The sequence below is a fragment of the Coffea eugenioides genome, chromosome 6 (genome assembly GCF_003713205.1).
Source record: "Coffea eugenioides isolate CCC68of chromosome 6, Ceug_1.0, whole genome shotgun sequence".
Taxonomy (NCBI): domain Eukaryota; kingdom Viridiplantae; phylum Streptophyta; class Magnoliopsida; order Gentianales; family Rubiaceae; genus Coffea; species Coffea eugenioides.
The window spans coordinates 15887548-16031726 of record NC_040040.1 but is presented as its reverse complement, the minus strand read 5'-3'; the positions used below and the strand labels follow the sequence as shown (position 1 = coordinate 16031726).

Genomic DNA, 144179 nt, shown 5'->3' with positions numbered 1-144179 from the left:
CCCCATGGATCCTCATTAATAAATTTCTATCCTTTTTTTTATCAGCCTCACTTATTATTATGTACCTAATCCTGTTTCTTTCTAAGGGTATTCTAAGGAGGGCCCAACTTGACATTCTATTAAGGGTATTCTAAAAGGGCCCAACTTGACATATAGGGGAATCAACGAAAATTGAACCACCATTGAACTAGACGGGGGCAACTTACTTCTATTCCTACTCTAAGCATATTCTAAGGAGAGAGCCCAACTAGACCTACAAAAATCTACATTGAATCACCATTAAATCAGACGAATACACTACACACCGTATAACTTTAGAATGCCACTTAAAATCAACCACATATAGTGGTAAGTAATGGAATGTAAGATTTAAACCCTTGATTTAACACCCCCACCAAAATTTAAAATTTTTTATAATGGCCAACAGTCCAAATGGCTGTTGTTAACAAATTTCTACCACATGCCCCGATTTTTAAGTTTTCTCACGTGAGACTTCAGTCTTACTTGAGCCAGATTAGTTTAAAAGAGGCAAATGCAACATAAATGATCTTCATTTCTCTCCAGCATTCAATAAGTCTTATTGTTTGGCCTGATTCCATGATTCACAAAACTCTGTAATCTTAAAAAATGCATACAAAATCCCAATCTTTTCATAAAGGAGAGGAGGAAAAAAAAAAAAATTTTTGGTAAACACATTACAAAGAAGCGTGTGCTATGGATATAAATCACAAAATTGCATAATTATGAGAAATTAAAAACAGTAATCCATAAATTCGTCTGCGGGATTGATACCAAGAAAATCAGTTCTTGATAGGTTGCAATTTTACCATTTATTTTATTATTAATTCCTCCTATTACCTGACCTAATGTGGATTAATTGTTAGATTCTACTTACTTTTGATATTTTACATTTATTTCAGGGAGTAGAACGAAAATATGATAACAAGTGCCAATTTAACAAGAAAAGAGTCCAAGTAATAGAGCTTAGCCCAAGGGCAGTGTTGGCAAAGAAAAAAGATCTTTTGCCCTTTATTTTGGAAGGGCTAAACCGAAAGGGAGTTGTTCCTTTCCCTTGGGGGAGCCGCCGCACAAGGCAAGAGCAGCAGAGGACTGAAGACGGCTGGCTTCCTTAGCCTTTCGTCCTGTAGCTTAGCTTTCACCTTTGACTTTTCCTTCCTTTTGCTTCTTAGTAGTAGTTGCCTCTCGGATGTCAGGAGCCATTGAAGCATTGAATCATTTCCCTGTAGCTTTTTCGTTTGATTTTTCCTTGCGGTCTGTAGTGAATTCCTCCTACCACATAATGGCCGCAACTATCACTTCAGTTTTGTATGGGTTTTTCTCATCAACAATGAGCTAAACTCTTTCATCAACAATGAGCTAAACTCTTTTATCTAGTCAAGAGACAACGGAGGCTTTGGCTTGCCTGAAATTGTGAGATCGATTTAATTTTATCTTTTTCTTTTATTTATTGGTATTTGTATATTTCCTGATTGTAGTGTTTATGGTTATTTAATTAATTGATTGTCTTGGATCCGGATAGTTAGTTAATTTGATAATCTATTGTCAATTGGGACATTAAATCCGTAATTGTTTAATTGTCTCAAAATAGTGGCAACTGGCATGATTAGATTTGTGTCAGGGGAATACGCGGGCTAATCTAAAATAACCCTGGTAGTGCGTTATTTGGTTAGAATAGGGCTCCTCTAATACGTAAGGCAATTGGGGAATTAAATTCTATGGGCGTACCTAGGATTATTTCTCAATTAGAGCAGTGATTAACGGGCGTACCTTAATCATCGACACAGTAAGGAGGGGTTGACTGTCATCGCTTGTTTGGCAGTTATAACCTATTTATTAGTAAATAATTGGAATTGCCTTTGCTTATCGATGATCAATTAGGTGAACCATTGCTGAAGTTATTCCTTGGCTAGATCCTTAATTATCATTCATTTGATTTTAGTAATTTGTTATTTAATTTTTAGTAGTTTCTTAGATTTTATTTGGATTGCTTAAATTGTCACCCCTGAGATAAGAACATCCCCCTTTGTCACTGTGAATTTAAAAAGAAACAATTACTCCCAATTCCTGTGGATTCGACCCTACTCACCGCTATCTACAGAAATTACTTTTAGTTTGAGCAGGTTTTATTATTGCACAGGCCTGACAACCTGTCAATTTTTGGCGCCGTTGCCGGGGAGTGGTGCCAGATTAATTTGTTTCTTTTTGAGTTTATTTTGTTTTCATTTTTTTTATGGCTGCTAACATTCCATATTTTGATGATAGACTGGACTTTGTTCCAGAATGGGGTTATGAGACTCATGTTTTTCCTAATGATCAATGGGCTGTTGCAAATTGTGGGACTTATTTTGACTCAGGTTATTCAACTGACACATGCCCCGTATTTCAAGATAATCTAAGTTCTCCACTTGATACTTTTGGAGATTTTCCACCCCAATATCAAACGCAGTATGACCCTTATTCAAACGGGTATGATCAAGAATGGTGGGATAATTCCAATTTTGATTATGCGACGGGGCCAATGGATTTTCAACAGCAAGAGTCTCAGCAATCATCCTCCGTGTCAGGTATGTCTCTTGAAGAAATGATAGGTTTACTAATTGCTAATTCAAATCGATTTCATCAGGAGACACAAGCGAGCCTAAATCGATTTCATCAGAAGACACAAGCGAGCCTTCGCGACCTGGCGGATCAAATGCGTCAATTGACATCCAGGATAGATCGATTGGCTTCTCAAATGGAAGAATTGCCCGCACAAACCAATATCAATCTTGAGGAAGATGAGAGTGCAATTGTCCGGCCAAATGACATGGAACTGCAAGAGTTTCAAGAAAACGGATTTAAAGATGCAGTTGAAAAGGAAGCTGAAGTGCAAGAAATGAGACTCCAAGATCAACTCGTTCAAGTGAATGAATCCAGTGAACAATCTCCAAATGCGGTGACATCTTCTCCACTCCTTAATCAATATTTCCCTGACTCCTATTCTTCAATTCCTGTTAATGAAATTGATTTTATTATACCAGAAAATTTGAAATTTCATGACAGGAATAAGTTAAGAGTGGCAATGGAAAAATATCTTGAACCGAAGAATGCAAGTGAGGGAGGAGTGAATGGAGAATGCAAATTATCATCGACTCGTTTGGCGCCATTCACTAGTCCATGGAAGCCCGTAACTCGTATGCTCAAGGATTATTCTATTTACGAGGGTTATCAGGACTATATAGAGGATGAAGCATTAAGACGAGCCACACGATTTTATCCTCCATGAACAAAACATGATAATGTCTAGCCAAAGACATTAAAGAAAGGCGCTCATTGGGAGGCAACCCAATTGTTTCTTTTAATTATTTGTTTGATTTCGTGTGATAGTTTAAATATGTTTTCCTTGAGTTTGATTGGTTTTGGGTGTTAATTTTCGTTTTTGCTGATTTGTAGGTGACCTTCAGTCATGACGCACCCGCGTGGTGACGTGCATGAAGCTCACGATCAGAAACTTCTGGGAGCTCTCTTGCCCTCATGACGTGCCCGCGTGGTGATGTGCAGGAAGCTCACGATCAGAAAATTCAGAAACTTCTGGGAGCTCTCTCGCCCTCATGATGCGCCCGCGTGGTGATGTGCAGGAAGCTCACGATCAGAAATTCAGAAACTTCTGGGAGCTCTCTTGCCCTCATGACGTGCCCGCGTCACGTTCGCGGGAAAGGTAGGGATTAAAAAAAAAAAAATTTTAAAAAAATAATAAAACAAAAATAATAAAAATAAAAATTTCTTATCACCTTAGCTTTAGTTTCAAAAAAAAAAAAAAAAAATCTTCATCGCAGCGTTGGTTTCCAATGTTAAAAAAAAAAAAAACCAAATTCCTTTCTTTTTCCCTTCTTTCTTCTTTCTTTTTTCTTTCTTTCTTTCTCTCTTTCTTCTTCTTTTTCTTTTCTTTCTTTTTTCTCCCCTGTTTCTTCTTCCTCCCTGTCGACCGAAACTTCTCACCTCGCGTGCCGCTGATCTCCCCTTGTGCGCCGCGGCCCAGCTCCGACCACGCCACACGCAGCTCCTCCACTCGCCAGCGGCCGTCCAAGCTTGTCACTGCCCCAGCTTGCGCTGCCGTTCCTCTTTGGCCGAGACCCAGAGAATCTCGCGCGCAGGCCAGCTTCTCAGCCTCGCAGCTCCCGCGGCAGCCGGCCACCCGCGGCCTCCGCCACCACTTCGCAGGCCGCCGTAGCTGCTGAAGTTTCCACTGCGCACCGCCACCGCGCAACGCACACCTCCACCAGCTTATCGCAGCTTCTACCTCCACTAGCCATCACCTCCCGACGCCAGCTGCCGCTGCTCCACAGCTCCGCCACCCAAGGTCACTGCCCCTCCATCATGCGACCATCATCTGCTTGGTACCTTTGATATGAGGCGCAGGCTTTGTTGAGATTTTGGGTGGACAGAGTTTTGCATTTGCTGGTTGAATTGAGTATGATGTCTCAGAACTTGGGCGCGTACTTCCACCACATTGGTTTTCTCCACCGTCCCCGCCTACCTCTTGGCCACTCAAAGAGGGAAGTTTCGTTGTCCTCTTCACTTTAATTGCTTTAATTCCTCCATTGAGGACAATGTAGGATTTAGGTGTGGGGGGAGCAGTTATGGTGCTAGTATCTTTCGTTCATTTTCATTTTCTTCTTTTTAGTGATTGGCTCGTAAGTGCATGCAAAAATTTGATGTTGGATTGTTGCCTCTATTTCTGCTATTGCCAAATTTTAATAATAAAAGGGTATCAAGTTAATATGGTTGAGTCCAAAAATATCTCTTTGGTGAATATCGATGATTGTTTTACTCTTATAATTTTTGGTTAACTTTCTTAGGCATAGGGAATGATTATTGGCATTTTCATGTGAATTGGTCCGGTTATTAACTTTAGTTCTCCATGCTTGAAAATGAGGCTAACTGATGCAAGTTTTCTTTTGGTTCTTGTGTTATATTGAGTTTTTGTGATTTTTAGTTATGAATAAACTTGACTGTACTCCGCTATTAGTTACTACTGAGTAACCGGGGATCTGCACCTAAAAGTGTTGATTCTCGCGTCAAAAGGTAGTAATTCCTATGAGTACGTGGTCACGTGGCGATAAAAGCTGAGTAACCGGGCTCCTTCATCTGGCCAATGTTGGAGTTCGCGTCAAAAGGCTCTAATGGCTAGCGACTAAGTCTTTTGTTACTATTGAGAAAAGAAAAAAAAAAGAAAAGTAGACAAACGTGAAAAAAAAGTGAAGGTTGTGTTAGTGTGTAATAAAAGTCAGCTTGCCGAATTATGGATTTAATGTTGAGATCTTGGTTAATAGTTGGACCATTTGCTGATAAATGTTATGCGTCATTTCTTTTTCTTAGATTAGTTAACCTGAAATTGGAAGAGTTTATGGTTTAGAAGCTAACTGGAGTGATGTTTCTTGGACTTGACCATTGATGCTTGAATATTATTTTTCTTGGTATCTTGGCAATTTGTTGGATAGAGCAATAGCCACTATCAAATATTGGTGTTTGTTTCTTGTTCTCATGCTTGAGTACAAGCATGGTTTAGGTGTGGGGGGAATTGATAGGTTGTAATTTTATCATTTATTTTATAATTAATTTCCCCTATTACTTAACCCAATGTGAATTAATTATTAGATTCTACTCACTTTTCGTAATTTGCATTTATTTCAGGGAGTAAACCGAAAATAATGATAACAAGTGCCAATTTAACAGAAAAGAGTCAAGTAATAAGAGCTTAGCCCAAGGCAAGTGTTGGCAAAGCAAAAAGATCATTTTGCCATTATTTTGGAAGGGCTAAACCGAAAGGAGTTTGTTCGGCTTTCCTTGGGGGAAGCCAGCCCGGCACAAGGCAAAGCAGCAGAGGACTGAAGACGGTGGCTCCTTAGCCTTTTCGTCTGTAGCTTAGCTTTCACCTTTGACTTTTTCCTTCCTTTTGCTTCTTAGTAGTAGTTGCCTCTCGATGTCAGGATGGCCATTGAAGCATTGAATCATTTCCTGTAGCTTTTTTCGTTTGATTTTCCTTGCGGTTGTAAGTGAATTCCTCCTACCAACATAATGGCCGCAACTATCACTTTCAGTTTTGTATGGGTTTTTCCTCATCAACAATGAGCTAAACTCTTTCAATCAAACAATGAGCTAAACCCTTTAGTCTAGTCAAGAAACAATGGATGCTTTGGATCGCCTAAACTTGTGAGATCAATTTAATTTTATTTTTTTCTTTTATTTATTGGTATTCGCATATTCCTTATTTGCAATGCTTGTGATTATTTAATTAATTGATTGTCTTGGATCCAGATAATTAGTTGATTGGGTAATCTATTGTCAATTAGGACATTGAATCCGTAATTGTTTAATTGTCCTAAAATAGTGACAACTGGCATGATTAGCTTTGTGTCAGGGGAATACGCGGGCTAATCTAAAATAACCCTGGTAGTGCGTTATTTGGTTAGAATAGGGCTCCTCTAATACGTAAGGCAATTGGGGAATTAAATTCTATGGGCGTACCTAGGATTATTTCTCAATTAGAGCAGTGATTAACGGGCGTACCTTAATCATCGACACAGTAAGGAGGGGTTGACTGTCATCGCTTGTTTGGCAGTTATAACCTATTTATTAGTAAATAATTGGAATTGGCTTTGCATCGATGATCAATTAGGTGAACCAGTGCTGAAGTTATTCCTTGGCTAGATCTTTAATTATCACTCATTTGATTTTAGTAATTTGTTATTTAATTTTTAGTAGTTTCTTAGATTTTATTTGAATTTATTTGATTGTCACTTCCTGCATAAAAACACCCCCATTGTCACTGTGAATTTGAAAAGAAACAATTACTCCCAGTCCCTGTGGATTCGACCCTGCTTACCACTATCTACAGAAATTAATTTTAGTTTGAGCAGGTTTTATTATTGCACAGGCATCGACAACCTGTCAATTTTTGGCGCCGTTGCCGGGGACTGGTGTCAGATTAATTTGTTTCTTTTTTTTAGTTCACCTTGTTTTCATTTTCAATTTATTTTTCTTTTTTTTTTTATGGCTGCTAACATTCCATATTTTGATGATAGACTGGACTTTGTTCCTGAATGGGGTTATGAGACTCATGTGTTTCCTAATGATCAATGGGATAGTGCAAATTGTGGAACTTATTTTGACTCAGGTTATTCAACTGACACATGCCCCGCATTTCAAGATAATCTAAGTGCTCCAATTAATACTTTTGGAGATTTTTCACCCCAATATCAAACGCAGTGTGACCCTTATTCAAACGGGTATGATCAAGGATGGTGGGATAATTCCAATTTTGATTATGCAACCGGGCCAATGGATTTTCAACAGCAAGAGTCTCGGCAATCATCCTCCGTGTCAGGTATGTCTCTTGAAGAAATGATAGGTTTACTAATTGCTAATTCAAATCGATTTCATCAGGAGACACAAGCGAGCCTAAATCGATATCATCAGAAGACACAAGCGAGCCTTCGCGACCTGGCGGATCAAATGCGTCAATTGACATCCAGGATAGATCGATTGGCTTCTCAAATGGAAGAATTGCCCGCACAAACCAATATCAATCTTGAGGAAGATGAGAGTGCAATTGTCCGGCCAAATGACATGGAACTGCAAGAGTTTCAAGAAAACGGATTTAAAGATGCAGTTGAAAAGGAAGCTGAAGTGCAAGAAATGAGACTCCAAGATCAACTCGTTCAAGTGAATGAATCCAGTGAACAATCTCCAAATGCGGTGACATCTTCTCCACTCCTTAATCAATATTTCCCTGACTCCTATTCTTCAATTCCTGTTAATGAAATTGATTTTATTATACCAGAAAATTTGAAATTTCATGACAGGAATAAGTTAAGAGTGGCAATGGAAAAATATCTTGAACCGAAGAATGCAAGTGAGGGAGGAGTGAATGGAGAATGCAAATTATCATCGACTCGTTTGGCGCCATTCACTAGTCCATGGAAGCCCGTAACTCGTATGCTCAAGGATTATTCTATTTACGAGGGTTATCAGGACTATATAGAGGATGAAGCATTAAGACGAGCCACACGATTTTATCCTCCATGAACAAAACATGATAATGTCTAGCCAAAGACATTAAAGAAAGGCGCTCATTGGGAGGCAACCCAATTGTTTCTTTTAATTATTTGTTTGATTTCGTGTGATAGTTTAAATATGTTTTCCTTGAGTTTGATTGGTTTTGGGTGTTAATTTTCGTTTTTGCTGATTTGTAGGTGACCTTCAGTCATGACGCACCCGCGTGGTGACGTGCATGAAGCTCACGATCAGAAACTTCTGGGAGCTCTCTTGCCCTCATGACGTGCCCGCGTGGTGATGTGCAGGAAGCTCACGATCAGAAAATTCAGAAACTTCTGGGAGCTCTCTCGCCCTCATGATGCGCCCGCGTGGTGATGTGCAGGAAGCTCACGATCAGAAATTCAGAAACTTCTGGGAGCTCTCTTGCCCTCATGACGTGCCCGCGTCACGTTCGCGGGAAAGGTAGGGATTAAAAAAAAAAAAATTTTAAAAAAATAATAAAACAAAAATAATAAAAATAAAAATTTCTTATCACCGTAGCTTTAGTTTCAAAAAAAAAAAAAAAATCTTCATCGCAGCGTTGGTTTCCAATGTTAAAAAAAAAAAAAACCAAATTCCTTTCTTTTTCCCTTCTTTCTTCTTTCTTTTTTCTTTCTTTCTTTCTCTCTTTCTTCTTCTTTTTCTTTTCTTTCTTTTTTCTCCCCTGTTTCTTCTTCCTCCCTGTCGACCGAAACTTCTCACCTCGCGTGCCGCTGATCTCCCCTTGTGCGCCGCGGCCCAGCTCCGACCACGCCACACGCAGCTCCTCCACTCGCCAGCGGCCGTCCAAGCTTGTCACTGCCCCAGCTTGCGCTGCCGTTCCTCTTTGGCCGAGACCCAGAGAATCTCGCGCGCAGGCCAGCTTCTCAGCCTCGCAGCTCCCGCGGCAGCCGGCCACCCGCGGCCTCCGCCACCACTTCGCAGGCCGCCGTAGCTGCTGAAGTTTCCACTGCGCACCGCCACCGCGCAACGCACACCTCCACCAGCTTATCGCAGCTTCTACCTCCACTAGCCATCACCTCCCGACGCCAGCTGCCGCTGCTCCACAGCTCCGCCACCCAAGGTCACTGCCCCTCCATCATGCGACCATCATCTGCTTGGTACCTTTGATATGAGGCGCAGGCTTTGTTGAGATTTTGGGTGGACAGAGTTTTGCATTTGCTGGTTGAATTGAGTATGATGTCTCAGAACTTGGGCGCGTACTTCCACCACATTGGTTTTCTCCACCGTCCCCGCCTACCTCTTGGCCACTCAAAGAGGGAAGTTTCGTTGTCCTCTTCACTTTAATTGCTTTAATTCCTCCATTGAGGACAATGTAGGATTTAGGTGTGGGGGGAGCAGTTATGGTGCTAGTATCTTTCGTTCATTTTCATTTTCTTCTTTTTAGTGATTGGCTCGCAAGTGCATGCCAAAAATTTGATGTTGGATTGTTGCCTCTATTTCTGCTATTGCCAAATTTTAATAATAAAAGGGTATCAAGTTAATATGGTTGAGTCCAAAAATATCTCTTTGGTGAATATCGATGATTGTTTTACTCTTATAATTTTTGGTTAACTTTCTTAGGCATAGGGAATGATTATTGGCATTTTCATGTGAATTGGTCCGGTTATTAACTTTAGTTCTCCATGCTTGAAAATGAGGCTAACTGATGCAAGTTTTCTTTTGGTTCTTGTGTTATATTGAGTTTTTGTGATTTTTAGTTATGAATAAACTTGACTGTACTCCGCTATTAGTTACTACTGAGTAACCGGGGATCTGCACCTAAAAGTGTTGATTCTCGCGTCAAAAGGTAGTAATTCCTATGAGTACGTGGTCACGTGGCGATAAAAGCTGAGTAACCGGGCTCCTTCATCTGGCCAATGTTGGAGTTCGCGTCAAAAGGCTCTAATGGCTAGCGACTAAGTCTTTTGTTACTATTGAAAAAAAGAGAAAAAAAAAGAAAAAAAAAAGAAAAAAGTTAAAGTTAGAAAAAATGTGAAAAAAAGTGAAGGTTGTGTTAGTGTGTAATAAAAATCAGCTTGCCGAATTATGGATTTAATGTTGAGATTTTGGTTAATAGTTGGACCATTTGCTGATAAATGTTGTACATTATTCCTTTTTCTTAGATTAGTTAACCTGAAATTAGGGGAGTTTGTGGTTTAGAAGCTAACCGGAGTGATGTTTCTTGAACTTGACCATTGATGCTTGATTATTGTTTTTCTTGGTATCTTGGCAATTTGTTGGATAGAGCAATAGCCACTATCAAATATTGGTGCTTGTTTACTGTTCTCATGCTTGAGGACAAGCATGGTTTAGGTGTGGGGGGAATTGATAGGTTGCAATTTTACCATTTATTTTATTATTAATTCCTCCTATTACCTGACCTAATGTGGATTAATTGTTAGATTCTACTTACTTTTGATATTTTACATTTATTTCAGGGAGTAGAACGAAAATATGATAACAAGTGCCAATTTAACAAGAAAAGAGTCCAAGTAATAGAGCTTAGCCCAAGGGCAGTGTTGGCAAAGAAAAAAGATCTTTTGCCCTTTATTTTGGAAGGGCTAAACCGAAAGGGAGTTGTTCCTTTCCCTTGGGGGAGCCGCCGCACAAGGCAAGAGCAGCAGAGGACTGAAGACGGCTGGCTTCCTTAGCCTTTCGTCCTGTAGCTTAGCTTTCACCTTTGACTTTTCCTTCCTTTTGCTTCTTAGTAGTAGTTGCCTCTCGGATGTCAGGAGCCATTGAAGCATTGAATCATTTCCCTGTAGCTTTTTCGTTTGATTTTTCCTTGCGGTCTGTAGTGAATTCCTCCTACCACATAATGGCCGCAACTATCACTTCAGTTTTGTATGGGTTTTTCTCATCAACAATGAGCTAAACTCTTTCATCAACAATGAGCTAAACTCTTTTATCTAGTCAAGAGACAACGGAGGCTTTGGCTTGCCTGAAATTGTGAGATCGATTTAATTTTATCTTTTTCTTTTATTTATTGGTATTTGTATATTTCCTGATTGTAGTGTTTATGGTTATTTAATTAATTGATTGTCTTGGATCCGGATAGTTAGTTAATTTGATAATCTATTGTCAATTGGGACATTAAATCCGTAATTGTTTAATTGTCTCAAAATAGTGGCAACTGGCATGATTAGATTTGTGTCAGGGGAATACGCGGGCTAATCTAAAATAACCCTGGTAGTGCGTTATTTGGTTAGAATAGGGCTCCTCTAATACGTAAGGCAATTGGGGAATTAAATTCTATGGGCGTACCTAGGATTATTTCTCAATTAGAGCAGTGATTAACGGGCGTACCTTAATCATCGACACAGTAAGGAGGGGTTGACTGTCATCGCTTGTTTGGCAGTTATAACCTATTTATTAGTAAATAATTGGAATTGCCTTTGCTTATCGATGATCAATTAGGTGAACCATTGCTGAAGTTATTCCTTGGCTAGATCCTTAATTATCATTCATTTGATTTTAGTAATTTGTTATTTAATTTTTAGTAGTTTCTTAGATTTTATTTGGATTGCTTAAATTGTCACCTTCTGAGATAAAAACACCCCCCTTTGTCACTGTGAATTTGAAAAGAAACAATTACTCCCAATTCCCTGTGGATTCGACCCTGCTCACCGCTATCTACAGAAATTACTTTTAGTTTGAGCAGGTTTTATTATTGCACAGGCTGACAACCTGTCAATTTTTGGCGCCGTTGCCGGGGACTGGTGCCAGATTAATTTGTTTCTTTTTGAGTTTATTTTGTTTTCATTTTTTTTATGGCTGCTAACATTCCATATTTTGATGATAGACTGGACTTTGTTCCTGAATGGGGTTATGAGACTCATGTTTTTCCTAATGATCAATGGGCTGTTGCAAATTGTGGAACTTATTTTGACTCAGGTTATTCAACTGACACATGCCCCGCATTTCAAGATAATCTAAGTGCTCCAATTGATACTTTTGGAGATTTTCCACCCCAATATCAAACGCAGTATGACCCTTATTCAAACGGGTATGATCAAGGATGGTGGGATAATTCCAATTTTGATTATGCGACCGGCCAATGGATTTTCAACAGCAAGAGTCTCAGCAATCATCCTCCGTGTCAGGTATGTCTCTTGAAGAAATGATAGGTTTACTAATTGCTAATTCAAATCGATTTCATCAGGAGACACAAGCGAGCCTAAATCGATTTCATCAGAAGACACAAGCGAGCCTTCGCGACCTGGCGGATCAAATGCGTCAATTGACATCCAGGATAGATCGATTGGCTTCTCAAATGGAAGAATTGCCCGCACAAACCAATATCAATCTTGAGGAAGATGAGAGTGCAATTGTCCGGCCAAATGACATGGAACTGCAAGAGTTTCAAGAAAACGGATTTAAAGATGCAGTTGAAAAGGAAGCTGAAGTGCAAGAAATGAGACTCCAAGATCAACTCGTTCAAGTGAATGAATCCAGTGAACAATCTCCAAATGCGGTGACATCTTCTCCACTCCTTAATCAATATTTCCCTGACTCCTATTCTTCAATTCCTGTTAATGAAATTGATTTTATTATACCAGAAAATTTGAAATTTCATGACAGGAATAAGTTAAGAGTGGCAATGGAAAAATATCTTGAACCGAAGAATGCAAGTGAGGGAGGAGTGAATGGAGAATGCAAATTATCATCGACTCGTTTGGCGCCATTCACTAGTCCATGGAAGCCCGTAACTCGTATGCTCAAGGATTATTCTATTTACGAGGGTTATCAGGACTATATAGAGGATGAAGCATTAAGACGAGCCACACGATTTTATCCTCCATGAACAAAACATGATAATGTCTAGCCAAAGACATTAAAGAAAGGCGCTCATTGGGAGGCAACCCAATTGTTTCTTTTAATTATTTGTTTGATTTCGTGTGATAGTTTAAATATGTTTTCCTTGAGTTTGATTGGTTTTGGGTGTTAATTTTCGTTTTTGCTGATTTGTAGGTGACCTTCAGTCATGACGCACCCGCGTGGTGACGTGCATGAAGCTCACGATCAGAAACTTCTGGGAGCTCTCTTGCCCTCATGACGTGCCCGCGTGGTGATGTGCAGGAAGCTCACGATCAGAAAATTCAGAAACTTCTGGGAGCTCTCTCGCCCTCATGATGCGCCCGCGTGGTGATGTGCAGGAAGCTCACGATCAGAAATTCAGAAACTTCTGGGAGCTCTCTTGCCCTCATGACGTGCCCGCGTCACGTTCGCGGGAAAGGTAGGGATTAAAAAAAAAAAAATTTTAAAAAAATAATAAAACAAAAATAATAAAAATAAAAATTTCTTATCACCGTAGCTTTAGTTTCAAAAAAAAAAAAAAAATCTTCATCGCAGCGTTGGTTTCCAATGTTAAAAAAAAAAAACCAAATTCCTTTCTTTTTCTTTCTTCTTTTTCCCTTCTTTCTTCTTTCTTTTTTCTTTCTTTCTTTCTCTCTTTCTTCTTCTTTTTCTTTTCTTTCTTTTTTCTCCCCTGTTTCTTCTTCCTCCCTGTCGACCGAAACTTCTCACCTCGCGTGCCGCTGATCTCCCCTTGTGCGCCGCGGCCCAGCTCCGACCACGCCACACGCAGCTCCTCCACTCGCCAGCGGCCGTCCAAGCTTGTCACTGCCCCAGCTTGCGCTGCCGTTCCTCTTTGGCCGAGACCCAGAGAATCTCGCGCGCAGGCCAGCTTCTCAGCCTCGCAGCTCCCGCGGCAGCCGGCCACCCGCGGCCTCCGCCACCACTTCGCAGGCCGCCGTAGCTGCTGAAGTTTCCACTGCGCACCGCCACCGCGCAACGCACACCTCCACCAGCTTATCGCAGCTTCTACCTCCACTAGCCATCACCTCCCGACGCCAGCTGCCGCTGCTCCACAGCTCCGCCACCCAAGGTCACTGCCCCTCCATCATGCGACCATCATCTGCTTGGTACCTTTGATATGAGGCGCAGGCTTTGTTGAGATTTTGGGTGGACAGAGTTTTGCATTTGCTGGTTGAATTGAGTATGATGTCTCAGAACTTGGGCGCGTACTTCCACCACATTGGTTTTCTCCACCGTCCCCGCCTACCTCTTGGCCACTCAAAGAGGGAAGTTTCGTTGTCCTCTTCACTTTAATTGCTTTAATTCCTCCATTGAGGACAATGTAGGATTTAGGTGTGGGGGGAGCAGTTATGGTGCTAGTATCTTTCGTTCATTTTCATTTTCTTCTTTTTAGTGATTGGCTCGCAAGTGCATGCCAAAAATTTGATGTTGGATTGTTGCCTCTATTTCTGCTATTGCCAAATTTTAATAATAAAAGGGTATCAAGTTAATATGGTTGAGTCCAAAAATATCTCTTTGGTGAATATCGATGATTGTTTTACTCTTATAATTTTTGGTTAACTTTCTTAGGCATAGGGAATGATTATTGGCATTTTCATGTGAATTGGTCCGGTTATTAACTTTAGTTCTCCATGCTTGAAAATGAGGCTAACTGATGCAAGTTTTCTTTTGGTTCTTGTGTTATATTGAGTTTTTGTGATTTTTAGTTATGAATAAACTTGACTGTACTCCGCTATTAGTTACTACTGAGTAACCGGGGATCTGCACCTAAAAGTGTTGATTCTCGCGTCAAAAGGTAGTAATTCCTATGAGTACGTGGTCACGTGGCGATAAAAGCTGAGTAACCGGGCTCCTTCATCTGGCCAATGTTGGAGTTCGCGTCAAAAGGCTCTAATGGCTAGCGACTAAGTCTTTTGTTACTATTGAAAAAAAGAGAAAAAAAAAGAAAAAAAAAAGAAAAAAGTTAAAGTTAGAAAAAATGTGAAAAAAAGTGAAGGTTGTGTTAGTGTGTAATAAAAATCAGCTTGCCGAATTATGGATTTAATGTTGAGATTTTGGTTAATAGTTGGACCATTTGCTGATAAATGTTGTACATTATTCCTTTTTCTTAGATTAGTTAACCTGAAATTAGGGGAGTTTGTGGTTTAGAAGCTAACCGGAGTGATGTTTCTTGAACTTGACCATTGATGCTTGATTATTGTTTTTCTTGGTATCTTGGCAATTTGTTGGATAGAGCAATAGCCACTATCAAATATTGGTGCTTGTTTACTGTTCTCATGCTTGAGGACAAGCATGGTTTAGGTGTGGGGGGAATTGATAGGTTGCAATTTTACCATTTATTTTATTATTAATTCCTCCTATTACCTGACCTAATGTGGATTAATTGTTAGATTCTACTTACTTTTGATATTTTACATTTATTTCAGGGAGTAGAACGAAAATATGATAACAAGTGCCAATTTAACAAGAAAAGAGTCCAAGTAATAGAGCTTAGCCCAAGGGCAGTGTTGGCAAAGAAAAAAGATCTTTTGCCCTTTATTTTGGAAGGGCTAAACCGAAAGGGAGTTGTTCCTTTCCCTTGGGGGAGCCGCCGCACAAGGCAAGAGCAGCAGAGGACTGAAGACGGCTGGCTTCCTTAGCCTTTCGTCCTGTAGCTTAGCTTTCACCTTTGACTTTTCCTTCCTTTTGCTTCTTAGTAGTAGTTGCCTCTCGGATGTCAGGAGCCATTGAAGCATTGAATCATTTCCCTGTAGCTTTTTCGTTTGATTTTTCCTTGCGGTCTGTAGTGAATTCCTCCTACCACATAATGGCCGCAACTATCACTTCAGTTTTGTATGGGTTTTTCTCATCAACAATGAGCTAAACTCTTTCATCAACAATGAGCTAAACTCTTTTATCTAGTCAAGAGACAACGGAGGCTTTGGCTTGCCTGAAATTGTGAGATCGATTTAATTTTATCTTTTTCTTTTATTTATTGGTATTTGTATATTTCCTGATTGTAGTGTTTATGGTTATTTAATTAATTGATTGTCTTGGATCCGGATAGTTAGTTAATTTGATAATCTATTGTCAATTGGGACATTAAATCCGTAATTGTTTAATTGTCTCAAAATAGTGGCAACTGGCATGATTAGATTTGTGTCAGGGGAATACGCGGGCTAATCTAAAATAACCCTGGTAGTGCGTTATTTGGTTAGAATAGGGCTCCTCTAATACGTAAGGCAATTGGGGAATTAAATTCTATGGGCGTACCTAGGATTATTTCTCAATTAGAGCAGTGATTAACGGGCGTACCTTAATCATCGACACAGTAAGGAGGGGTTGACTGTCATCGCTTGTTTGGCAGTTATAACCTATTTATTAGTAAATAATTGGAATTGGCTTTGCATCGATGATCAATTAGGTGAACCAGTGCTGAAGTTATTCCTTGGCTAGATCTTTAATTATCACTCATTTGATTTTAGTAATTTGTTATTTAATTTTTAGTAGTTTCTTAGATTTTATTTGAATTTATTTGATTGTCACTTCCTGCATAAAAACACCCCCATTGTCACTGTGAATTTGAAAAGAAACAATTACTCCCAGTCCCTGTGGATTCGACCCTGCTTACCACTATCTACAGAAATTAATTTTAGTTTGAGCAGGTTTTATTATTGCACAGGCATCGACAACCTGTCAGTTCTCTCCTTGCCTCTAGATTTCTTGGAGGTTCCAACAGCAATGACCATCTAAAAAGAGTGATACTAGAGCAATTCTCCATGAAGTATTTGTCCTCAATATTGGGATGCCAATATTACTGGATTTCTTTCTTTCTTTCTTTGGCATCAAAACGGACAAAGGCATCCTATGTAATAGAGATTACAATAATCTTGCTTGGCTAGTCAACTCATGGGCTACAATAACCTGATTCCTGGAGACTTTCTGGAATACAACTTGTACAAAAAAAAAAAAAAAAAAGAAAGCTACTACTTGATTTTACTCATTACTATTCAGTATAAATATAGACATTTTAATATGTATGTCCTTTACTATATTAGGGACTGAGAAGACTTAAAGAGATCAAGGAACAACTTGACGGGTACTGAATCACCATGACTCAGACGAATACCTAAGGTGGCGTTTGGTTCGCACATCGGTATCGGATTCGGATTCGAAATCGGATATCTTGGGTTTGGAATGAGGTCATTCATTCCAATACATTTGTTTGGTTCAAGTACCTGGAATGTGTATCATTACTATAGTTGATGTTTGGTTCGTCGACTCTTTCGGAATGGAATATAATAAATATATTATAAACCCCATCGTAAATGATAGTTATTGGCTCTTTGTAAATGGGATATAAGAAATCTTCACTAATTGAATATATTAGTATAAATGTATTAGTAAATTTAGTCTAACTAATTAATAATTTCTATTAGTAAACATGTATAATTATTAGTAAAATTGATAATATTAATTATATTACATAAATTAATATACATTATATAATACATATAAATAATAATAATATTATTATAAGTTTGTAACTAATTAAATTAAAAATTATATATATAATTAAATATAAATATACAATGTTATAATATAAATATATAAATATATAATATATACAAATATTAATTATAATAATATTTTATATAAATATAATATATATTACATATTAAATATAGTTATTATTATATATTATTATATTTAAAATAATAATTATTATAATTATATAACTTATTAATATTACATACATGTATATATTATAATTATATGCACATATAATATACATTTATAAATATACATATGTATTATAAATATAATATTTATAATAATAATAAATTTATAATATATATTATATAAGTATAATTATATTTAACTAAATAATTATAATATATAATTATATAATACAATAACATCATTATTATAAGTTTGTAACTAATTAAATTAAATATTATATATATAATTAATTATAATTATACAAATGCTATAAAATAAACACATAATTATAATTATATAATATATAAATATTAATTGTACTCATATTTTATATAAGTATAATGCATATTAATATTAGATATAGTAATTATTATATATTATTGTATTTAAAATAATAAATATAAATATAAATATAATTATACAATTTATTAATATTATATACATGTGTATATTATAATCATATGCACATATAATATGCATTTATAAATATACATATATATTATAAATATATTATTATATAATATTAATAAATTTATAATATATATTATATGAATATAATTATATTTAACTAAATAATTATAATATATATTTATATAATGTACTAATATTATAATTATAATATATTATATATATGTATATATATATATTATAATAATATAATATATAAATATTAATTATATCATTGTATAATTATAATATGTAATTGGATTTGTTTCTTGGAATCAAACTTGGGAATCGGACAAAACCCACCAAAATACTTGGGAATGGAGAAACACCAAATTTTTAGAAATCATTCCAAGATTTCAATTCCCATTCCAGTGAACCAAACACCATTTATGGGGTTCATTCCATTCCCCGAATCCGATACCCTCTTACCAAACGCCCCCTAAATACCTGTTGATGAAACATTTAAGAAAATTCTGAATAATAAAACGTGGGCCAATAGACCAAGATCGACACCCAAATAAAGTCTCAAGTCTTTAAGCATGGTGCTCCATGTCTGTTTATACCAGGGAAGGTTGCTTCCACGGTGGAAAATGGGATGAACTTCCCACCCACCATGCACGCTACTCTTGCACGCAGAAAATGGTGCTATCAGCTTTGCTTTTTTTTTTTTTTTTTTAAATGTCAGCTTTGCTTAAAATGCGTGCCAATCATCGATATGTACGTGTATTAGGTAGTAGTAACTACTAGTGTATTATTTTTGACAAAAAAAAAAAAAACTACTACTCTACTACTACTGTACTAGTTTTTTTTTGACAAAAAAAAAAACTACTACTGTACTAGTTTGCTTAAAAAATGCGTACCAACTGATATGGATGTGTATTAGGTAGCAGTACTACTAGTGTACTAGCTCGAGCACACTGGCGTCGGCAGGCATTCATTTCTCTACTTCAGCCTTGTCCAGATTGCATTTCTTCCGCACAAAAATTTTTTATATTTTTTATGAACATATTTATCAATCATCTATTTACCTCATATACATTAAATTGATATAATACATTTTTTTTATAAAATTTCTAAAAATAGCAATCTAAACGGAACATTGAGTCTGTGATAAAATTTAGTGTGGTTGGATAGAAAATTAACCAAAAAATTTTTAGAATAGTCACAGTAAAATTTTTTGAGGTATGATATATGTGAAATGAAAAAATAATTTAAAAATGTATTTTTAATGCAATTTTTTTTAAGTAACAACGTGTGCTTTTTCTTGTTAAAGTGATTGGTCCCTAAAATCAAAGGTTTTTTTTTTTTTGGTAATCTCCCGGGAGCAGGTGGAATCATTGACATTAGTTTGTATGAAATTGGATCCAAAACAAAAAGAAAGGATTGATGGACGGAGCTCGCAATAATCTTCGATCCCCTACTGGCTAAGCTACGGGCACGCCTATTCCATTGGAGTTCTAAACTTCTGAGTACGGGGGTAAGATTGTCCTCATTCGGCACGTGCTCGGCTCGATTCCTCTGTATCTGCTTCAGGCAATTTGCCCTCCCAAAACCGTGGTGACGGCCCTAGGCAGGATCTGCAACTTATTTCTCTGGGATTCAAATGTTGATTCAAAGAGGATGCACTGGGCGATGTGGGAGAAGCTATGCTTTCCTGTTCAAGAAGAGGGTCTGGGGTTTCGCTCCTTTTTTGAGTCGGCAAAGGCCTTCGCCTGCAAGTCGTGGTGGCAGTTACACAGAAATGATTCGATATGGGCTGGGTATATGTACAGTAAGTACATTAAGGACTCCCACCCGTCAATCGCTGTGGTGGATCATCCCCCGGCGTCATGGCGACGACTGTTAGCAGTCCGAGATTTTGCGGAGACGCGGATTTGTTGGTGCTTAGGAAAGGGACTAGTCGACTTCTGGTACGATACCTGGTGTGGTGATCTCCCTCTAGCGCTAGTGGTGGGGGTCACCAATTCCCCTTATGCCCTGGTGGCAGAGTTCTACACAGCTCATGGCTGGAATGTTCCTCGGCTCAAGGAGTGGGTGCCAGACTTTGTGGTGCAGCGGATCACTAGCATTCCTTTCTTCCCTGAACAGGACGATGCCATGGTTTGGGTACCATCACACAATGGTGATTTCTCTGTGGCTTCCGCATGGGAGGACATCCGTCAAAGACGTCATACATCGTGGATTGATCGCTATGTATGGGGGCCGATCGTGCCCTTACGAGTTTCCTTTTTTGCATGACGTCTAGTGCGCCGTTGGATCCCTCTTGACAGTGTGCTGCAGAGTAAGGGGGTCACATTATGTTCCAGGTGTAGTTGTTGCCGCCGGGCTCATGAGACTGTCATTCACTTGTTCCTGCACTGCACTGTGGCTAGGGCGGTGTGGGACCACTTTCTCAAAGTGTTCGGTCTCCTCCCGTTTACCGCGCACAGCGTGCCTGCTATGTTGTCCCATTGGTTCTTCTCTCACTCCAAAGTGTCAACAACACATGTGCGGGTCCTGGTCCCTTTGTTGGTTCTCTGGTTTATTTGGAAGAGCAGAAACTCAGCAAGATTTGAAGCAGCTTCGGCCACTCCGGCCCAGGTGATCTTCCGGATCGAGGAGTTTTTGGATCAGATGGGTACGTCTCATGCATTCTCCAGGACCTCCTTTGCAGGTGATCGGGACTGTCCATGGGCAAGGTTTGGAGGCCACTTTAGGCGGGATAAAAATGTTGCCCCCGTTGCTTGGAAAAAGCCACCACCGGGGTGGCTCAAGCTTAACACCGATGCCAGTGTCCTACACGGCAGGGCATCTGGTGGAGAGGTCTTACGTGACCACTGTGGGAAGGTGTGTTTCGCCTATTATAAGGAGTTCGGAGAGTTAGATGTGTTGGAAGCGGAGACGCAAACACTCCTGCATGGTCTCCAGTTATGTGCAGATCGCGAGGTGGGGGCGTTGACGGTAGAGTCAGACTTAAAGGCGCTTGTTCAACTAGTTTGCTCGGATATGGGGTCCAAGTGGCCGGTGTGTATCGTACTGCAGGAAATCAGACATTTGGTCCAGCGGATGGATGCATCCCTTCACCATGTCTTTCGTGAGGCCAATTCGGTGGCGGATGCATTGGCTTCTCTGCATTTGGGAGGGCAGCGCGTCTACGTCTCAGACGCGGCCTTGCCTCTCAGGGTCAGAGGAAAGGCTCTTCTGGATCGTCACGGAGTACCTCGGTTTCGTGAAGTGCTCATTTAGGGTTTGATTGGCTATGCCCTCGCTTACTCCAGTCTTTGTTCTATTTTTTATTTTTGTAACTCTCCCATTCGTGAATAAATTTTAGGGTTGGCTACCCTCCCTCATTGGGGTTTCGCCAAAAAAAAAAAAAAAAAGTAATAACACGACAAGCATGCAACAGGAGAAGCGTAAATTATACTTTGCCCCCAAATATTTCCAAAATTTGGGGGTCAATTGTTTTCTGTCACCACATTTTGCACGTGTTATTTTGGTCAAAGATTCTTTCTAACACTTCGTTTGACAGAGTAGTCAGAAAGACGAAATCATGTTTATCCTAGCCAAAACAAAACTTGAACGTATCTCTTTATAAATTCATAAGGGGACCATGTTGAAATTATTGCAACAAGATTGCTACATTGATCATATGAAATTAGTTTTAGCATTAAAGTATTTTGCATCTTTACAAGTCAATTCAATGGAAGATTTTTCAAAGAAAACTTTTGATTAGTCATTTTTTATATCATTGTTTGAGTTAAGTTGATTAAATTTTGTTGAAAAAAACATATGGAATATTATTTTATTATAACAAATTTTTAGAAAAATTTAAAATAATTTTACTCACTATTGAAATTTCGAATTTCAAATATTTATGAATTAATGGCCGATGAACACCCGTAAGTTTAATTGTACGTTGACATGAACAATTTGGAAAACATCACGCCTGCAAATATAGAAAAACATAACGCCTTCTTCAGAGGACTAAGAGTGGAGTGAGAGGAAAAAACGAATATAGATCAAAAAGAAAGAGGAAGACCACACAAGGTTCTCCTTCTTTCCAATCTATCATGACAATTCTTAATAAGTGGTGTTTAGCATCAAAAAAAATCAAGGAATAATTTTAGAAACCTCCCCTGAGATCTCTCACTATTTCACTAGCTTCCCTCCATGTTTTAAAAATTACATTAACGTCCCTTAAAATTAATTATCTTGTAATATTAGACCAAATCAATAATTAAAAAGTGATATTAAGAGATAAAAGATAATATGATTTCATCATTGCTTCTCTTCTATTATATTATTTAATTAATTCAATATCAACCCACACATTAAAGAAAAATACAAAAATTTGCTATTTATCATTAGGGTTCAAATCACATATAATATCAAAAATATATATATCATTTTATATTTTTCACTTAATATAAGATTTAAATTACTCTTTTCAATTACAAATCCACTGTCAAATACGATCAATAGCAAATAATCAATAAAAATTGAAACCAAAATATTACAAAGAACAAGCTTTCATAAATATTCTTGTCAACATATTAATGTTAGATACTGAGATTTTTATGGTATTAAAGTTCGCTCTTTATAATATTTTGGTTACAATTTTTTAAATTATTTGTTGTTGATCTTGTTTGACAATGGGTTCATAACTGAAAAGAGCAATTTAGATCTTACTTTAAGTGAAATATATAAAATGATATACTATTTTTGATGCCATCTGTGATTTAATTCTTGATGATAAACAGCAAATTCTAATATTTTTTTAATGTTTGGATTGGTGTTAAATTAATTAAACAATTTAGTAGATGAGGGGGTAATGGTGGAATCATATTATCTCTCTCTCTCTCTCTCTCTCTCTTCTACTATCATTTTTAAATTGTTGATTGGACCCAAATATTACATGATAAAAAAGCTCAAGAGAGGTTAGTGTAATTTTCAAAACCTGAAGGGAGGACAGTCAAATAGTTAAAAACCTCAGGGGAGGTTTATGAAAACATTTCAATTCTTTTTTCTAGCATAGGGAGTTTTGGAATTTAAGAAAGGAGGGTGCGGAAGGGAGATTTAAGAAAACTTGTCCTACACTTAATTTAAATTAATTTAGTTACCAACAATGGTGAAATACTTTGTATGTCACTTTTCTTTTTGATAAAAAAAACGATTTTACAAATCTGGAGGGAAGTTATTGGCAAAGCTACTACATTGCAAGTCAGTAGTCGACGTCAAAGCATTTGATGTTTTAGTTATTTTTCTTTGACTTAACAAAAAGTTACTGCCTTGTCAATGTTCTCCAGCATAAATATACAATACTGAAGCGAAAATGGACACATAGTTGTCCTCGATCCTGTGTTGGCAACTTTGTCAAATATTTTAGGTAAACTTGATCTTGTAGATAAGTGCTTTGCATGATTGTACTGTTTGCATTATTAGTTGTATGTTCTAAAACGATCTAAATTTTTAAAACATGTTGGTTTACAAGACTTTCACCAAAAAAAAAAAAAAAAAAAAAAAAAATTTTTTTTCAAGACCAGATCTACCTATTTGTTATCGTTTGGAGAAAAAAAAAAAAAAGACCAGATCTACCTAAATGATGTTTTAATAATTTGTTGTCTCAGTTAGGATTCTCACACATTAAGATTTTGTTTAATTAAGATTAGTGAAGTTTCTTCGTTTAATTACAAATGCATTTTGACCCAATCGTCATAAATTCTTGCTTTATCATGATCAATAGTTGTATATGTACGTTACACAAGAGCAAACTCATCACTATGAAAAATGGCGGGAAAAAATTTGAAATCCTACGAGAAGTGCTAAGGACTACTAAGTGTTTGGACAGGAGATTATTTAAAATATTATTTGAAATAATTACTGTAACACTTTTTGTGATGTGATGTATGTGAGATACAAAAGTTAATTGGAAAGATAAAAAGGTGCGCTGAAAATTGCGTTTGTGATGCAAGTAAATAATTTGGAGCCAAATAATGGCTATCCAAATCCTCTGTCTTTTTTTTTTTTTTTATGAGACATAATGTTATCTTTATCTCTTTTTTTTTTTGTGCAAATAGTAGAGATGGCGGGATGGTCGGGATTTGCTTGGGTTTGAGATGGAACCGAGTCATATGGGTTTGGGTCCAACCTTACCCATATGTGTTTTGGGACTAACTTGGGCGGGATCACTTTGGGATGGGTTTAGATTGAACTCAAGTCTAGTTATTTCCTACCTTACCACCCAATCCAACCCAACCCTCTCCCTATGTTATCTTTTTCTTTAATAAAAAATTGCAAGAAAATGAATGTTAAAGTTTGCTAATTGCAATTGTATGTAATTATCTTGTTCATCTTTTTTCCTGCCAAAACAAAATATAATTTGCGACCTACAACCACACTTTCATTTTCATCAACCTACAATAAACGCAAGCAAATACCTTCTCACGGATATAGAAGCCATCATTCCTCACAACCCAATTGCACTTGTTAAGCTTATATAAAAATTTGCCACAAAATTCACGAGCAAAGTCCCCAGTTAAAAACTGTAAGGTTTCTTTGTTCTTTACCCCATTCGAAATGCTAGACGTACGAAGTTGTCCTGAAAAAATCTGGACTGAACTCCTAATGGAAATCATTGTTCAAATGGAGTGTGTGACATCCAAGCTCCTTATCTTTGGATTGGCAAACACATTTCTACTGGAATGGAATTTCTTTGGGAGGTGATTCACCACTTGAACATAATAACCCTCAAAAGAAGCATTTACAAGGATAGTTTCGAAAAAGTAAAATGATAAGATGGAGACAATTAGAAGGTTTTTCACTGTGGTATGTGCCATTTTGCTCAGTAAAATTTAACTCTTTAAATCAGAAAACCTTCTGTTTATATCGGGAGGTACGTGGAAGATGGTCGTTTTGTTCTTTTCCGGTTTTTCGTTTAGAGAAAAGATGTTGGAGGAGTTCACTGGGGTTGAAAATTTCACAACCTTGCATCGTTAGAACTAGTTTTGCAGTCCGACCTACCCGGTTTCAAATTTTCTGTCCCCAAATTAGTCTCTATTTCCTCTATTCCCAAAAGTTTGTTAAAATAAAAATAAAAAAAAGTTTGAGTTATCTATTTTAATTGATTTTGAATAAACTTTTCACCCGATTATTATCGATTTGTTTGAGTTTAAATTATCAAAAAATTAAAAACACGTGACAGCTGTACAAAGAAGGGACAGAGAAGATAGAAATTAATTTGGAGACAAAAGATTCGAAGCCCACCTACCCTACCTTCCCCACTCCACCAATCTTTTTGCGCCCGGTGGTTCCCCTTGCTGGCCATCATAAAATGAGAAATTCCATAGTTGAACTGTTTTCCCCGTCTGGTTTATTTCGGATCAGCAATTCTGGAAATTCATGCAACAGTCACAACTAGAAACTACAAATCGGTCAAAATCCAATATTTTACTCCCATGTAAAACATACAAGTCCTAGAAAGTAGGCAACTAGACGATCATGAGATTTTTCTTCTTCAGTTATTAAAACCAGGATCGGGACACAACACCGTATTTAAATGGCAGCACAAATTCGGATGCAACTTCGCCTGGTATATAACTGCTTGCTAGCTTCGATGAGTTTCCGACATGAAGCTAGCTTGTTCAAGAGTTACCATCGTTCATTGACTAACCTAGCATGTTACCAGTCCCAAGTTTTGCAGGCTTCTGAACAGATTTTTGTTGCCTCCTAATTATTTTTGCTGATATAGATTTCAAAGGCACCATGATATCCAGGGGACGAAGCACTTCTTCCAACTCATTCCATTCGAGATCTTCAGAGTCACCATCTTCATAGACCACCCTGTACCAGCCCATTTCCTCATCATACTTGGCGACTTTTCCAGCATAATACTGTCCTCCGAATAATTTCAGAACTTCTCTTCCAACCAACCATTCACCAAAACCAGGATTTTCATGTTGCTTAGCATCGCTAACAACATTACTAGTAGAAGGAGCAGAATCTCTTGGACCCATTGGAGGCAGGCCATTTATCACAATGGCAGGTTCTCCTGGTAGCTGAAAGATCCCTGTTACTGGCATCTCTAATTCTTCCACTTTGCACGTGTTGTCCATTTAATACCAGGTAACGTCCTTAATTTTGTGAAAACTAATGTCCTGTCCAAATAAGTTTATGATCGCATTGCCAAAGAAGAAGCCTAAGAAATTGAAATGCAAACAATGTCTGATAGAAAGTTGTGTTCTTTTGCATGAAACCAACAAGCAGAACTCGCACTCATAATGAGTTTCAAGACTAGAAAAATTGGCCAAATAATGGCATATCCGTAAATGAGGTTGTACTCTAACCTTAAAGGAAGTGCCAACAAATATTAACATCCTCAACTATAGGCAGAAAAGTAAAATTTTTACTACTAGTTTCTTCAACTGCAGAATTTTTAAGTCAGCTTAAACCACACAAGTTATCATACTCGGGGGGAAAAAAAGATATCGAGAATTCTACTTCCTCTTAGTTCCATAGAATTGGAAACGCAATCCCCATATTCTCTACCTTTTGCTAAATAGATTTTCAGGAAACACCAATAACTTGATAACATTAATTTTAGGAATATAAAGTACAAAAACAGGATGGCCCCTTCCCAAGTTTTAAGCTTTTAGCACCTCCAGACACTCAACTACCAACAAATTCGAGAAAAACTGATAAAAATAACCACCCCACAAATCAGATTAGGATATAAATTCAAAAGAAGCTTGATTTAGGAAAAAGAAGGGCTAATAAACAAGAGCTTTTCAGAAATCCCAACCACAGATGGATTACTCAGTTGATAGCCCCCTACTTAGCATTCCTGCTGAAAGACCACATTCATATTTTCTAGACAACTTTGATTAGGCAAACAACAGTACATGCTAGCTATTTCTTTTGACACCAACAACTTCCAATTTTGATGTAATTATTAATTTATATTGGCAGTAAACAAACGTATCAACTCAAGGGTAGCAGAATAAGGGCAGACGCTGGGGCATAGTTCTCCTTTTGACAAAAAAAGTGACAATGTTAAAACTCATTTTGGACATTGACTCGCATATTATGCTAGAATTCAACAAGCATAACAAAAAGCTACCACAAGGTATAAAGAGAATGACCAACTTTACTATGGAGCTTACTGCATGAGCAAAGGGTTTATGCAACAGTTCATGCTAGCTAACCAAGTAACAAAAGAAAAAAAAATCAGCGAACAAAAATAATGTCATTAGCATATAAAAAGTTAAAGACTAACTGATGAACAATCACAACCAAAAGATCATTAACCTAGCATTACATACCACCAAGAACCATCATTAATAAAAGAAGCAGAAATCCCACGCAGATCCAAAGGAGAAATTCAGCTTATGAAAATAAATAGTTAGATTAGTTTACACTGCAAAGCCCAAAAATCTCCTAATGCATTCATGGTTATACACCTAAAAACCTATAACTCAAGATGCCTGAGACTAATAAAACTGTTAAGCTTCACACACACAAGTGTTTCCACCACTTAAAGGTACACTTGAATTCATGTTCCAATCATCAAGGGGCAAATGGCAAGAAGTCAGAATTAACAAGCAAAAAAAAAAAAACCACATAAATGTCTGCTAACCAAACAAAACAAAAGGCTAGTGTATGAACAATTATTCTCCCCTGCTTTAAGCAATCAAAATCTTATCTTCGAACCATCCTCAAATATAGCATGTTTAAAACCTGAATGCACATCATGTTACTGGTCTAACAATTATAACATTGGATTAGTGGCCAACCACAACTATTATTCACAAAAAGTTGACAAATGAAATGCAGACGCTCACGGAGAACTAGCCAAATTCCACTACATGAATCGAAAGCTAGTCCAAACAAACAAGGTTCCACATTTTGATATGGATGAAAAGCTTTAGGGAAATGCACTAAAAAAGCGCTCAAAAAAAAAAAAAAAGCTGATACGAAAAACTTGGAATTAATCCATTAGGGTTCTACATGTACAGGAGAGATTCATGAGCAGCCAGGAGAGATTACTTCTATAAATCAGTATATCCGCTCAGGTATTTCAATAACGTAAGGGCGTAGGAAAGTACCTAACACATTAGTACTAGTACACCGTTTCCATTAATTTCAAGAATTTTATAAGCCAAGAATAATCAAATTTAAAGAAAACAAAGACAAAATAGGGACCATTATGGAGAAACGCATCCAAGAAAATCTGATAAAAATCCAATACGCGATTAGACTGTTAACAAGAAATTATCCGATGAATTTTTCAGTTGGCAAGAAACATGTACCTCAGTAGATAAAGAACAGTGAGAGCTGAGCTGCAAAATAGTTTGAGAAGCCAAAGAAGAAGAAGAGGGACTTTGAAAAAAGGACGAATCTTTTCTGAAGTTTCTTTCTCAGAAATAATTCTCAGAAAAAATCCCCCATTTTTCTTCTCTTCGTCTTCTCTGCTTCTCCTTCCTCGTCGGAGAACCCCCAAAGAAAACCCCGATTTTTCTCTAGCCTCAAGTCTTATATTTGTCTATTTTTTCTCTATTTCTTCCTTAACTCTTTTCTTGCTAAAACCCGCTAAAAACCCGACTTCCCAGTCTTTCATTTGCATCTAGAATTCACCTGAGGCCAAATTTGGGAGTGTAGGAGAGAGAAGATGTAGTAATCTTTCCAGTCTTGTTTGGCAGTTTGGTAATTGAGGAGGAATGAGAATAATTTTAAAACTTATTTTTAATTACCAATGGAATTTTCTTTTTTTTTTTATTTATTTCCTTTAATATGTGGTGCTACAAATTTTCTTATTAACAATATTTAGGGGCAATTTGAAACAAGTTTTCTTGTTTAATCCCCATTAATTCATAATTCTAACAAAAACATTTGTTGATAAATAATGAATATTCACATTAGGTATGATACTATAATTCCTTTAGATTTGGTATTGGATTAATTTCCTCCTTAACAAAATTGATAATCAAAATTTCATGCTAATGATGCTTTCTTTGCAGATTGATTTCAACAATACTAGGTGTACTTTTGTTAGCTCTTATCAATAATATATGGATCCACCCTTTTCAAGTCTTTTTAAGTCAATAAATTTGGATAGTCCTTGGTGCTAAATATTATCGTTATTATTATTACTGCTCAGAAATAGAATAGTTGTTTTTTAATGTTCAATATACAGTAATATTTCATATAAATGTGGCATGAAATTAAAAAAAGTGATTGTAAAACTTATTTTTTAAAGTTTCAAAATACAAGCTTTTAATATCTGCTCTACCCCAATAGAGCTTGTGGTAATTTGTTCACCCCCTGACAAAAATCGTATACTAGAAATCGTAAATGAGGTCTGATTTCTATGCCCTTTCAGTACTTGAACATTGTCGTGTTTGGATTGCAATTTTTTGGAATTTTTATAGAAAATGTATTATAACAATTTGATATATATATGTGTGAGATAAAAAGATAATTAAAAAATATGTTTACGAAAAATGTAAAGATTTTTTTGATGGAAAATCCCTTTCCAAACAAGGCCCAGCTTTAAACACCCTGCCCTTATTAGCCTAATGCTGATTCGATGATAACTTTACAGGCTTGACCAGGGTGATAGTTGTACATAATGCGAATAAATGGTGGTACCAGTAATGTTTGTAACTGATATTAAATTGCTCAAATGCACAGGAAGATGTGGGTTGAATTAGAGAAATAATGTAGATACTCTCTCCGTCCCAATTATTTAGTCATGTTTCGGAAATTTACTTTAGTTTGTTTGTTTCTCTAACAAATGAAAACAATACTATCTAGAACACCCTAGAAAAAAAAAATCCTTAGAAAATGTCAAAGAGAGAGATGAAAAATAAAAGATTTTTTTTTCATTGCTTACCATAATAGCAAATGGATTTCATATGTTGTCATTTTGAGCTTTGATAATTTGCTATATTAAGGCCTTGGCTGAGGCGAATTGAAATCTTCATGATCAATGTTAACCATTTAAGTTGGAGAAGCTTAATTTACTACCCATTTTTTCGTTAAGTAAACCTTACTGCCATGGATTAGCTCTCTCTCTATATATTGCTCTTGTTAAAAACTCATTTCGAGTAGATTGAAGCAAAAAATTTCAGCCGATAAAAATGAACAACACTATACTGAAAACCCTTTTCACCCTACTTCTATTCTCCATTTTTCTGTCAAACAATACAAAAATCCATGTTGCTTGCCAGAAATATAGTGTTCATATAGCCAATAATCTCCCCAACAATGCAAGTTCCCTAGATTTACAGTGCCAGTCAAAGGATGATGATGTTGGATTTCATATCCTTCACATGTATGAAGAGTTCCATTGGGAGTTTCACATAGGTTCTTGGGAAACCAGTTCCAGTGTATACTCCTGTCAATTTTGGTGGGCAGAAAGAAATAAAAGTTTCGTAGTTTTTCACCATGATATAGCTTTTCGTTATTGCACTACTGGGTTTTTTGGTCTCGTGAACGACTGCTACTGGTATGTGAAGGAAGATGGTTTCTACCTCAGTAATAGTGGTACAAGCGCCGTTGTAGCCAGTCTTCCGAGTAGACATCACAAACAGAAAAAGATGATAGATTGGTGACAAAAATATTCATGTTGTTTCTAAGTTTCATATACTATGAATGAATTCCTATTATGTCAACCTTCGTTCGAGGGGTATTATGTTCGTGTAGTCAATAACCTTCCAAACAATTCCATTCCATTAGTAATGTAATGTGTTGCCAATCCAAAGATGAGGAGCTTGGATGTCACACTCTTCGTTTCAACGATGATTTCCATAGGAAATTTCGTCTAGATTATTTCGAAACAACTTCACACGTCTGTCATTTTCAATAGGGTAAAAGGCATAGAAATTTTATAATTTTTAACTTGGATTTGGCTCGTGAATTTTGTGGCAAAATTATATACAGGCTCAACAAATGCACTTGGTTTGTGAAGGATGATGGCTTCTATATCCATGAAAAGGTTTTTTCTTATTTTTATAATAGGCTGATAAAAGTGAAAGCGTGGTTGTAACTCGCAAATTGTATTTTTTTGTTTTGTTAGTAGAAAAGATGAACAAGACAATTACATACAATTGCATCAAAGAGGCTTTACCATTCATTTTCTTGCAATTTCTTATTAAAGTATGTCTAATTTTATGTGGTTATTAAAATATGCACAGGTGGATATGACTATGAATGTAGAAAACCACTCTCTAAGGTAGTGGCTTTCTCTCTCTAGTTTGAGATTCTCTCCCCAAGGTGGGAGCTTTCCAACAACCAAAAGTTCAAACTTTCAAAAAACTTTTGCGCTCTAAAACTCAACAAACACCACCACCAACACAATCGTGATCCAAGAACCTTTAATATACTAGAGTCCAAATTGAAGCTCCACCTTTACCAGATATTTAAAGCAGAAGTGCTAGCTGAAACTCCACCAGAAAATCCAAGTGGCAGGGATGATGTATACCCAGAAGCAACATTGCTGACCATCTAAAGAAGCTTAGTTACAAGCATCTGCGGGTGTGAAAGTACGAAAGGAACAAAGACTACTAAATAGGCGGTAAACTTTCTAGTTTACAGTTCTTCCCATGTTCTTGTGCGGTCTTCATGAGCTAAGAATTTCATAAATCCTTAACCTTGCAAGATCTCTGTGTTCTTCTCAGTGTTTATCTCAGTGTTTCTTTGTTTGTTTGTCTAAAATCTTCTTTAAATTCTGCCTTTTCTGTATGTGTTGAGTAGATTGAGTGTTTTGAAGGTTGCACTGCTTTATTTTTTGCTGGCTTAGTCAGTTTCATCTTAGGAGTACGTGGACCTGTTACATTTGGCTGTGATTAGCGAGGGAGTCCCCCAAGTATCTGGTCTGTTAGTCATGGAGGACGATTTGGCAGAGATTGTTCAAAGATTTGCTCTATCATTGTCAGAAATGCAGGGAGCTGAATTAGATGCAAAGGATGCTGACAATGGCATAATGGAACGCCAAAATAGTTTAATTGGAAGAATTAGGGGTGAAAAAATTGCAAATTTCACAGGTGTGAAGAAGTTTGTTACGGCAGCATGGGGATACCCAAAGGAGTTAGGAACAACGGAACTTGGACCAAATCTATTCCAGTTTATCATTCCAAAAGTGGAGGAAAGGGAAAAAATTCTGAATGGAGGACCATGGATTATGGATAACCAGATCCTGGTACTTAAACCATGGAAAGCTGGGATTGAGGAGGATGAGGCAGCTTTTAATCTAGTTCCATTATGGGTACAGGTTTGAAATTTGCCCATACATTGGATTGCAAAGGAAGTTGGCAGGAAAATAGGAAGTATATTTGCAGAAGTGAAGGAGGTAATCATACCACAAGGGGGAGGAAAAGAAGGGAAACACTTGAAAATGTGGGTTACAATGGACTTAAGTAAACCCCTTCCTAGAGGGACAGCTGTGAAATTGGATGGAGGATATAAATGGTTACAGTTTAAATATGAAAGATGTCCGGATTTCTGCTATCACTGTGGAATGATTGGACATAGTGAGAGGGGTTGCAAGACACAAATAATACTAAGCAGAGGACAAAGTGAGAACCAATATGGTCCTTGGATGAGAGCAGGTGGGGGGAAATTATCACCACAACAGGAAAAGAGCTACTCGAACAGCAAAGTTAATGATAGACAACATTGGTTTTACAGGAATGGAGAACTCATCCCTAAGTTCCAGGCTCCTACATTGGCACAGAAGGAAATCTTGAAAAATTGTAAGGCAACAAGGAATATGGGACAAAGAGAGGAAGGAGACAGGAGTTACGAACCTATCACATCAAGGATGCTCCCTGAAAGGAATCATGAGGAAGATGTAGGAAGAGATCAGGAAATGGAGGGAGGACAGCTGAGATGGGAGCAGGAGGGGAATGAAGGGAAGTTAGCAGATTCTGAGAACAATAACTTGGAACAACTGACTGACGAACCAAGAACACAGCAACCAGTGAATCCAGAGATAGAGGAGTGTGCAAAAGGAGAATCCAACAATGACCTGCTGGTAGGGAACAAAAGCAAAGAGTTAGAATGCATGCAAGTAGACTCAGATACACAAGAGACTGGTGAGGTACAGAAAGCAAAAGGAGTAGGAAAGACCAAACGAGGAGTCAAAATGCAATACAGGAAGAGACAACCTTTAATGGACATCACAGGACAACAGAATGAGGTACAAGGTCTGGGAAAAAGGAAATTCCAGTTGAGAGATGAAGAAATGGAAGAGGTTGCAGGACAGGATCAGACAGGCAAAAAGATAAGATGTGAGAATGCAAGCTATCAGAGTGGTTCACAAAGGGAAGGAATGGGGATCAGTATTGAAGGGATGGGGATCAGCCTCAACTGGTCCTCCAGTAATTCATGAAGATAATGGTGTGGAATTGCCAAGGAGCAGGGAGCCCCTTGACAGTTCCCCAACTGAGGGAGTTTAACAAACTCCTCTCCCCTGATATGATTATGATGAGTGAAACCAAAAATAAGGAAAATGTGATGCAGAAAATCCAAAAAAAATTGGGAATGGAGAACTGTTATGTAGTGGATGCAGTTAATAGAGCAGGTGGAATGGCGCTATTTTGGACAAATGCCATTAAAATAAAAGAACTACAACATACTGAATTCACCATTGAAGCATTGATAGAAGATGAAGAAACAAGGGTGAATTGGAGGATAATAGCAATCTATGCCAGCTGTGAAAGACAGGTGAGGAAGCAACAATGGACCACAATAACTGAGAGGAAAAGATTGTGGGGTGAGAAAGTGATGATTATAGGTGATTTCAATGATATAAGGTGTAAGGAAGAAAAATGGGGTGGAAGAGATAGAGAAGAATGGACTTTTAGAGATTTCAGAGAGTTCATTAGGAGGAACAATCTAGTGGACATAGGTTTTGAAGGAGAGCCATGGACGTGGAGGAATAGCTGGGATGAAAAAGTAGAAATAAAAGAAAGACTAGACAGAGGCTTATGCTCCCCTGAGTGGCTAGAGGTGTTTAACAATGCTAAATGTACACATGTTGAAAACTGGGCATCAGATCATAGCATTCTCTTACTAGACACTTGCCCAGCAAACAAAAGGAGGAAAAAAAGATTTTACTTTGATAAAAGATGGGTGCAATATGAGGATGGATTTCAGCTAGTCAAGGAGGCTTGGAAAACGCCATGTGATGGATCCAGAATGTTTAAGGTGACTAAGAAAATCACAAACTGCAGAATAAGTCTCCTGAAATGGCACAAAAGCAAGATAGGAAATACAAAAGCAAAGATAAATGAAATCAAAGGCATACTAGAAGGAAAAAGGGGGCAGGAGAGAAAGATGTCAAAGGAGGAAGTGAGGTCCCTGAAGGTACAATTGAAAGCAGCATATCAGGAAGAAGAAAAATTTTGGAGTCAAAAAGCAAGAGTGCAATGGCTGCGGGAGGGGGACAAGAATTCTAAATACTTTCATGCGGTGGTCAATGGAAGAAGGAGAGCAAACAAGATGAACCAATTGCAGAAAGTGGATGGAAGCTGGACAGATTCAGAAGAAGCAGTGGGGGAGGAAATAGCTAAATACTACAGGCAATTGTTCACTGCCTCAAGGACAGCAACAAGAGAGGACTGCATTCATGAGATACTTGAGGGAATTCCAACAAAAATCATGGATCAAATGAACAGAATCCTGATCAAGCCTGTGGATGAACACGAAATTAAGACAGCAGTGTTTTCAATGAATCCCAATAAAGCTCCAGGAAATGATGGTATGTCACCTCTATTTTTTCAAACTTATTGGGACATCATTAAAACAGATATTGTTGAGGCAGTTCAAGCTTTTTTTCATTCAACTCACATGCTCAATTCCATAAACCATACTATTGTGTCCTTAATTCCCAAAATCCCCATTCCTACTGGATTAATGCACTACAGGCCCATTAGTTTGTGTTCTGTCCTATACAAAATCATCTCAAAAATTCTAGTGAATAGGCTCAAACCTGTGTTAGATTTGTGCATAAGCAAAAATCAGTCTGCTTTTGTGGCAGGCAGACAGATTCTTGATAATGTTATCCTAGCTCATGAGTTCCTACACAATCTGAAAAACAAAAGGAAAGGGCACATGGGATATATGGCTGTTAAATTGGATATGTCTAAAGCCTATGATAGGGTCGAATGGGATTACTTGAGAGCTATGATGGATAGAATGGGATTTTGTGAAACTTGGACTAATTGGATTATGGAATGTATTACTATTGTGTCTTATTCCTTCAGTGTTAATGGAGAAGCAAGAGAGTATGTAAAGCCGGAAAGAGGACTAAGGCAAGGTGACCCTCTGTCACCTTACCTTTTTCTGATCTGCTCAGAGGGCTTCTCAAGTCTACTCAGAAGAGCAGAGGCAAAGCAAACAATGACAGGAATGAAGATCAGCAAAAATGGACCTGCACTAACCCATCTCTTTTTTGCAGATGATTCACTGATTTTAAGCAAAGCAGATCAAGAGGGAGCCAAAGAGTTGAAGGCAATTCTAAAACCATATGAGGCAGCTTCAGGTCAGCTTATCAATTTGGAGAAATCTTCTGTCTTTTTCAGCAAAAGTACTGAACAGAAAACAGTGGAAGCAATAAAGGAAGAGCTGGGGGGAATCCAGGCAGTGAGTCAAGGGAAATACTTGGGATTGCCAATGGTTATTACAAAGACCAAAGAACAAATATTTGGTTTCATAAAGGACAAGATTAGAAAGAAAATGGACCACTGGAAGACAAAATTGCTGAGTCAAGCTGGCAAGGAGACCTTGATGAAAGCAGTGACTATGGCTACCCCAACTTATGCCATGTCTTGTTATAAACTCCCCAAGAAGTTATGCAAGGAAATCGGTTCCATGATGGCAAGGTGCTGGTGGGGACAACACGATCAGAAAAACAAGCAACATTGGATAGCATGGGAAAAATTCACCAAGAGCAAGGAAGAAGGTGGAATGGGATTCAGGGATATCCAAATGTTCAACAAGGCTTTGCTGGCAAAACAAGTTTGGAGAGTAATGACTCAACCAAATCTGTTGGTCAGCAAAGTTTTGAAAGAGAAATATTTTCCACGAGGCTCAGTTTTAGAAAGCAAAATGCCAAAAAACGCATCCTGGATTTGGCAAAGCCTAATGAGTGCAAGAGAGGTTATTGAATATGGCTGTATAAAGAAAGTGGGGAATGGAAGAAGCATTAACATCTGGAGGGACAAATGGATTAACAAGGATAGTGGTGGAAGGATAAAGACACAGAAACCAGAGGACAGTGACCTGCAAAAAGTCGCAGAACTCATGGTTCAACATAGATGGAATAGAACCCTGATCTACAAAGTCTTCAACAAAGAGGATGCAGAACAGATACTGAGCATTCCAATAAGTTGGTCTGATCGAGAGGATAGCATGATATGGAAGCACAACAACAATGGCCAATACACAGTGGCAGCTGGATACAAAATTTTGCAGCAAAAGGAAAGAGATAAGAAGGCAAAAAGAAGCAAAGAGGAGGGATGCAGCTATCAACAAACAGACAGGAAACTATGGAAAGTATTATGGAAGCTGCCTATAAAACACAAATTGAAAATATTTGTGTGGAAGTGCATAAACAATGGGTTACCAGTCAAGGCTCAAATTTTCAACAGAACAAGAAAAGGAGAGCCTATCTGCTGTGGATGTGGTGAGAGGGAGGAGACCATTGAGCACGTATTACTTCAGTGTAAGAAAGCAAAGGAAATATGAAAATTTGCTTTGGTACAATGGGATGGACTACAAGACCAAACTGGATGCTTCAAACAGTGGTGGAATATGTTGATGAATGCAAGAACTAGGAATGAAGGGGAAGATCACATAGCATTAACTGTTAATGTGCTATGGCAGATATGGAAAGCTAGAAATGCAAGAGTTTTCAACTGCTCACAGCAGGAACCTTTTAAAGCAAGTGAAAAGGCAACTGAGGAGTGGAAGGAACACATGGAAGCAATGCAACACAATCCGAGAAAGAGTACAGCAGAAACAAGAAGGCAAACTGGAAATGAACAAGGGGAACTAGAAGATGCTGAGACTGTAATTCTGAAGCTTGCAGTCCAACACCAAATGGAACACAAATCCTTTGGAATTGGCATCACAGCCGTAAATGCTGCAAATCAAGGGATAGCAGCTTGGTCACTAAGAGAAAGACAATCAGGGAACAAAGATCAAGACTTGGCAGAGGCTGTGAGATTATGCATGGTCAAGGCGGCAAGAAAAGGATGGAGGAAAATCAAGATACGAGCGGGAAACAAGAAGATGATGGAACAGTTTCAGAATGGGAAAGCTGGGAATATAGCAATAGCTGCTATCATGGAGGATGTCCAGCAAATGTCATTATGGTTTCGAATGTGCTCTTTTGTGCGATTAAATGATAATCCTGATAGCTTATGCTACAGCTTGAGCAAAATTGCTCTTTTGAATTTTTGTGACATGGAGTGGAACTACGCCACTCCACAGTGCTAACTGCACCTTTGTAAAGATAGGAGCCTTTGCTCCAAAATTGTACAGTTCTGATGTTATAAAATTTCTATCGTTTCGGGAAAAAAAAATTAAAAATATGCACAACTATAGCACTTCTTAGTTAGTCCTTACCACTTCTAGTTCTAATAGGACTTCAATATTGGGTGCAAAGTTATTTAACATAAGATAGATGCAGATGCACCTTTGGTAATACTGGGTGCAACTATTTGTCCATTTTTGCATCACTATTGAACAATTATGCTGGAGAACGTTTTTGTCAAACCAGTGCGTTTCTTTCTTTTTGTCAGAGTGAAAAGAAAATAAACTGCCAGGTTGATACCATCCAATCTATGACATCCACAACTGGCAAGAACCTGGAGTTTTGATAAGATACAGAAAGAGAGAGACAGCTTTCCTGGCTCTTAATGCAAGGCACCATGAATACACAGAAATAACTGTATTTTCACAAGAAATCTCCATTGCAAGTGACATGTATTTCATGTAATTGGGAGACTGCAGCATAGTCTTTGAGCTCCTCAAGGAAAGGATGAAACTGTCTGGGAATCCGGGGAAAATCAACACATGACATCCACACATGACGAAAATCTCAAAACAACTCCTTTCCATGTTTTTCTTTAGTTCAAGTAAGCCAAGCCATTACTGCATCCTAGTTGCTGGCTCTCTACTAAATGGCAATGTTGAATCTCTTGGCAAACATATCTGTAAACCAATTACAAAAATACTACACAATAAATACTATTCTCGCTTTGAATGAGCAATGAAGCCATCTGTAACACTTCTATACCAGACCATGCATCAAGCAAGAATACTAAAATACACAGATCTAGAATGTTATACAGTAGGACCTCTCTACCTATAGAGCTCAATATCTCTTAGTCCAACCCCAAAAAAAAAGGGGTCATTCAGACAACTCAGTGCTAATCCTCATCAGACGCACTCTCCACCTCCGAAGTACCAGCTTCATAGCATTCATCACTTGTTTCAATCTCTTCTTCTTCGCTTTGACCTTCAACTTTGTCCTCTTCGGCTTCATCAATCAAACTGTCCAGCTGAGGTAGAACTTCAATCCCTTTACATCGGTATACCAACCCAGTTCTCATTACATGATGAAACTTATCCCTGTGTCGAGCAACAGGATGTCGCTCCACTAGTCTTCCCCTGCGGTACCCCTCTCTCAGTGCAACAGTAGTTGTCTTACATTTTAGTGATAAGTAAAATATCCCTGGGTACCTGGTAAATAGTCGAGTAAACCTGTGGGGAAGAATTAACTCCTCTCTCAAGGACCTCAAGTAATTCCTCTTTGTCTTCTTGTAAATAGTCAAGCTCAAAAATTCATGGAGCACACCAACAACTCTCTTCTCCATAAGTTCACTATTTGGGTCAATCCTCCTGGAATCCTCATAGGGAGAGATGTAGGGAAGCTTTTGAAATTCCTCCATCCATGCCTTCACCTTCTTTTGAGCCCCATAGCCTCTGGGAAAACTCATTGGGAACTCTAAAGCTGATTTTCCCCTCTTGAATTCCCGATACTTATAAGCACTTCTTCCATCAGCACCATTATCACTTTCTAATCCTCTCTTCTCATTGCTCTTTTGCAGCTCAGATACAGCAAATTCTTCTTGCCACTGAACAAGCTTCAAACAAGCCAATCCACTTGTTCCTTTAACAATCTGCAAATGATCTGGGAACCTTTTGACTAAATTCTTGTCAAAATCATCTGGCAAACCAAAATCCCATTTCAACGGATGTATTGATTGCAGAGGTATCTGCATATATAACAAACAAAACTCATAATCCATGAAGATATAAAGCATCCAAACTTGCACATTAATTTGATGGTGCAACATCACCGCATCATGCTAGCATTCAACAAATACAAGAAAAGTGATCATATTTATTCATGTGTTGTCCTCTATAAGTATTGACACAAGATCAAATCAGCTAAAAAAGGGCAGATCTCTTGTCTATTCTAGCTCACAGAATTCCATGATATATATATATGCATAGGATGCAAAAGCGAAGACAAATATCACCATTGACACCACTTCACATCATTGTTGATTCTTAGGACAAAATCCATAAAGGTAGCACGAGAAATAATTCATCAACTCTTCAAACAGTAAGAGCTGACCGTCAACAAATTTTTATACAGGAAGACACATCTCAACACAAATAGACCTCCAAACTATTCACATCAACTCCTTGGCATTGGCAGACGAACAAAAGCATATCAACCAAATTGCACAAGAACGGTCAAATTTTTTGGTTCATATGTTTCTCCTTCATCAAAGATAGCCCGACGTCTGCAAGTTTAAAAATCAAATATTTATCCGTTTGATGCCGAACTTAATTAAAGCATAAAGCATAAAACATAAAGCATATTTACCCAACTAAAACAAGACATAAACCAAAAAAAAAAAAACCACACAAAATTTCAGTAAGTAAAAGTGAAAGCAAAATGAGCATACCATTTGGGACTTGGACACATCATGAGGAGGCGGCAAAGCCTTTCAACCAAATCAGTCTGGCATTCATCAAAGACCTTCATTTCTTGCTGACGAAGCAATTTGGCAACATGGGGTCAGCTCAAAACAGGCCAAAGAAGGCCATTTGGGGTGAGGGAACTCGTGGAATAAAGTCGGGAATCTGCGAATGAAACGCAGCGTCGGGACAGTGATGCCCAATAGCTTCTGGGTATTTTCCAGTGATTTGGAGGTCAAATAGCCTGTGGAGGAGCGTGCTATAGCGTCCTTGAGAAGGCAGGCGGCTTTAAGGTCTGTTTTGGACGTCGATTATGTGGTCTAAGGACCGGTTCTTCACCCATTTCAGCCGGACTTTTACTATTGTTCTGATTTGTTGGAAATTGCATAGAAGAAATTGGCCCTTGCTTCTTCCGTTCATGAGTGAGTGAAAAAGAGAAAAAAAAAAGGCGGGAAGAAGAACGAAACGCCGCCGTAAGGAGGCGGGAGGGGTACCTGTCCTCTATTTGAGTGTGTGTGAACCGGAGGAGGAAGAAGAAAGGTGGGAACAGCCAACGACGTCGTTTATTTTTTTCTCCGAATGTAAAACTTAATTGGGCCTTTATTTTGTTTCTTTTGATGATGTTAAGTCTAGTTTGGGCCAACTCACGATTCCAAACCTGAGCAAGTTCTCTTTTTTTTTTTTTTTTTAAATGGTTTGTTATGTTATTTAATCTATAAATATGAAATTGACTTTTTTTTTTTTTTGTCAATTAACACCACCCTATTCGTGTGCTAATATATTATATATATAGTAGAAGAAACTCGAACTAAGTCAAGGGAGCTAAAGATAACAAGGAAAAACTTCACACCCTTTAGATTTAATTACAATTGTAAAGAATTTTGGATTTAATTCTTTCTAGATTTAATTACAGCCGTAAGGGATTCTGAATTTAACTTGCTCTAGATTTAATTACAATTATAAGATATTTTGAAAAAAAATGAATTTTTGAAAATAGAATATTGTCAAGTGCTAGTACCACTTGAGTACGGGGTAAGAAGGCACACTTGAGACGAGCCAATCTCTATTTTGGCCAAAGATTAATTGCCTAAAAACTGAAAATTCCCGCAGATGACAGAGGGTTGAATTCATAATTATTAACCCCAATCCGTTGCCAGAGAAAAGGTAACCAAGAAAATTCTTGTAAACAAAAGGGTAAAATACCAAAAAAACTCCATGTGATTTGATAAATATTCAATTTAATTCCCTCTAATTTGGAAGCCTATACTATAACTCTTTGTGGTGTTGACTAAATTGAAAGTTGGACAGAAAGCATCCAATCCAACGATTGTGTGTGAAATGTAAATATTTCCCCTGCTATATGTAAGATGCTTTCCATTCAATTTTTAATTTAGTCGAAATCACAGGAAATTATAGTGTAATTTTTCAAACTAAAGGGAGTTAAATAAACATTAGACAAATAATCATAGAGAGTTCATTTATATAGGGGCAATACTGACATTTCACGTATAATCGTTAGATTGGATACTTTCAGTCCAATTTTCAAATTAGTTAAAACCACAGAGAGTTATAGTGTAAGTTTCCAAATCAGAGGAAGTTAAATTAAATATTTAATAAATCACAAAGAATTTTTTTTGTATTTTATCCTAAACAAAAAAGGCTTTACATTTACTGGATATAAGCATATCCTTGCCTTGGCAAGCCGCGCCAACTTGTTTTTTCTTGATTTTGATTCAAATACGCAGCAATGGTAACTTTTTTGTCCTGAACGTTCAATTCAACTGAGCAAGAGGCTAGGCATACGATCAGGAGCTTTTCAAAGGGATGTCTAGAAAAGGAACAGACTGTTTTAATGATGCTCCTAATAATTGCTGAAGCAAAATTTGCTTAGGACTAATATGGGCTTTGGGCAATTAAGAATTTTATGATTGCCCCTGCTCTGAATTAGGCCCTCTCCATTCCCTCGTTTAAATCCTGCACCAACTCTTTTCTTCTCCCAAGCCATTTTCAATTTTCCGCTGCAACAAGATAAAGTGATAAACCTCCGTCCCAAACCCCCCTTCTCCCCCAGTTCAAAGTCCCCGCGCGCAGCCCCTTATCTAATTGCCGTTCAAGGTATATTTTTGCTCTGATCTCTTCTTCTGTACTTGTATAGTGTCTTTTTTACTTATCTGGATATGCATGTAAGGTGAAGAACACTATTTTGGTGATATGTGCAATTAGACATGTGATAAACGTTCAGCAAAATTTGTATGGTTCTATGGAGTAACTGAAATAAGCCCTCTTGGGTTTCCTCTCTTGGCTGTGCTTGCTTACTAAAAAGATTGAATTTTGATGCTGTGGAAACCAGTAATTGTAGTCCATCTCTTGTTCACTGAGTAGATAAAGTAATTGAAATAGAGTAGGAAAAGAGATAAATTTATATCAACAGTTGCAATCTGCTAAAACTGAATTTGTGAATTTACTGTCAAGGGCTGGAGCAAAGCTGAAAAACTACGGAAGTTGAGTATGATTGATTAGTTTCTTGACAAACTTTGCTGGGTACTAGGTAAGAGCTTGGCTACATTGGTTTACTTGGCAAGCCAAGCCGGAGATTGGGTCAAATCAAATGGCATTAGAATTTTCATTTGTTAGCTCGTTGAGCTGTTCTTAATTTTTAAACTAGTATAAGATGTGTTCAACCTTCTTTTATTTGCTGGAACCATCCTTGGGAGTATTCATGACTTGAGTTTGAATTTCTTGATTCATTGAATTACCTGAAGGGTTCTTTTTTTTTTTTAATTAGTTTGCCGCAAAAACTGAAAGAGAAAGGGCAGGGTCTCAAATGGGAAGTGGGTAGGGGCAGGGGTGGAAAGTATTTTAAAGCAAATATGATTTATGCAAAGAAACAATGCTTTATTTTAACACCCGTCTAAGCATCCAAGCATGTTAGATGTTGCAGTAGAAAAAATATCCTTCGACTTCCTTAGTTGTTTTACAAGTTGATTTGTTTCCTTTCCTCGCCAATTTAGAATGTTGTCTTATACTTGTCTGCATCAGTACTTTGCTTCTTTCTTTTTCTGGATTTGTCAGGGATATCATTTTATACTAGACTGTTCCTAGCACTATTTCACTCCATGTTAGAGTTGAGCTTGAGTTGAGGTGTGTCTTATCAGGCCAAGCTGAAATTTGATGGCAGTCTGTTGTTCATTGCAATTTGACATATTTTGTTCACTTATAAAAGTTTTTCACAACACCAGGGTTATAGGTTTTTTGTTGTCTCTACTTAAAAGAAATAGTGCGTGAGATGCATATGCTTTTCCAATCATTCCATTTCCTATCTACTGCTGTTTTTCGTCAAGTAGAAAGTTACTGTTTTTAGGAACCATAGAAAGTGGAGTGCATCATTTGGAAAGCGATCGCAAATTTATAAAAGATACTTTCAACTATGAGAATTCTCAAGAATAGTTGGTCCACTTCCGCTTCTGATGAATTGGAAACCATTAATTTCGAGAGTCAATGATTAGGAAGTCTTATTAGGATTTCAAATTTGCAAACAGTTCAGCCCTGATATCTTGATTGTCATGCTATAAGCATTTGCAAGTTGCAACCCTTCTTATATGTGTTTACTTAATAAGAAATCAGTAGGGGATGGAGGAAAATGGCAGAAAAGGAGAAAAGAGGGGGAGGAGCAATAGAGAATCTGCCTAGTGTCCAGTAATTCTAAGGAGTATTTGATGAGTACAGTTCCTTTTGGAACATTATCAAGTCATGCATATGATGGAACTGTTCAATGTAAAGCTGGATCTCCTTTCCTGATCATGTGGCTTGTTTTAATCAGATTGGCAGAGAGAGATAAAACTGAACAAATTTTCTGGCATGCGGATGGAAATGCTATGGTAATGTTAGCATTTTGTCTCCACCAGTTACTGTGACAATGCTAAAGAAGTGACGGATTTTTTACCTCTCCCATACGTGAAACTAAAGATCCTCCTTTGCACCTATAAACTGTGATATCATGAGTTCTATCTTCTCACCGACCTCTCACCTCCGACTTGCACCACTATATCATAGATTAGGAAGTAATCTACATCTACAGTCCCTCTGTTGTTGCTTTAAGCTGTGCCATTTCCTTGGTGGTCGACAGTCTTCAGTTTTGTGTAAATTCCCAACCATTTCGCCTAATCCCAAGCTCAAGTTTCAATCGACTCTTGGGGGTACAAGTCCTGCAAATGAAGGAACAGTTTCTGCGATTAATTTTGAAGATTTAATGGAGAAGGATTGGTCATTTCTTGAGCACGATGATAAAAATTCTAAGGAACAGCACAACCAGAAGCAAGATCAGATCATTTCTGCAGGGGAGGTTGGAGAAACTTCAAGGGTTCTAATTTCAATTGGTTCTGAAGAGTTTGTTGATAAAATTTTTAATTCTTCACCTTGTGAGCAATTGCTTGTTGTTCATGACTCGTTGTTTATATTAGCAAGCATCAAAGAAAAGTATGACAAAGTGAAGTGTTGGCAAGGCGAATTAATTTATTTACCAGAGAAGTGGGCACCTTTTGAAGTTGTGTTTTTGTACTTCCTTCCTGCTTTGCCATTTCAACTTGGCCAGATTCTGGGAACACTTGCCAAGCATTGTTTGCCAGGTAATCTTTATCACATGATCACATCTGCCCTCTTTTTAAGACTTCACATGCTGTATTTCATGTTGGCTTTGCATCTCTCGTGCAAAAGCCTTAGTGATCTGTCACTGACTGTATAAATTATAACCTAGCCTTACATTGCTGCACCCGATGCAAAAATGAATTTTACTAAATTGAGGCCCAAGTATATCTTTTGTTCTTCCATGTATTTTACTTTGAAAACTAATGAGATTCTATAATGAACTGTAGTAGTCGTTTCTGGTTTGGTGCTTTTGAAAAATTACTAAAATACTTGGGATTGTGTCGTTGTGGGTTGAGATGAACTTTCTGGATTAAACTTTAGTATGAAAAATTGCTTTGTTCAATGTTTTTATGATATTTCTCCCGTGCATTATCAGGTGCAAGGGTTGTGATAAGTCATGTGCAAGGGAGGCAAATGGTTCAAGAGCAGCAAAAACAATATCCTGATGTAGTAGCCGCCGAGTTGCCAGACAAGACGACTTTGCAAGATGTTGCTGCTGATAATACATTTGAACTGGTGAAGTTTGTGGATGAACCTGGATTTTACCTTGCAGTCCTGAAATTCCAGACAGAGAACCTTGTTAGATAGTTTTTACATGTGCTCAATTCAAGAAGGTTTTGTAGTGTATCAATGGTTGTGCCTGAGTTCCTCAGTACTCTTTATTGTTCAAGTAGTTAAAGAGTATTTTTCTTCGCCTTTTTTTGTGGTACGTTTTGGATTTTGTAGTTTATCGACAATTTTAGACCTTGAATTCGATGACAATTGGAGCTTCATCAATCAATAACTTGGATTGGACCTCAAACCATTTTGTGCACCTCTCCTTGAGCTACTACCATCTCCAATGCTGGCAAATTGACAAATGATAATCTTGAAGTACAGGATCTGCTGAGACATTGGCCTCGCATTTTCTTAGCTTCGCATGCCAACAATTTTTAGTTCCGAATAGAGCTGTTAACGAATCGAGTTGTTCACGAACAAAGCTCGACTTGACTTGTTTAATCTAAGAGCATGACATTTGATTAAACAAATCAAGTTCAAACTCCAAATCAAGATAGATTAATAATGAATGAATGAACATGAACTTTGTTCACGTACTTTGGTTGTGATCGTGAAAACAAAAGTTATATAAATGACGTTTAGAGTTACACTCATCATTTTCATCTTTATCTTAGTAGTAAGCATCCATGTTTGACTTAACTTGCTTCATATTGTTCCCTCCTTTTATTTCTGCTTCATGTTCATCAATATTTAAACGTTTCTTTTTAATCAGAACTAAACTAAATAATTTTTTAAACAAAATTCATATTAGAACTCGAGCACAAGTTCGAACTTATCCTGTTTTCTGTGAAACGGGTCGAGATTGAATTGAATTTGAACTTATCAGTTCAATAAGTACAAAATTAGACGGCCTGTTTATTTAAGCAAACGATAAAGCAAAGAATTTGATATTTCAAATGGCTTAAACAACCAATAAGAAATGTGAAAAGCTTGTTTAGAAGAAAGATGCAGAAGAGTTGGTGAATGGTTTTCAATGGAGGTGCAAAATTGGTTCCAATCACTCCCAACGGTCATGGTTGCTTACAGCAAAAGGAAGGTACATAGAAGTTAAATACACGCAGTGTAAAAGTGTTTCTGCAGTTAAATTTCCCAGAATAATTAATGAGAATAGATATGGAATGCTGGTTCAAATGCTTAGCTCAGATTTCAAACAAAACGCACACTGAATAACTAATCGCAGTTCTTCTATAGAAATTGCAAGAAGGGACACTATCCCGGGAAAAGCTCCATTAACTTCAAAAAGTTGATCTCATACAGAAAACCTTAAACCATTCTGCAACTTTCTCAAACTCTCTTTCTACACAAGGAACTCTAAGAAAAACAAACAAAATAATTCAATCAACTAAACCATAAAAAGATGCTAAAATTTTCAGAGGAGGATTATTGTATAGTAATGACTAGCTTCCATCACTCAAAGCAGGGACTGAATCTCAAACCGCCTCCTCACACTTGTAACTCTATATATCAGAAGAATGAAAACTTTATCCCATTACTTGCTGCAAACAAGTTATATTCTTCAATAGAACTTTTCTTATTGCAAGTTTGATCACCTTCACTGTGGTCAGCAGATAATTTTGAAGATAAATCTGTGCCAATTTCTTCCTTCAAGGATGTAGGTTCGGACTTCAAACCAGGCGGAACATCTACAGGTCCACCAAAATGAAAAAGGGAGAAGCCTGTATTTCTGACATCAGATCCTTCAGTCTTCAAATTCATCCCCTTTTTGGCAGTAGCAGGTGTTTCCCTTGGCTGCAGCCCATTAGAGACCACCCTCTGTACATTAGCTCCAGCATGGGTTTCTATTGTACCACCTACATTTGAGATCTTCATATGATCCTTTCCATTAATGCCATTGCTTTGAGCAACAGACTGGAAAACAGGCACACGACTGTGGTTAAGCATTTGGGGAGTAGGGTGCTGTAAAGTGCCATACTGCATAAGATGGCTATTCCCATTCAAACCATACCCAAACGGACTAGCAAATAAATAATGATTGGGAGGGGGAAACGCCATAAACCCACTAGTAGGAGCAGCTGGCCAAGAAAGTGGACTTTGATGGTAGTACCCCATTGGAGGAGATTGAAAAATTGGAAACTGCATGCTCTGGTTGTGCAATTGTGGGAGCACAACTTGAGGTTGAGCATTAATGCTCATGTTTGCTCTTCCATTTTCACTATTAGCTTTGGAAGACAAAGTACCCCTGGTGTTTGTGGCTGCATCATTGACAACCTGGCCTTTGACATGCTCCACTCCACATGTATTCTCCCCTTTTACTATCCCAGCATCTTGACATACAGTGATGCCACTTTGAAAGCAGACTGATGTTTCTCTTCCTTCTGAGTTTTGACTAGCATCATCTGAATCTGATGAAGATGAAGATTCAGTGGTTTGAGGATTTGAAGATGATATGTTGCTGTCTCCCTCACTAAGGCAGGATGAGCAGTTATCAGAATTCGAAGAGCTGCTCAGTGATGAATCTAATGTTGCCTGTAAAGATCTTGACATAGGACACAGTTCACCATCCTCATCCGTTGCTTCCTTGTATTGCTGGGATTTTTCTTTTGGATGAAACCCATTTTCGCCATTTCTCTCTGCTTCAGGCTCAGATTTTATTACTGCATGTAAATCCTTGTCCTCATGCTTGATTTGAATAGTGATCCCCGTTAAATTGTCAGAACTGCTAGCAATAGAAGATTCAGGAGCTTGATCAGATTCAGTAGTTTCACCTTTAAAAGTAGAACATCTCAAGGTAACATCAGAGTCTGAGTTACTTCGCAGGTACTTCTGTGATTCCATTGGCTCCCAAACTTTCTTGGTAACACTTGAATCTCGGTTGTAAACATTGCTCCCATTGATAGTTTTGTTCTTGGATCTTCCACAGTTTTCACGCATGTATTCATTGTGGTTTATATGGTAGTAGGGCTTAGACATATCTGATACAGATTCTGACTTAAAGACAGACTTATTTTCCCTGACCATTCTTGACATGTGTGGCTCCACCTTTAATCGAAAATCACTGTATTGATTGCAGCTGCATGCATGAGATTCATACCTGTCATGGATCCTGTTGCTGGAACAAGCAGACTTCTCACTATACTTGGGTCCAACATTTCTGATATTGGACTTCGCAACAAAATTTCTTAGTTGCTTAGCTGGCCCATTAATGCTCCTCACACTCTCAAAATTATCACTGTGATGTCTTGCTTCATATTTGTTAACCATACTCCCATTCTCTGAACCAATCGCATATCTCCGCCTGTCATACCATTTTGAGTATGTATCCTGTTGAAAATCTTTGCGAAACTTCAGCTTTCGACGAGAATATTTCAAGTGATCAATCGGGAAGTGACTCATGCCATCATTTGTATTAGCAAAGTCTCCATCAGGACTATCAGACTGATTTTGCAAATCTGAGTGAATGAACTCATCCAAAAGCTGCTCATCTTGAATATCTGGAGATAGAGACCCAGATGGAATAGCTTCCCCTGTTTCACTGACAAAGTCACCATTACAGATATTATTTGATTCCCCATCAGCAATAGTTGTTAATTCATGCTCTGAAATTTCAGGACCCTGAGAATGTTTAGTTGATTCAGAATATTTCTTCTCTCTATCCTTTTCCTTTTCTCTTAATCTCTCCTTTCTCCGCAGCTTTTTCTCTCTTTCTTTTGTTCTCCTCCGTTCCTTTCGCTCTTCTTCTTCTCGCTTTTCTTTCTCTTCTTCTTCAAGAAGTTTCATCTGTCAGACATTTTAAAATAGAGGATCAGGATAATAAATGGTAAAATTCTGGAGAATCAACTTTTCCCAGATTTTTTAAAATTTTTTATACCTGCTTTTCTAGAGTAATAATCTCCTTGCATGCAACATGGACGCGATCCTCTAACAACTTTAGAGCAAGACACACAAAAATGCTATGAGCATTTTGTCGTGCTGTTCCTTCCCTAAATGCCTTTTCAACCTGCAGATATTGAATCTTGAGTAAGCATTTTATATTTCATTAACTTGTACGTGCACTTATGCACGAAAGCCAAGACAAAGGATATCAGAAACAAAGATGGATGATGAGCAGTCAAAGAATCCAGGGTGAATGATCAGAAGATTATAAAGGAAAAACAAATGATTCTAGAATACAACTTTAATGATCCAATCACAAAGCTGAGGGGAAAACTTTAGCCTCAAAACTGATAAATCTTCTTGACCTCAATTTTTGATTCTTAAGACAGCTTACAGGACTCTTTTTACCATTAAAACTCCTAGATACCAAATCAATTAAAGAAGTTACAAAAAGATAATAAATTAGCCATCCAATGTACTCAAACAATAATGCATTAGGATGCAGATTCCTAGATGATCAACATATTAACTATTGGGATCTGGTAATTGAATGTGTATATATAACTGACCCCCCCCCACAAGGAAACAAAATCAACAAAAATTGGTAATTATATTTTGCACTAAGGACTTGACCCACAGAATAATAATGCTGAAAAAGAGAACAAACAAATACATGCCTGTTCCTTGAAGATTACAGTTGCAGCATCTAGGAGAAACTCTCGAGCAAGTTCAGGACTCTTCGCATGTTTCTGGGGACGGGAGCATTCACTATCTAGCTCATTTCCATCCTTGTCCATGGAATCATCATCCTGCAGATGAACATAACTCTAAATCACTAAACAAAATCGACTCAAAAGTTGGCAACTGTCATATTATGTTAGAAGTAAAGACTTAAAAAACAAGCTTTAGAAGAACTGAAGAGCTCTCATGTTATGTCAGAAACAGAGACTCAAGAAACATGCTTCATAACTTGACTACCTCTTCTTCCTCTGCCTCCTCAGCATGCTCAAAGAACCTTCTAATGCTTTCACCCCTGGTGATGGTGACAAAGCCATCACCAACCACAAGCCTGCAGTGTACACACTGTTGCCCCTTTAAAGCATGAGCTTTAACACAAAGCTCAGTGCACCGACCATCCATTTTCCAAGCCCTTAGAGTAATATAACATGAGTTCAAACCACTCAGATCTAGACCTTTCACTTGAACTCTTCCACTCAAACCGACATTTTCAAACTCCAAAATATCACATTTCCCTTCTCCAGTTCCAACTGCCCATTCAAAGTGATGATACGTCCCAAAAGTGTCTACAAATGTTTGTTGCCAATCAGCTTGTACTGTGTCATGAGATACCTGAAATAGAACAGTAAAACATATGAATACCAATTGCAAAAAGAATTTCCTGAACAGAAGATAAACATATACAATATGTATCGGTAACTCAAGGAACTAATGAAACCAACATTTACAGAAGTCCTTTATACAAATGTAATTGAAAAAATATGGAAGTTGTTGTCTTCTCAGTGATAAATGAAAATTACAAACCTCGTATTGGAAGGCCGTGTCTGCAACACAAAACCAACTGGTGCAGCGAGGTTCCCTTCTCATTCTTTTTAGTTCCTTCAGCTCCTTAAACTCACGTATTACATTTCGTCTGCAATCTCTACAAAACCTCTTGCTATCAAACCTGTATGAAGCCAAGATTTTCAGGATTAGCAACAAACACATTAAAATCACAATAATGTTCTTTATGAGCTCACCAGGAGACACATGAAGTACACGAGAAGTCCATAACAACAAAGTTCACATCATATACAAGAAGCACTATTCTTCTGATTCCATATTTATTTACAATCGCCTCAGCTCTTGAACCAAATCTCTCCAATGTCCATAAGTGTCTTAACCAGAGATATTATCTCCAGTTTCTTTCTCACCAATATGCAAACAAATTTATAGCACATTTAGACTTATCAAAATAAGAAGCAGATCCCAAATTGGGAATGTTCAGTTAATAAGCAAACAAAACCTTGAGCCTTCACCTAAAAGAAGATAATCCTAAAAAAAAATCCAGGCAGTAAGTCATTGTTATTGAATCGTGTAACTTATAGGAAGAAAATGCTAAATTGGTAGAATAGAGGATTGCCATTATTGTAAACATTAGCATCAAAGCATAAGTATGCAAAAGATCATAACTATCAGTTTCTTCTCTTTTCAAAGATAATTCAACTCATAGAGAACCACAAGCAGTATATATGTGCATGTGTGTGTAAACACGAGCAATACAGTACCACAAGGTCCACAAATTTATAAGAAGAGCCAAAAAATGAGTTATAACAAAATTTATTTTGTTTTGTTATAGATCCGTCTTGTATCATCTAATCTTAATTCTACCTACAACTTCCAAATAAAGAGGCAATATTAGTCATACAACCATGAGTGGAAAGCAAATTACTGAAATTACTAAAAGGAAGCAAAATTACACATGTTGAAGATGAAAAAAATTTGTACAAGGAGTCAGACTGATAGTAACGGAATTGTTCTCCAAGTTCAAGGTATCGGAATATTTGATCCCTAAGTGTAAGGAGAAAAACGCTAAGGGCACAATGTCATGTATCGTTCCAAACTCCCAAAAATAGAGAAAGTTTGGGACATTGACAAAGATATCTTGGACCTTTGCACCTACCAAAAACCACATTTTCCATTTCTATACAGTCTTGAACAAGGTGGAACTGGATCTAATCAGAAAAATTATGCAAATTTTCCCAAAACTTATATTTGTACAGCATAGAACATAATGAATCACTGTATGAAGATTTACAAAGTATGATTGTACTAGCAACATTCTAGGGTCATATCCTTAAAACAAGTAATATAAATTAATTCTGTTAAGTAGCATTCTCCAGTGGAAAGCATGAAAAATACTAGAACACTTTGTGTGCAGCAAAAAAAGGACCAGGATTGCATTAATTAAGTACAATGAACTGGCATCAAAGAAGGCATAAGGCAGCAAGGGAAGCAGACTCAAATGTAGACAAAAAGGCATAAGGCAGCAAGGGAAGTAGACTCAAATGCAGAAAAAAAGGAGGCAGGAATTAGACATCACTCATAACAGTTGTCAAATTTCTTAGTCCATGCTATCTACTCTACATAATGCTTGTATGCTCACTATTCAATAAATGATAGATCTTTTACTTGTTACAAAATAGTAGTCAATATGTTACACCCATCCCTCCATTCTCATCTTTTTGTAAGTTATCGAAACCTGTAGTTCAAGAAAACATTTATTTGGTTCCACCCAGAAAAATGCTGGATAAATACAATCTTCTGGAACAGTCTGGGGACCTTCAGAATACTTTTCAAATCAATTTACCGGTCTGTAATTTACCAAAAAAAGGTTTACAAGAGAATATGACAGTTTTAAGATAGTTTTTGTTTTGAAATGCAGTCCACAACCACGGCGTAAAATAGACTTGTCCACTTCCAGTGGCAGCGTACTCATCCAATTCCGCAGCAAAATGCTGTTTGTCTACTGCCTCAAGATGAGCTATTGAAAGTCCTGAATGATCGGTCAACCAAGTCATTGACTCAACGTTCTAAATGGCACAAAATAGAACGATGAATAGCATCAAAATATATGAGAGCTACTGAAACTGAAATTTTCCAAAACAGCTAAAATCCTCCAAAAGAGAAAATAATAGGAGATGATTCGCTTTTGGATCACACAATTAATGCTCAATCTTGGCACCTTCTGAATAAGTTTCAGACCATTAAAGCCTTACACCTCTGTTTAATAAATTTCCACAACAGAATACACAACTTTTCAACTTAACATTGATATCCTGGTTGGATTCGTAAGTTCATGTTGAAGCAAAAACCAGAACAGTTTAACCAAAAACCTTAACACAGACCTGTACATAAGTCTTTCAATAAAATCCTCTTCCTTCATTCTTAACAGGGATAGCCGGGTCTCTTCTCCTAGGGCTGACCAAAAATCTACCAACGTGTCGACAGAAAGTCTAGCAGTATGGAGAGCACAGGTTTCTCTCGTTCCATGCCCTCTGCCATATCCACCCATTCCTTGGCTTATCCATCCTCGACCTCCACCACCACATGCATCAGGATAAAGCAACTCCCTTTCTCGTTCCCTAGCCCGTGCACTGTCAAAAACCTGTTTCACATGAGACATTAGCAATAACAAATGGCCAAAACTAACAAGACCAGGGAGACAATTGAGAAATAAATGAAGCATACATTTTGGATGCCCTTCAGGGATTCTGAATACAGGTAACAGTCTAAAACTGTAAGTGTTCCTTCTCGTGTCGTGGTCAGACCTCCCCAAGGATGGACAGATGGGTCTTGAATATCATCATCACATCCATCAGTCCCACAAAAGTCAACATCGTTCTGATTCTTCAAAGCTCCCAACCTGTTGCAAGGATACTGGGTGCCTGCTCCCTCTTGTTGCAAAGACTTTCCATACATGACAATCTGCAAGAAACCTTCAAGCAGTAACCCATTGCACCTAGAGCAATACATATTCTTACGGGCTTGCTCGAAAAGCGTTTGCTTGTCAATCCTCAGAAGCTCCTGCCGAGCTTGCGGTGATAGCTCATTCCAGAACTAAAACACAACAAAGTAAAAATTCCTTATTATTCATTAGTTCCAGTTTCACGAATAAAAATGTATACTTCAAAGCCCATAGCCCTTTTCAGAGCTCACCAATTTAAAGTTCATTGAAGCAATAACACAATCCTTTTACAAGACACAATTTTAGCATATATAATTAATTCAATCTGACAACAACAAAACATCACTCTAGATTGCAACTCTAGAGCTGCCCCTAGAGGAGAAAGAGCAAATTCAAATAAAATCTCTGCGCAACTTTGAGTGACTTCAACTACTACTCTAACATACTAGGGAGCGTTTAATCATAGTCAGAAACTCAGAAAACATAAATAAATAAATGCTGTTTCAAAGCTTCAATGTCAGTTTAAATTCCATTATATGCTGTAAAAACTGGGTGAACAAAAATGTGTGTGCCATTGTGTATACACAAGGAATTTGCAGGCATAGATAGGATTTCGATCTAAAAAATCACACAAGCATTAGATAACCCCAAAAACACTTCCAATCAACTAAAAAAGCTTCAGATACCAACAATGGTTGAATGACTAAATCCATTTAAGATTCCAACATATCAAGCTAACAATCAACAGTAAGGCCATAAACGTATATCTAAACGAAAATCATCCAAAACAATTTAATTGAAGCCAATTGAATTTAAGCACCTTCTGAAGTTGATTATAGCTGATATCCTCTCGATGTTTGGACCAGAAGCCATTGCTGGAAGAAAGCGACTTATAAGACGGCGTTGCTCCTTTGGCAAATTGGTGATCATTTCTCTCCGCCGCAGCCGCAGCTGCAGCAGATGCTATCCCTGGCATATCGCAAAATAATCAAAGTAGATTTAAAAAATTCCCAGTTTTATCTCAATTCCTACGAGATTCAATCCTCATCATCAATAATTCCTTCATTCATTGATTCCCCTTTCTTCTCCCACCAATCCCCACAAACCCAAATCCAAAAATTCTAAAATATATAAAAGAACCGATTCCTTGGCATCGGATTTCTATTCATAATCATCAATGCATAAAACTGCAGCATCGGTTAAATTAAATTAATCTCAAACAGATCCGAAAATGGATTTTTAGGAAATGGAAAATTGAATTTATATATCTGGAAATCTGTGATTGAAAATTGGCTAAATTGGATTCAGGTAAGATCGAAGAGGGAGATTTATGATCGATAATTTGGAGAGAGGAGGAAAGCTTTTGGGTAGAAAGAAAGGGGTTTGAGGCTGATGAGATTTGGTGCTATTTTCGTTTATATATTTTTATATACTACATCTGTATTTATATATTTATATATGTATATAGTGTATATATATATATATATATATTGTGTGAAGAAAGTAATAGAGAAATTGAGGCCTGAGAAGAAATGAGAGATGGTGTCATGATGATGGGCTTGTGGGGTTAAAAAACAGGCGGTAAGATACGTAGGAGAAAAGGGGTTAAAATAGCAAAAAACCAAAAAAGAGAAATCAAAGATGGAGGCAGCACCCGCCCTCATTTTACTACTCACAATAATGTCATTGCTATTTTTTTTGGTTAAAAAAAAAGTTTGAATGGATTGGATTCCGATTATCACCGCATGTCAAAGCACGCCTCCGTAATAATAATGTCATTGCCTGTAACTCTCTTTCTAATTAAGAGTTGTTTGGCATCGTCTCAAATGAAAACAAAAAAACAAAAATTCCTCATAAAAAATATTTTCCAAGTAATATAATCCCAAATCATAGTTTGTTTGAATTTCCTCTTATTTGCAAAAAAAAAATATTAATCAGATCATAAACATGAATTTCAATCACATTTTTATCGTTCCGTTTATCTTTTTATCTCACATACATTAGTGTCACTCTTTGCTATGATTTGTGTGTCAAAATAGACTTTGCTTTGCTATGTAAATTTAGCCTATGCCATTGTGTGAGAAAGGCGGAATTAACACTTTTAAAAATTGTTCTTGATATTCCATCTTAAATATTTTTGAAAAAATCGTTCAAAATGTCCCTCATATTTTGTAAAATGATTTTTTTGTTTTTACTTTAAAAAGTGTAATTTTATGTCTCTTATAAATTTACATTCGTCAAATTTGGTCACTATTTAGATTTTCGATTAGTTTTTTTCTGAAATCTACCACGTGCCTTGCACATGATCATAAATTTCATTTTATGAAAAGTGAAGGACTATGAATCGGATTATGTAAAATGTGATTTGATAATTTTATCCCTCAAAAATGATCACGTGAAATGATAGAGTCCAAATTTGACTAATATGAATTTGTAAGACACATAAAATTACACTTTTAAAAGTGAAGGATAAAAAATCATTTTACAAAATGTGAGAGACGTTTTGAACAATTTTCTCACATTTTTTCACTTAGCATAAATATGCATAAGATGGGAAAAAATTTTCATAGTCATTACTTGGACAAGATTAATTGTGTATGCAAAGATTGGTTCTCCCCGAGCAAAATGAACATCTTTTGTTCTTTTTTTTTTTTTTTTGGGTTGTTGATTCTTTTACAAGTCACAACCCTGAAAAAAAAAGACCAAGAAGTAGAATAAATTTTTGCATTGTCAATTTCAGAGTCTGCTTGGACAAGAAGTTTAAACCACCATGTTAAACTTGCATAGTCGTTTGACCAAGTGATCAATAGCTTTCAACTCTTGCAAAGTTAGTCTTCAAGTGTACCGCAAGCTTTAAATTCTTATATACAGTTGAGTCTAAATTGGTTTTAGGGTGGCTTAAGTACGTCCTTAGCACAGTAAAAATTGGACTATTGTCGCAGCAATTTCCATTCCAAATTGATTTAATTCTTATGAAAAATTATTTATATTTCTGAGGTTCTTATTGTCACCTAGAGATCATTTTGTTTTAACGTGCATAGGTATAAATACTGCATCCAATGCAGTATGAGAAAATTTCATGTGTAATACTGCAGTTGCTACAAATCAACTTGTTCATGCATCCAATGCAATGATTTGCGTTTAGTTAATTAACCACGATCGGATTTTGCCAATATTGGCATTTCGAGTGTTTTAAATTGAAGAAAAATTCTAACCAATTTATCGGTGATTGCTTACAATAATGCACAGTCATTGAATGTGTTTAACTAATATAAGCTGATTCAATTAGTAAGAATGGATCGTTTTCTTACAGAAAGTCATGTAGTTGAATCTCGTTACTACTTTGAGGTTGTGCTGATCTAACCTATAATGATAATTGAAACTAAAATTACTAACGTTTTTCTCCAAAAAGTAAAAATGTGGTCATAATTTTCTTGTAGACAACTTGTTGAATGAATTGTTCACGCACACCCTTACATGCACTAATATTGTACAAAACGTAAGGATGCTTGTGAGATTCGACATCAAGACCTTTGCTGTGTCGGGGATGTTGTCAACTTTGAATTTCCTCCAAAAAACTTTGGATATACACAACAATAAATTATGTTGTCATTTCGTTGAAAAAGTGAAATTACACGTCGTCATCTTGCCTTATAGTACCATATACGCCTGGCATAGGACCCAAAGTTACAGCATAACCAGCTCCCTGTCAAGAGATGTGTATGGATTGACAACATTTATCCTTTTATACAGGTCTGCTCGGTTTGTAATTTTATTTTTTTAAAAAAAATTATATTCATAAATACATTTTTTAAATTGATTTTTTATTATTTAAATAATTTTTTTATCTTAAAACCAACTTGTCTTGAGCAAGTTAGCCATAAAAAAAGATTTAAAATCCCGCCTTAGGGTGCGCATCCTATAGCTAAAAAGACGAAGAAACTTTCCGAACAGCCCTTGACCTATTGTCTTTGCACAGTTTTGCCCCCTCAATTATAAATTGTTACAAATAAACCCTTAAAAAATACTTACTTTAATGACTTCTATCAATTTTGGCCATTAGAGGTGACGGAATTAAGGGTAAAACCAACCAAACGAAAAAATCAACCCACGAAAACAGCTTAAAAGGCATCGTTGACTGATCATTTCATCAAATTAGGGTTAGAAAAGGTGGAAGATGAAAGAAGATGAATAAACATTAAACTCCGTATTATTAATTGACTTAATATAGTTGGTTTCCAATCAAATTGATGGTTAATTTTTTTTGTTTGGTTGATTTTGCCCATAATTTTGTTACATTTAACATCCAAAATTGACGAAAGTCCTTAAATTAAGTTTTTTTTTTGAAGGGCTCATTTGCGAATTTATAGTTAAGAGGTCAAAACCATGCAAAGTGAATAGTTTAAGGACTTGTCGAAAAGTTTCCTCAAAAGAAATTCAATGAGTGTGTCAAAACACCCTTTTGATCTAGACGAGTCTGTCTTTCCTTTAGTCTCGTATAGAATCCAGTTGGATTCTTCCTCCTTTATACAATAGGATAGTATGTAGAACATGATAGTATAGATGCTCCTCCTCCTTCTCTGTAAAATAGGATGGTATAGATATTGCCAACTGACTGAAAAAAAAATTGTAATAGATGAAAACTAGTCATATAAATTTTTTCATAAGGAAAAAATTAGAGGCAGCTCTGTCAATAGTACTTACTGCTACTACCACCATTGCTAATGCATCTCGAGTTAATACATTTACGACTGTAACATGTGCCACCTATAATGTCAATCTATCTCCATACTAGTTATTATTGAAGTGGACGACAGAAGTATTCAAGCAACTTGGCTGGCTTTCTCAACCCCTATCGTTTCCTATGGTCGCAGTTTCTTACCATCTTGATTAGTCTTCTGTAATACATTTGTTAATTTTCATCTTGTTTTGTTGGTTAGTGCCTAGTGGATCTGTCAAGCGTGAGGTCCCTCTTAGATGATGGATCTAAGCATATTATTCAACAACATCACGAGTAATTTGACTTCTCTTTTCCATAATTTTGTAGTTATCTTGACTTCACCACACAACCAGATGGAATGAATATGGGGAAACCCATGAAAGTGAAAACTTTAACTCGGTATGCCATGAAAAAGCTAAGGAAGAACAATGCTAATTTGCTAACAAGGACATATGTTTATTCATTCTGGGATAGAGTATTAGAAGTTAGAATAATTTTCTGGTTATGCCCCCAAAAAAAAAAAAAAATCATCCAATCGGTTCTAATTTTAACTGAGAGATGCACTTTAAGCTACACGATTAATTGACTTCTTTGTTTACATTAACATAAGTATCCAAAGGAAGAGATCTAGCTGGTGGAACTGAATCTTACAGTTACCCCAAGGTGTGAGTGATTCCAATTAAAGAATGTGAAAGAAACAAAGAATTCGATTTATTTGACCATGTACAATTTCTTAAGACATATACTATAACGTATACAATCACCTGAAAGAAGCTAATTACATTTTTGTACTAGCTTGACAACATCAATGTTTCAAACTTTTTTGTTTCGGTTTTCAAAACTTGACTTTGCTCACAATTTATTCGTGCATAACATTGGGACTTGGTTTTTGGTTAATTAAAGGCCATGATGTTTGGCTTAGCTTTTGTTTTGGGTTTAGCAGCTACTGCTTATCAAAGAGTTGCTTCGCCTTACACGTATTGGAGAGGGAAGAATTGAAAGGCCATTTATCTGTTTGATGATAATGAAGTATTCGTGGACTAAAGAAAAGTAAATTACAATTTTGCCCCTTTATTTTATTAGGAAAAAAAATGCAATAAGATTAATTTTTTATGCACTGGTTAGTATAAGGATTTTTTTTTTTTAAATACATGGCACTGGATACATGCCACATCTGTAAAAATAATTAAACTTAAATAAAAATTATGCGTCATGTATCTACAGCTACTATTTTTTTTTTTTGTCTGTAACGTCAACTATCTAACCTAATCCGAGAGGAGTCTAAAGAAACTTATATAGACATTAGGAGGTGAATCACCAAGTCAGACTTGTGCACTACCGCACTCTCTGAATTTTTAAGAATAAGAAGTACTATGCTTCTAGGGCTACTAATAATTAAAATAAAAAAAAATAAAAAACCTTGTACATTGACAATTGCATAAAAAATTAATCCATATATCTATACTATATATAAGAAGCACTTTGTGCTTCTACTGTTGGGGATTTCGAGTGCATCCGTTTGCTTTAAGCTCTTGTACCTTGGGCTGCTGTTTTGTACGTTGAGTGGTGGGACCGCTCTTGCTAAATTGGACCCAAGCATTTGATGTGAGTTGACTGCTCCCACTGCTGCTTCAGCTTTTGCGGTGATTTGGACATCCGACTGCTGGCTGTGCAGCTGGCTTTCATAGCTTCTGTTGTACTTCAGAGCTGTGTGGATGGAGAAGGAAAAAAGGCTTTTTCTCTTCAAATTTTAGAATCTAAAATTTATTATAAATGAATGTTTACAAGCGATTTAACGTTGAAATAGGAAAACACAGAATCCCGCTTGCGGGTTTCAGCGTTATTATGCAGTCGGGATTTTTAAATTTTTTGTTCTACTCCACAATTGTGTGGTCTTTTGCTCTTCAAATTTTAGAATCTAAAATTTACTATAAATGAATGTTTACAAGCGATTTAACGTTGAAATAGGAAAACACAGAATCCCGCTTGCGGTTTTCAGCGTTATTATGCAGTCGGGATTTTTAAATTTTTTGTTCTACTCCACAATTGTGTGGATGTCGAAAAAATTTAACCAATCCCAAAAAATTTCAAATCCCTTTGATCATGTGTTATAACGTTTAAAGTAATTTCACTTAAATCATAATCAATGTTTAGAATTGAACTTAAACCATGAATTGAACTTTGTCCGACAAGTTTAATATTAAAACGTGTTTAATATTATCAAATGTCTTTATATTATCAAATTAAACACATTTTGTATTATCAAACATTTTGTTTATATTATCAATTGTTTATCCTTTATATTTATAAGAAGCACTTGGTCCTTCTACTGTTGCTGGGATTTCGAGTGCATCGGGTGCTTCGGGCTCTTGTACGTTGCAATGCTGGTTTGTACGTTGGACCGAAGCACTTGGTGTTTCTACCGTTGCTCAGATTTCGACGCCATCCGCCTGCTCCAGGCTATTGTACGTTGCAGTGCTGGTTTGTACATTGACTCATTGAGTGCTCCCACTCCTGCTTCAGTGCATTTGGACTGCTGGTTTATTGGCTGTGGGCTGTGGACCCTGCCTTGATTATTATTTGTATAGATAGATGGCTTCTGTTGTATTCCAGAGCTGTGCGGATGGGAAAGAAAAAAATGCCTCTTCTCTTGAAATTATAGCTTCACTTAAATGATAAATCAATGTTTAAAATGTGAAATGCGGGAAAAAAAACCAGGAATTTTATTAAATTACTCAATTGAAATGTAAAAAAAAAAAAACAGGAATTTAAGTTCAGACCAGAAGTTTCTGAACTTAAATTCATAGACTTAACAATCATGGAAAAAAACCATGTTTAAAATCTGCAATATGGAAAAAAACCAGGAATTTAATCAAACTACTGAATTAAAATCCAAAAAAAAAACCATCAGAATTATGATAAAACCATTAAATATTAGATAAAAGCCATTAAAATCAGGGAAAAAATCAAGAATTATGATGGACACTAGAATTGGAGCTCATAGATGTAGAGATATTACATACATTTCTAATATGAACATGTATATTTATTAAACCATGAAAACAAATCAAGAATTATGGTTGACATAATAATTGGAGCCTATAGATTTAGAGATTAGAGAAATATTAAATAAACCCTTTATATAGAAATGTATGTAAGTGATAATACGTAGACTTAGATAATATATAGATTCAGATATTTTTAGATTTGTGATAAACATGAGATATACTCTACTCCTGAATCTTGACCAAGAAGCTGAATCATGTGTCAGAAGGGTTAAATCAGTTGTCTGCCACTACCTTTTGTTTTTACTGTTTTGGCCTTTCAGATGCTTATTTTATGGACCAGTTTCCTCCCAAGGTTGGCTCTTTTTGTCATTTGGAATTCCTTTGCCTCGATTTTCCATATTTCTTGTTTCTTACTAATGGACGACGGATACATAGCAAAGATAGATTTCGTGCAAATAGTTTCCTACATTCACAGAACCAGTTTACCTGCAAATTAAATAGTACTTCTTACAGCTTCCTTGAGATCAGGTATTGTTTTATCCTCATCCAAACTTAATTTAGATGAGCTGTTCGTTTGTTTCATGATAGTGTATATTTCTTTCATCTCAATCTCTACTCAGGTGTTCGAAGTTTCTTATAATACGCAGTAGTAGAAGTGGTTCGATTAGCTTCATCTGCTCTCTCCATGGAGGTTTTGTACTCTTTCCCGTTCGTTTAACTGCTTTTCTGTTCTGCCTGAATATATTTAGTTCATACCTCGCTCCTTCTGTACTGATACCCTTGCCGCATTTTACGTAAATAATTTGTCCCTTACGCATCACCGGATATACCTGTTTACGCATATATATACAAAGAATATATATATCTGTCCGTATGCCTACTTTCTTCTTTGTCTGTCTTTGTTTCTGCCTTCGTTTGTGCGTATAAAAAACATGAGGTACTCTAAGCTATGGATAAGGGATGATCGTAAAAGGATAATCGAAATCGTAAAAAGAGAGAAAAATTTGCTGCTCTATCTGTCGAAGAGAAAGAGCCTCGACGCAAAAAGAATAGAGAGGCTTCTAATTGAAAAAAATCCTTGAATAGAGAGGCTTCTAATTGGAAAAAATCCTTTCCAAGTCCTTGCCACAGCAATTTCAACAGGCTTCTAACTCACCAGCTTCTGCATCTATTATACGTACCCTTCCTGCTGAACAATGTTCCCATGGTACATGCTAATCCAAAAACTCTTATTATATTCTCATAATCTGTCTCTTCATGCTCTGTTCATGATAATCTGTCTATTTCTCTTGCTTCATTGATGGTTAGCTTTGAATAATAAAGTTCCCAGACCCGTTCCTTCTCCAACCTTCAAAGACAAGGGAAACGTTCTTGGAAATATTGGTTGTAATCAAGGTTAGTGACAATATTTATTCTTCTTTGCCAACTTTTCTTACAATTTTAACCACTATGTTTACGTATACTAAACTTGGTATTTTTCTCCATGACCTTCAGCTGATTCACGCAGTCAGTTCTCATGCTCTGATTTTACGGAACACTTCAAAGGTACTATTTCTATCTACCATGAATCAATAAATGCGCCTCAAGTTAGCTGTATATGTTTGTTTGTTTCCGGCTACATTGTAGTGGTTTAGGCTGTCCATTGTTTCTTATCCTATTTCAATTGCATTTCCTTTTTTATAATATCCATGGCACCAGTCCCAACTCTATTTATTGTAATAGGTGCTTCAAAACCTGGTATCTGAATTTCTCAGTCTCCAAACAATAGTGGTGAACTATCTTATACTGAGTCGCGTAAAAAATTGAAGGACCAGATTTCTTCATTCTCAAGCTGGGAGAAAGGTACATGGCATACTTTGTTTTAAATGTATTCTTGATACTGATATTATAAACACTATTCTATTGATACAATGATCTATTTCCAACTTTCATACGCAGGGTCTACTTCTAACTCTATGACACAACATACATGTGTAGCCACTGATATCACACACAATGCAGGTAATTTAAGCTTTAAAATTAATCATTGATTGTTGTTCATTATATACAACCATGAACATTATTATCACCAGCTATATTAGTATTCTTCTTTGATTCTTAGATAAATCATTCATATGTATGAACTGCTACAAATTCTTGACAGAAATAGCAGAAAAAACTTCAGGTGATAAATCTTCTTTCAACTTTTTCAAAAAAGTCCTGGTACCATTGTCTCTAACAATCTGATGGACTTTATTTTTAATAGGTTTGTCAGCTCTGCTGCCAACATACCAGGTGTATGAACTTCCTCATAATCCCTCTGCTAAAACAAGAAGAAGTGCAGGTTACTAGCTTTGATGTGAAATTACTACCTTCTGTGCAGAAGAGCTCAAATTAGCATATCACCTACTTAACAACTGTCATAAGATTGTCATTTTATTCTCAATTTAGTTGTATACCTACAAATTTGTTATTTTTGTTCCATGCTCATAGACTCTATTTCACTCTCATGTTTTGCAATAAACCATCTGTAAACTAATTTCAGATTAACAATTGATTAAATAATCAGCTCATTGAAACATACTAAACTCTTTAATTGCTTCTGATATGACTGAAAATGCTCCAGTATTTCTTATGGCAGGCTTTCAAAGCTGCAAAATTAGCTTCTCTGACTGGTTCATAATATCACGCTGACATGCATAAGTAATAGTTCCATTATATAATCTCAAGCCACTTCTGTTCATCCAAATACCTTGATCATATTCGTACCACTATGTATATGAAGCTTATGGCTTCTGCTTCTGATTATATATAGTTGAATCATCCAGGCAGAAGTCATTCATCAGCAAAACAAGTGAAACCTATTAAGAACAAAAAGAAAAAAAGCAGAGGTATACATTAGAAACCACTGGTTGTTCCTCTTCTGCCTTCTTATTTTCACTTCTAACCTTTAGTTTGGCTGAACTAATTGCTAATTTTATAGGTAACCAAGCTGTTGATGGAGTTCATGCACTCCAATTTATTAATGATCAGCCATATACACTATCTGCAAAAGCCTTTTGGTCAAATTGGTGGTCACACCAATGATAGTTTTAACCTTTCAATTAGATTTGACAGCACGGTTAAATCATTGTCTGCCATTACCAAAACTTTGTTACCGTGTTACCCTTCTAGATGCTGATTATGTGGATCCTTAATACCTGACCTTAACCATTTTTGTAATTTCATACTTGTTGGTCTTTGGACGCCCCTACTTCTTGCATCCTACTGATAATGATGCATTGATGCGATAGTGTGTATTTGATAGACAAATGAAGTTTATGCAACTTCCTCTGTATATTCAAGGATCAAATTACTTGCAAATTTCTGTATATATTCAAGAAGAAGAACTCCCAGGGGTTTTCCTTCGCTTGTTTAGGAGAAGAATCAGGTATTCTTTTGTTTTCCAGAAATTTTTTTCACTTCTCCTCCTGGTTTTTCTTTGCTGTTTTTTTGCTCACTTGTTTCAGGTTTATCTATTTATGTTCCTGTGCAATTTTTGGTATTCAGGTCTTTAATGCCCACGTGCATACTGTGCTCAACTTTCTTATCTTAGGTGCCAGTGGATTTGCTTTTGTTATCTTGGTTTGGTATATCAATGGAGGTATTCTGCTCCTTTTTACATATAGTTCACTTTCTTCACATGCATGCTTAGAATGTTAAGTTTTGGGCATCTGGTTTTCAAAATCTGTTTACCCTTTGATCCACATAGCCTGCAACTCTTGCTTTTGGAGTATGCGTGATCATCTCACTCCCCGAGAAACCGCTTGTCATGACTATATTCACAAGCGACGGCTTCTTGTGCCAGAACTTGAGAAAATATTTCTGCTTTGTCTCCTGCTTCTTTGTTTCCTCTTGTGGTTCTTGGTCTTGCTCTTTTACCCCCCTTTCTTGCTGTTTGTTTTGTTCAAGTAATTCTTATTGCTACATCCTTATGTATCTATTTTCCTTAGGATTTTTTTGCTTCTACTTTTCTTTCACCTTTTTTTTTGTGAAGACTTCTTTGCCCAGCAATTATATTGTTATCTATTCTCATATTTTGTTCATCTTTTTTCCTTGAATTTAAACTTTTGATCAGGTGGGATTCCTTCATAGAGGTTGTGGATTTTCGGCAAATATATCTATATGTGATGGTAACGCTTTTGTGTATTTTTTTTTTTAATATAATGCTGATAATAGTTAGTTTTGGTACAACTTTTTAGTTTGTTCTTTGGGGTTTTAGAGATATCAGCTATGATAGTTTTCCAATTTTTAGGTCTTATTATTTTTGCAAGTGTCATGAAGCGTCTTACGCCTCAGCCAGGAGCTGGTGGTTTTGATACTCCCATTTCTGGATGAAAAGAAGTCCAGTGATAGAGGTAGAGGTTTCGTTGTCTTAATCTTATGTTCTAAATTAACCCTGAAATTTTTACTCCAATTTCATATGTATTTGTTAATTTTTGGGTATTCCCTGTAATTGTTGAGAAGGATAAGCATTTTCGAAAGCTAAGGGAACACCTCCAGGAACAAAACAAGGAACCACAGTTCAGGTGATTCTTCTACTGGCCTTTTGGATGTACAACATGTGCTTATTTTTAAGCTATTAATTTGTGTCAAACAACCCGGTGAATCCCTTACAGAAAATTTACGGAGGACTAGAGAGTGAACCAGACTTGCAATGCAGGATCCTAAGATGACGTCATGTAAGAATAATCTGATCTACAAGTTCTGCGATGTTGCGAAAATTGTGAGGATGTAATCATAAACTACTATTTGATTAGTGCTTGGAAATTGCAGAGATTATAATCTTGTTCACGATTCCTGTTTGATCATTAGGTTGAATTTGGTCTCCAAGTATTTTTGCATTTACATCTATATTTGTATTTTTTCATTGTTATCTGTCAATGTCTTTTGTAGTGCTTCCATGTCTGTGCAGTATTACTAATTAGAAAGTTTGTCATCGTAGAATTTGAAGTTACCAAACGCTTCTTATCTGATATCATTTCTCATCTTTATCATGTTGTTTGAAGACTTCTAAATAGAGATTGACATTGTAGGATTTCCACATGGATCGTGGTAAATTAATTCACATTGTTTCCAGTTCTATTATCTACTCTTATACATTATCATTGAAGTCGGTTGATATAGGAATATCACACTTTGTGCAGCTTCTAGATCTTTCTGTTTGATGATTCAATGTGACTATCCCTAAATCAACTTCTACACATTACTATGATCTAGAATAACTGATTGGCTGGTTTCAGAGAGAATGTTTGCCAGCCCTTGATCCCAATCACATCCAAGCAATGGGTTTTTGCTGCTATAGCGAAAGAAGTAAAATTCCTAACTTATTGTCTTTCTTGGGTCCCCAAATTTTCTTTCTCACTAAAATATTTAGTTTATTTAAAAAATTCAGCTACACTTTAGCATGAGGATTGTAGTACACACACTTTGGTAATGAAGTTGAAAGCTTTGATCTCATTTGCTGCAAGAATCAAGTGGAAGTTTTTCTATAGCTTGCTTGTAGTTCTGCTGTGAACTTGTACTTTAATGGTAGTTGACAAGATAGTTTGCATACCATACTGAACTCCATTTTTGAATCTTAAATTATTGTGTAATGAAGAAAGGAAGGTAAAAATTGGAGTTGGTGTGCAAATGCAGTGAGAAAAACGATGCAAGAAGTTAAACATTGCAGGAGACCTGCCTCTATGAGTGGCAAAATCCAAATTACAGAAGCTTGAAGAAGGGGTGTTCTGGTAAGGAGGAGTTTCAGTGCAACTCATAAGATTCTGGATGAAAAGCTTGAGGAAAGAGTAGGTACACAAAGCATTGAAGAAAGGAAAAAAACACCAAGACCAAAGAGTAGCAAGAGAGCACCGAAGTATCTTGAAAAAAGGAGGAAAATCACAGAGTTCATTTCCGCCAAATGAGCTGATCTTGTAAAAGCTTGTCCAAAAGAACCTTTTTTTTTTTATCTTTGTTCTTATTTTGCGATTGAAAACTTTCTTTGACTTGATGATAGTAAATCACATTTATTTGAGGGCTATTGCATATAATATCATCAGTTTAATCTTATTTTGCATAGTTGGTTATGTGTTCCTCGCTACTGTTTACGAAGTTTTTTCACTTAATTTATTTTGCCTAGGAATATCAGAATCGGGTTTGCTCCTAGCTCTGCTGGCAAACAAAAAAAAAATAAAGGGCATAAAATGAGGCGCCTGATGGAGTTCACGCACTCATTTTCCATTAGCCATACAATCTTATAATCCATATGCGGAAAAATTGTCCACCAAAATATAAACGATCAAATTTTTTAATAAAACACCTGTCGCCTGCGCATTGCGCAGGGAAGCCTCCTAGTATATATATATGTGTGTCTTTTCTAAAAGTGTTTATCATGTAACCGACCAATATCTTTTATGCCGTGGAAAAGTGAGATGGTGAACAAGTCGAGGGAGTTATTGGATAGCCGACATTAGCTAATAGTGTAATTCTCTCCGTTTTGAGTGTCAGAAGTAATTAGTCACATATATAAAGATAATCACAAGACTCATCTGGAGACTGTTTTTGGGCATTATCTGTCAAAGCTCTTTCTTTTTAAAAGTATTCAGCCAAACAGGTAATAACTGCCATACATTAATGAGAATTTTTAGTAGTACCAGTTCCTTGTTATGCTTCTAATTAAGCATTTGGGAGGAGATTAAACAAGAACATCCAATCTTCGATCACTACAAAATCCGACAGCTTATGCTCAGGCCCCCCTCATTTTGCTTATCCCTATATGAATAATAGAAAATCTGTTATGCCTGTTTTCCCAAAGGACGAATTAGAGGGCATCAATGGACACATAAAGAAAATGACCTTTAACCTTCATTACAAGCTGAAGAAGTAGTCCGTTTTGCTTTCACTTATTATTAGTGTAAAGTTCTGCTGCAATTTAAGAGGTTGTTTGGATTGTATTTTTTGAAGAGCTTTTGAAGAATAAATTACTATAGATCTTTAATTTATAGAATACGGTGTATGTGACATAATTAGAATACTCACAGAAAAGCAGAAAAATAGCAATTCAAACGAGATCTACACCTTCCGTACTGATATTTGCTTAAGACGGTAGGAACATACAAATGAATCAAGCAGCGAAAACAATTTACCATTGGAACATGATCTTATTTTTCATGATAACTATGAATTAATCATTTGTCGTGGCAACAAAATCTTAGTTTGATAGTTTGTCGCTTACTTTTTCCTGTGTTTCTGAGTGTATTTTTCACACACAGCTAATTCTTTCTATACAAAAATTGGCAATTGTACAGAAGTTTACTGTTGAAATGGAGCGAATTGATGGGTAATCAGGGCAGCACGAGTCCAACAATAGAACAAAACATGCGAAAGAAAGTGTTTAGGCAAAGCTACAAGAAAAGCTAGAGGACAACTGGGGCGACAAAATCTTGGAACTCCCCAGCGGAAGAATCTTTCAATTTTGTGGTCAGTACCCAGTACAGCAGTTAACATCATTTATCATGTTGACTGCAATCCAGGCCCTTCGATCTTTGCACTTCAACAAACGGGTCACCGACCCATTTACAGGGTTTTTTGGAAGGGGAGGGGGAGAGAGCGTAGGGACCGGTGTGGGATAGTTGAACCAGCCCATTATTTGTAACTGTCGATTTTTTTGGGCTTTGGCCCTCCTACGGACCAAAAAAACACAATAAAGATAAATGGAATACTCCCAAGATCCAATTCAATTGGACAATAGTTAAAGACATTAGTTAAAGACAGTTTCAGAAACCTCTTTCGAAATTTATGGTAATATATCATTTGGTAGCTTTGAAGTTTCAGACAGAAATATAATTCAACTTCCATGCTAGTGAGATGGGACCATTAATCAATATCAACGCGACAAAATTATATTTACTCCTTTAACAATTTTAAAGCAAAACATATAAAAAAGAATATAGGTAAAACATGTAAATCTTATATTATAATCAATTTGGTAGAAATTTTAATATAAGACAACATCAAAGGATAGAATTGGTCGAATATATATATATATGCATATATCTCATCAAATGATTATTATATGAATATTTTAATGATATAAAGGTAACATTGTTACAAAGTGTATATGGTTTTAGAGGAGGTTAATGATATTTTTAAAAACTGTAGAAGTGCGAAGCAATATTAATATAAATCTCAATGAGGTTTCTAAAATTATCTCTAGTTAAAATGGTAGAGAATATACAATTTTACAAGTTTAAGAAGTAAAAATATGTATTTAATAGTTGAAGGGTTAAAAGTCGACCAACTTAATACTTTGAAAGCCATCTAACTTTTTGGCACTAAAATTTAAAATTTTATTGAAATATTATTTTTTTAAAATTTAAAAAAATCACTATCCACAACCATTTACCACCCCTTCTTTTCTCTCTCCACCATTGCCATCGTAGCCGCCCCTACTCCTCCCCTCCCTCCCTCATTCTCTCTTTTCCTCCTTCCTCCTTGTCCCTTTTCTTTCCTCTTCCCCTCCCTTCTCTTTCCCCACCACACCCAACTCCTCCCTTTCCTTATTTTGACCTAGTTGTGGCCACCTCTCCTTTGTCCTCCCCTTCCAACCTCTGTCTCTTTCTTTTGCCTATCTAGTTGTGACTAGAAGCCGCAACCAAAGTAGGGAAAGGGAGGGGGTAGGGATGGTGGGGGAAGGGAGGCAAATAAGAGGAAAAGGGATAAGGAGGAGAAAGGAAGGGAAGGGTAGCGATAGTAGTGGTGATAAAGGAGGGAGGAGGCTAGTGATGAGTGGCAACGGCAAGTGGTGGTGGGTGAAAGAAGAAAAAATGATAAAATTTATTTTTATTTGTGTATTTTAGATGTGCATTTTTTAAATTGTTTTTGAAATTTGTTACTGTAAATTGCACAAACAAAAACCATTTGTGAAGAAAAAGGGTAACTCAAATAGAGGCTTAATTTTTTCTATTTTTTTTTTATTTATTGTTGTAAGGTTTGGAGTTTGGCTTAAATTAAAATACATATGACGTAGTTGTGCAATGTTATTTATTGTTGTAAGGTTTAGAGTTTGACTTAAATTAAAAAAACATATGACGTAGTTGTGCAATTTTATTTATTGTTGTATTGTTTAGAGTTTGACTTCAATTAAGAAACGTATGACGCATTTATGCACTCGCAGTACTACCTTCCTATAATTGTAGGAGGATTTTTTGTTTTCTTCAAGCAACATGAAAACTGCTGGAACTTGATGTAGATAAGTTTTACCCTCGTAATCTCCGCTATTTATTGTTATACCACTGCTTAATGTCACATTTGAGACCAAAATCCGATAGCACTTGCAAATCAGTGTATGCGTTTGCAAGGATAGCAGCGGATTAGGGTTTTAATTCTCAATTTCTCATTACCAAACCATCTCGCGGGTTCAAGTTGTCCATTGAGTATCCTCTATCCATTAAGGTCAATAGTTAAAAAAAAAAAATTAATTTTTATCAAACTAAAATCAACATATACATTATGTTAAATTAACACACTGCATCGAGTTTCAAACTTGGGCAACACCATAAAGGTTACATGAGAAAAAATGGATATTTTGTGAAGGTTTAAATCAATATTTCTCTGTTTTTAATCATAACTGTCTTCATTTATGGCATCGGGTATTGGATGTCGGGGTCTTAGGATTCTCTTATTAAATTTTATCAAGGTACTCGGAGATAACTCCTCATCATCAATATCAATTCCCAATAGATAAAACCATGAATCATCTAATCAAACTAATCATCAAGTTGTCTAATCCAATATTTTTTATTTTTTATTTTGAGGAACATTTGAATGCTTTTATGGTCATGTGTCTTTCATGCATCACTTGCCTTCACTAGTTGTATTTTGAAAATCCAAATCATGCATTTTTTTATTTTTTATTTGGATAGAAAAAAAAATCAAGCATTAGGTATTAGTAGGAAATTAGGCAATGACAACTCACACTTTTGATTCCTCTACCACTCATGGCATCTGAATTTAATTATGGAACAATTCTATTCAGTCTCATTCTATTTTGCATGTAAATTCACGTGAAGGTCTTATTTATAGTTCATACTATAAAGAAATTTTTTTTTGTCATGGTTTAAAGTTACTTGTGTGGCAAATTGCAATGAGAAGAAAAAGTAATACAAGGGCCTATATGAAGCACAACTAAACTGCCATGGATCATCAGTAATTAGTCTCAAATTCAGTCCTTCCCCGGAAAAGTAAAAAGTTTCCGGAGCTATAAAAGAAAATCTGAGGAGGAAAAAGACAAGCATCTTCAAAGTTGAATTCCCCTTCCCCAGCCAACCGGAGCTGAATCATTATAGTCAAATCATTATATACTCCGGCGAACGACCACCTTCACCGGCGGCCGATGGCTTCTACATTATTCTCCCACCTAAAATACTCCGACAGCTTAACGGTGGTCGCAATTTCAATCTTCACCGCCGTAGTCTGCGAAGCTATCTCGTGGCTACTAATCTACCGCACCAGCTCCTACAAGTCTCTCAAATCCACCATAGACAAGGCCTCCAAAAAGCTCGAAACCATGAAAACCCCTAACGGCACCAGTGAACTCACTAAGAAATCAAAAACCAAGAAAATCGACCGCGTCGAGACCTCCTTGAAGGAATCCAGCCGCGATTTGTCTCTATTTAAGTTCAAATCCGGCGCTGTCGTCGCGGTCGTTTTATTTATGGTTTTCGGATTGTTGAATACTTTGTTCGAAGGGAAACCCGTTGCGAAACTGCCGTTTGTTCCCTTGCGGATTGTTCAGAAGATGAGTCATCGTGGCTTGTCCGGGGACGACATGACTGATTGTTCGATGGCCTTTTTGTATTTTCTTTGCTCGATTAGTATTAGGACTAACCTTCAGAAGTTCTTAGGTTTTTCGCCGCCACGCGGAGCTGCTGGTGCTGGCCTTTTCCCCATGCCCGATCCCAAAACCAGCTGATTGATCTGATCCATCCGCCAAAAAGCTCCTAGTTTTGGTATTAATTGCCTAGTGTTTTGAGTTTTTAGTTGTCACCTTTTGTTTTTTTAATTTTCTTTCTGGAAGTCTGAATTTTGAGATCATAATTGGAAGTAGACTGTTAAGTATTTAGTCATTGAATGGAATAGTACTGTTGATATTTTTTTCCAACTTTATTCTTTCCCGAAACCGGAAAAGTAATGAAGAACTCATTTCTGTATGTTGTTGCAGTTGTCAATTTTTGTGATAATTATTAAATTATTGCTTATCTTTTGTTAGGCCTATTTGAGGTTTGTTAGTTTTTAGAATCTTTATTCATAACAGAGTGAGCTGTTTTTTGTTGGTTTATTCCTGCTTCACATGTCAATCTAAAATCTCTTTGCTCTGTTTTGTTTTGCTGTCTATGATAAATTATTGATCTTTGCATTCATTAATTTCTGAATTTACAGTATGTTGTGATTCGGATGTTTGATATTCTAAAGACTCTGAGCATAAATTTTGTCGGTAAGACCTCCTTATAGGATTAATGCTCTTGCCGAAACCTTTTTTTTTTTGGGGTCTGAAAAGCACCTTGCCCACACTTGTTGGGAGCAAGCATTCTAACTTGATCTATCATTGCCCTGCTTATTCATAAACCAGTCAATATATTGCTAATTGTGCTTTTTCGGGGGTGGACTTTCTGCTCTAGTAGTTATCAAACAGTTAAAGGCCACTTTGAAACTGTTGGTCATCATGACCATGGTATCTTGTAAATATTTATCGTGTTTAATTCATTAGATCTAGAAGGTGTTGCTTATTGCCCTTTGTATTTGAGTTTTAGCATTGTGAGTTACATGTGTTTATTGTGCAGTCTTTGGATTAGCTGAATTCTAAAGACGGCTGTAGGAAATTCCATCACCTTCTATTTTTTTTTTTCGGGTAAGAAGTTTTGAAGCTTGCAAACTTGAATGTTTAAAGACTGAGAATTGAAAGTATAGATCTTTCCAATTGCAGTTTTGGATACTTATAATTTTTCTGAGTGAAGTTGTAAGTATTATATCGCCATGAATAAAGAACAATCATGGCATCAGTTTTGAAACAGAGAGTTATATTACAGAGTTAGTTGTAAACTAACGCATCCTAAAGTTGGGTATACCAATTTTTGTTGGTGTCATGAAACAAGCCATTTGGTAGGATTACAAATCTTGCTAAAACGATGTTCATAATAAAGATTTGAAAAGTTAAGGTTCATAACAAATTGAAGTTGTTTCATGTCATAATTGGAACAACAATTGAGGTTAACAATGACTCAAGGAAAAGTGAAATGCCTTCAAATTGGGTTAGTCAACAAAAGGAAAATATCAAGACAAAGTATCTCAGTACAGCGTGCCTTATCACATTTGCACATTGTTTTCCTGCTTAATGATGGAAGATGTGTAATAAGTTGTGTTTGAAAACATAAATCAAATCATTCAATTAACCCATCAACAGTCATATGTCCATAATTAAAGTTGGCTTGTACTTTTATCGCAATAAATGTTTATTACTTATTACTGCTACATTAATTTTGGTCTAACTTAATCTTCGACCTGCATTACTAACTTATTATTGAGGAAAGATAAAGGGTGGGCTTGTATGAAATAAGTGACTTTCAGTTTTAGGTACCGACAGTCTACCCCCTTCTCTTTCTCGACTCCTCCAAATAAGAAAAAGGATGGCTCAGATGCTGTTTTCTCATCTTAGGTACTCAGATAGCCTAGCAGTCATGAAAATCTCACTATTTTCTGCCATATTGTGTGAAGCTTTATCTTGGCTATTAATCTACTGCATCAACCCCCACAAGTCTCTCAAATCTGCAAGTAACAAAGCCTCAAGAAAACTTGATCGTACGAAAAATCACAATAAAAGCAATGAAATCGCCAAGAAATCCAGGATCAGCAAAATAGCCTGTGTTGCAACATCATTAAAAAAATCCATATTTGTACTTGTACTTGTTCAAATTAAAGCCTGGGTTGATTCTCATCCTGGTTCTCTTAGTCATTTTTAATACACTGAACAATCTACATGAAAGGAAACCTGTGGCTAAGTTGCCACTTTGGCCCTTACAAATTTTTCGCAGGTTGAGTTATAGGGGCCTATCTGGGGACTACACGACACGTTGTGTTCAGTGTTCTTCTTGTGCTTTTTGTGCTCGATTGCAATTAGGGCTAATATTGAAAAGCTTTTAGGGTTCTCGCCACCACATGAAGCTGCAGGTGGCAGGTTGTTTTCATTGCCCTTTCTGAAATCAAACTGATTGGTTTTGTTCACTACCAGTTAGTAAGAACTTCCCTTTCTACTACTTGTATTGTCCTTCTTTTGGAGAAGTTTGAATTAAGATAGCTGACTTAAAGTGATCTCCTGTTCTGATTGAAGAAATTTAATGGATTGGGTGTTTTCAAAAAACTTTACTGTAGACGTGTATCTTAAAAATATGTCGCCTGGTTTTTTTTTAAGGTTGTTTTGACGGCCGTATCAGGTTTGCGGAAAGAATTATCTTTACCGAAAGTGGCAAGCAACCCCCTCCTCAGCCCACCTTTCTGCCTCCCACACACTGCTTCCTGCCACTCTCTCTCTCCTCTTCCAGCTCTCTTCTGCCCACTTTTCTCCCCCAACCCGTTACCCTCTCCCCTCCCTTCCTCCCCCTTCCCCTACCAACCCGCCAGCCTCCCCTGTTCCCCAAATCTGCAGCCCCCATCCCCATCCCCACCCCCTCTCCCTTCCTCCCCCTTCCCCCAGCAACCCACCAAGGGGGAGTGGACTGCAGGGTGGTGATGGGGGAAGGGGCAATGGGCTGGTTGAGTTGGGGGAGGGGGCTGCATTTTGCATGTGTGTGTTTTGGGTACTGTTTCTGGTGTTCCGAGGGGTGTTACTATAGATACGTGTTTAAAATACATGTTTTGAAAAAAAACGGAATCCATAAGCTCCATAAGTTTTTAGTCAGAGGTTCGAACAGTATTTTTATCGTTCATTCTTTTCTGTTTCTGCCCAAATTACAATGACTTTGCAATGAACTTGCTGGCTTTATTTCTCTCGTACAAATATGTGTGTGCGCGTGTACACATGTAGTGCCTGAATTTTGGTTGACTTACACTTAGCAGGGTCTTTTTGACGAATAAATTGAATTTTTTATATATTTTTGATTTGCAGTTTCCATGATAATCTGTAGGCTTTTGCTTAAGTTAGATGTGCTAGGTTGATTTTTGTTTTTCTGTTTGTCCTTAATAAAGAACCAGGATGATTTCTTGGTATCTATTTGGTCAAATGAACCAAACAATAATTATTCATTTTGTCAACCTTAGACTTGTTTCTTCACAATATCAATACGAAGCAATCCTTCTTTTTTTTTTTATGTAACTTAAATTCTTGAGAATTACATTAATGACCTTTACTTAGATTTTCTGAACTCTGCAATCTAACATAGGTTTCTCATGAATATTTAACAATGGGGGTTGGTGATCTTGTTTTTGGAGTCTCATCTTTTTGAAACTGAGAAGGCTCGCTCCATTATTTTTGGGCAGTTCACTTTAATTAAGTTTGTTGAATTATAACTGGTGATTGTCTTATCAAACTAATTGGGTTAATTTCCCACATCAAGACTTTTCATAAGTCTTGTGACATTACTTCGTATCAATTGATGACTTCACCCGGTTTAGGGTTATGCTTCCTAGGTCTTCTTTTTCGTTTTTCTACATAGTATTAGATTTGGTTTCTCAATTTAAAAAAATAAATAAAAGAAAAATTTGCTGGTGGGTTGATGTGGAATGGACAGCTACTTAAGGGCTCGAGCCAGGACTTTTGAGCCCGTGGAATTGTGATGTGATAATCAAGCAGCTATATTGCATTACTTTGTGTTCCATAAGTGTATTAGACATTTTGAAGTAGATATTCATTTGGTAAGGGAAAAACTTCAAGTTTTATTATTTCTCCTGGTCATGTTAAAACTGCAGAACAGCTAGCTGATCTCCAATTACTATCAGATGAAGTCTGGAAAGTTTGGCTTATACTATCTTTGCATGGTTTTTACAATGTTAGAGGGCAAGGAATATAGAAATGTTGTCTAAGTTAAGGTAGTAGTATTGCTGTTCTCTGTAATGAACTCCTTTTGGCTTTTGGTGTTCCACATTATGGCTGTAACTTTTGCCCCTTGTGAGATTGGGATCTCTATCATGCATTGTTGTTTTATGCTAATGCAAAAGGAAGATTCTCAAAAAATCGGAATGTAGGATCACTTCTGGTTTTCAATGTGGATGGTTTTGAAAATTTGAGAACTTGATGTTAAAGTAAGTGGATGACTGAGAGAGAACCTCTTGGTTGTTCACTATTTTACCAATATATCTCGTGTCTTTATAGCCACTAGGTACGTGTTGTGACTTAACTCTAATCAAGATCTAATGAAAGATTTAAATATATGTTTGATGTCATATGACGTTTGATTCTGTCTCAGTTGGGAAGGAAAGACACCACCAACCATGTGTAGGTCGGTGATGTAATATCCTGATGGTGTCATAAAGTGAGTCTGAACTCTGAATCAAAAAGTACTAATCCTACTGTATCAACTATTGATCAGGTAACCTGTGCCTATACGTAATCTTCAGGAGTATTAGTGTTTGCTGGGTTTCCGTGTTCACAAAATATTTAGTGCATTTTAGTTGTATTGGAACAGATATAATGTCACTGCCTAATGGAGCCTTTATTACAATTCTGGCATGCTTTGTTTAACTTTGTTTAACTTTTCGCATCTTTTTCTTAGTTTTTGGTCACATGTCAACCTGCAGAGGTAGGACTCGAAGGCCATCTAGTTTGTTTTGCTGGTCTTAGGATATAATCCTCGGTCAGCCATTATTGGCTTGCTTTGTAAGCTTATAGTTATGATGAGTCCTTGAATCTCTAATGATGGCTGAATGGCCTCTTTTGATTTCCTAATTTCTTGATACTCTAAGTTTTGCATACCTTCAAATTTTTTAAAAGCTTCTTTAGCGTTATAGTTGTCTGACTTATACAGGTCTTTAATCCTCAGTTACGACTGTTATGAAAAAAATACCATACTCTTGAGATGTTTGGCCTTATCGGTGCCAATGGCTCCTCCTTTTACATTACCAGGATTCATCACTTGTTAGCTACAAATCTGCTTTTGTAAATTCATAATTAGTAGTAGAAGAGCATTTCACTTGATTTACAGTTACTGGGTGTATCACTCCATCTTTGCCCGAGGCAATGGGCTAGGATAGTCCAATTAGAAGGTGGACAGTTGAGTGAGTAGGATTCAGTGGTTAAAGGTACAAATCTAGCTAAAAGGCTAGCAAAATAGGTTAAGCTTCAGATGCCTAGATGGTATCAAGAGTGTGATGCTGTTTAATCATAAGCAAGGATCTCAAAGCTTTTGATACAAGGATTTTCCATGAAACTATATATATATATATATGAGTACGAATTAAAGCTTTTGAAAAATTTCACCAATAACTCGAAATTTTATAATTTTTTTAAAAAAAGGAAGAGAATTTTTTCATAATCACAAAAATTTCACCGGTGACTTGAGCTCCCTTCCTCCCCAGTCACAAACATATCCAAAACAATAAATCTTTAGTTCAGAGCTAAAACCATACCACTTCAAGATTATATTGAATCTGTAATTTTTTAGCCTAATTTTGGGTTTTGGGGGGAAGGGAGTTTTAAACTTTTATTTGCTGCTAATGGTTGAGAGAGAAAAAGACGAGGGAGAAAAACTTCAAAAAAAAATTGTTTAGATGACTTTGCCCCTGAAAAAATGCGCTTGCAAGTAACGTGACATCCATTCTATTTGACTTGACAGTCAAATTACACGGAATGACATAAAACATGCAATTTGATTAGTTCAGTGACATTTTTAGCTAACAAAATAATTTAGTGACTTGGACTAGCAGAAGTGTATGGTTCAGTGACATTTGCCGCAATTTGCTCTTTAGTTTATTGGTGGTGCATGCAGAGAGTTCCGTAGGATCATCTCGACCACCAATATTGTGCTGGCGACCTAAGAAAGAAAGCATCTGCTGCTAAGTTATGCACAAGCATGCATCCTGCTACACGTACACATTATCAAAATCGGCACATAATTTTAGATGCTCTGGGAAAAGAAAGAAAGAAGATATCCTTTTGCTTTGGATATATTTTGCAGGAATTTTATCTGTTGTGACAAAAGCCTGCGTTAAACTATTACAAGCACACTATTGTTGAGGGGTGCGTGCAGCGTTCTTCGCATCTGATCCAATGTCAGTCATGAATTGAACAGAATAATTAGAAGCATAAGCATTCATCTTCACCAATGTGTCTTTTTCCCACTTTTTATTCAGGTCTTGACTGAGTGAGTAGAAAGTGGGAACTTTTCTGTTTTAAAAAATGCCATTTGTAGTTGCACTCTTGCTTAAGATACGCGCGCGGAGGTTTGTGTGGAAAGGAATGTGCATGCAAGCAACTAACCATCATATGTAGGATAAAAGGCTAGTTGGGCTCGTGATTTTTATAGGATAAAAGACCTCAAAGGATACATCATATGTAGCTCATTAAAAACAAACTTACCATATGTAAGTTAGCAAGCCAAGAAGAAGGGATTTAATTCTAAAATCCTCTTTGACTGTAGGTAGAATGTTTGAAATCTCGTGCTTACAGTTAAAAAATTTCAGAGGATGTGTGTTTCCCCTGATTTAGATGAGTCATCTCCCTCTAGCCTCTCTCATTAGTCATTCCCATCAAAAGTAAGATAGATGTTATAATATTGTCGTGTGTGACAAAAATGGTGTAGGTCATCACATTATTTAAGCTTTTAAGTGAATGTGATGCTGATTTTTTTTTTTTAAAGATAATTCGATTGACCACATAAAAAAAAAGGATGGTCTTTTCTATGGATTTACATAGGGGTGGCAATTTTCGACATGACCTGAAAACACGATACGAACCTAACACGAAATTAATGGGTTTGGGTTGAGGTTTCGGGAATTCGGGTCAGAATCGGGTTGGACCCGATGAACCCGAAAAGAAAACATGTCGATTTCGGGTCAACCCGTGGTGACCTGATATGACCCGATATGACCCGTTTACGAATTAAAAATAATTTAATAAACATAAAATAATTTTATCTAACTAAACTAAGTTATTCTTTTTTTCAAAGGCATTAATTACTTAATCCTAAATGAATTTATTTAATTTGTGTGAAGTTAAAATTATTATATTTGGACAAATAATATATTATATTATTTTTTACTTTTATATTGTTTTAATTTATTTTGTATTTTGTTTGGGATAAAACACTTTTACGGTGTTTAATTTATTTTAGATTTGGTTTGGAATTATTTATTTAAATTTTTATTACTTGATTATGTAATTAGTTTTGTGAGAAATTGATTTTATTAGAAATTACAGTGATAAATTAAAATTAAGTTTCGGGTCATTTCGGGTCGACCCGCCAACCCGTCAACCTGAAATTTTCGGGTTCGGGTCAGCATACCTGACCCGTCACGGGTTGGTGGGTCGGGTTCGGGTCAACAGATTTTCTGACGGGTTGACCCGAGCCCGACCCGCCAACCTGATTTGGACCCGAATTGCCACCCCTAGATTTACATATGCATTCTATTTTATTTGTTTAAATGCTTTGAAAGAACTGACAAATTAAATGGTTTCCATTTGTAATGATTTTCATCTTTGCATGTATGGTAGTCAGTGGCTAAAGCTTTTTTTTTTCACCAAAAAATAAGTACGAATTTCAATTTCAAAAATATTATGTTATTGAACAAGAAAAAAAAAACATTTACTATAGCTTAAGACTTTTTGTTGGATAGTAACAGATGCTAAGAGCAGTGCATTGAACTAGTGTTCAAATAATATTACCTTAGTCATGTAGCATTAACGCTATGATTTCAAGGGACTTTTATGAAGTGACTTTGGATACCCTTCTAACCATATGTATCTTTGCCTTGTTTGAAGGAAATAAAAAAACTTAAGCTGCCATGAAGATTTAACCATTGCATATTTTCACGATATTCATGAACAATATTCATAAAAACAGCTTGTAGGAGAAGAGAAGATAAAGTGTAGAGACTTATTTCCTTCAAACATGTGGCTCTGATACATAAACACTCCAGGAAATTCAAGCACAGAAAGTAGTGGATCCACGGTTAGTGATGCTAGCTCGTATGCCATAACGGAGACCACTAACTCTGCTGCCGAAAAGTCTTCAGAAATTGATATTGTACGACATGAATTGACATTGGCGGACGTATATTGTGGTTGAGGTGCCATGTCTACTGGTCTTTGTTTGGATGATTTAACACTTGTAAGTAAATGGATGGCTGTCAAGTTTATAATTTTGTTGCCTTTCTAGTTCGTGTTATTTCTTCTCATCTATAAAGCTACTGACACTTCTCTCAAGTCTGTTATGTAGAGATGGGCATGCAATTGAATCATCCTGAAACTGAGGTAGTCTAGTCATCTTTATCTCGATCAGTCAGCCATCTAGCTAAGCACTTGTATTCAAGAGTAAGCCTAGAAGTTTTAATTATATTCGGGTGAGAAATGAAGGAGCAGAAGATTTTCTTTGCTTATTAAAGGAATGGGAAAAAACTTCGTGAAGAGTTTCGATTGCTTGGTTCTGAGGAAGTAAATTCAGTTCTAAATTGCTCCAAATGGGTATGAGTCTGACAATGAATGTGGAGATGACGGTGCACTCCAACCTGGGGAATTTGAAGCTTTTAGATGTTTGCTATGGAGACCCGAACAACACAAAACAACGTGCCTTGTATTTCAAGGTAGGATCATCTCAATAATTGGGTCCAGACTCAACGATTACTTTGCATTTACTTCACATAATAGTTTTTGTTAAGAGAATATAAGTATTCTTGTAGATAATAAATTAGTAAGGGTATTTTTGTAAATAGTTTGTTAGGTTTGTACTCCTATAAATACTAGTTGGTCACTCATAATACGGTGACTAGATGTTTTCCTCCCAAAATACCTGTTGACATGGTATCAGAGCAAAAGTCCTAGGGTTAGGGTTAACATCTAGTCAAAAGTACTGTTCAGCCGCACTGTTCATTGCGGCACTGTTCACGCGTACTGTTCACGCATTACTGTTCACGGCGTACTGTTCACACGTCACTATCATCTCGAGTTTTGACCCTTTCTTTGGTTTGAAGTGCTATTCGTCATGGTTGAAAGATTTGTTAATGTGGTTACCACTGATCAAATTGAATGGGATCTTGTCCCTCGTCCTTCAGGTAAGCCTGTTGTTGGTTGTAAATGGGTGTACACTATAAAAGTGCAGCCTAATGGTTCTATTGATAGATTGAAAGCTCGTCTGGTAGCTAGAGGATTTACTCAGGTGTATGGAGTAGACTACTTAGAAACATTTTCTCCTGTTGCAAAGATTACCTCGGTTCGTCTTCTTATCTCTTTGGCAGCAACTTACAATTGGCCATTGCATCAGTTGGATGTGAAAAATACATTTCTGCATGGAGATTTAGAAGAAGAGGTATATATGGAACAACCTCCTGGATTTGTTGTTCAGGGAGAGAATTCGCGGTTGGTTTGTCGTTTGAAAAAATCCTTATATGGATTGAAACAGTCTCCGAGGGCCTGGTTTGGCCGATTTAGTAGTGTTGTCATGGAATTCGGTTTGACAAGATGTGGAGTAGATCATTCTGTATTTTATCGGCATTCTAATGCTGGTAAAATTTTATTAGTTGTTTATGTGGATGATATTGTGATTGCAGGTGATGATGTTGTGAGGATTCAGAAACTTAAATCCAATTTGCAGGCAAACTTTCGGACAAAGGATTTAGGTCATCTACAGTATTTTCTGGGTATTGAGATAGCTCGATCTAAATATGGGATTTATTTATGTCAAAGAAAATATGTACTTGATATGCTGAATGAAGTGGGAATGTTAGGTTGCCGACCTGTGGATACTCCTATGAATTCTAATGTGAAATTAGTAGGAGATCAAGGTACATTACTAGATGATCCTAGGCAATATCGAAGACTTGTGGGTAAATTAAATTATCTCACTGTAACGAGACCTGACATTTCATTTGCAATGAGTGTTGTGAGTCAATTTCTTGATACCCCTCGTACTAGTCATTGAGATGCTGTTATACGGATTCTCAGGTATCTTAAGAGTGCACCTGAAAAAGGATTGCTGTATCAAAATCATGGACACACTGATATTGAAGGATATAGTGATGCAGATTGGGCTGATTTTGCCTTAGATCGAAAATCGACCACAGGATATTGTGTATTTGTTGGTGGTAATTTAGTGTCATGGAAGAGTAAGAAGCAAACAATTATCTCTAGATCAAGTGCAGAATCTGAATACCGCGCTATGGCTCACACTGTGTGTGAGTTGATTTGGTTGAAGAGTATGTTACTTGAAATTGGGTTTGAGTATAAACAGCCTATGAATTTAGTGTGTGATAATCAGGCAGCTGTTCATATTGCGTCTAATCCAGTGTTTCATGAAAGGACAAAACATATTGAAGTTGATTGTCATTTCATTCGAGAGAAATTGCTTGACGGAGTTATCAAGACATCTCATGTACCGTTTGTAGATCAATTGGTTGATGTGTTTACCAAGAGTTTAGGGGACTCTAGGGTGAAATACATTTGTAACAAGTTGGGTGCTTATGATATATATGCTCCAACTTGAGGGGAAGTGTTAAGAGAATTTAAGTATTCTTGTAGATAATAAATTAGTAAGGATATTCTTGTAAATAGTTTGTTAGGTTTGTACTCCTATAAATACTAGTTGGTCACTCATAATACGGTAACTAGATGTTTTCCTCCCAAAATACCTGTTGACAGTTTTCTTTTCCTAAATATTGCATTTTCATTTTTGTGTTAGTGATCAAAATGAAGAATTTTTTCTGAGCCCTGCAGGTTAGTTGTAACTAGAGGATATATGAATCGAAGTTATTGCCTCTTCCTGTAAGTTTTTTTCATGTTGCTTGAAGCTCCACAACAAATTAGATATCGTATCCATGAGTAGTAATGTATCTACACAAAATCTCAGCTGAAGGTCGGCAGCTTCAGGAGCTGGAGAAGCTGGGCAAAAAGCATATTTATCTTCAGAGAAAAACGATCGGAGCAGCAGCACATAGATATTATTACCAAAAGGAAAGGTGTTTATAGAGATCTCCTTGATATTACAGTCCACCTACACAACATTGCAAGGATGGTAACCTAATTTGTACAACATCTACCAGGAGATTGATTACTAAGAGAACTCGGAATAGACAACCCAATCCCAATCACCAACACAAAGTAAACGAGAAACTTGATCCTTCTGCTAATTACAAACAATGCTCTCAAAATCCTTTTGCCTGCGTTGTACCATTCCAAAGTTCAAGATCATTGATCTTCTGGCCCTCTTTTGAAGATTCATGCACACCACTTTCAGCGCCTTGAGATTTTTTTAACTTCGCCACAAGAACCCACATGTTTGCAAGTTCATTTTCGAGATAAGCTTCTCTTTGTTTTGATTCTTCCACCATACCCTGTAATTCAGCCTCTTTTTGATCCTTTTCTGCCAGAGCAGCTTCATAGGACAGCTCCCTCTCACGGCTCAAGGCTAGTTCTCTCTTGATATCTGGGGGCAACACAACTTGTTTAACATGGCTCTCTCTTCGGCCATTACGAGTGGAAGTAACAGTTCTGCGCTGGGTGGTTGAACTTTTCTGCGCAGTCAGCTCGGCAGCCAATTTTTCATTGTGGTTCATGAGTTTTGCAACCTCTTCGGACAATGCCTTTAACTCAACCGCTGCAGCAGATGCTAATCCTTTGGCGTATGAACTCTCCTCTGCCAATTTCTGGTTCCGAAGCTCTAGCTGCTCTTTAGAGTCGGTTAACTCATCCACTTTCCTCTTAAGTTCTCGAATTTCTGTTTCCTTGGGGATATAACAAAAATAGGAAAAAAAAAAAGTTGTGCTTCAGTTATTAACCTTAAAAAAAAAAAAAAACAACCTAAGGCACAATCGGGAAAAACCCAAAAGCATGTAACTTACTGTACACAATCATGAGAAAACCCAAAAGCAAGAAAAAGCACTTGACAGTTAATCGTCACTCAATAAACAAGAAACAAATTATCAGTCGATTATTTATCAGTCATTCAACAAGAAAAGGAAGTGTCTAGAATATAAGATGGAACTAAAGAAGTAATGCTTTAAAAGAAAAAGTGCAAGTTGTTTTACATTAACCACATCTGCAGTTTGTTTGCAACTATTGTTTCAATATTACTATGAGAAAAATATTTTAGGATACGCATAATCTCCAAAGACTTTTCCTAAAAATATGAATTTTGCTAAACCAACTTTGGTTCTTAAGCCAATTAGTAAGAATGATATGGTAAATAATAAACATTCTCGAGAAGAAATCAACTAGAATTTTCTAAAAAGTAAAATTTTTTTTTGATAGTCAATCTGTTAAGCTAGTCTGAAAGAAAAAAAGTTATATGCATTGATGTCCACCACAATAATCAATAATTCAACAGAATTCACAAGAAAGTTGCTATTGCATAAGTAACTGGAAAAATCAATAATCCTTGAAAACTTTCAACCAAAGGCATTAAATGTAACAGTTACAGACATAAAAAAATAAAAAATTCTTGTAATTCCTGTTAGTGACTCACAAATTCTATCACTTGTGACAAATTCTGTCTCCAACAGTATATACGCCATTTGTGGCACATAGGCAAGGAGTAGATAAGTCAAAAAATTAAATAAGAGCTTGATACATGTACAAATTTAACAAAAAGTTTATTACTGATGCTAATTACCATATGAAGAAAATTCAGCTAATACTTAAAAAAACTTTTGTAAATCTCTAAATCTCACATGACAATTCATTTTTCTAAATTTCACCAAGTACATTGCCACTAACAAGGTGCAAATGAACTAAATTTCTATTCAAAAGTAGAGGAAAAGAGTTTTTTTTAACATTTCTCTCAAGAAGCATACAGTTTTTCTAAAAGTAACTGACACCCTAACTATGCCACATTTGGCTACAAAGGGAAACTGCCATTTTTGTTAATGTGTGATGCATAACAACCTTATGTAAGTATATTATTTTGACAACTCACTGATGATGCATTCCCTCAGCTTTTGACTTCTTTGACACTCATAGTAGTATAAAAAATGTCAACCCAGAAAGCACTCTGCTTCAAATCCTTGCTTACAAACCTCAGGGTTTATATAATCCTTGATTATGTCAGTTTCATCCTCAGCTAATGCAAGCACATGGCAAAAAGGCAAAGTAGCATCCAAAAGCAAGAATAGGTTATCAAATAGGGTAATTTGAAGGAGTTATACATCAGCATTTGCAAGTGAAATCTATTTCAGAACGTTCTTCTTTTTTATTTTCTTTTTGCAGTTGTATATTTTAAAGGCGCACCTACTGATGTGAATTAAATAACCGTATTATATTTGCATACATGGATTTAAGAATGACTAATCAAGCATACCTCTAAACCTGTTATTCATTTTAGAAACTTGATTTATAATATAATTTAGCTAAAATGAATCCAGGAAAAATTTGCAGGTCACAAGCAGCATAGAGACAGTGAATAGAAACATAATCTAGCAAAGGCTTAATAGCCTACACAATGAATGGTTTTGATCCCCATTTTCGCTATAAGGGAAAATTAGGAATATATTTTAAGTAAAAAGCTTGAAACTGTAGAAGGGGAGACTGAAACATAAAAGAAACAGTGAATGTACAGAGACATAGTAAGACAAGGGAAATCAATAAAAACAGAATTTAAAGTTTTTGCTATTCTTTTTCCATTGCTTCCTTTTTATATAATCATAGTATAGCTGTCAAACAAACCCATTTAACTAAATTTACCCATACCCGCCCATGAATAGATGGGTATGGGTATCTTAAATTTTTGCATATGGGTATAAATGAGTTACCCAATAATATCCATTTATTAAATGGATATTATTGGGTAACCCATCAAACCCAATTAACCCATTTAAAATTGTCTTTCCCCCAAACCTTCTCTCTTCCCCCACCCATTTTTTTTTTTCAAATTTTCATTTTGTCATGATGTTAATTACTTTTGTTTCATTATTATTATTATTATTTGTTGGTTTATCTTATCATTTTATTTTCTCTTAGTTTGTTAACTTGCTCATTTTTCAGCATTACCAATTTATGACAAGTTTTAGCCTCTTTTCGTACTTCTCCAAAATGAAATTTTAAATTTACACACGAAAAAATGCTAGAGGTTCAAAACTTTTGCATTAAGTTTTTATGTTAACTTTTATAGTACTTTGTTCAAATTTTTATATTCTTATTGTTTAATTATTAAATAGTATGTAATTTTGTGACAGAGTTCAGATGGGAAAAAAATTGATAATTAGGTTTATTGAGCATTATAAGTAAATATTTAAAACTAATGATGGGTGCAAAGGATGGTATAAATTGACAACTTAGTTTGCAAAAATGAATTTAAAATGAATTTACAAAAAGTTAAAATAAATGGGTTATAAAGTTACCCAATTCATTTTTTGACTTGCCCATTTATACCCATCTGATTAAATGGGTATAAATGGATTGACTCACTTATATCCATTACCCATTTTACCCAACCCAAACCCATCCAAATCACTCATTTTGACACGCTTAAATTTCTTTACCATTTTACCCATTATCATAGTAACACACTTGCTTAAATTTCTTTATTATAAGCAAAGAGCATATCAAAGAACTTGCATGGGCATTAAGGTACAACAATTAAGATGCAGCATATCCAAGAAAGCTGTAAAGGACATGACAGTTACTTGGACTTGAAGAATTAATGCTTCCTTTGTATCTTTTATCACTGAAACTTCGTTCTGTTCAAGTTCTGCACAAAATTTTTTGATTTCACTGTGTTGTTTTGAGTGGATGGCCAATGGGCTCAACTTCCTCTGCTCCAGGGCATCAGACAGTTGTTGTTTCAAGGAGGCAACTATTTCATGTAATTCCTCACATTCGTGGATCTGCTCAAAAGAAGCTTCCAGTTGAATAAATGTCCAAGTTGTTAACAACACTGTGAGAATTGTAACAGTTAGGTCCTATACCTTTTGATTTAGCTGCTCCTGAATGATTCGATTATCAGCAGCTTTAACCTGTATAAAGTAACCATTAGCATTCCTCAGAAAGAGGCTAACAAATAAGTATTATTGAAAATCCAGTTTATTCCTAATTCCATTTCGTATTCATGTGTGAAAATTTTCTCAAAATTTGAGATCCTAGTCAAATAAATGCCAAATGAATGAACCCTGGCAAACAAAATTCAGTTAAAGCAAAACTGCCTGAAGAGGAAGAAGTCTTCCCTCATGGCATTGGATGAGTACAATAAGTCCACTATGCAGAATAAAATATTTACAGAGAATTTTTCTGGCCAGGGAAGTTATATTACCATTGACAACTGCCTGCAGAGGAAGAAGTCTTCCCACATTGCAATAGATAAGTGCAATGAGAGCATTATGCCAAATAGAATATTTGCAGAAAGATTTTTCGGGCACAGGGAAGTTATATAATCATTCTTTTACTGTTTTATGTTTTTGGTGTTTGTTCCTCATAGATTATGCTATAAAACAGATGGATCCAACCACCAATGTTCCCACGCTCTTTTGGTTTGCAATATACATTACCTTCAAAGATTTGAAAACCATCTCTCTTTTGATGCTAATTCAGCGGTGAAAGAAGAGAACCATACCGAAGCGTCAAGTATAACCATATTAATATCAAAAGGTTAGTCAAAATTCAAAAAGCACGGGATGCTTTACACCAACTAAACAGTGTTTACCCTTTGACTTTAGGTTCAACTATATATTAACTCACATGCACCAAGTTACCCTTCATTTTCTGTCTAACAGCTGAATATCTGTTCTCTAAGGGTTTACAAGTTGCATTACCTCAAGTTCAAATGACTTCTCATGCAGTTGTGCCACGAGTTCAGCAAGAGACTGCAAACATGAAAACAAGCTTAGCCAAAGCTATAATGAACAAGAAGCTAAAGCTTTTAAACAGGACTGCCTTACTTGAGATTCTTCTAGTTTTTCCAATTTCTCATCAGACACAAGAATGGAATCAGTAATTTGCTTTTCCAGCGAAGCTATTTGTTCATTCTTCCTATTAATCTCATCATTCAATTTTCTGATCTCCTCCTGGTGTACAAAAAGAAAAAGACAATCTTACAATTACTTTCAAGCTTAAGGCTTGAAAAAAGAAGTTAGGGACCAAGACTACAGAGTAAACTAATTTACCTGAATGTGTTCCTTCCTGGGGTGACGTATTGCCTCCTCAGATAGTCTCTTAAGAGCACTTGAATGAAGTGCCACTTCACCTGACAAAATCTTTTGCTGCTCCCTTAGAAGGTCAATTTGATCAATTGTCTTTATGCTAGTCTAGTATCAGATAAAAAAGTAAAATTAGACAGCATTGAGCATAAGCTATTTACTTGTGCATTAGCTTGCACAGAATTCTGTAGTGAAAGAGACATTTTGAGCTTGCAAAATATGAATAAAGTACTGAATGGTGGAACATAGACAGTATGCTTTATTTTCAATTTCCATAACTAAGCAGTCTGATTGACATGCCAGTGAAGTACATCACTTCAGCACCAGTGAAAATCTTTGCAGAATAATGCTCAAAAGATTATTTGACATCACTCACACACAAATGCAATGAAGATGTTTACATTAAGGAAAGCCGCTGAATCTCATACCAGGGGAGTCTCCTGTCCCAAAAAGTTATCCTCAGGCAATTCTCTATCCTGTCTGGCCTCTGATAAATGCTCTGCTGATGGTGTGCTTTCTGTTGGTAGAGAGTGAGAAAGTCTTGATTCCATGCGAATATTCACACTTTCAGCCTGAGGGGTAGATGGTGTACTAGTTGACTTAACACCACTGGATTTATCACTAGTGCTAGTCAAAGTCCCTGTGCCACTTTCTCGTTTCTGGTAAAACAGCAAATTCAGAAAAACTAATTGATAACTGAAGATGTACTAGCTGTCTAAGCTGACCCTTTCAGAAACAAGTGGTAAAAAGGAGAGGAAGTTGAATCCATTAACACAAACTTAAACTAAATAAAAGCATATTAGATCAAAGACTTTGCCTAAACACAAAAGTCTACAAGTGTGGTGAAATAAAAAAGCTGAAATAGAATCTCAGATAATGGAAGTTCCTTGTTGATGAAAGATCTCGCACTTTCATCCAATTGTAATGCCTAACCAGGCTTACAGTTGTAGAGTATTTGAATTGCACATTGAAAATGGGACATGAATCAATCTGGCAAACATTGTGTTTGTGCCAACACCTGAGACCTTCATGCAGTATTAATTCAAATTTGTGTTTCCAGGTTCAGGCACCTTGTAAAAGTATAAATAAGTCACGGCCTCCATTATGCTGTGTACTACAGCAAAAAAAAGGATTGCATCTCATAGTATGAGGTACCCAGAAAAATGAAAGAAGTCAATAAACTATGAAATTCTAACGTGAATTCAAGATTTGAATGACCCATAGACTATATTGCCCCATTAAAGTACATGAACGAGAGAGGGAATGTTTTTAACAGATAAGAAATTTTCTCTTCCAGCTGATGCAAGCTGACATTCTCCTTTATGCCAAGTCATGACTTCTTGACTTGATTTGCAAGGTTGATGCAACACAAAATTGAGTGGCTCAATTTGAATACCAGAGGAAACACGTTAACTGAAAGCATCATTATAATGATAAAAAAACTAGCACCATAAACACTAGAATACTTCACAAGCCATAAGATTACTCCTGCAGAAAGTGGAATGAGAGCAAAACAGATCTCCAAAAACCCAGACTATTTGATTTTCTTTATATAAAATAAAAAATTCAATGCTGCCAAGCAAAAGGTGGATATAACTTAGAAACACAAAGGTATACGAAATTTAGAGAATTTCTAATATAACTCTAAAAAAAACAACACACAACAAAATATACTTACCCTTATCTTTAACCAGTTAAGCAATCCGTTCTTCCTGGTCTTTTTCTCCTCCTTCAATGTCTCATCTGGGGTTTCAGCATTACCATCAAGAGATACATACAAATCAATGTTTTCATCGTCCCAGATCAGATCTCGCCTTTTGTGTGGAAGATAAGCAAGCTACAGAATTTTTTTAAACAGTAAAAAAAAAATCAGACCACAGTTTTAACTTAAAAAGAAAAAAACCTAACCTTAAATGAATACATATATTTCTTGCCCACCACCCGCAACCCCACCTCCATGCTCGCACAAGAGAGAGAAATTGAAATGGAAACATTACTCAGTCACAATACCTCTTCTTCTCCAAAGGAATGTCTTCTCCTCAGCCCTGGTCGTTGAGGAAATCTTGATGATTGCGAAGCCTTTGTGGATACCAATATTAATTTAGTTAACCGTTGTATTCTACCCAACAAAGCAGCTTTAGCTTCTTCTTCTTGTTCCAATCTTGATTGGAGCCTGACTTGACCATCTTCTAGCTTTACAAATTACGCAAGCAGAGAGGAAAAGATTAATAGTTATAATGGAGCATCTGTTATCCAGATTAGCATAATATAGCCAACAGTTTCAATTAATTCAAAGTATCGCATATTAACAATATATTGACTTGTAACCAAGGTTCATTTGGATTGTGTTTTTAATAAACTTTAATGCAGAAAAGTTTTTCAAAATCCGTTAGACTGTGTGTTTCTTGAGTTTTTTTTTGGGTGTTCGTCCACCTCCCCTCCTCCACCCCCGCCACCTCTCTCTCCCCTTCACCCCCCCCTTCAAAAAATGACTGCTCCACTATTGCTTCCCCACTGCCACTCATTCCCCCCTCTCTTTCCTCCTCCCCCACAACCATCACCCCATAACCCAACCCTGCCACTCCTCCTCCTCCCTCCTCCTCCTTCCTTCCTTCCCATCCCCTCCCACCTTCTTCCTCTCCCCTCTTTTCTCTCCCAAAATCCCAGTCACGACTGGATCTGGTCACAGCTGGAAGTGGAGGGGGGTGGGAGGGGGAGAGGGAGAGGAGCGACGATCGGGTCATATCAGGTCACCACGGGTTGACCCGAAATTGACCTGTTTTCTTTTCGGGTTCATCGGGTTCGACCCGATTCTGACCCGAACTCTCGAAACCTCAACCCAAACCCATTAATTTCGTGTTAGGTTCGTGTCGTGTTTTCGGGTCGTGTCAGGAATTGCCACCCCTAGTGACAGTAGGGGCAAGAAGGGGAGTGGCGGTGGGGCAAGGGGAGGGTGAGGGCCTGAGAGAAGGGTGGCAGTGAAGGAAGAGTGGTTTCGGTGTGTTGTTTTTTGGGAGGTTACCGTAGATTTTGTTGGGAAAAAACAAGTTTAAAAAAAAAAAGAACACTCAATCCAAACAGAGGCCAAAATTTTTGCCACTATACCATGTAGAGTTAATCCATATATTAGTCACCTATACTTTCCCTTTGGAAAGCTGCCTATTTGGATGCGTTCCTTAAGTAGTCTCCAAATTTCCGATTCATCTTTATAAGCAGTACAAGGAACGTATATCAAGCAGATTACCATGATTCCAAAGCTGCACTAAGGAATTTAACCTTAATACGTTTAACAATTGCAAAAAGATAAAAGGCACCAGCATCAATGACGTACAATAAATTGCCCTGAAGAAAAATTGCTGTGAATATTTTCCTCCTCTCAAATGACACTGAACATGCGATCACAGAAATAAATTCTAGAAGGAAAACAAGGAAGATAGAAGTTGATCATGACTGGACTGACATAATAACAATGGTTGAATGGTACATATCCATAAGGCATAAGGAGGAATATCCACAGGGAGCATCTTTTACAACCAATACAGGGCTTTACATCCTTATAATGTTATGCAAATTTTTTGTAGATACCAAACATGCATAGTGTAGCATTAAAACCACTCGCATTGGAACATCCACAAGTGAAAATAAGATGCCAAATCAATCCAAGTCTAATTGCAAAGAAAGTAGCCAAAACCAGGCAGATAACTTGATGTTCTCACAAGATGAACTCTCCAATGTAGATCCTGGATCTCCTTTTCTAATTCCTCATAAAGTTTAAGTGCTTTCACTTTTCAGTACTAATCATAAGATTGTCATTCACTAACAACTTCACCCTTTCCCTCATTGGGAAAATAGATACGCATGCACACAGACAGAATGCAACCACTGAGAGAGAAACTTCATTTAAGCACAGAAGAGAACTTTATATTCCATATAAAATTTCAGAAACAGCAAATACCATTTTTAACATCAGTAAACAACAAGAGGATGTTGCATATGACAGTAATTTTACATTATTAGACATAATTCAACTAAAGTGAAATGTAAATGCCAAAGAAAAATATTTGAAAAAAAGGAAGGGAAAAAGGAGCTAGAATCCTTGCCTTCTGTTTTAGGAGAACAATGTCATCTCCACTGTCCTTGATTTGTGGAACTGTAACGATGCCCCTCTTTAGCTGTTCTAATTCTTCCTTCAGGCAACGTATTTCATTTTGGTACTTTTTGATAAGTGATTTCTCATCGATTATCTGCATGGTTTACAGGCTTTGTTGTAAGGACTGAACACAACTTTTCAAACAAAAGAAACCTCAAGAACTTACCTTATTTTGTGCTGCCTGGACTTCTATGTGTTTTGCACGGTGTGCAAACTTCAATGTGTTATGTGTCTCTTCAGTGTTGCTTGAAGAGGGAGTGACAGTGCAAATTAGCTGCAGTTCCCGCACCCCAAAAAAAAATGAAAAACATTAGAACAGGCACAATAGCTGCTTTTGGCTCTGTTTATATTTCATTGGTGGGTGGCAGCATGGACTTTGGGAATACAGTACCTAGACAGCTTAACAGCTTTTTCATTAAAGCTTAAGAGTATCTAAGAATGGAGGTGTTACAATTGACTAGCACAAATTTAGCCAGTAATAATAGTTACAAATAAATCCAAATAATGGAATACCATACCGATACACGACCATGGCCACTTAGCGAGGACTGAAGAAGCCTCGTCAACTTGGAGTCTCTGTATGGGATATGAGTTGCTTTCCCATCTGTTAACTTTGATATAACCTGTTACAAGCACTAGTTAGCATGTCTCACATACAGAAATAACCATGAGAAATTGACAAGCATTCCAAACAATGGTGGACGATGAGTAGATCCGATGAAGTATGGGCAAGACAACAATGCTCAGGAGAAACAAACTACATAATCTGTCTCCAAGTTTAGAAAATTGCATACATATTAAAGCTCACATAGTTTGCAAATAAGGCCACAGGCCAGAACAGAAAGTAGAAGTGCATGTGTAATTTTTTTTTTTAATTGTAATCTGGGGGGCTACATGCGCCCTGGGTTGGTGGTGGGAGCTGCAGACTTGCAGCAAAGTTACACAAAAATTGAACACATTCAACCTCAGAAGCTAATCATTGAACAATCCAAACATTATATGTTCTAACTGATTGTGTACACGTAACACAGACTAACAAAGATTTTTGCTCCATAATGTGCAATGGACTTCACAGCAGCAAAAAAGCACTAAGTGTTTCAACCTATGATTGAACTCAAGTCCAATGGAAGCTAAAAGGGCAAGAATAATATTCCATCCATACAAAACAAAGAGCTCAATTTGCATATAATCAACCACAAATATTCTGTAAATCATGGTTTCCAAGAAATCCAATTTAAGTAACAGCTTATAAAGTAAGTGTTTTTATCCATTTTAACTTCTTGAGTACAAGTTGCGGGACAATTTCCAATATGACTCAACCGATTCCACTTAGATTATAGATTGCCTCGGGTGGCTTGACAGGTGGCATTGAACTTTCTTGGATTCTATTGTTATAGATATGTAAGTAATGACAAAAGCAATTAAAGGAACAGAATTAAAAAATTAGACAAACACAGAGAGAACTCAGGAACATGTCGTTTAAAAAAGAACTTCTAATAGAGTGAAACTATTATACTGACAACACAACCAGAATGATTGAGGCCTCACAGTTCCAAGAGTTAGCAGGCTTTTATTGATGTAGGCACCCTCTTTCCGCCGCACACCTGTAGTTTCAGCCCTAGAGCTTTCAGAACCAGCCAAGTCAATGAGATTCTGCAAATACAGAGACAAGTTAAAATAGGATTCATCAATCATCTTCACTAGTTGACAAGTAAAAGATGTTAAAAACAACACAGAAATATGGGCAGCATGGGATGCTGTCAAACGAAGAATTGAAGAATCTTAACCTTTCAGCCAACTAAGTTTTCATCATAGCTCTGGCCGAATCTCAAAAATCATCCTAAATCTTTGATCAATTCTTTTGAGAACTTTTCAACAGTTAAAAGTTTTTAGAACTGTTCACTGTTGCAGTTATTGAATAAGTTTGGAATTCTTGATCAGAAAAATGGAGCAAGAATAATATAATAGTTTTCTGAGATTAAAAGGCTATTTCAAATATGACAACTTGGAAAAAGCAGCATCTTTGAAAGGGGAAACAAGTTGAACTTATCAATGCAATTTTTGCTAATCTTTAAACATCTTCTCGGTCTTCAACATTCCCATAGTACTGGCAATCAGAATTAACAAGCTGGACAGTAGCTTTCCCTGCTCAAGAATAAGCCAGGACATGAATGTCACCTACAGGAGTTACAAAATTCTCCTCAAAGATACTAAGATAACTTTGATATACTTCACAAAAGCTCGGACAATGGCTCTGGAGATAACTTAGATAAGGGAGCTCTTTTGGCAGATGCAATGGGTGTCAAATGTGGCCTTGCTGAAAGTGAATGCATGATAAATGAATTTAATGATTCTTATGGTGCAGCTGCTCGCAAGAGAACGAGAAAGGATAAAAACTCAAAAATCTCCTGGAAAGTAGGAGATAGGAGCACCAAGACTGGAATGAATAGTGGCATACTGTGAAACATTCTCTGAAGAGATCTTCAACACTGGCTAATAAACCTCAAGGAAGATTTCTACAGAAGCCATAACAGGAATGTGGTAAAACAAGAGAGTTGCCATGGCACTTGTAATGACAATAGGTTTGGCCAATTTCCTGGAAAAGCAAAAAATGAAGTCTAGGAGAAGCATAATTTCCTTGAAGTCAAGAAGCAAAATAGCAGCCCAAGAAACTATATATTGGCATGGAAAGTGCATTATGCAGACCATATTAATAAATTAGTGAAGTCATGTAATCCGTCACTGATGCAGTTCTACCTGCAAAAAGCATGTTGCAAGTATGAAGTACCAGAAACATGTAGCTACATTTCCGAGCAGCCAATAATTCAAGCAGTTTCTTTCTTCACAATTCAAGGAAGAAAATAGACATTGAAAGGGATTGCAAGTAGTTGTATCCTTCCTGCAGGGCCTGTGTAGGAGTGGGAACTGAGGAATGAAATATGGCTGGATTGATAGGGAGAGGAGAAAGCATATTTGGTAGCTCAAGACTGACTTTTACAACACACTCTTCCAGCCATCTTGGAAGATACTTTATTTGCATGCCTTTTAAATTAGAAAAAACTTCATGAAAATTCAAGATACTAGAGCTAGGCCACAGCTTCCTTGGGGCACCACTTTTTGTGCCACCATCCATAATTCTAAGAGAAAAACAAGTCAAAAAAGAACACACATTTAGCATCAAATTCTCGACACATTCAACAAGAAATGAAGTATCCCACAAATCCTCCATCTTTTTCTGGAAAAAAAATCATCAATGTGCCCAGTACGCTTGAAAAATGCACCAATGAAGCATGTTGATGCTTTAACAAGAATAAGAAAATTCTTGCTTAAAAAATTTTAAAAACAAAAAAATAAGCATGAGAACAATCTTTCTATTGCCATGTGTAGTATTCATTTTAGACAATTCCCACCAAATAATAATATGATTGTCCATGGATAAATATCTTTTGTTGTAAGAGAATTCATTTTGTAGACCTTTTCACTCGAACCATTAATTTTTGTCTTTTTACAATGTTGGCAACTTGTCATCAATCAAAAGTCATAAGGATAATCAACTTAGGTCCAACTAGAATTCAATAAAGGTCGATGAATAATAAAATCTTTAAGACTTGAATACTGACCAGTTGTGACAAGGTAACAGCTTCTCCTTCACAATTTTCACAGGGACTACCCTCTATTGTCTGGTTGACAAGATAGCAAAAGAAAATTGCATTTCAAAAAAACGTCAGATAAGTGGAACAGCGAAAAGTTAAACTTCGAAAGGTGAAAGAAATTATATCGAATTAACTAAGACAAAGAAATACCAGGGTAAATATTGTATGGCTTCTGCTGCTGAGTAAATTGAAGTTTGTGGACCCCACATGCCTATGCTCTGTTGCCAGTAAAGTTAAACAAATATTAACAAATGGCAACAAGAAATGATGAATGGCAACAATGAAAAACAATATATTTCTCTGGACAACCATACATTAAAAAGCTCTGCATACTGAAAAGGTAACAACTTCAAAGTTTTCGACATAAGGTACAAGATATTTATCCAAAATGTTTCACTTGAAAATACGTTCATCAAAACAAATCACCAATTTTTAGCCTGAAATATGCACACTAATCTAATGATAAAAAGGAATAAAACTTAAAAGCATGAATTCTAAAACACAAATACCCACAGAGAAAAACACTGGCAATAACAAGTACAATTAATATAGACTCCATCTACATAGTTTTAAAAAAAACTGAAATTAAATTCTAATGATGTGAAACTATTAAACAGCTTTTGGAGGAACTTATACTGAAGCACAATCACCAAGAGAGAGCTTAGCATTTTAAAAGAGGAATTGTCCGCGGTCCAGTGAAAGAAAGGACAGACACAGCAACATCATTAACGAAAAATGTATGTTTCTCACATTTCTCAATAAAAGAGAAGATTTGGTCTACTTGTTCAATCTTTTTGATAGGAAACCCCCCCTCCCAAAAAAAAAATTCAGGGGTGGGTCTTTTACTTTCCCATTAACAGAAGATGCATACACCTGATCCCTTTTCATGTTAAAATTGTTGAAATTACAGTATGCATATGGCTGCAATAGTAAAAAATTTCTTCTGGATCTTGTAGCTATGTTTGGATCCTTAGTGTACGAAGTTGGTAACTCTATTGTATGATGACAAATAAAAAGAGCTAATTACCTTCCCCTGCTGCTATTAGAGAAAGGGCGTGAGCTGGGGATAGCACAACTTCCTCCTTGATGCCTTCGACAAAGGTTCCCTATTATGAAGCATAACGTGGAAGAAGAGGTTACAAAACTGTCATGCAGAAAATCTATTATGAAGCATAACGTGCAAGAAGAGGTTACAAAACTGTCATGCAGAAAATTTAAGTAATTTGATCAATCTTAGGGATGAATGAAGAGTGCACCTGAGCGTCCTCTCTAATTCTCAAGTTTTGTCCAGCTGGATTAAGCAAGTCATTAACAACCTGATTGAAAGAAATAATCAAGGATAATAAAGCTACAGTTAAAAGTCCAACTTTGTATTTTAACAAAGTCTATTCACAATCATTCACAGCATAAATGGTGTCAGCAATCTACAAAAAAAATGTTAGTTGACTCAGGTATCTGAACAAAGATAGTGGTTGAAAGACTGATTGTCAACAGAAAACATAGAGATGAAGCCCATGCAAAATTAAACACACACAAGATGAGAGGGGAGTGGGGGGAAGCTGATTATGTCCAACTTCTCAAAAGTCATGCACAATGGAGAAAATGGTAAACAAGATTTGTGGATATCCCACACAAATCCATGTCAGGTATATATATATATCATGCACAATGGAGAAAATGGTAAACAAGATTTGTGGATATCCCACACAAATCCATGTCAGGTATACACACACACACAGACACATATACACAGTTGTTACTTGAGAGATATCTTAGCAACAGAAGAAAATTAAGATTAGATAAAATAAGGGAAAACAACTATGATGTTGTACTACCAAATGCTAAAAAATGGTTTATTATCCAGGTAAAAGATGCAAAATAAGTGAAGATACAGAGAATAACCAATTGCAAGCAAAATAATAGAAAGTTGCTTTTATTTATTTAGTCACTTAAATTTTTTGTTTCATTTGGTAAGGAAAGCGTGGGAAGAGGGAGCTGGGCTTTTCTGCTCATAATTTTTTACTCAAAGAAATTGATATTTAACAGCACTGCACTATCTCAAGATCAGTGAGACTTTAGATAAGCTACTTTAAAATCCAATCAGCAGTTTCCTAATATAGTGAGCAGCCAAATAGAAGCGCAAAACTTAAGTTATCATACAATCAGTCGGAACGTTAAGGCATTTGGTAAAACTGCAAATTAAGGTCTGAAATCTAAAGAATGAAATTTTAAGTTCTGAAGTCTTTATTTGCCGGATTCATAAACTCAAATCTCCTTGATAATCAACTGAATTTGGGCACTGAAATTAAATATTATATTTGACATGTATTATATGGTTCAATACCAATAATATGCTTAATTTCACATTAAAGTAGTTTTCCAAATATTACTTCTCTATACTAATAAACTCTACACTAACTTAAAAAAATGTTATCCTTTATATGTGAGAGAGAGAGAGAGAGAGTTTTTATTCATGTGTAATAATGTGTTTAGGGAAGAAAAGGCATCTTTTTTGGGATGTATGAGAAAGAGATCATGTTTCGAAGTATGTTAGAGAAGAATGTGCGAGTGCGAGCAAGCAAGAGAGAGAGAGAGAGAGCATGTGTATGAGTGAAAGTGTCTGTGTGTGTGTGACAGTTTGTGTGTATGTGTGAAAGTGTGGGTGTGAAATAATAATTTTGAGTTAGTACTATACTAGCTTACAAATTGAGAAATTTTGGGAAAGGGAACAGGAAGATTCAAAAATCATATGGGCAAAAATTTTGGGAAAATTTTAAATGGGGTTGTGTTACTATTTATAAAGTCTAAAATAAATTAATGCTGTAGGTAATATATACGAAATTACACTTACTGCACAATGAGCACTCATAGGTGCACATACACTCGTATGTGCACATTCAAGCGGACATATGTACACATATATCAAGTAAAATGTGCACATTCCGATGTACATGTGTATTCACCAACATGGACACTTTTATTCATTATACTCGTATGTGCACATTTCAATTGATATTTGCATATTGCGACGTACATTCATGTTCACCAAAGTGCACATCTATAATCATTAAGAAGCACATTGCTACTCAATAAGGTGCACATTGCTAAGAGGGTGATTTTGTCACCTAGTAATTAACTTATTGGCCATTTTAATCTGTGATCAACTAACCATACCCCATTCGCAAAATTCTAAAATTTACATCCTTAAGAATTTTCAAACTTCCTATTCCCATTTTCCATATTTTGCATATGAATGATAAAACTTTCACTTGGAATTTTGTTTACAAATTAAGTGGCTCTTGATGTCTTCAGAGGTAAGGGAATTCTGTTATGAAACAATCTTAATTAAAATAGCACTTAATTAATTAATTTTAAGTATTTAACGAGGTTATCAAAACACCCTTGTTATTAATGTATGTAGATGAATTATGTTATCCAAACATGATATGCCTCAAAAGAATATAGGAAGTTTTGCAGCAAAAGCAAGTACAAGCATCACTTGATTGCACAAGAATTGCTTTCATCTTACCTCGTTGTAAATTTCCAGATACGAGACTCGGAGGAGAAATTCTCTGCTTGGAGTCTGAAGCATAAAGAAGAAGCTTAAGTAATTAGCTTCAAAGTATTCATTGGAGAAGGTAATGCAGGATAAATCTTTTTACACTACCTCTTGAATGATACTGAAAGCATCCTTCACTGCCAATGGTATAATGCCAGGAGACCTCTGATCACCCTGAGGTGGATTCAAGCAAACAAAATTCAGTTTCTCCACCACACAATGTTAAATTTTCTCTATTGTTGTACTTAACTCTCACTAAATACTTGCCAGTGTAGGATACAACAATATAATTCTGAGAGACTTCTCCCTCAAGTAAGCAAAAGCTCACTGCTGTAATTTTATTTAGAAAACTTAACCCTAAGCTCAGTTATGCAGTGAAGACATGCCTCAAAATCTCTAAAACCTATTGAACATGATTGTGCAAGTTAGTGGTCCACAGAACCATAAATCATAAGAAAATTTTCATGTACAAACTCTGTGCTCCTTGATCGTTGTTTTTCTAACTAAAAAAGAAAAAAACTTTACTCCAAATAATTATCATGATCGTTTAAGTAATCTAGCAATCTGAGAAATCTCATATTTATATTTATCTCCTCAACTAAAGCAGCAATCACAAATGATCATAGAGTTGGTCCAATGACATCATAAAATATAACTCCTTTAACAGGTTGTAAGACATGTTAAAAATCTGTGAAAAAAAATTCTCTTATCGTCCTCAATTAGGCATGCTTTTGAACCCTGCTTTGCTATACTCAAAGAAAGCCAAGTTTACTAGCTTAAAGGTTTCAATCCACTTTTTCTTTGAGTGAAGGTTCAGCACTGCAATGACAAAATGTGCCCATGGAGCCATTGTAGTGCCATATATTTGAACAGCAACCAAAAGGGAGGCCAACCTCTTTGGGAACCCTTGCCCTAATCATATCGCCATATATTTGAACAAGATATTTATGTAACAAAAATTCCAGGCAAACTTCTGATGATAACTGTACAGCTCCTTTCAAACAGCTCAACTGCCAGCCTTACAAGATTACACTCAACAGCAACCCTTGCAAAGTTATGCTAAACTGAAAGCGTTACAAGATAGATGCTTTTGAAAATCAGGAGCCAGAAGCATTCAATGCACTTTTCATGAAGAAAGAGGAGAATTTCTTTTCATATAAGGTGATATAGCGTCAGCATTTGTAACACATAATTACCAGACAACTGTAGTATTATGAAAAAGAACAAAGAAAAAAATTCAAACCTTTCAAAGTTTAGATTCAGACAAAAGGGTAATTTGGAACTCATGCATCCAAACATTCAAATTCAATTAAAAATTAAGAAATCAATTTACTTACATGCATTGTATGAGTCTTCCCACTGCTTGTGACGCCATATGCAAATATTGTGCCTGTGATATTAGTAAACCAACTGAAGTTGACTCTAAAATAACAACAGAAGTCTTTGGGATGCTATTCTAAGAGACTTGCAAGAAAATCAGACTCTTAAGGAATAAAAGAACAATAAAATAGGCTTAACAGTCCGAAAATCTGACTCTTGAGCCTATTACTTCTGTACTATGGGGCAATTCTAAACTTTGAACCAAAACTTCAACATTCCAAACACAAAGAAGAATAATTTTCCCTCGTGATTTATAAAAACTTAGCATACTGCCAAAGAGGCTGATTGCAAAACCATAGGTGACTTAATCTCAGGATGAGACAAACTAACCAACTCCATTTGTTTCCTGTTCAAAAAAGAAGTAGTCTACAATTTTTATAATCAGAAACCTCATAAGAATAAAGAAGTCCCTGTAGGATGAAACAAATGAGCCCATGATGCTTGCACGTCCAAATCTAAACCTCCATTATGGTCACTTATTTCTTAGCTTCGTTATAGAGAATAGCATCATATGAGCTATAACATACAGTGTTGTTATAATTTCTTACTCTTTTCACTCTTAGCTCATCGTAATGGTGGTCTATATCATCCCTCAGTTCTTCCCTACAGAAAAGATTGGAGGTATCTTCTAAAGTCAGCTTCTTCATCCCCTCACACACAAAAGCAATGCCAGCACGTAAAGGTGCGGAAAACGGGAGTTCTTGACGATAACCTTATGTTACTCAGATGTTGAGAAGAGCAATTAAGTTTTTACCAGATCTTATGCAGGCCAATCAAGATTTAATGTACATCAGTTGCTAACATATAAAAGCACTAGGCAAACAAAGCACAAAAACTGAACAAATATCCATTTCTGATAATCTTGTGGAGAATACACTACCAAACTCATGCATGTTAAAGAATTGTGAATATGCACACAAATTGTAGAAGACGAACACAGTGACAATAGAAAATTACTAATTACCATTAATGCCTTCCATGGCACCACTGATGACATGCTGTGCAGCAACATCATAGACATGGCGTGTTGTGGTTGTGGGGCCAAAGACACGATCTGGATGCATTCAAGTACATCAAGGATAAACACCATCAGCAAATTGAGCTATTAAAGATCTATAAGAGTATGAGTTGAAAAAGCAAACTACTCCAAGAAACTTGATGAACAAGTGATTTGAGATTAATAAGAATGTCTGCTGACATAATTATATACCCAAGAACAAACTCAAAGTAAAATCTAAATTAACTACAATAAAGAACTCTAAGATCATGTGACTGGAAACATTACGGGAATACCCATCCCTTCACCATGACTTCAATGAAAAGCTCAGAAATGGTTCCATGCACGGGATGTGCTGTGTTACTATTACAAACTCAAGCTCACTTGACGAAACAAGTTGGCAAAGTGTGAACTCAAAGGAACTAAAAACACCCAGGATATACAGGACATAGTTTTAAACTTTCCAAAGACCAACATAATCTGCATTCTGTACACCATGCTTGCTTGAGGAAAGACCAAAACTCGATGCCATTTCCCACAGAGAAATGACCAACTGCAAAAGCATGTGACAATGTCCTAATTAGGATATTCAATTAACTTTCTTTGGCAGAATTCTTAGACTTTGCAGTCCAAACTCTTAGTGACTACCTTGTATTCCAACCTCTCCAAGAACATCTGACTAAAGTGAAGATGAATCCTAATTTGACCACATACCAAACAGTCAAGTTCAGCCAACAAAGCGTGCAGAATCTGACAATTGAGGAGAGAATAGAATTTTCATAAGAATAATGAAGTAATTTTTCTGAAATCCAAAAAATATTGGTCATATGTTGCATCTTGACAATTATACCCCAACTTAGCAAAACTGAGAGGTATAGAATTGATAACTATAGATATTTCAAGAGATCTTAACTGTTGTCTCTAGAGGTTAAAACCAGTTATGTCAGTGGGCCAACCAAAATAGTCGACTTCGTTAACATTCTAGATGGTTCTTCCATGGTTAAGTCTGGGGTTGGTATTCAAGAAACACATGACACAAGGGACAGGACTTAGCACCTCAATGCAAAAGGTCACTGTAAGGAAATGAAAGGCTTAAGAGTGCTTAGCAATTGAAGAATCTTGACTTTAGGAGATGGAATTAGCTCACTGACTGATGATGATTGCTAGGATTAGAACATCATTCAAGTCATGAAATGTGACTCAAGCTTGAGGCAAATGGATTTAGCACCAGGTTCTCTGCAGAGAATATGGTACGGTTCATGCTAGGGCCTTCTTGGAAGAAATTGATTTATGCTTCTAGTGATGTAAATCCTTTTTTTTAATTAATTTTTCCCTGATTTGGGTTTGCGAAGAGCTTCCTGGGTCACTGAATGCCAATATTTACTATCTGTCTTCCCACTTTCTTATCATGTGACCAAACAATAATTATACCTAAGCAACTTGTGGGGCAAATATGATGGCAATCTTCATATTTTTTATTGACAAATTATCTTAAATGTGCCAGCAATTTTTTTTTTTGTTTGGCAAAAGTGATGATAGTACTAACATACTCTTAACCTACTCTGAAGGGTAAACCAACTGGTTTTCAGGAGAAGGGGAGCTACAGCAAGTTAAAACCCATCTCCAGCCCAGAGTAGTACATTTGCATACTCTCTGGACGCGATTTTAAGTCCAACTTTGACTTGCCAGCCAGCCCATTGAATTGCGGCAAAAGCACCAACTGATGGTCTCTGATGTTGGCTTACAATAGAAAAAACATACATGCCTTTCCCTAACAAAGAAATTAATCTGGAAGTGGCTCCACTGAGGCCTAAAATTTCTTCCCCTATTTTCTAGGCTTTTCTAGCCCTAGAAATCAGTCAACTAGAAAAGCATGAAAACTTCCTTCCAGCTATCATCTACTGGAGTTATGTGAAGGCATTTTTAAAAGCCAGTTCGATACCATTGGCAATTTCATCTGTCCCTCGTCTGCAAGTCCATCATTTCCTCATGGTCATTTTGTAAGAGTACCAACTACTAGATGAACAAATAAAGCTTCACTCATTACCCCTTTAAGTACATATTAACCGTAGTACATTGACCAGACTGTTGTCCTATCTTCAATTCTCATAGGCAAAGCCATAAAACGAATTTAATCAAAAGCAACTTCAACTAAACCGGTCAATTTGCAATTGAAAGCGAAGACCAAAAAAGAAGGAAAAAAGTAATCATCAAAGTAAGAGGACAAACCATATGCATAAGCTATAGACGGATTATGCTCATTTCTCACTATCGTATCACCATCCGCATACCAAGCAATCTCCTCCCCTTGTCGAATTTCCCGGGGGCTGCTCAAAAGCCCCGCCAGAATCACTAATTATTGAAATAATAAAAATCTGTAATTTGGCACATATATAATTACGAGAAGGACCTTAGAGGCCGAAAGCGCACTGTGACAGTAACATTTTCTTTGGATCTCTCAGCATCCAACCCCAAACCCTCGGCATAAAAGTACTGCGGCGGCTTGCTTCTGGCCGACGATGATGCAGGCGAGCTCAATCCATCTACGGAAGTTTCTGGAAACTTCTTTGACGACGAAGTGGTAGACGACGCAGGCGAATTGGCCTGCCTACCGTTAGTCAATTTCTGAGACTTTTGCGGCTTTGATCCACGTCTTGTAGCCATGAAACTATTCCGCTTCCTGCCCAACAACACAAAGAAGAGTGTCAGAAATCGAACCAAAAAAAAAAAAAAAGACAGTCCTACAAATTATTCGTGACTAAATCACCTACATTTTCATAATTAATCTCGAATTTTGGGCAAACATTTTGCAGGATTAAGAGAAAACAAACAAAAAACAAAAAATGCTTCATCAGTTTCGTCTTAAACACACTTTTTCTGGCTACTTTTTAGCGGAAGAAGTGGAACTATTAACTGAAGCAAAAAAGAACGGTCCAAAAAATTCTGAACACTACCGGGAAAAAATATAACAAAAGGAAACAAAGGAAGGAAACAGGCAATGCAGCTAAAAGCTTCACCAAAACCTCGATTTTAGGCAAAAAAAAAAAAAAAAAAAAGAAGGTTTAAATCTCAATTTTTTTGCCAGCAAACAATCCTTAGTGAGAGTTAAAAATTCGACAAAAACAAAAAAAAAAAAGAAAGGACTACGAACAATTGAATAGAGAACAAATGCATCGAGCAAAATTACCAGGAATCAGTGGCCGTGGAATCGTCAAAGTGAATCTAACAACATACATACAAAGTGCATTAACAGAATTAATCACGCAAGTTTTGGAGGCGTATAATATATGTATCTATCTAGAGAGAGAAAGGAGATTTGGAAGAAAACATCATCATCATTATCACTATCATCACCATTCCACTCAACACACACACACGCATTGACAAATGATGACGGTGGATGCTCTTTCTCTCTCTCTCTCTCGTCTGTGTATGGGAGTGTGTGCAGTGTGTGAGAGAGAAAGAAAGGGGAGCAGGAAAGAAAAAACGAGTATTAGAGAAGAAAAAGAAAGAGAGAGAAGTTGAGCGGCAGTAATGTATTTATCAGATTACAGGTCTGAAGCGGAAGACTTTACTGCAGGGTGTAAAGGCTTTCGAGTTTTTAGGTGAGGAGGAGGACTGAAGCTCCAAAGGGGTGGGTCAGTAAAGAGGCGTTTTTACTAGCTACTACGACTTGTAACTACTATTTCTGCTTTATTTGCTTGCCTTGGAAGCGATGCCGTTTCCCCAGCGCCATACCCCATCTGTCTAATTCGTGTGTGGGGGAAGGTAATAATCTATAATCTGAGATGTTATTTTAAAAAATTTTGTCCCAAAAAATTTTTTTTACTGTGATATAACTAGTATTTGGTAACTTATATTTGTAAAATAAAAAAGTGGTTTTAAAACGTATGTGAAAATCTTTATGAATGCCATATGATTTATATTTAAATTTAAAATATTCCTTTTTCATACACGTAACAGCTATTTATATATGCCTGTATAACAAATTTTTACATTGAAAATGTAGACATATTCTTTCTGCATTTGTTTTTTAGGCTTTTCTACATGAAACTCTGCGTGTGTTGCACAAAATCATTCCTTTGCAATTCAAAAATCTTCTCCATTTTTTGCTTTTCTAAATTTAGTTTTAAAATGCATATTTTTTTAACTAATTTTTTCTATTATTTTTTTAATGGGATTACAAATATATTTGTGCGTTTAAATTATCAACTATCATTCAAATCATAATTAACTAACTCGAATTGAATCTGAGTAGTTTGATTTGCTTCTGATTTGATTCAATGCACTAACAGTTTTCTTGCAAATAGTTTGAATTGTCATTTTTTCAAAAAAATTTATATTTTTTATAAATATATTTCAAAATTATCTTTTTATCTCTTATATATTAAATCGTTACAATGTATTTCACTATTTTGTCATAAAATTTTAAAAAAATAACAATCAAAACGGACTCTAAATGAGAGAAAAGTGTAAGAGACAGAGAGAGAGAAAAATATAAAATAGAGAAGAGGGGGAAGATTGGGGACTGGAACGATGGAAGGATGAGAGACAGGAAAAGGACAGTGCTTGTTTTAGACTTTTAAACGTGTGACTGTGCGTGACTGTGAGTGTGAGAGTGAGCAAATAGTTGAATAGTAGTAAGATTCAACGACCGGCCATGACTAAAGCCACATACAAATACACGGCCAGAAGTAAAGCGACGACCGACGAGAGGCGCGTAAATTATAAACGGGGTCGGGGGAGCCTCGGAGAGTGAGGTACAGTAATTGCTGAGCTGTGGGAATTTGTTTCTTCGACTTTTCCTTGTTCTTCTCCTCTTTGCCCGGATTATTGGTCAAATTGCAGTTTAGCCCCTCGAGTTTTAGAGAGGTGACAGATTGTCCGTTTTAAGTTTTTCTTCTGGAGGAGATAACAAAATAATATGAGAAATGCATCAACTTAGATAAACCGTGCCAAAAGTAATATGCTCTTATGCATGCGTCTCCAATCATCATCTTGCAAATTATGAAATACAGTCAGAGTTTGATTTAGGCATTAACAGAATTTAGTTTAACCTAACAAGGAATTGACTTAAAATATTAGTAATTGTACGTTACATCAGTCGATAAAGTTTTAGTCTAAATAGTTAAAGTTGAAGCGTAGAAATTAGAGTTCTTAGATTCTAATCTCTCCTTACTCAAAGCCAATTCCCATGTGTCCTTCCAACTTCTAAAATCTCATCACTCCCCTATTGGATATTAAAAAAAAAATTTAAAAACATGCTACACCAATTAATCCAAAACATATTATCCCAAATAATATTTCGCTTGCATCATAAACACATTTTCTAACCCACATTTTTATCTCACATACATCATATCACAAAAAGTGTAACAGCAATTATTCCAACTAATACTTTATCCAAAGAAACCCATTATTATTTACTTAAATAAAACAAATTTTGCAACCAAGTCCTATCTCGTCATGTATAAGGTAGATTTTTTTTTTTTTTTCTCAATTTTTCGAAAACTGTCGTCAAACAAATGGGTCGTACTCCTTATCCTTGATAGTTGATATTCCTTCCTTCAAATTGAGGGTGCGAGATGCAGGTTGAATAAAGACATGTTCACGAGAGACCTGTGCCAAAAGGATGGAACAAAAGGCAACGGGTCAAGGTAGGGAGGTGGGGGGAGACTGGGGATATATAATTGAATAATTTGTTGAGTGTTTGCTACATGTTTAACAGCAAAACCTTTGGCATATTCCAAATTTGGGAAAAGAAAGCAGTAGTAAAAAAATGGGAGTCTAATCTATGATTACAGTTCTTGAGGAACTTGTTTACGTAATTTTGTGACCACGGTAATAAAAAGTACAAGAGCTACTTCTTTTCTAATTTTTTTTTTTCTTAAAAAGAATGTATTAGTGTTTAGTATCACAAACCAAGGATTAGAAAAGACTAATGCAAAAGTCTGAAAACGCGACAGCAATTTTTTATTCCCTAGCCTCGCGCGAGCCTTTAATTTGCGATTTGATACGTATTCTTCTTTTCTTTTGATTATTCTCGGGCCTAAATTTTATTGTTTTTGGCAAAATATAATCTCAAGTCTGAAATCTAGTAAATTATACACCCATCAGTTTCTAAATTTGATCAAACATATTGGACCAACCAAATGCGGTCCAACTTTGTACTCTACCACTGCAAAAGGCAAAAGCATTAGGGGAGAAAACGAGGGGCTTGAAAATGAAGGTGAATCTGCATGTTTTTTCATCCACTAAAATACACAGAAAATGATTCGAATCCGTTTGGATTGCTATTGTTGGAATTTTTATAGACTATTTATTTAATGTAAGTGAGATAAAAAGAATTGAAAAGCGTGTTCACGAAACTGTTTGGATTAGCTGTTTTTGAAAAAATTTACCGTAGCAATGTATATGAAAAAATTTTACTATAAAATTTTTTTAAAATATTGGATATATTGTATGGATGAGATATTTTTTGAATTATTGTGTATTACTGTAGTATTATATTTGAAAAACTTGTTTTTGAAAAAACAGACAATGCAAACGGACGAAAATTCTATAGTTACCTACCCACAATGAAGTTCCCCCTGATCATCTCTATGCCCTTTTTCCTGTCTTTTAACTTAATGTTCCCCAGGTTTTATTGTAGAGATTTTTCCAAATGAAAGGCTGTTCAACTTTTAAATGAATGAAAGCAAAGAATAGTAGTATTCTATCCCTTTTACAATGCTTAGGACTGTAGTAAGAAAACAAAAATGAAAAACAGCATGGACCATGTAGGGTAAATATAGGAGAAGATATATAGAACAGAGAATCTAGAGCTATCAAGAGGGCCATGCATGCATGATGAATGAAAGATACAGCATGTCATAATCAACAATTTAAGTACATTGCACAATCGTACGTGTTGTATTCCCTAAGCATTCAATTAGTTGCAAAATGCCTAAATTTTCATTCGTTTAATTGCCTAAGGTTAGTCCAATCACCAAATGCCTTGAATAGGAACTTTAATTTTATTATTATAATTTATTTTTTTTTTGGATAGCCAAGGAAATCTGTTGTGTTTGGATTGCATTTTCCATCATTTTTCATGGAAAAATTAATGTAGCGATTTGATATATGTGAGGGAAAAAGGTGATAGGAAAATGTGATCACGGAAAACGACAATATTTTCCGACGGAAACAAGCAATCCAAGCATGACAACTTGCTAACAGATTTCTACGAAAGAGACCGTTCATAACTCGGATAGTTTGATGCTCTTGCTATCCTCAAATAATGACTATCCAATGCTTGATTGATTAATCTGGTTGAACTCTTCCAACATAAGACGAAGAGATAAACAAACTTTCTTCTTCTTTCTCTTTTCTTTTTGTTTTATACGTTACAGCGATGAAGTTTAATTTACAGGAAGGTTTAAGATTGTATAAAGACCTTTTGATGATTGAATAATGTCAGGCGAATCAATACAGCTGAATTTCGTCCAGCTCAATCCGATTGATGGATTTTTTTTACCACTTTTGCTGTAAACTCGTATAATTTGGACGTAAACTTGAATTTGTTATCTCGTACAATTAAGTTAATATCACATCAAAACTGTAACAAGTTTACACCAAATCTATTAATTAAAAATTATACGATCCAGTTTGAATAGAACAGTACTCAACTTAGAGGACCCTGATCCAATTTGATGTCAGGATGATTCCTTGCTTTATTTTTATAGAACTAGAATGTTAATGATGCAAAGAAATCCCATCACTTACTCAACTTAATTATGATTCGAAATTTCTGATCTAAAATAAATGCACGACAGGCAATTTGGTGGAGCACCATTTAAATAACAGCGAAAATGACCACACATCGTTTGCTGGACTAAACAATTCCATTAATTCAATGACCAAATTGAAAGCTACGGAGGAATACAGGGACTATCATGATAATACATACACAGAACGTTGTTTTGACATCGAACTGCAAAAAGCTGCAAACGCAGTTTCATGTATAGGGTGTTGATCAATAAGGGAGGTTCATCGATCTTTAACTCAATTCACACCCTTTGTGATTAAGATGTATTCTGTCTTGATTGCATCAGATTCATCTCATTAGTACCTATCATCACATGAGGTATTTAAAGCCAACAAAATGGATTGTACGTTTGTCTCTTGTTGAAAGACTACCATGTAGTATTCAGCGCTGCATTATATGCTTTTATATGCAATTCTACTGTGGCTTCATTCATTACAAGTATTCATTTGCATTCTCCTGCCTTATATTTTGCGCTAATAGCTATAATTTTCCCTCTCGTTTTCCCTCCTTTTACAGTTCAGATTTCAGAATTCAGAACCCTATAAACTGAGGGGTTAGCTTATCTTTAACTGGGAGGTAAAAAACCCTTTATTTGACTTACTTTTTCCTCTTTTTCCCTTTGCTAAAAGACGGTATATTTTTCTCATGGATTAAATTATGAGATGATTGTCAAACAGAATTGATTCACCCTTTTTAACTTTCTCCTCACTTTGATGACACAAACTAAGTCAAAAAGTCCACAGTTTATATATCATTTAGTTACCAATGAAATGAGAAGTACCTTTCTTCTTACCTTTTCCTTTACTATTTTACTTTTTTAAAGGCAACTGAGTCCAATGCACCACTTCTGATCCATTTTTAACATTTTAATTTTGGGAAAAGTTAGTACTATATATTTCTAGTGAGGGCTTAGTTGAAATTAGCTGTTGTTCTTTTAGGCTCCATAGCTGAAGTATCTTTTTCCACACTTTCTATCAACTTCCATAAATAAAATGATGAAAAGAAAAAGCTGTCAACCAACCACCTGTAAGTTGTAACGTCTATAGGAATCCTTTTGTCTTCTTGGAGACTACTTGGCGGTTGTGTTTTCTCTGCTGGGATTGTTTGGATTGTTGAGTTTTTCAAAAATTTTTAAAGTTTTTAAATGGTACTCTAAAAAATAATCTAAATTTTTTTAATGTTTAAAAAATATCCCAAAAAATATTCTAAAAACTCTTCTACTCTTAAATATCCTAAAATATTTTTTAAAAATATCTCAAAATATACTATAAAAACTCTGTTACAGTAAAATTTTTCAAAAATACTCTAAAAAACATCTAATCCAAATGGACTTATCTTCTAAAATTATTCTTTCAGGGTGAGATTGCTTTTGCTAGATCAACAATAAAAAAATTAGACCCAATAAATGACTTCTTGTTAATTTACATATAATAATAGTGATTTGGTTCCAAGAAAGGAAATCAATCATGTATTTGCAAGGCTTGGACTAGGCCCTCTAGCTTCCCATCACTTTCCAAATAGCTGTTTTAGTTTACCTTCAAAGATTGAAATGAGTGTCCAGCTACTTAATAGCCAATTAGCCATATTGAGTAGGAGTGGCAATTTTCGACACGACCTGAAAATACGACACGAATTTAACACGAAATTAATGGGTTTGGGTTGAGATTTCGGGAATTCGGGTCAGAATCGGGTTGAACCCGATGAACCCGAAAAGAAAACAGGTCGATTTCGGGTCAACCCGTGGTGACCCGATATGACCCGTTTACGAATTAAAAATAATTTAATAAACATAAAAATAATTTTATCTAACTAAACTAAGTTATTCTGTTTTTCAAAGGCATTAATTACTTAATCCTAAATGAATTTATTTAATTTGTGTGAAGTTGAAATTATTATATTTGGACAAATAATATATTATATTATATTTTACTTTTATACTGTTTTAATTTATTTTATATTTTGTTTGGGATAAAACACTTTTACGGTGTTTAATTTATTTTAGATTTGGTTTGGAATTATTTATTTAAATTTTTATTACTTGATTATGTAATTAGTTTTGTGAAAAATTAATTTTATTAGAAATTACAGTGATAAATTAATAAATTAAAATTAAATTTCGGGTCATTTCGGGTCGACCCGCCAACCCGTCAACCTGAAATTTTCGGGTTCGAGTCAGTATATTTGACCCGTCACGGGTTGACGGGTCGGGTTCGGGTCAATAGATTTTCTGACGGGTCGGGTCAGCCTGATTTGGACCCGAATTGCCACCCCTAATATTGAGTCAGAAAAAGATGCCCGAAGTATACCACTTCAAACTATTATTATTATCTTGTTTCCTTGAACAAATTTAGCTGTTGATTTCTGTAGCAGGACCCAATCATTCTGCAATAGTGTTTAGAGGCACCCATTAATACATCTAAATTATATCCAATTTAGCATATGAATACACAGTCACAATTCAATGATTACACCTCTTCATTTAGACAATTTCTTAAATTAACTGCACTTTTTGAAAAAATTAATACCTAAAACTTTTCTTAACAGATGTCGATTGGACATTCGTTAGCCAAACTGTATTGTTTATACCAATAGTTTAAGTAAACTTTAAAACTTATTTTTGTTAAAACTGTTGGTTTAGGCATTCAGTCTAATTCTGCTATCTATATTATTATCAGTAATAGAACAAAGAGGTGGGTTGCACTGGGCGCCACCATGCATGTAGACAACTCACCTAATACCAAGCCTGCACGTAAAACCGATCCCTAAGCAAAATATGCAGACAACATTCCCTTACTATAGAAATTTGCACCAAAGATTACACAATCTTCTTTGACAAGAGAGATATAGTTTCATAAATTAAAAGTTAGCTCGAATGTGGGGCTAGAATTTTGAAAGAGGAGCTCGAACTGAACTATTATGGGGATTTTGAAGATTACTTGCATCAACGAAATTAAGGTCAACAACCATGTGACATAATGAAATGATACTCACAAACCCCGTTTATTAGAAGGCAAAAAGTGATATTTAGATTCTAAGCATTCTGAAATTTCTGTTTCAATGAAGTTCAATGACAATAATGTTTGGATATCTCATTATTTGAAAATTTTATTTGACTTGCATTGCATCATAAACACATTTTCTAACAATATTTTTTTTATTTTTTTAATTATTTTTGTCTCACATGCATCACATCAATTATTGTGTTATGATAAATAAATTTTTTAAATAATAAGTATTCAAATACCCTCAAAGTTTTCAAGCCAAAATTATGGAGACTCTACACAAAAATATCATAGGCATTAATGGAATTGATGAAGGGTAAGTAGGTTTGGTTGACGTTGAGATGTTTAAACGACAATGAAGCGTAATCTAGTTGATTAGACGTTTTACCTATAATCGAGTAAAAAACCACTATTGATCCTCTTCAAGGGGAAAAAAAAAACAGAGCGAGAGAGATGTTCAAACATTATTCTCACTTGAGTACCAAAGTGGATGAAATAGTTTTTAAACTCCAATAGCTCTCAATACGCTTCTTCAAAGAAAAACTTAAAATTTCTTCAAAATAACATCTCTTCCCTTTGTGATAAAAGTGTATAAAAAATTCCTAAACTATGGAGGAAATAAGAATCAAGTCCTTCACTTTTCTCTGTCGTGTCAATTTGTTCTGTAAGTTGTTAATCTCAAGAAACATAGCATACTACATGCCCATCTATAACTTAGCCTTTTTTTTTTTCACAGGGTTGTTTCTTTCCCAAGGAGCAAAGAGAGGGAGTTTTTCGAAATTAGTTTTCGTTGTTTCTTTCCATGGTTCCAACATCTTTAATTCATGGTTCCGTCTATGGTGGAAAGCTGACCTGCCTATGCACGGTGGGAAGAGCAAAGGAAATTAGGACAACACAGCACCGTGGGCCTGGGTCAAGAAAGGTTATCAAAAGTAGTGACCGGAACCTGGTAGAAGAAGTTTCACCATGTCCATTGTACTTTTAGGATAAATAACATGTATGCCCTCAACAACTTATGGATATTTGTATGCACCCAAAAATTATCATTAATTCCGGAGTAGCTCCCCATGCTTGATTGGCGGGAAACAAGTTGCGGGCATTAGCGGGAAGATTTGGAAAAATTGGTCAATGCAATAATCTTGGGACTATTGATTAAGCGCATTTAGTCCTATTGATTTAAGGACTATTAATCATAGGACTATTAATCCTAGGACTATTAATCATATTCAGCTTCGTTTTTCATAATGTGCGTGCAATCAAAAAATAGATAATATTTATGATAATATATTTTAAATAAAATTTTTATTATTGAAACAAACTTTAATGTTTTAAATAATTTTCATAAAATAATTTATATTAGTAGTTATAATATTTACGGGTAGTTATGTTAAAAACATATACTTAAGTAGTTAGAAGTAAAAGCATCAATGAGTAGTTATAGATAGTTAAAGTAAAATTAGTTTTTATAAGGATAAAAAAAGTTCATAAAATGTTAACTCCAAATTCCTTCCTCAAACTTTATATATAGTATAGATAACAATGCACCTACATTCACTAAGTATTCTATTATACTAAAATGTATCTACATTTACACAATCTTCACATTTGCTGTCCCTTCTTCTTTTTTTTCCCATTTTTTTAAAGTAATTTATCCAATTTTTGCCATTCATTTTTTTAAATTCTGTTCATTAGTTCAAAAGCAATTTTTCTTTATTGCATTTACCCTTGGTAAGTTAAAAGCCCATAAATGTATTTATGTGTACTCCAATCTCAAGGAATAAAGATGCTGCTTTCGTGTCTTCAGTTCGAGCATCCGTGAGATTTTTTTGACCCAATGCAACATCCCCAATTATTTTAAAATGACGTCTTTACCTCTTTGGGAATTCGAAAGACATTTTAAAGTGGTCTTTTTTTCTATTTTGTTTAAAGTAATTTATCCAATTTTTGTCATTTAATTTTTTAATTCTATTTATTGGTTCAAAAGCATTTTTCCTTTATTGCATTTATCCTTTTTAATTCTTTTTTAATATAATTTAACCAACTTTTTCTTTTTTCTTTAAGAAAAATACTATTTCATTTAATGAAATGTGAAAGACATTTTAAACGATTTTTCCTATAAATATTTATTATTCAGTATGCAAGAATTGAATCTTTTCCAATTATAAATATTTTTTGTAATAATAATTAACAAGAAACCAATTTCATAACCATAACCCAGCTGGTACCAACATGGCATGTTGAACTCGGGATAGTAACTCTGAAAACTGGACTGGTATGTTAAACACCTTGTCAGTAATAACTAATAACAAAACTCAGGTTTTGATGCAAGAAAGTCATTAATTCACTCGAAATTTCCTGGTTCCATCTAGAGGTGTCAAAATGGATGACTTGGGTGGGTTTGGATTGGGTAAAATGGGTAATGGGTATAAGTGAGTCAACTCATTTATACCCATTTAATTAAATGAGTATAAATGGATAAATCAAAAAATGAAATGGATAACCTAATTACCCATTTATAACCCATTTATTTTAACTTTTTATAAACTCATTTAAATTCATTTTTGCAAACTAAATTATCAATTTATACCACTCTTTGTACCCATCATTAGTTTTAAATATTTACTTATAATGCTCAATAAGCCTAATTTCTAATTTTTTTTCATTTATACTCTATGTCACAAAATTACATATTATTTAATAATTGAATACTAAGAATATAAAAAAGAGGCTAAAACTTATCATAAATGGGTAATGCTAAAAAATGAGCAAGTTAACAAACTAAGAGAAAATAAAATAATAAAATAAAACCAACAATAATAATAATAATAATGAAACAAAATTAGTTAAGATCATGACAAAATGAAAATTTTGAAAAAAAAGAGGTGGGGAAAAAGAAGAGACTTGGGAGAAAATAATTCTAAATGGGTTAATTGGGTTTGTTGGATTATCCAATAATTGACATCAGCTGGGGAGCAGCTCCCAGGCCAAATTGGCGAAGGACAAAATTTGAAGGGCAATTTTGGTAAGTTAAAAGCCCATAAATGTATTTATGTGTACTCTAATCTCAAGGATTAGATTTAATTGTTAGTTCGCGTAGATGAGTAATTGTATACATAAGGGAGCAGCTCCCAAGCCAAACTGGCAAAGGACAAAATTTGAAGGGTAATTTTGGTAAGTTAAAAGCCCATAAATGTATTTATGTGTACTCCAATCTTAAGAATTAAATTTAATTGTTAGTTCACGTAGATGAGTAATTATATACATAAATAATTAAAAGGAATTAATTTTATAAAAATTTTATTTTTCACAATAATTTATTGAAGAATTTTGGTTCATAAGGTTATAATAATTTGGTAATTACAATACTTAGGGTAGTTATATTGGCAAAATGTGATTAAACAATTAGAGCAAAAATTAAAAGTTTTTCCCTAAGGATAAAATTGAAAGTTTAGAAAATGGTATTGAATGAACATCCTATTGAATATTCGTTAATTATCATCGATTTTTATCTCAACTTCTGATTGAGTGACAACATCTTATCTTAACACATGTATTGAACATATCCAATCTCTCTTTCGATTTCAAGTTCACTATGTCAATTACAATTTTTGCTCATATGGAAAAGAACAATTTATGTTCTCCCTCAAATATATATTCAAGTCCTCTATGTCAATTATGTTTATAATTAGGCACCAACAAATTTAGTTTTGTTTTTAAAACAAAATTTTCAATTATATTTGTGATTACTCATCTGCAATATCAATTCCGATTTCAAAGCTATGAAATGTACTGTGATTGTCATATATCATGTACAATCATAATTATAGGAGTACAATGTCAATTATAATTAGAGAATTTTTGGTGTCCAATTTAATATTGCTAATTATAGAAGCATAATGCTAATTATAATTTCACTAGTGAGTATAAAGGCATCCATCTGGTTCGGTGTTGGTTCGTTCAGCCCCCTCCAAATTTCCCATTGACTTCCTTGAGTCCACTTAAGGGTGACAATTTCCGACATGATTTGAAAATACGATACGAGTCTAATACGAAATTAATAGGTTTGGGTTGAGGTTTCGCAGGTTTGGATCAGAACCGGGTCGAACCCGATGAACCCGAAAAGAAGTCGAATACGGGTCAATCCGTGGGTGACCCGATAACCCGTTTACGAATTAAAAATAATTTAATAATATAAAAATTATTTTATCTAACTAAACTAAGTTATTCTTTTTTTTCCAAAGGCATTAATCACTTAATCTTAAATGAATTTATTTAACTTGTGTGAAGTTAAAATTATTATATTTGGACAAATAATGTATTATATTATTTTTTACTTTTATACTGTTTTAATTTATTTTATATTTGGTTTGTGATAATACACTTTTACGGTGTTTTATTTATTTTAGATTTGGTTTGGGATTATTTATTTAAATTTTTATTACTTGATTATGTAATTAGTTTTGTGCAAAATTGGCTTTATTAAAAATTACAGTGGTAAATTAATAAATTAAAATTAAATTTCGAGTAATTTCGGGTCAACCCTCCAACCTGAAATTTTTTGGGTTCGGGTCAAATATCCTGACCCATTTCGATTTAGCGGGTCAGGTTCGGGTCAGCGAGTTTTCTGTTAAAAAAAATATATTGGAATGTCCTTCTTTAACAAATCCCAAAAAAAAAAAACAAAAAAAAGAGCCTACAGCCAAAATTTTTCATATATCCAAAATTTGGGAGACTAATGAGAATTTAAAGACAGACAAGACTTCCACACGGTTTCGGTAGCTTTTTTTTTTTTTTTTGGTTTGGTAGGAGGGCTTTAGACCCATTACATGCCAACTAATCTAGGAGTTGCAACGCCTAGGACATCATATGCCAACCACTTCCTCACCTCCTCTGGTGGCGAAGCCAACTCTTGGACCCTCTCCTCCAGACTCAATCCACTCTTAGCTAACCAATCCGCACTCATATTGCCTTCCCTCCATTGATGTATTACCTCACATTGCCATTGTCTCTTCCTTAAGTTCCGGATTTGGCTGATAGTCACCATAAGGGGGCTCTCCGTTGCCGCTTTGTCAATGAGCTCTAAACTCATTTTAGAGTCAGTTTCAATGATCACTTTCGTGTACCCCTTTTCCCATGCTGTCTGCATTCCAAACCAGATCGCCCAAAGTTCAGCTTCAGTTATGGTCCGTTGTCCTAGGTTTGCCCGAAATCCGCTAATCCACACCCCATTCTCATCGCGTAATAGCCCTCCAGCCCCTGCAATACCACTCCTGGTGCTAAGCGCCCCATCTACATTAACTTTTATCCAACCACTCTCCGGCTTATCCCACCCAATGTTCCTAATTTGCCTTTTCTTACTCCCGAGTTCCCTCTCTAGTACTCTTTGATTAGCTTCCAACACTGCAGCGACCGTCCTCTCTAAACTGTCGACTGTACTGCTATCCCCATTGACGTTAAAACGATTCCTGCCTTCCCATATTAAGTATACCACCTGTTGGAACACGGCCTGCCAGTCCAAATGATCCCACCTGCCAATATTCCTCTTCTTTAGGTTCCAGTCTATCCAATCCTCAACACTCTTGCCGTTAAACTCCTCCCAATATCTTGGGTGAACTAGGCTGAACCATATCTTCCTAGCCCAAGGACAGTCTCGTAAAGCATGTATCTGCATTTCCGGATCCTGCCCACATAACTTGCAGTAACTAGCCTCCTGGATGTACCTCCGCTTCTTTTCTGCATTGGTTAACAGTCGCTGGTGCCTAGCTAACCACAATATAAACTGCCAACGACCCGGTCCTCTTTGCTTCCAAATGCGAGCCCAACCATGATGATCAGCAAGTACTGCTCCATTGCACTCCAACTGATATGCAGTTCTTGTTGAAAACACTCCCCTGGGGTCCGGGGTCCACACTGGCATATCCATGTCGGAGTCTTCCTCTGCTAACTGGACTTCCGACAGCCTACTTAATATTTGGATGGGCAGTAAAAGTTCCAAAGTATCCATTTTCCATCCCTCCCCAACCACCCAGTAGTCCCTGACCTTCTTATGCAGCTCTCCTGTCGAAACATCCCCTCCACTCAAGTCCACTAACGGCTTTTCTAATAACCAAACGTCCTTCCAAAAACTAACGTCCGCTCCATTGACCACTTTCCATTTCACTACTTTCCTCACCACTCTCTGTCCCTCCTCTATACTCCTCCAAACGAAGTATTTTCTTCCAGCCCCCCCTGATTCCTTATATTTATTGCTAAGAACTCGTACCCACAGTGACTCCCTCTGGTGCATAGCTCTCCAACTCAACTTCGCAAGTATTGCTCTATTGGTCTCCCTCATTTTTCGTATCCCAAGCCCTCCTTCCGTTTCGGTAGCTATTTCACGGACGCTAGTACACAGACAGACAAGACTTGCTTAAACAAGAAGAACCCGATGATGTTGCAAAACATGACGACCTGGAAAAATACGGTTACATCTACGGTGGAAATTGGGCATTAGATGATGAATAAATTTTTAAGAGGGCTTTTATTATCATTTTAAAATGTATTGCATTATTTCATCCAAGCACAACGCTTTCTCCAGTGTCCGGTACATTATTTCTTTGTGCGTCCCCACAGAGCACAGTTGGCCTCCTTGCATTGCTTCTGCCTACTGTGGGCAGAAAGTGAACTTTCCACCGTAGACGTAACCTTTAATTCATCTCCAACTTTCATAATTTCTGCCCCAACCCTACAAATTTGTAAACGACAGACAGGGATAACTTCATTCTCTTTTTGGGCAGTTTTGTACAAAGTACATAGGTCATACACAGGCACTGATTAAATAATTAGAAGAACAAGAAATAAGAGTACCAATAAAAGTTGGTAGGAACCCCATGTTTAGAGCAATGTTTTCAGAACCGGACCGGACCGGCCGGTTCGACCGGTTGGACCGCGAACCGGCCATGTCACCGGTCCGGTCTAATGTTAAAGTCGGAAGTTCATGGAGAACCGTTGAAACCCGGACGAACCGGACGAACCGTGCGAACCGTTAAGAACCGTGAACCGGCGATTTTTTAAATCCTTCAACAAAATATCAAGAATGGTGTAGCTAAGATTCGAACCTGGGTCTCCAAGTTTAAATATGACAATCTTACCGCTAGACTGTACTTAAGTTTGTTGAGAATTCTACTTGACTAAAAAATATATTAAAACATCAAGTTCTTCTCTTATTTTTTTTTTTCAATTTTTCTTCTTAACCATTTTTAACCCAAATATCCACAACAAGATTTTCTCAAGTCTTCACCATTATTATCAGGTTATTATCTTTAGCAGATTGTAAACAAGTTGAAAATTTCAACTTTTCTTGTTTTCCAACATTTTAGTAAGTTTAATTTTTTTCTTTTCAAGGTTTTTTTCTATATTATTATCTTTAGTTGATTTTTTGCATTTTCTTCTTTTTCCCCTCAATTTTCATATGTTTCCCTCATTTTTGTTTTATTTTTATCGATTAATTAAGGATGAAATTTTTGCAAAAGTAGTGCACATCCGTGTAGGAATTGGGTAGGAATTACAAATAATAACATTGGGTTGGTCAAAAATATGGTAGTTGGCACATAATCGAAGCTATTGATAATTGAATTTAAAATAATTAATGGTACAGGATCATTGAATTTAATATAACATGTTAATTAGTAATGTTTAGTAGCAATTAATTTTTTATGAGTTTAACTGTATATTTGTTTTTAAAAAAATTTTAATTTTTTTAGTTTGAGCAATTAGATTTATATTTTTATAATAAAATTTTAACTTTTTCAGCTTAAGTTGATGAAATTGTGAAGGTGGTGTGGTTGCTTATCATGCCACTGATAAAAGTTTGCTATTCAAATAGTTTGTTTTAACTTGAACTCTTTTATGGATTTTTTTAAGGGTTGTAAAAGAATTTCAATATTTAATTTATTTATTTTTTGTGTTTTTATTTGTGATAATTGGTGCACATTTGGATTGTATCTATTTATGTTTATAATGAATTTATGAAAACTTGTGGTGAATTATGATATTTTAATTATATTTATCATTCCATGTTTTGTGTATAACTTTTAGAAAATTTATTATTATCATAACTTAAATTAAGTTATGTTGGTAAAGTTCAAGTGTAGAATGAAACCTGCTTAGTACTTAACACACAAAAAAAAAAAAAAAAAAAAACAGTGAACCTTTGAACCGGCCGGTTGGACCGGTCGGACCGGTCGAACCGCGAACCGGCCACCTCTCCGGTTCACTGACCGGTCCGAGTTTAAAAACATTGGTTTAGAGTAGTATAAATAGAGGAGTTGATGCTGATTTGACTCCCTTCAATACTAAACATTGCTAATAAAACAAAATCTAGATGTTTTTTTTTATTATTATTATTAAAAACCATTTGTACCCCCAAGCACCAATAGATTCTCAGCAAACACGTTAATAAAACTTGTACCATGCTAGATTCTCGAACTACACAAATACACACATATACAAGCACTTTACATATAATAATTTGGACCCATATTCATCAATTTTGTGGTGGCTAAGTTTCTTTTCTTCTGCTTTTTGTTAACAAAGCAGATATACTTTATACGATGGCATTAGGTGGAAAAAGGATTAGCTGCTGCTGCCGACACATGCATGATAATTCATCAGTAGTATGATAATAAGCACAACCAGACTACACATCAACTGGATAATGATATCATTATGGACATGGTTCGTGGGACCTTGTAGACTCAAAAAGAACTGCAATATTTTGTTAGGTGCTGACAAAATGGTACATGGCTTGGATGCTCAAATATGTGTTCAACCTTTTAATGTTCTAATTTATATGGTCTTATTCTTGAAGGGTGGATAGTCATTAGGTGTGCGATATGAGAAATCAAGAAATGATAAGATAGAATCTAAGCATATCGAATTAAATATGGAGTTAAATATAGATGTATCATTTTGAGAAATTGAAGTTTCCCCAATAAATACAAATAGATGTAATTAATAAAGAAAAAAAAAACCTCTACATCTCAAGTATATTATGATCACAACTGCTGTCAAACGTTTGAGAGTATCATGTTTATTCAATTAATCTCAAATTAGATTTCCCGGTAATTGTTGGAGATCATAAGTTGTGCTAATTCTTTGATGAATTTGCTTCTTATATACTCTTTTAAATCTTGGAGAATTACATTACAATTTTATTTTGGTAAGTCTTGGGGAATGACTTTTTTTTTTTATTTGGGTAATATATATAGAACGGAAATGATTCTCCCAATCCAAAGCCTGGATAGGCCCCTGGCACATTTCTACAAAAAGGGCTCGAATAGGAGCTTCCTTTAGACAAGATGAACGAGCCTAACTAGTCAAGGCAAATCTGTTGTGTCAATTACATCGTGTTAATACTAACATAAGTGCAAGTTTGGCAAAAATGAAATTTATCAATGATATTATTAGAATTTCTCTTAGGCTGTCGAGTCAAGCTCGACTCGAGCTCAAAATATTAAACTCGTTAGCTCGGCTTGCGAACTCGAGTATATATATATATATAATTATTTTTATTTTTTCGAGCTCGAACTTGAGTTCGAATTCAATAAAACTAAATCAAGACTCGACTCGATTAGGCCAAAATCCGACTCGAATCGGTAAGTTTGCAGTCCTATTTTCTAAAACAGGAATTGTGATTTTTTTTTTTGGAGAAATCCTAAAAATTTCCTATACTTGTTAAGCCAAATTATGCTTAGTTGGAGTATTCTTCAATGAATTCATGGATACTGGGGTCCAGAACCTATAGGCGTGCGTGGCCTTGATGCCTGAAATCTTAAAACTACAGCTTTCGCCTTTACGTGTTGGCCTTCCATATAGATAATCTGTGGGTGTCCTGGCCCCATTAATATTTAATACTACTGATTTGATCCTCTTCTTGATAGTCAAGCTAGATTAGAAAGGTCCGGTTGAATGTCATTGGCGGTAGCCTTGGTAGGTCAAGCCACTTTTTGATAGGTGTGTTGGTTTGAATCTGAAGCTGTTCTTGATTATCTATCTGTCCTTGAAAAGATACTAGTGAGTAGTCGTAAAACTACTGAAATTTTGTCTTGCAACCCTTTTTGGTAGGACTATCATCCGAATGAATTGAATTCAGCTATCGAGTTAGGTCAGATTTATTTGAGAAATGAATTGAATTACTCTACCATCCAATTGTTCATCCGATCATTCTTAGCATTAGCTTTCTAGATTATTTCAGTTCTCTCTCTTTCGTCCCATTTGACATTTCGGTCCGTTTGATTCAGGGTCTGTTTGTACATTTTCTGGAAAATATTTTCCTTCCAAACAAACAGACCCTTGAACTGTGATTTTCGCTATTCCAGCTGTTAGTCGGTTGGACACCAATTACTTGAAGCAAGCATTTTACTCCCAACTGTTAGTATTTATTTTGTCAATTCTGTTGACAATCTCTGCTTTGGAAAGTCGATTTGTTCGAAGTAAAATGCTGATACTAGACTTGATATTGGCAGAGCCAGCCATAACATACTGGCAATGAATGTTTTGCAGATCCAAGCGTTCTCATGAGGACACTGTACATTGCAGTGCAGAGAGGAGATGCTCAGATGAAAAAGAAATGTTAGTATATAATAGAAACTCCTGAGAGAGAAATATTACAGTATAACAACGTATAAATTGACCCTCCAACACGAATACACTGCCTTCAGAAGCAAAATTTTAACTTGCCTTCACTGCTCAGACACTTGTTTATGTAGGCATTCTTTTGAGACAGAAATTGATACAACACGGAAGAAAACCTCGGCAACCAAAGCAAACCTCAAGAACTGAGGCATCAATCTCTCCATAATTTACATTGAGCTACCTTGCAGGCATCTCCATACGGACATCTCAAACAACTATTGATGTACTCATTTCAGCAAGAACACGGTTAAATGTGTGGTGATCTGAAGTGTTCTTAAACCCAGGAATAAAATCACAAAAGAATCTGAGTACTGCAGCAAGTTGCCGTGGGTCATTAGATGAATAAGCTGCTTCCAGAAACAAGGAAGGCCGAACGGTAGTCACCTGAAAAATACCATGAGTTCTTCTTTAAAAGGATTGTGAAGGTGAGATATTTATGCTCTTGGCTTCAGCTCTTCTCATGCATGTGCAATGGTAATTAAAAACTGGTGCAGAAGAAGATTCCAAAAGAGAACTTTACAGGTCAGAAGCAAGCCCACAGTTATCTTAGTTCTTTATCCTAAATGAAATCAAAAACTTTACAAAAATTGGCTTCCGATTAGAGCATTTAAATGCCAAAGCCTCCATCATGTAGATGTCCAATCATGCTTCAGATATGTCAAATCAGAAACATATTTTTGTGTTGAAGTAAAAGAATTATATTAAGAAGAAAATTGAGCGTTGAATGCTTGTATTGCCCTAGAGTGTATGTAAGTAAATATGCATGATCACATCCACCATTTCCAAACCCTAAGCTCATTGTCTCTTTCCTTTACCTACATCCACTATTAAGCGAAGGCATAGAAAAGTTGAGCTTTTACTCCCTAAATTCTTCAGAGAAGCAACGAGACGGGAGGATAGTTGTCCACATGCCACTCTTGTCAAAGTTAGTCATCACAAATATGCATGTAGCCGTGTTCCTTGGCAAGAAACTCTGACCACTCTTTTTACCCATAACACATCTTACAGAGCTTAATGGCATTTGATTGTGTAAGACTGAGCTTTCTTTTAAAGGCCATTCCTATTCTATCCAGAAATTAAATAAATTCAATGGAAGACAAAGAGCTGCATTTTAGAAGTTGATGCTTCGACATAAAACTATGAAGGGAGAATAAAAGGATACTTTATTCTGAATAGATCAAGCAAATGAATCATGTTGGAAGAAGATGTAAGACAAAGTGCACTCCATGAACTACATCGAGAAGCATGTTAGTCATAGAACTATAATCAAGAGAGAAAAAAAGGGTACTTTGTGTTTCCGAGCGTAACGTAACGCTTCAAGATAATATCCGTCTTGCACAAGTAGCAACACATACTCATGGTGCAAAGATAGCTGTCTAAGCATGTCAAGGCCCAATTTTCTTGTCTGAAAATTCTGACGACCTGACTCAAGTAGTTGCAAGGCAACTTCCAGAGAGGGCTCAAGGATCTGCAGTAAAATGAATCCATTGTTGAACTTTAAGTAACCAAAGTACAAAAGATGCAAGTGCCATAACTTCTTGAATGAACATATATGAAAAGTAACCTTATTGATGACAAATAATCCTAGTTCAGCATGACGCTCACTTCTTGCAAGCAGCTGCACTGTCAAGACATATATATTTGGATGTAATTTTAACTTTTCCAGGTTAGCCCTGCAATGAAGGAGATTAAAAATAATTTAGAGGAACAAGAAAACCAAGATTATTCACAAAATTAAAATGAGAGATCAAAGACAAAAAAGTTACATCTTACACCTTTATTCTGTAAGATGATTATATACTTCTTTTCACATAATCATTAAAATTAAAAGAAAGAAGACGAACATATTCCTCAACAAGTCTCTACGTCTAGAAGAATTGTGACTTGTTTTAAGTCTATAAGAGCAGAAAAGCATATGCATGATAAATAACATGACGTAGAAGTACCTGCGTAGGAACTCAATGATGATAGCAACCAAGTAGGAAGCATCCCCTATCATCTCTTCCTCAACCAGAGCAAACACAGAACTGTACAAATCATCTGGTGAAATCACTGCTGAAGTCACTTGGGAGTCTAGATTATCGAAAGCACCAGCATTTAATGGTGTGTCACCAGGTCTGAGAACTTGTGATTGTGACAAAGGTTGATGAACTGCAGCACTAGATGATTCAGCCCTCAAAGAGTGCCCTCCATCTATTTTACCACTCGAAGAATCAAGTTTAAGAGAATTGATCTTTTGTGTTTCAGCACTAAGATTGTCGTCTGAGTCCGAAGTTAAAACAAAAGATCTTTCAATGGATTCATTCTCGAGACCACTACTCACTGTTTCATCTATTACAGATTTTCCAGATGCATCAATACGATTGTTAGCATCATCAACGATATTTGCACTAGAAACACCAGAATTTGAAGTATTTTCAGCTTTTGTTCTCTTATCATTACTCCTTGTTTTAATTGACTGTGAATAAGAAGTGACTAAAACATCCAATGCCCTAGCAACAACAGATACTGGTCTGCGTTCAAGAATCATAGCTCGAGCTATTGCCAAGCACAACTGTTTTGCCTGAAACAACAAATAGGTAAAATTACAATTACCATGTTATATGAAACTTTGGGTGTAGACTGGACAACGTCGTAAAAGGTCGTGGGCAATCATCAATGCACCATGCACACGGCGTGTGTATCATAAACACAGAACACACATGGAAGCAATGAACATTTTACCTTATTTGCTTCTAACTTCCTCCTCTGTAAGAAGTCTAAAATAAATGGTACTTCTGAGCTACTGGCAGCAATGGCCTGCACACATATCAAGCAAATTGTCACAGCAAAAGTACAGATCATAACACATAGAATGTAAACAGCCACAAAAACTTGCCTCCAAATCTATATTTATCTTCCACAAAAGCCCATTAGTAACGTCACATATGAGATCAGGAACAAGAAATGACCAGCCATCTCCATAAGTAATTGATTCAGTATCAGTTAAAATTTGAGTCTCTAAAGCATCAGAATTCCTGCTAGTTGATGAGGAACACAAGGAAGCAGCTCTAGGGTAAAGCCTCAACAAAAGAGGAAGTGGAGCAGATATGGGTGCTCTAGAGTCTGCAAATAGGTCATACATAATAACAACTTTCGCATCCACTTGATGAACAAGCAAAACATTATCAATTGCACTGACAGCAATCCTATTAGAATAAATTGGCAAAGAGCCCTGAAAACACAAAGGAAAAACCATTAAAGGTGGAAAAATCAGAGAGAAGGCAAGATGGAATGAACAAATAACGAAAATCTTATTCTACCGTAGTGTGCCAATTGGAATGGGTTCAAACTCAGAGCAAGTCCAGATAAACACGGAAACTCCTTCCTAGGTGAAATTTAATCTAAGATCATTTGCCAGATCTTTTTACAAATAACAGGGTTTAAACATAATTAATGGAACAGGAAATGTACAAGAAAGAACAAATTTTGAGGACGCAAGCAGAACCACAGACATGTTTGACATTTCACAAATATCATGAGCTATATTAGCTCCTACTAAAATGGCAGGATGACAACAGTGCTTTCTATTAGTACAATTTCAGAAAAAAGTTTTATTCAGAAGATGACAAGCATTGAATAAAACCAAAAGAGATTGAAGATAAAATAGAACTTAAAAGTGGCGATGATCCAAAATCCATGTAACAGCTATCCATGTAACAGCATCACCAAGAACTGCCATTTGCACAACACCAATAAAACTGAATATTTTACCAAAAGTGGTTAGTTGACAACATTGACTTTTCCTTGCCAAGTGCATCATAACGATAAAGATAGTGTGGATATGCTTTCACAGACAACCTCTCGCAATTGCATCAATAGGCTTTAATCATTTGCAGTTCCTATCTCAAAATCACATTCTACATTATATATTCCACTTAGATAATTTCATCTAAAATCTGACAGATATTATTCAGAATAATAATTGACTATAATCATTGGACAAATATCAAAATCATGACAGTAAATAACTCATCATATTAAAGTTGTAAAAATAAGCAGCAGGCTAAAATACAATTACAAAACACTGCAATTAACTATCTGCAATAGGAAATTTAAAAAACATATTCTAAAGTAGTAAATACTGAGAAAAAGGAAATATACACAATTTTCAGCAAGATCTAACCTGCTGTATAACAGCATCTCGATAAAACCTATATGAGTGCAGTAGCATCGCAACTGTATCAAATTGCAAGCAGTAAATCCTACCATAACTGTAAATTGACAAAAGAAGTTTATAGGAAAGTTTTGATTAGGACCGAAAGCAAAAAATAAATTAATAAATAAAATAAAAAAGTACAAAGCATCTTACACAGTGACAATGTGAACATCTTCAGCAGAAAGGACAGGCCTACTGTTAGCCCCATGTTTTGCCATTACCATTTCAAATCTCGGCAAGCGGATAATCCCAGCTGAGGAAATCTAAATACATGAATTAAAGCTCTGTTAAACAGATGAAGCTATAGAAGAAGTTAATCTTAATATCAATGGATCCAGCAATCACTAAGGCAATTGAAAACATGAATTCATCAGACAAAGTTCACTAAATTACAAAACCAATTTCCTAATTACGTCAAATGCAATCACCAAGTATATAATTAGTACAATTATCAATGAAAACAATTCTGGTCGAAAATTAACATCATCTAGCACTGTAATATTTAAATAAAACAAATGGAAACAACATAGCTTGTTTCCATTCCTCGGCAGTGGAAATTTCACTTTCTTCACCAACTACTATACCCTTAATTTCACAACCCCACAAGTATGATCACCTCTTAAGAGAAAAAAGAGGGGGGGGGGGGGGCGCAAAAAACCAAAAGCATCCTCGAATGTACTTATTTAATGACTCAGGCATAAAATGAAGATAAGTTGGTAGCCTTGTGAAGTTACATGAGGACAGTTTGATTGAATGGTAGTCCATTCATGTCATAATATTAATGATTCTGCAAGTACGACGTTGATATTATCTCAATAATTAATATCTAAGTAAAGATAGAAGCAGAGGAAAAAAACATAGAGTTCCAGCATCAACAAATAAATGAAAGAAAATAGAGAGGCCTTCAGTCTAAAACCATTGGTAAGCTATACCTGATATCCTGTGAAACTCTTGTTTTGCATGCCTTGGGCAAGAAGCACCAACCTGCTTTCATGTGTGTAGATATACCAACTGACATTTGTCTTCTTGGTCTCAACTAAAGTAAGTGATTTTGAGTCAGAACTGTAAGAGAACAACTCCAGCCCACTGTAATCAAGTAACACTTTTAGAAACATTTTGAAATTAAGAAATAATATTTAAAAGGATGTTTCATGCATGCTTGCTCAACAATAGACACATAATAGCATGTCAACAATACAAGATAGCAGATTCTGGATATAAAACAAATGGTTCATGACTCAAGTGGTCCAGGTGGGAGATGCACGACTGCAAGCATAACAATCTTTTACTACACAAAAGCAAAAAGCACAAAAGGCAAGAGAGTTGTTCAAATCAAAGATTGAATAGATTATGTGCATATGCACTTCAACAAAATAAAGCAAGTTAACTTTGACAGACCTGCAAGGATCAATTGGAGTAAATGACAGTTGCTCAAGAAGTAGATTCTAGCCTTTTAAAAGTATACAGCTGTGTTTAGGCGTTCTTGCTTGTTTTTACCTACTGCTATTAGGTCATTCAAAGCTGAAAATAGTTATTTTCAACAAGCAGCTCTCAAGATGCTCCTGCGAAACAGCTATTTTGGTTTTCAAAACTTTTAATTACGTTTCCAATTCTTTAAACAGCTATCCAAGAATTTTTTTTTAGCAGGTTTAGAAACATTAAGCAAGCTAGAAGAGACCCTTAAGATGGTACCATATTCTTCAGGATGGTACCATATTCTCACAAACTATTCAAGATGGTACCATATTCTTCAGGATCTCAAAACTTATTTACAGCTCTCTTCTCTGATAAGTCTGCAGTTTTTTGTTTTTATGGGTTTCCATGGAGGACATTTAATGGCCTTGCAACATGGTAACTAAAGGCTTGCAACCCTATAACATCTGTGTCCATGAAATTCCTAAGTAAGTCTGGAGGATCTCTCAAAATCTTGAACCCAGGTTACATACTCAGACTCATCTTACTAAGCTGTCAGCACAGGCTTTGCCCACTCTCCATGTATGAATAATTTTGCAGTCCCATTCCCTTCTCAGCCACTACCCTTTCTCCAAGAGTCTGTAAACCTCAATCTTGAGGCCAACTTCAACATGCGTTCAAATCTACCACTCTCAGCAATTTTTTTTGAGCCAATCCAACAAAGTCTGAATACACCTAACTAATAAACATAGACACAGACAAGATATTGTCAGAAGTTCTTCAGCTCATACCTGGTCTTCACAAAGACAATATCACAAGTTGGACAATCTGTCCAAAAGAATCCCAGAATATGTTCTGATTCGGACCTGCACTTATAGATAAAAGTTTTTTCCCCCTCTCTATTCCAGATCTGAACTTCATGATTAGATCTTTGGACTGCCAGAAGCTGACAATCTAAAGAGTATCGAACTGAGAGCACTGGACCTTCACTTATTGAATCACAGGATGGAGCGACATTTGGATCAAATGGAGCAGTTTTCCATGAGAAGACCTACAAATTGTAATAATAACAGATGTAATTTACTCACACCACCAGAAAGTAACGACAAATCAAGGTATCACCCGAAATTTGACTACCAAGTAAAAACTCACAACTAAAACTAGTATTTCTACCGTATTAAATCACCTGATCAGACGTAGATGCAAGTAGCAGCTTACTTCCATCATCATAAAATAGATTTCTAGATCCCGAAACTTTGCACCTCAGTGGTGGATACCGGACATAAACATGTGATACAGCACCAGATCCAGAGAAACCAGAAGACTGAGACGAAGATGGTTTCCCAAACATTTTTTGAGTATTTCAACCTTTGCAATCCGGAAAACAATCAAATTCCTCCTGCTAAATTATATACAAGCTCCAGCACTGCAGGTAGTAATCAATATGTATGAAACATAGAAAGAAAAAAAGGATAATTAGCACAGCTTAAAGGACAAAGAATAAGATCAAAAATGAAATTCATGCAGTATAGCTTGGATTCTGTCCAAAAGTACGAGACCATATCATACCAGTAGAATTGAAGCTATACTAAAATGAGGCTTCCAGTGGATTTCTGATATGCTTCAGGCTTTTCCTCTGACCTGTGTATCCACACACAAAGTGATATATTTATGTCTGTTTCAGTAGAGACAATAAATACCCCAAATTGAGGTTATCTTTCTTTTGCATGTCGGAAAATGAGTCTCATACCACATTCTGCATGCAATTCCTTAATAAAAGGAATTCTTTTAAACACATGTCACGTTCTACTACAGGAATCTTTGCTGCAACACAACTACCGTATGCTTTGGCCTGTACAAAATGATTACAAACATCAGCACAAGAACCATTTTTCTTTCTCATTTCTTGGGGTGGGAGGTTGTCAGATAAGGAAGCAAATAGCACTGCACATTGCTTTTTTATTTTTATGAACTTTCAATGCAAAATTTGTTGCGACATTTTAATCACAAACTGAAGGGATGAAGCTTTTAATCAACAATTAGCATTTGAAAACAAGAGGGAAAAGAATTTATGAGGTGGCATTAATTTGGGATGTCATTAGTCACAATATTTTAAATTTTTTTTTTTTTGGATATCAGAGACAAAATCAACAACTATAATTATATGTCTGTCTGTCGAACTAAAAGGCTTATCACCCCAACTATGTTATCCAAACTCTTCACTTTGCCCTGCCGTTTCCCACTCTCCATTTTGCACTAGAGCAGCCAGTCCTGGGAACAGAACTGGGGAAGTCAAAGTTGGAGGGTGTCATGCCGCCTTCTCTTGTCACTGATGGATCGAACCAAATGATGGATAGTCTTTCCATGGAATCAAGCTCGGGACAATAGACAGTCAGACCACAACTTCTTAGTATGTCCATTTCCAACAAAGTTTTTCCAATAAGGGCAGGGAAGGAAGATAAGCTTTCTTATGCACTGATAACAGAAGACTTGAGCTACCTTTTATACGTATATGTAAGCTTCAGGGAAGCTCCTTAGGAATGAAAGATGATGGCTTTACTGAGGAAATGCTTTCTCTTGAATTTTATTCCCTATCTTTTAGAGACTAAGGTGGAGTGGAGGAACTAATCATAAACAGTCCGTCAAGCACCCACATTATTCTTAGAAAAAGAAGCGCCATACTCCTCCTTTTCTCTTAGCCATATGTGCACGATCAGTAAAAGAAAAAGACTCCCGTATCTAAGTCTGGATAATAATCGTACCAAAATGTTGTTCATTCTATAGTTCTCACGGGGACCCTCACTTCACCGATAACTTTGAATGTAATGCAAACAAATTAAACACAAATCATTGGCACCCGTAGAGAATAGATATGAATTGCCTCAATTTCTTTCTTCCATTAGTCAATCCACAAAACAGTTTACACGAGCTTTTTACTTTGTGTTAGTTATACATTTATGAGCTTTCAGAATCGAAACTCTTGTTCTGATCATCCTCTTCTAACTAGCAAATCCACAAGCACTTTTCCATCTACCCACAGTAAGCAAATTCGCATTGCTAAGGATAAAAAATTAACGTCATAATATTGCTCGTCTTAATAGCAAATTTGCTCGTCTTAACTTTTCTTAATTTGTAAGAACTGTTACTTAGGACCACAAAAGCATGCATAAAACAAATAAAAGATCACCTGAGCTCCACAATTCACCAAAATTCGCCGGAGTAACGTCGTAGTACTGTTACCACCAGTCTTCTCTTTCATTATCAACCGCTCAAACACCTGAAAACTTTGATTTTAAAAAAAATCAAATTTCCAATCGACATTAATAATCAATCCACCAATTCTAACAAATTAATTAATACTCATGTTACCGTTTGGAAAAAAAAATTAATTAATACATCTCAAAAAAAAAATTAGGGCTTTTATTACCTTGGACTGGAATCATTTCCTATCGGAGATCAAGCCGAAGTACCAAAATCAACACCTTTTGTTACCCTTTCCATTAAGTAAATATTTGGTTTTAAGTATTTTAAATTGCCCTAAAATTTTTTTTCCTTTTTGCCTTACTAAGCTTGGGGTTGTTGAAGTCTTGTCAAACATTTTCACCTGACGGTCTTTCTAATCATAGGGAGCTTCTCACCTATTAAAAAATGGGCCGTTTTGGGCCCTCTGATTTGATCTAATTTTCTCGTTCTACTCACGGATGCTTAGAATCCCGCACTATTTCAAAGTGGAAAACAAATAATACGGGCTTACTTTGAAATCGCTCAGTATTTGGGCCCAATTTTTGTAGCAAATCATCTTCATTTTGTATTTTCTTTTAGGCAAGTTACCCGTAGGCGGCTGTGTGTTGGGTTAGTCTATTTACCACTTACAAACGTACCCACCTTATTGGCTTCCAAACCTACCTTTCAAGCCCATCTGTTCTAACCCAATGGGTCGATTTAGTGGTAGATCTAAAAAATCAATATAGTAACTTTTGTCATTTTTTTTGGACAAAATGTCTCATTGGTCCTCAAACTATTATACATTTAAACTTTTGGCCCTTAAATTATTAAATAGACAGTTATAGCTCTCCAATTAACCAAAACATATACTCATAGCCTTCTATCAACTTAAGTCGTCATATCTAACAGAAATAACACAAAAAATGTCAAGAACCACCTTCACTGTACTATTGAACATAATGATTCAAATTGATGGAAGGATTATAATTTATAAGTATATGTTTTAATTAGTTAGAGGATTAAAATGCCCATTTAATAATTGGAGGACTAAATGTTGAACTTTATAATAGTTTGAGGGTCAAACTCATATCTAACTATCTCAAACTAATGCCGATGGGATAGTAAATTTTAAGTCTCAAATTTCTTGAATTTCAAGTTTGTCCTCTAGTACCCTTATTTCTCTCCATTGCAATATTAATTAGTCTTGAATTATGCTTATTTTCTTAGATTTTATTTGAAATAATATTTAATGACTTTTAATAATTTTTTGGATAGCAAAAAATCGTTTGGAAAATTTATTATTTTGAAAGTCCATTTGAGTCGCAACTAATTATTTTCAATGTCATTTGGAGTGACTATTTTTCTATATTGGGTATATCCAATAAGATTAAAATAGATAATATTTGCAGACTGATAATATGTTTTTGAGGTTGTGCAATGACACCTTACATTTAACCAGCACCAAAGAAAAGAATTTAAAACATAGTTTGATTGGGGAAAAAATTTGGTCCTCAAAAAAGTAATCCTTAATGTTTGGAGTGTGAACCATAACTTATAAACAATTTACATTGCCTTGACAAACATTGATGTGCTCAGAATCTCTGCTTATTGCTTATATAACAAGCATAAGAAAAAAAATACATATACATACATATACATATATATATATATGTGTGTGTGTGTGTAAAACTTCTTTTGCATAAATGAAACAAAAAGTTTTTGAATGTATCAATAAATTAAAATTCTAAGTAAGCCTAAGCATAGCCAAGTTAGGCACTTCTAGTTCAATGCATACATGGTTGTAGAAAGACGATTATCATTATTTTAATTTGGAAAAAAATATTTGTTTTGAAAAAAAAATGAGTATTAGTTTTCAAACGACTACCATGGACATACATATGTGCTGCTCATATCAAATTTTTAAATCATCTAGATCAATTCTAGAATTTTGAGAATTCTAGATGATCATCTAGATCATCTAAATCATCTAGTAAGCCTAAGCATAGCCAAGTTAGGCACTACCAATAGTTTTGAAGTGTACTATTGTGCTTATTGGCTACAATTCTCTGACATATAACATATGACAAGCTTGAAGAAGCAATTATAAATTTTGGTGGGATCTAATGCAGAAGTTGTCTCCTACAATTCCACATGACATTCAGAAATTTCAAATGCATAAAACTTGTTTGAAAGGAGATCTACAACCACGGATTTAAGGGGGGGCTGGTGGGGGCTTAAGCCCCCCCAAGCCGCCGGAAAACCCCCTATATATAGGGGATTCCGGCGGCCAGCCCAGCCCCCCCACGGTGATCCAGATCTACCATCCTCCATGGCTCCATGAATGCTGCAGAGGAAGTGAAGAAGAGCTGGAAAGCCGCTGCCGTGCTGACTGCTGAGGAAGAAGATGACCCATTTCATTTTGAATTTTTTTTTTTGCCCTCTAAATACAAAACGACGTCGTTTCACTTTTAGTGGAACGACGTCGTTTTGTATAATGAGGGGAAAAAAAAATACATCAGATGAAGCCCTAAGGCTTCATCTGATGCAAAAGCACGCCGCCAGTGCCAAAGGGCAAACAAGACTCTAACTCCAAGAAGAAGACGCCAGGCTCCAAGAACTCCAAGAAGCTTCAGTTGAGATTCTACCATCCTGCTTCAAGCCTTCAATTCAAGGCTCCAAGACTCCAACTCTTCACTATTCCATTCACATAAATATTTTAGGTTAGTTTTTTGGTTTAAATTACAATATTCATCTTTATATTTTTGTTAATTATATGTTTAAATTATTTTTGAATTTTGAGTATCTTGATATTAATTTGATTAAGATTAATTTTTATTTAGTTTATGTTAATGTAATTTAAGAATTTGAAAGATTACATTAAAAAATTTAATGATATTAAATTTAAATTAGAAATTAGTTTAGAAATTGTATAGATTTTAGGTTGTATTTAGTTTTTAAAATTTTGTTAGTTTTATATTTGAAATTTTAAGAATTAATTATGTGAATTAGAAATTTTGAATGTAAATATAAATTCAAAATTTTATGAGATTGAATTAGAGATTATATGGGTATTTAGTTGTACCTTATTTTAACTTTTTGATAATTTTATATAATGAATTTTATAAATTGAGAAATATAAGTAATATGAATTTATTATTAAATTAAAGAATTATTTATATGAATTTTAAATTAATTGATTATTGAATTGCATAATTTTATTGAATTTAACCACAATTATTTAATTGTGACAGAAAATGGAGAGATTCTTTAAACCTAAACGAGTCCGTAGTGGTGAATCTTCAAATGAGCCTAATATTAGTGAACCAGTTCAAAATCAATCTTGTGTGGAATTGAATTTAAATGATATTGTTAGTGATCCGGGATTACGAAAATCAGTTGAGAAATTTGATATTTCTCTTCGAGACCATGTCCGAAGAGAGTATTTGACTAGGGGACCTTGCCAACCGATTGGCCATATGTATCCAAAAACATCATTTGGTAAACAACATAGAAGTTTCCAAGATAGTTGGTATCAAAAGTTTGTATGGTTAGAGTATAGCATATCGAAAGATGCGGCGTTTTGCTTTTGGTGCTTTCTTTTCAAAACACAAAATAAGGGAGGTCGATATGCAGAGGATGCCTTTACAAAAACGGGATTCAATAATTGGAAAAAGGCAATGGAAAGATTTAATGAACATATTGGAGCTGTGAATAGTTGCCATAATGATGCTAGAATACAGTTTGAAAGTTTTCAAGATCAAAGGCATAGTGTGTCAAATGTGCTACGATCTTGTGGGCGCGAAATAGATATTGCATATCGCACCCGTTTAACTGCTGCTCTGGATGTGACCCGCTTTCTTTTGAAGCAAGGATTGGCTTTTCGTGGAAATGATGAGTCAACTAGTTCTTCAAATAGAGGCAATTTTCTTGAATTGTTTGAGTGGTATAGCCAGCGAAATACTGAGATTTTTGAGGTTGTAAATCAAAATGCTCCTGCAAATAATCAACTAACTTCTCCAATGATTCAAAAAGATCTGGCACATGCTTGTGCCTCAGAGATCACAAGTGTTATAATCAATGATATTGGAGACAATTATTTTTCCCTAATAGTTGATGAGTCTCGAGACAGTTCAGTGAAAGAGCAAATGGGAGTTGTTTTGAGATATGTGAACAAAGAAGGGCGTGTGATTGAACGTTTCCTTGCAATTGTACATGTGTCTGACACCACATCTCTTTGTTTGAAAGATGCAATTGATTCTTTATTCGCGCAACACGGATTATCATTATCCAAATTGAGAGGTCAAGGATATGATGGAGCTTCAAATATGCGAGGTGAGTTCAATGGTTTGAAGGCCCTTATATTACAAGAAAATCCCTATGCGATGTATATTCACTGTTTTGCTCACCAACTCCAGTTAGTTATTGTTGCTGTTGCTAAGAGAAATATCATTGTCAGTATTCTTTGTCTATGTCTTTATGATTGTCAATTTAACTGGAGCATCATGTAAAAGGAGAGATCAATTAAGACAAATAGAACATGATAAGATTGTTACACTTTTAGACAGTGGAGATATTATTAGTGGAAAAGGCAAAAATCAAGAAACTAGTTTAGCAAGACCAGGGGATACTCGTTGGGGATCACACTATCTAACATTACTTCGTCTATCCTCTATGTGGGCTTCGGTGATTGGAATATTGGGAAATATACAAGATGATGCCACCACTTCTGACAATAGAGGTATGGCCAGGGGTTTGATTGATAGAATGAATGATTATGAGTTTGTTTTTGCATTGCACCTGATGAAGTATTTATTGGGAATCACAAATGACTTGTCACTTGTTTTGCAACAAAGGGATCAAAATATTGTCCAAGCCATGAGTTTGATTGATACTATGAAATCTCAATTGCAAGACTTTAGGGAAGAGGGATGGCAAATAATTTTAGATGAAGTCAACAATTTTTGTGAGTTGAATATGATTCCCGTGATTGATATGGAAGACAGTATAGCAATCCGTGGCAATGCCAGGCGCAGTCGCAGAGGTCAAACCATCACTAATTTTCATCATTATCGCGTGGAAATTTTTTGTGAGGTATTATTTTTGAAATTATTATTTCATTACATTTGTTACTTGTTAGCAGATTTTCTTAGTTATTAATTTTATTATTGTTGTGATGTCAGGTTGTTGATTTAATTATACAAGAGATGAATAATCGTTTCTCGGAAGTTAGCACGGAATTGCTTAGTTGCATAGCATGTCTTGATCCAAAAAGTTCTTTCTCTCAATTCAATGTGCAGAAACTACTCCGTCTTGCTGATTTATATCCTGAAGACTTCTCAAGTAACGATTATTTATATCTTGAGTCTCAACTTCGAAATTATATTTATAATGTGCAACGCGATCCTCAATTTTCAGAAGTTGGAGATTTGGGAAGTCTTGCTCAACAAATGGTTAAAACTGGTAAAAATACAGTTTTTCCATTGGTTTATCGTCTGATCCAGTTGACATTAGTTCTACCAGTTGCGACTGCTTCTGTTGAAAGAGTATTTTCTGCAATGAATATTGTCAAGACTGATTTGCGCAACAAAATGGGAGACGAGTGGATGAATGACTGTCTGGTTGTATACATCGAGAAGGATATTTTTGCAACAATTGAAAATGAGCAAATATTGCAGCGTTTTCAACGGATGAAGACTCGCAGAATGCAATTGCCTCCTCTTCGTTATTCGAGTGCAACAACTACCAATACTTCAAGTGTTAATCAATAACAAATTTTTGGGTATGTATAATTATATGTTTTTATTATTTTTATAATTATTGATTCTAAATTTTACTTATTAAATATATTTATTTCGTCACAAAAAAAATTTTTAATACACTTCAGCCCCCCCAAAAATAAATTTATGGCTCCGTCCCTGGAGATATATAAAGGGATTACATGAATTTAATTTCCAACAATAATATTGTACTTTGGCAGTAGAGCATTCATATATTTGGATAAGAAAAATATACTCAAGTAACAAAGAGAGAAGGCTGGTGTGTTTGGACTTGGTAGCTAGCAAGGATTTGAGATTACCTTTTAGTATTATTGGGGTAAACCTCCAATAATCTTCTAGACATGCATCCTTGCCACAAGTAACTAAAACGCAGTAGATTTTAATAGGAAGAAGTGATGATTCATTATTCGCTAAAATTCAGGTACGGTGAGACATCAATGTAAGAACGTCCTAAAAGTACACCATCTAAACAGGCCCAACCCTTATCCTTATGTAGTGTTTTTGAATTATCCTTCCTAAATTATTTCTAGCATCGACATGCCTTGAGTTAGGATTGCAAACTTTAATAAGTAGTTACAATATTCCTTACATCTATAAAATTATTTGCATTTGGATTGTTTAAAATAAAGAATGATATATAAAAACATTATTGTTTGATGATAAAAATATGATTGTCTCTTTTTTATGCTCGATAAAAAAAATTTAAAATTTCAGTGTTTCGAGACATTGAGTAGGGATAGATTCAGAAATATATATATATATATGTGTGTATGTATGTATGTATAATTTCAGTATTAGGGAAGAACAGCCGAGTAAAATTTATACCAAAAAAAAAAAAAAGGGAAAATCCTCTAGTCATTGTTCCAACTGATATTGCTAAAAATATTTTCCTAGTCCAACCCTAAAGTTGGCCAGTTGCGGACCATCCTTAAAAGTGGAAATCTATTTAAATGCCCTTTTCCATTATTGTAATTAAATCTGGTTACCTAAGCATGATATATATATCTCAACTTATTTTGCAGGCCCTTAATTAAACACATCTGAGAAAAGACTAAATTAGGACGAAGGTACAATGGTATCATTAATGAAGTCCAAAGTCACAGGAAGAAACATTCAAGGCATTAAATTCGAAGCAACTCAAGCTGGTGCCTCATACGACGGACAACCTAAAATGAATATGTGTTAAATGAAGCATACACGATAACATTATGTGGTTTGATGTTGCCCAAGAAAAGAAACAGGTAGCTATTTTATATGGATATTATCTGAATTATTTTTTTTTCTCAAAATTTCTCATGTACTTTCCAACTAATTAAGCGTAATGTCTATAGTTCTATACCTACCAAATTGGCCATGGGGTTTCTTTGTGACCCTACTTGCTTCCTCCAATAATTGGAAGTAGTGGTTAGTCTTAGGGTTTTTATTCATTAAAAACTTAATGTAAGAATATGTACTCTTTGGGTACGTACTAGTTAAAATAATCCAAGTGAAAATATGTCTAATCTGCGCTTATACTAGGTCTCTCTTTGTGGGTGTGGGTTTCTTCATAAGGATTAATTTTTATACATTGTGAGTGTAAAGATCGTTTTTTTTTACACAAGTAAATTTAGATGAGTGGCATCATCGTTGTTCAAAATTTAAATTCACTTTTTGCCCATACATCAAATATCTATACTTGTAAGTGTAAACAATATTTACACTGACGGTGCATATAACATTAATCTTTCTTCATACTTTTAGCTTAATTACGTTTAGGTTTGAAATGACATGAAATTTAGGTGAAGTTTGGCAATTTGAAGCATAAGTAATTGGAAGGTTCAAAAAGAAAACTGAAAAGGGAATAACAAACTAGTCAAACATGTCAATTAGAAAGGATATCATCATCGAGACTTTTGATTTTACTATGACACGGCTCAGTTGGAAAACTTCTACGAAACAAACATAAAATAAAGGGAAAAGTATTAACTAAGAAATCTTGAGGAAAACCCCAGGCAATGATGACTAAATAGAAATAAGTTGAATACATGAGTAGGCGTGAAATTTACTCACCATACAAATGAAATATGCCAAAAATAAAACAAAGATAACGAGATCTTGTTTTCACAATATATATATACATATATATATTTTATGAGGAAAAAGTTACTTATGGGCACTCTTTTAACTTTTCAAAGAACTTCTTCTTGATTTTTTTCTCTAATAGGTAAAGGGTGGAATTTAAAAAATAAGGAAGGGATAAGAAAATTATATTAGTTTAGAACCTCTACGTTTTAAGGGTTCAACCTCTCGAGTTAAGAAATCCTAGCTGTAAAAATATGGATGGAATTCATACTTGGCAAGGCAATTATTAAATATCATTGTTCCACTGAAATGCAAGGGAAATCTGCAAATCATAGCCGTGATAGAAGTCATGTTAACGAATAAATGGATGCCAATAGCAAGGGACCCAATAGGCCCTCTCTTGATTTTAATTGATTAAAGGTAGGATGTCGTAACAACTACTGCAATTGGAGAAAGCAATTAACGACCATGAAAAGGATGTATAAGTGATTAAAAAAGAGAGCTGAATTTTCGTAGGTTGCTACAATTAGGTATGGTTTATGTACTTGATTAAGTTCCACATGTTGAATCAAAAAATACAAGTTTTGTCATCATCTTATGGGCAAGCTCCAAATGGTCCTTCGATTTGCAGCAATGAATGTCAAGGGTCCCATGTAATAATTATGGAAGACGAAGTCGTAGAAATTTGGTTTTGTGGAGAAAAAAAAAAAAGAACTGGAACAAAAAATAAAAACAAAACTATTAGTAATAAAAAATCAACTAATACATCTCTCAGTGCCTCCTTGATCAAATTTTGATAGCATTAAATAATCTTCTGAAGTTTTAGAGAATTTTAAACTAGTCCCGATACATCTATTTTTTTTATAAAATGGATAGGAGCAGGCGTGCGCGCGCACACACGTATGTAGACACACACACATGAATGAGAGATTTTTGAATCTGTTTAACCACGAACAACGAACAATTAATTAAGGTCAGGTGAGCTTTTCTTAGAACAGATTTATATATTCTTACTGCTTAATTTTCTAGAGATTTGAAATAAATCAATGAATTAATTACCCTTTGATACGCACGAGCATTTGTTCTACCAGACTAAGTTGAGTCCCAAATAATTGTTGTGCTAGCAGGAACCACATTAAAATGGCAAAAATCAAAAGCATCAATCAGAAGTTGATTGGCGAAATTGAAAGATCTAAAGGGGCAAAGAGAGAGAGCGACAGAGTTGTGGGGTGCAAAATGAATTAAACCGAAGAAGAAAAAAACACAGGACATATGTGCGTTAAAGAGGAGACCTGATCAGCTGAGTCGTTTCTTTGTAAACAGCAAGAGCAGGACCACGCACTGTTGAGGGATGCCAGCCAAAAGCATTAGTATGAATCAATGTGAAGTACCCAAGTCCCACCAAGTGCATGCAGTGCAATGCAACTTCTCCATCTCCCTTCTATTCCAGTCTTCTTCATCATCAGTTCCTCTATCTTTTCAAAGCGTAAGTGGGGCTATAACTATGACTCCAACACACACTAGGAGTAGTAAATAACAACTGCAAACATTATGCCACTATTTATGACCTGTCAACGTTTGTATGTTCCACTGCACTGCATTCCAAGGTGAGCAGAAAATGATTGCCAAACCAGCTGGGTACGTAGCATTTTCTGAAATGGCCCTTCTACACAAAAATAATTCACAGAATCAACTAGAACCTGCTGATCGCTTCAGAGATTAGATGACAACATTTCATTGATCATTATTCCAAACTTAGGAAATCGAGCTGAACAGAAATTGGCAAATTATGACTAGCTAGGGTAGGTTCGATGATGTTCTATATAGTGTTAAGTTCTTCCAAATTTGGATATTATAATCTCTTTTTCCACTGTATATTGACGAGGGTTTGGAAAATGGAATTCTATATATTATTTTGAAATTTCGTCAACGGTAATGGTTTGGAGTCCATCTTAGCCTTGCAACTTTGGAGAGTAATTCATGCCAAGTCTAAATCAATGCTACCACATTTACCATTGTTGCAACCTAACATAAGTGATAAAAAGCCAATGATGTCAATTCACCTAGTCTCTATTGTCAACATCTTATTAAAATCAATTGTGTGGACCATTTCACAGGAATTGAAGTAAATGGAGAAGCGCAATTCATGTGATCATGGTTTTACAACTACCAAAATCAGATGCAATGATGCTAATGTTTTAGCGTCAAATTACCTTTCTTTCTGGATGTACATAATTCATTTTGAGTGCAAAAGAGTTAGAAAAAATCATTCAAAATATCCCTCATATTTCGCTAGATAAATTTTTTTCGTTCTTCACTTTTAAAATGTTAATTTTACAGTATTTATAGATTCAAATTAGAAAAATTTGATCCTACCTAAGTTTTCGATCACTTTTTAGTCTAAAATTACCACATGACTCACGTGCAGTTCTTTTGTATGTACAAGAAAATCATATCCCACTTTTTTAATAATAAAAATGAATATAGATTGTGTCTATTTTTCTAGTATGAGTGAGAAGTCTTGGATTCGGGACCTTCCACTTATATTTCCTCCCCCATCTCTCCCTTTGAATATAGAATGGATCAAATTCTATTTTTTCAGTGAAAAAATGATTATGATTCGTGTCCGATCCTACTTCTTTAGGGGTAAAAATGAATACGAATTTGGCCATTTGTATGAGTCATGTGATGGATTCAGGAAAAAAAAGTGGTAGAAAAATCTAAGTTGGAACAAAAGTTCACAGAGTTAATTTTATAATGAATGTAAAATTAATATTTTAAAAGTGAAAGACGAAAAAATTTATTTGGCAAAATGTGAGAGACGTTTTGAATAATTTTCTCAAAGAGTTACGGGACCTTTCCGTTACTATTTTGTAGTGTAATTTGGAACCTTTTAATCTTGCAGTAGCATATTTATTCACTAGAGGTCATTTGCTTAATCATAAAATGCTAATTGTATGAGTATGAATATAATGCTAGTTGCATTATATTTCGATGCTCATTATATTTCTTACTAAGTTTGATGGAGAAAAACTACACGGAGTCTTGAGCTTGCATATTTTCTCTTTCAGATATAGATAATCTGTTGAGTACTTGAGTTAATTCTCTTCATCCATATAGGTGTATGTGTTGTGATTTGAGGGTCTAATTCTGTTAATGTATTTATACCTTTACTAGTCTACTTAAAATGGAAACCCTTAACTGAAAATAGTGTGTATGTATATATATAAAGCGCTTTTACCACTTCTTGAATGATTAATACAATCATGGCCCGCCCACTATGCAATATACATGGGGGTTAATTCATAAATGACAAAGGCAACCAACGAATTGAAGTATAGTTCAGGATAGAACATCATCGGATCCTTTCCAAATCTTGTGGATTGTGATATTTCACCGACAGTTCAGCAATAAGTTCAATGCATTAGGTTCCCTATGAACTCATCAAAACATGTTGATTTTGCTCAAACCAACATCATTAATTTTGCTACAGTATTAGACTTTCCTATAGTAGTAATATTCCGCTACAGCAGAAAATTGGCATTTTTGCGCTTTAATCAAAATGCCAAAAGATTCCTTTTTTTTGGGGGGGGGGAGGGGGGAGGGGTGGGGATATACGTAATATAATCAGCTCTGATTTATTATATCTCGTATATACGTCTATACTGTGTGCTTCCTAGTTTTTTTTCTACAAAAAGGGTAAGGTGTGTTTG

The 144179-nt window shown here is 35.9% G+C and overlaps 7 protein-coding genes, 2 long non-coding RNA genes and 1 pseudogene across 11 annotated transcripts; 5 read left to right on the top strand and 5 right to left on the bottom strand.

The window, feature by feature from the left end:
- Positions 1-25451: 25451 nt before the first annotated feature.
- LOC113775489 (dirigent protein 17-like) lies at positions 25452-28659 on the bottom strand. The gene is made up of 2 exons (XM_027320391.1): positions 28329-28659; positions 25452-26177 (listed from the first exon to the last, which is right to left on the bottom strand). The coding sequence occupies exon 2, from the start codon at positions 26133-26135 to the stop codon at positions 25689-25691; it is 447 nt and encodes a 148-aa protein (XP_027176192.1). The 5' UTR covers positions 26136-26177; positions 28329-28659; the 3' UTR covers positions 25452-25688.
- A 9461-nt stretch (positions 28660-38120) lies between these two features.
- LOC113775305 lies at positions 38121-40538 on the bottom strand (annotated as a pseudogene).
- A 1284-nt stretch (positions 40539-41822) lies between these two features.
- Positions 41823-45341, top strand: LOC113775176. The gene is made up of 3 exons (XM_027319943.1): positions 41823-42135; positions 43841-44645; positions 45041-45341. The coding sequence occupies exons 2-3, from the start codon at positions 44018-44020 to the stop codon at positions 45250-45252; spliced, it is 840 nt and encodes a 279-aa protein (XP_027175744.1). The 5' UTR covers positions 41823-42135; positions 43841-44017; the 3' UTR covers positions 45253-45341.
- A 1048-nt stretch (positions 45342-46389) lies between these two features.
- On the bottom strand, positions 46390-54932 carry LOC113774551. The gene is made up of 8 exons (XM_027319091.1): positions 54342-54932; positions 53305-53673; positions 52962-53221; positions 50599-50740; positions 50035-50406; positions 49734-49865; positions 49052-49180; positions 46390-48960 (listed from the first exon to the last, which is right to left on the bottom strand). Exons 1-8 carry the CDS (start codon positions 54495-54497, stop codon positions 46687-46689), a joined length of 3834 nt encoding a protein of 1277 aa, XP_027174892.1. The 5' UTR covers positions 54498-54932; the 3' UTR covers positions 46390-46686.
- Positions 54933-63185: 8253 nt separating this feature from the next.
- On the top strand, positions 63186-63520 carry LOC113773309. Its single transcript, XR_003468804.1, has 3 exons — positions 63186-63250; positions 63351-63413; positions 63495-63520. It is a non-coding gene; the product is annotated as an uncharacterized LOC113773309 (long non-coding RNA).
- A 1064-nt stretch (positions 63521-64584) lies between these two features.
- Positions 64585-65360, top strand: LOC113773350. The gene is made up of 3 exons (XR_003468810.1): positions 64585-64658; positions 64824-64871; positions 65346-65360. It is a non-coding gene; the product is annotated as an uncharacterized LOC113773350 (long non-coding RNA).
- A 6195-nt stretch (positions 65361-71555) lies between these two features.
- Positions 71556-72515, top strand: LOC113774968 (calcium load-activated calcium channel-like). Its single transcript, XM_027319642.1, has one exon. It carries the CDS (start codon positions 71646-71648, stop codon positions 72222-72224), a length of 579 nt encoding a protein of 192 aa, XP_027175443.1. The 5' UTR covers positions 71556-71645; the 3' UTR covers positions 72225-72515.
- Positions 72516-83343: 10828 nt separating this feature from the next.
- On the bottom strand, positions 83344-105855 carry LOC113774611 (kinesin-like protein KIN-7K, chloroplastic). 2 transcript variants are annotated; one of them, XM_027319178.1, is made up of 24 exons: positions 105497-105855; positions 104720-104989; positions 104539-104636; positions 102277-102366; positions 101270-101322; positions 100041-100106; positions 99903-99956; positions 97630-97689; positions 97401-97479; positions 96524-96591; positions 96341-96400; positions 94269-94373; positions 93239-93343; positions 92887-92994; positions 92671-92814; positions 90581-90763; positions 90249-90407; positions 88999-89229; positions 88538-88678; positions 88313-88438; positions 88187-88237; positions 87347-87394; positions 87104-87265; positions 83344-84169 (listed from the first exon to the last, which is right to left on the bottom strand). In XM_027319178.1, exons 2-24 carry the CDS (start codon positions 104971-104973, stop codon positions 83591-83593), a joined length of 3024 nt encoding a protein of 1007 aa, XP_027174979.1. In that variant the 5' UTR covers positions 104974-104989; positions 105497-105855; the 3' UTR covers positions 83344-83590. The 2 variants fall into 2 exon arrangements, with proteins under 2 accessions (XP_027174979.1, XP_027174978.1); XM_027319177.1 differs by having other exon boundaries at positions 87065-87265; positions 105497-105853.
- A 17862-nt stretch (positions 105856-123717) lies between these two features.
- Positions 123718-132976, bottom strand: LOC113775346 (regulator of MON1-CCZ1 complex-like). Of its 2 annotated transcripts, none has more exons than XM_027320178.1 (15): positions 132831-132976; positions 132591-132687; positions 131154-131255; positions 130973-131044; positions 130590-130829; positions 130195-130454; positions 128923-129076; positions 128144-128253; positions 127958-128045; positions 126671-127006; positions 126517-126591; positions 125739-126355; positions 125357-125465; positions 125081-125260; positions 123718-124176 (listed from the first exon to the last, which is right to left on the bottom strand). In XM_027320178.1, exons 5-15 carry the CDS (start codon positions 130752-130754, stop codon positions 124000-124002), a joined length of 2271 nt encoding a protein of 756 aa, XP_027175979.1. In that variant the 5' UTR covers positions 130755-130829; positions 130973-131044; positions 131154-131255; positions 132591-132687; positions 132831-132976; the 3' UTR covers positions 123718-123999. The 2 variants fall into 2 exon arrangements, with proteins under 2 accessions (XP_027175979.1, XP_027175980.1); XM_027320179.1 differs by having other exon boundaries at positions 132591-132680.
- A 2906-nt stretch (positions 132977-135882) lies between these two features.
- On the top strand, positions 135883-138414 carry LOC113773682 (zinc finger MYM-type protein 1-like). Its single transcript, XM_027318306.1, has 3 exons — positions 135883-136960; positions 137085-137719; positions 137809-138414. Exons 1-3 carry the CDS (start codon positions 135883-135885, stop codon positions 138394-138396), a joined length of 2301 nt encoding a protein of 766 aa, XP_027174107.1. The 3' UTR covers positions 138397-138414.
- The last annotated feature ends 5765 nt before the right edge of the window (positions 138415-144179 follow it).

What these genes read in the sequence shown, in the direction of transcription:
- LOC113775489 (XM_027320391.1), bottom strand. Translation starts at nt 26,135, where the DNA reads ATGGACAACACGTGCAAAGTGGAAGAATTAGAGATGCCAGTAACAGGG.
- LOC113775176 (XM_027319943.1), top strand. Translation starts at nt 44,018, where the DNA reads ATGAGTTCTATCTTCTCACCGACCTCTCACCTCCGACTTGCACCACTA. An exon ending in TGCCAAGCATTGTTTGCCAG is followed by an intron (nt 44,646 to 45,040) that starts GTAATCTTTATC and finishes GTGCATTATCAG; the next exon opens with GTGCAAGGGTTGTGATAAGT.
- LOC113774551 (XM_027319091.1), bottom strand. Translation starts at nt 54,497, where the DNA reads ATGCCAGGGATAGCATCTGCTGCAGCTGCGGCTGCGGCGGAGAGAAAT. An exon ending in CCCTGAAGGGCATCCAAAAT is followed by an intron (nt 53,222 to 53,304) that starts GTATGCTTCATT and finishes CATGTGAAACAG; the next exon opens with GTTTTTGACAGTGCACGGGC. An exon ending in ATTGAAAGACTTATGTACAG is followed by an intron (nt 50,741 to 52,961) that starts GTCTGTGTTAAG and finishes GGCTTCATACAG; the next exon opens with GTTTGATAGCAAGAGGTTTT.
- LOC113774968 (XM_027319642.1), top strand. Translation starts at nt 71,646, where the DNA reads ATGGCTTCTACATTATTCTCCCACCTAAAATACTCCGACAGCTTAACG.
- LOC113774611 (XM_027319177.1), bottom strand. Translation starts at nt 104,973, where the DNA reads ATGGCTACAAGACGTGGATCAAAGCCGCAAAAGTCTCAGAAATTGACT. An exon ending in CTTTCAGTATCATTCAAGAG is followed by an intron (nt 99,957 to 100,040) that starts GTAGTGTAAAAA and finishes TTTATGCTTCAG; the next exon opens with ACTCCAAGCAGAGAATTTCT. An exon ending in TTAACTGGTTAAAGATAAGG is followed by an intron (nt 89,230 to 90,248) that starts GTAAGTATATTT and finishes CTGTTTTACCAG; the next exon opens with AAACGAGAAAGTGGCACAGG.
- LOC113775346 (XM_027320178.1), bottom strand. Translation starts at nt 130,754, where the DNA reads ATGTTTGGGAAACCATCTTCGTCTCAGTCTTCTGGTTTCTCTGGATCT. An exon ending in ATTGTCTTTGTGAAGACCAG is followed by an intron (nt 129,077 to 130,194) that starts GTATGAGCTGAA and finishes ACTTGATTACAG; the next exon opens with TGGGCTGGAGTTGTTCTCTT. An exon ending in GATGTTCACATTGTCACTGT is followed by an intron (nt 128,046 to 128,143) that starts GTAAGATGCTTT and finishes GTCAATTTACAG; the next exon opens with TTATGGTAGGATTTACTGCT.
- LOC113773682 (XM_027318306.1), top strand. Translation starts at nt 135,883, where the DNA reads ATGGAGAGATTCTTTAAACCTAAACGAGTCCGTAGTGGTGAATCTTCA. An exon ending in TGGAGCTTCAAATATGCGAG is followed by an intron (nt 136,961 to 137,084) that starts GTGAGTTCAATG and finishes TATCATTGTCAG; the next exon opens with TATTCTTTGTCTATGTCTTT. An exon ending in GCGTGGAAATTTTTTGTGAG is followed by an intron (nt 137,720 to 137,808) that starts GTATTATTTTTG and finishes TTGTGATGTCAG; the next exon opens with GTTGTTGATTTAATTATACA.